At 45.5% G+C, this 120941-nt stretch overlaps 4 protein-coding genes across 8 annotated transcripts; 2 read left to right on the top strand and 2 right to left on the bottom strand.

Moving 5' to 3' along the window:
• Positions 1-827: 827 nt before the first annotated feature.
• LOC144724317 (G-protein-signaling modulator 2-like) lies at positions 828-34499 on the bottom strand. The gene is made up of 15 exons (XM_078603328.1): positions 34378-34499; positions 29703-29924; positions 27582-27717; positions 25435-25577; positions 23274-23397; positions 21970-22085; positions 19483-19638; positions 15481-15589; positions 13135-13285; positions 10823-10893; positions 8551-8763; positions 4913-4966; positions 4069-4216; positions 3697-3920; positions 828-3364 (listed from the first exon to the last, which is right to left on the bottom strand). The coding sequence occupies exons 1-15, from the start codon at positions 34497-34499 to the stop codon at positions 3197-3199; spliced, it is 2157 nt and encodes a 718-aa protein (XP_078459454.1). The 3' UTR covers positions 828-3196.
• A 20629-nt stretch (positions 34500-55128) lies between these two features.
• On the top strand, positions 55129-85528 carry LOC144724318 (uncharacterized). Of its 4 annotated transcripts, none has more exons than XM_078603330.1 (24): positions 55129-55341; positions 58725-59349; positions 59790-61456; positions 62549-62623; positions 63796-63946; positions 64420-64526; positions 66153-66212; positions 66853-66980; positions 68136-68301; positions 68824-69056; positions 69427-69690; positions 69806-69932; positions 70045-70170; positions 70757-70899; positions 71609-71835; positions 72537-72666; positions 75953-76165; positions 76749-76867; positions 77892-78041; positions 78296-78382; positions 80266-80376; positions 81427-81538; positions 83424-83559; positions 84255-85528. In XM_078603330.1, exons 2-24 carry the CDS (start codon positions 58824-58826, stop codon positions 84405-84407), a joined length of 5211 nt encoding a protein of 1736 aa, XP_078459456.1. In that variant the 5' UTR covers positions 55129-55341; positions 58725-58823; the 3' UTR covers positions 84408-85528. The 4 variants fall into 4 exon arrangements, with proteins under 4 accessions (XP_078459456.1, XP_078459457.1, XP_078459458.1 ...); XM_078603331.1 differs by having other exon boundaries at positions 83427-83559; XM_078603332.1 differs by having other exon boundaries at positions 77892-78008.
• Positions 85529-86801: 1273 nt separating this feature from the next.
• LOC144724319 (syntaxin-binding protein 1-like) lies at positions 86802-107982 on the bottom strand. Its single transcript, XM_078603334.1, has 19 exons — positions 107905-107982; positions 105967-106016; positions 105685-105766; positions 102582-102658; positions 101685-101763; positions 100478-100581; positions 99847-99995; positions 98839-98923; positions 98173-98303; positions 95914-96021; positions 95649-95709; positions 94969-95034; positions 94542-94622; positions 93319-93457; positions 93016-93125; positions 92336-92437; positions 89797-89882; positions 89093-89247; positions 86802-88789 (listed from the first exon to the last, which is right to left on the bottom strand). Exons 1-19 carry the CDS (start codon positions 107942-107944, stop codon positions 88707-88709), a joined length of 1788 nt encoding a protein of 595 aa, XP_078459460.1. The 5' UTR covers positions 107945-107982; the 3' UTR covers positions 86802-88706.
• Positions 107983-109235: 1253 nt separating this feature from the next.
• On the top strand, positions 109236-119813 carry HENMT1 (HEN methyltransferase 1). Of its 2 annotated transcripts, XM_078603336.1 has the most exons (8): positions 109236-109296; positions 109477-109565; positions 111435-111586; positions 112644-112756; positions 112917-113051; positions 113699-113881; positions 116483-116660; positions 118369-119813. In XM_078603336.1, exons 2-8 carry the CDS (start codon positions 109502-109504, stop codon positions 118891-118893), a joined length of 1350 nt encoding a protein of 449 aa, XP_078459462.1. In that variant the 5' UTR covers positions 109236-109296; positions 109477-109501; the 3' UTR covers positions 118894-119813. The 2 variants fall into 2 exon arrangements, with proteins under 2 accessions (XP_078459462.1, XP_078459461.1); XM_078603335.1 differs by lacking the exon at positions 109236-109296 and having other exon boundaries at positions 109331-109565.
• The last annotated feature ends 1128 nt before the right edge of the window (positions 119814-120941 follow it).

The raw sequence follows: 120941 nt of genomic DNA on the forward strand, positions 1-120941 counted from the left end.
TTAGGAGTTTGCGTGCCTCTCTCCCCATGGTCGCGTGGATTTTTCTCCAGGTCCTCCGGTTTTCCCTCCACATTTAGAAACATGCGTTTAGATTATTTGGCTGCAATACATTTCCACGTGACAAGCCACTTCATTCAGCTATTATTTGTGGCCAGGTCGCTCCTGAAAAGTAGATATATAGCTCAGTGGGCAATACCTGGTAGTTTAGTTGAAAATTTAGTTTAGAGTTCAAGGTCTTAGCCTGATTACAAATGAGTGAAGAAAAAAACCCCATCACATTAAATTTGGTTGTGCGCTTAATTTAGCAAAATATCAGGTCTGCGACTCAAAAACTTTGTCATGTTTTAACCGAACATTTTTTCATTGACCTAATTTGACTAAATTCTGGTTCGGAGCATTAAAACCACCAAATGAAACTCTTATGCAACATGTTTCTCACACCAGGAAATAAATCAACATTGCGCCCCCTGGTGTGTTGATTTTAAAAAAAAACAGCTACAGTGTTTTAATGACAACGGCAGTTTTGTGGATTTCCCATCTACGGGCCGTTCTCCATTCTATAATATTACATTGCTCTGCAACAGCTCCTCGTGGATTCTTCTTTTCATGAGACGACACTGATAAAATATTTGGAATTGTGAAAAAATACAAACTATGATAAACAAATATTTTGACCATGCCTCTTAAGCTCTTGCAGTGCCAGAAATCAGCTTCTGTGAAACACATTCTGTGCGTTTCCACTTTCAAGTTATAATTGCTCTGATAAAATCACTTCGCCCGATTTATTATCCCGTAAAGCTGGATAATGTTTTGTCTTACAAGCAGAATGACTCACAAGCAAACTTCTTTATTGAAGGTCTTATTCACTTCCAAATACGTGCCACACAATCATACTTGGTCATCACATAAACCAAACGAGCTGGAATATTTACAGTGTTACCCAAAAATTACTTAAGGAGTACGGCATATATACATTGTCAACCGGCATTCGCATCAAATCAGTCAACAATTATATACATTACATTCAATACTATACGTATGTGATACAATTTTGCATTTCCCCCACTATGTATGTGCCCGTTACAGATTTGTTCGCTATTTTCATTCGGAATGTTTGTTCGGTTAAGCAAAATTGTGCAACTGTAAGCTTAACGACTTAATGCAAACCCTAAAATATAAAACACAAATTGCAAATGCCCGAGACAGCTCGACTGCAAAGGAAAATTCAAGGAAAGTAACCCGGTCTCAGAGCAACCCTGTACACTCCTTTATCCAAAACTTTAAACTCATGACAACGGCAATTGAATGCACATCTGTGTGTTCCGGCCAACATTCCAAATCCATTGAAACCACTAATAAGTTACGTTAACTTACGTATCATATGTAGCCCACTCATCATATATACTTTAAGTATCAAGAGGAAAGATTAGCAGAGTAAGCATTGGCAATTCTTGTAACACACCGAGCGACAGTTAACCCTCAAGTTATCTTAGTAAACATTTATTTAAGCACCACAAACAGAAGGGGATTGGGGAGACCAAACCTGATTTTTGGGCAATAATGCAGCAGGGTGGTTCAAGTAGAAGAGAGGAGATTTCAGCGACCATGTGATTAAAGCCAATAGCGCGAGCAATTTCATAAAGGCTCACAATATTTTACTTCTAATGCACGCAGCTTAACAATTGCAAACTATAACCCAGCACACAGTCGATTACCATGCGACTCAGAGTGGCAGTTGATTAAACGGTTATCACACGATAAAATATTTCTTTTCACAAGCGTTATGGGTATACATATATACGTTTACTGCGTTTTCATTTAATAGACACATTATCATTGATCTTGGGATTTTATAGGGCTTAGCATAAACTTACATATGTGGTTATTTCAAAAACCGTTACAATGTAGACTCTCATTTTGCCAAACCACAAGAGAGTCAATTACAAATACTGGACTGTATACCTTGATTATTTAATTTAATAGATAACGTTTTTTTTTATATAAGCATTGTGTATAGTGTGAACCAATCTTGAAGAATGGCAACGTACCTTTAAAAGCTTGGATACTTTATTACATCAAATAACTGTTTAATTTTAGAATAAAGTCTTGCATCAGCCAACCTGTTCAATACTAATAGGGTTTTTCCCCTTTTTCTGGCAACAAAATTGACACCTTTTGCAAGGAATCATGTTTAATTTAACCACAATACTTGCAGTCAAATGCAAACACAAAAAAATACTCTGATAATTTATGCATTCCTTGCAAAAAGGTGTCAGTTGTGTTGCCAGAAAAAAGGGGAAAACCCATATTAGTATATTTTGGTACTGGCAAAGGAGGTCCTATGATACAACCTGTTAAATGTCCTCCTAAATACGGTATGTTACTTTAGTGCAGTTGCTAACCCACGTGAGATGGAATGTGGGACAATGGGGAACTTAGGTTAACCATCCCATAAGCTGCGCAGGGAGTGCTAATTCACAGGGGACCCAGAGCCAAGTGGGGGGGGGGGGAATTGAACAGAAGAACCCCGTTTAATTCCTTGCACCGGGACCTGTGTGAACCACACAACGCCACTGCCCACACGAATAGGTGCGCCCTGCAACAGACATCCCACACCTGTGCCGAACCCGAAGGAAAGCCGGAGGGAAAAGGTCGGTCAGCGATGAGCCGTCCCAAACCAGACTGCACATTTTCCAGCAAGCGCAATTAACGGCAGCAGAAGATTTAACGTAAGATGCAATCGCAATCTCCGCCATCAAACGTCGCCGTCGAGTGCGACGCGGCAAGAGGGTATCGTGCCGGCTGAACACAGGCACACTTAGCCTCGGCAAGCATTCATGAAAGAACAGTCTGACAATTTAGAAAATAAGGGGGGGAAATGCGGCCATGACACACAACAGCCTCACTTCATAAACAAACAACATGGGACCTTCACCTGGTCAGAATCTGCACTCGCTCATGAGCACTAACGATCCTGCAGCTTCATGTCGGAGGTGAAGGGAGGGGGGGGGGCGCGGGAGGAGGGGTGAGGCTGGAATTCAATCTGCAAACCGCGGACCCAGAGGTGCATTCGCGCAGCCACTGTGCCCATTCGCCCTGAAATAACCACAGCAAGTGGAAAAATAAATACTGTAATGGACAAGTAGCGACGGGGTGGTGGGGTGTGAGTGCGTGCGTGCGCGCGTGCCGTGCGTCCTCAGGAGGTGTTGGGCCGTCGCAGGCCGGGCGGCAGCGACACTCGCTGCTCGTCCAGGCGCTTGGCCTGCGTGCGCTGGATCAGGCTCAAGAAGTCCTCGTCGGGCACCGTGGGGCCGCGCGGGGCTTCGGGTGGCGGGGCGCAGCGCTGGTCGTCCAGGCGCGAGCCCTGGCACGCGGCGGCGAGCGGCGGGGGAGCGAACCGTTGGAAACACACGGCACGCAAAAAGGAATCCACCGTTACCAACAAAATGTATAAGACGTCAAAAAAAACGGTGATAAATCAAATGAGATTTTTTTTGTCGATTTTTGTCATTGTGTAGATTTTATATAATTAGAGAACGGCGCAACCCCCTTCTTATCCGTGACGAAGTGGGGGGGGCGGGAGGGTGGTGAAGCTCACCTATCCCCATCTCAACAACGACCGGGAACCGCTCGCAACGGTGGGCACCCCCAACTTGTAGAAGTGCGGCTGTGCCCCCCACCCCACCCCAACCTGACCTGGCAGCGGACAAGCATGTCGAAGAAGTCGTCGTCGGGCTGCGGGACCTCCCCGTTGGCCAGCAGCTGCCCAAGGCCACCGCCGGTGGCCGCTGCTCCGCCGCACTGAGCCACATTGAGGCCGGGCAGGTCGGAGCCCGTGGCGCGCTGGTCGTCGAGCCTCCGGCCCTGCGTCTGCATGATGAGGTCCAGCAACTCCTCCGTCTGCGGCGACGGAAGGCGGGCTGCGCACGGACAAAGATCCCCCCGTATAGCGTCAACAGACCGCTGGAGCCAGTGCTGTTAGCGAGCAGCACCTATGAAGGCCAGAATGAACGCAACCAATACGAGACAAGCGAACGGTGTGTAAAGACAGCGTCCTTGTCTCCTTACAGTTCCTGTTGGCTGACACCGTCAGTGAAGAGGCAGTGTCTCCCGGGGACAAGAAGGAACAGCGTTGGTCGTCCATGCGGTCAGCCTGGGATCGACTCAGCTGCTCGAAAAATCCTTCGCTGTCCGACGACGGTTCAGGGCTGATCCTCTGCGCATGGATACACGTGGATACGCATCAGCACAAGCAGCTGTCAGAGACAATGCACCCCGAAACGATAATTCGGGGAAACATTCAACGTCCACAAACTTCACGTGCAGAGCTGCAGAGAACCGGAGCCCCGATTTAAAACATGCCTCTATTTCCATTCGTTCTGCTGTTGTCCATCACTTCTCGCGTGTTTTTCACTGATTTTATGCCGATGTTATCTGCAATCAAAACCACACGTCCTATCAATGGATCGTTAACCATTTAAACAGCAAGAAACGTCCACTAAAGCGATATCGTAACCGCATAGGCATCGAAAAAAATATAACCTACCAATCTGTGCCACAGAAATAATATTACTCCTGCACATTTTATGTTACTTTAAAATAATTTCAAGTTGACTGAAACCTTAAATATGTGAGGCAACACGATATTCAGACGAGTTGAAAGTGTACGTATTTATCAGCACACTTGTTTTTTTTAGTTGTAAGATTTTTTTTTTAGTTGTAAGAAACAACGGCGAGAGCTGTAACTTAAAAAATGCCGGTCACAATAACTTTGTCGCTACGGCCTTGAAAAAAATCAGGTTTTGTACAAACACAGCAAGACCCTGCTTCGTCGTCCACCTCGGGACGATAAGGTATCTACGCAGCAGTGAAAATTTCACGAAAGGTCAGAGTTCAGATAAAAACAATGCACCTCCGCTTTCCGCGCACAATCCACGAGCCGGCATTTAAAGATCACAGCCCGGCCCTGAGGAGATAAAGGACACGTCATGGAAATTCCAAAATCACTGGCCGTGTACGATATGCTGAAACTCGATTTTAATCTGAATCAATCTGAAGCCACTTGAGCTAATACCGAGAACGTATAAAATGATCAATGTAAAAGAATTGCCAAACCAAGTCTTTGAAGTACACACAATCATTTCTACGCATTTCTTTTCACGTAACATCGCAATGAATTGACTTATCTGAGAACTCGTCCCATTTTTAATATTCACAATTAACTCACAACGCAATTGTGAGTAAAAATAACGATTTATTTAACACTTACGAAATATATATCCTTTCATTTTCACATAACATTGCAATGAATTGACTTATCTGAGAACACACATCCCATTTTGAACATTCACAATTAACGCACTACGCAATTCTGAGTAAAACAAAACAACACTTTCAAAATATATTTCCTTTCAACAGACGTATTTGTATACAACCATCCACCCGAGCAATACTTCTCACCCTCACGACTAAAACGATACTTCTCGTGCGCACGAATCAACCGGCGAATTAAATTCAGTGCTGCGCATACAACACAACACGATCCGCACGGAAAGCCCTCCGCTTCAGACTCGCTGCGTGCTGCATGCCCCGCCACTAAACTCGCTCGTCCCTTCCCCGCTCACATTCTCACTTCGCTCGGAGCGAGTGGCAGAGTCTCACTGCCGTTGTGATCCGCGGTGCCCACGAAGGCGCGCACGACACAAATATATACCCCACGAAGCATGCTGTGACGGCGTTCCCTCTTAGTATCAACACGGAGGAGCATTGGGTTTGGGGGGGGGGGGTTCTTGGCCGGATTAAGACACGGGGCTTTAGGGGCTGCAAGCCCAGGGGCCTTTGCCAGCTGGAAGGCCTCCAGAGATGAAGTGAAAAGTTGTTTCATTTGTGAATGCTGAATTTTATTTGTTGTGAGCCTTGTAAAATATTAATTTTATTTTTCCTTAACTTTGTTTTCTCTTTGAAAATATTTCTGGGGGCCCTCACAGTACCTGCAGCCCAAGGCCCTACAACATCTTAATCGGACCCTGTGGGTGGTGTGGGAAGCAGCGTGGCACCACCACCACAGGTGGGATCGGCAGCGAATCGTGACAACAAATGTAATTTCCCTTCCTGGCGACAGCTTACAAAGTCGCGCTGGTGAGTGTTGTTGTTGTTGTTGTTTGTTGTTGCCACTGCGGTGCCGCTCGCTGGCGTAAAGACAACATTATTATTTATTGACTTAAAGCTTTCGTGGCTGCAGTAATTCATATTCTTTGGGTCTTTCGGTAAAGGAAAAAATAACTACGACTTTCGATCGCTTGTGTTGTGATCGAAACGTCGTAGTTTTTTTTTGTTATTTTCTTTGAACCTATCTACGTGACTTTACCGAAAGACCCAAAGAATATAACATTATTATTACAAGTCCCTGAAGCTGTGCTCACTCACACGCGGAACGCGAGGACGGGCTTAAGCCTGGCAAGGAATAATCAGATGAAACCGGCCCCAAGTGAAATGTGTATTGGGTGCACAATGCGTGTAATTATCGCAACTTTATATCAGTGGCTCGAACGTGCCACCTCACTGTGCTTGGTATCGTTACGGTAATTCGTGTCACGTATTGTACACACTCAATATACTTCCAGTACGAATGCTTGAGTTTATGAAATAAAAAACCGCAGTTGTGTTATCTCTTGTGTAATCACATATTGGAACAAGGCCCTCAAGAGGGTGGGCTAGGCCAAATTAAGTGGATGTTCAAATATAATTTTCCTTTACAGTTGGTAGATTATCAAACGGTAACGATTGGGGTGAGACCATCAACTGTGTACACAACCAGGAATTCAAACCCAGATCAAATCAGTTTAACACGTGTGTTTGTGCGACCAATATTATCCGTTATAAAGGTTTTTTTTTTGTTAGATCGCGTAAATATATATCTGTCGTTAAACCCACCTGTGCCAGTAACGAATTAGCATGTTTTAGCTCACGTTACAAACCTTACTAATTGGCTGTGTCGGGTGGCGGCAGCTTTAACGACACATTTATGTTTACGCGATCTAACCACACAAAACTCTTACAGATCAAATCCAAGATCTCGTCGTTCATGCCTCAGACCCCCAGAGAGATCGATTCTAATGATAATAACGCACTGTACATTGTTATCCAGAAAATCCTCACTGAGTCAGTCTCTACATATTTTGTTTAGGACTTTCCCGGCTTGGAATGTGTCAACGATTACTCAAAGATTATTTTGTGTGTGGCAGGAAACCAATGTAGCCACACGTAGAAGGAAATAATATCACGGATAACACTCGCACACACACACACGATGGATCCGAGCACTCGACTCACCCCCTCCACCAAAAGGTGCGGGATGAGAGGGCATGCGCCAAGACGCCTAAATGAAAATGCACGAGGTGGCTGGGGTGGCTCACACATCAGACTGCTGAGCTGGTATCACCGTGTGCCTGGGTGTGAATCCAGGAGGCAGCTCTAATGAGTAAACCTGGTTATCGAGCGCGTAAAAACACCCGTAGCATTACATTTGGGTTTAAACTTAATTTGGCTAAATTCCAACTCTCATGCTTAAAAATATCAGTTTTGAATCCAGGAGGCAGTCTAATGAGTAAACCTGGTTCTCAAGCACATAAAACACCCGTGGCATTACATTTGGGTTTAAACTTAATTTGGCTAAATTCCAACTCTCATGCTTAAAATATCAGTTTTGAATCCAGGAGGCAGTCTAATGAGTAAACCTGGTTCTCAAGCGCATGAAAACACCCGTAGCATTACATTTGGGTTTAAACTTAATTTGGCTAAATTTCAACTGTCATGATTCAAAATATCAGTTTTACTGTCACGCGATGGACATTACTCGCAGTAGCAAAGTGTTTGGTAAAGTTTATTTTACCTACGTGACTTTACCGAAAAAACCTAAGAGTATGAATCCTTGCAGTCACGAAATTTCAAATCTAGAATTGTGTGGTAAAGTGCTGCTCCCCTACTATTGTGGTCCATGAAGGGATTGTCAGAGGTAGCTTCTCTCTTATCCGCTTCCGTGGGCAGTTCTCTAACAACGAGGGGCTTACACTGCCAAGTTGATACATTGTTTAGTGACCCGACGCCGGGAGCACCAAATGGGGATACAACTGCGCAGAAGATATATAGAACAAAAAGTATAACCCGTAAAAACAAAGTTTTTCACTATAAATACTTTATATGCGTGGCGGCTAGAGTCCTCTCGTCCTCTGGCTTGAGATGGCTGTCACCTATGGGTCAGATGATTGCATTGCACCATTAAGCAATTGGTAATTAAATATAATATTTTTATCCTAAAAAGTGTAAAATTTTGGGAAAAAAAATTCACGAACATTAATTGTCATGCACAACGAGTCTGTGTGCAAAATGTCAGCTCGATTGGATCACGGGACGTGGGTTAAAAAACGACCGAAAGATTTGCACGGTCCTAAGCAAGCAAGTGAACTTAATATAAAGGATTTAAAAACGACATCAACCCAGCCGCGAGAGAGCATCGACTGCACCAGTCAATCACGCGCGTTCTGGACTCACCATGTTGGGAAGTTGCACCGTGACATCGTCTGTATCGGCGGCGGCGGCGGCTGCGGCGGCGGCGGCCGTGGATCTCCGCTCGGCGGTCGTGATGCCCTCGCGGTACTTGCGGCCCTTGAGACGCGACGGGAGGAAGGAGCAGCCGGAGAGTTGTTTGACGAGCGGTGGGCGGCCCTGGCCTGGACTCCGTGCCTCGTCACCACCGTTCTGGCTCTGGGAAGACAAAGTAAAAAAAAATTAACAAAAATAAACTTTTGTGGAGATTTACACGGCGCCTTACAACAAAGGCGATTTACAGCGATTATGGAAGTGTGCCATGTGGTGATAATGGTTGAGATAATAATGACTGGGGTTGTTATTAAAAGTGGTGGTGTAGTCATGGTGACAGGAAAAGAGGCAGGTGAGGTTAAGGAGAGGTTGGGGTAGGGGTCGTGATAGGGGTAGTGATAGGGGTAGGGGTAGTGATAGGGGTAGGGGTAGTGATAGGGTTGGTGATAGAGTTTGGGGTACGTCTGGTCGTAGCCAGGGGAGGGGGCAGTGAGTAGCAGAAGCATGATGGGCTCGGGGAAAGACATGGGTTTTAAGGGAGGAATGGAACAAGGGAGGATTTTTAGCCCTGAACGGTGCCGCATATCACAATCCACTTGCACGTTCATAGGGAAAACTCCAATTCGCAGCTGTCTGCTGTCTCAGCTGGGATGCTCGTGAAAGCGATAAGTTCAGAACTGTGGAATGATGCACTTATGCCAAGTTCTGATGTAACGGAGCAATATCATGTTTTTTTACATTTACAGTGGAATAAGAAAAACATGTTTTTTATTTGATATTATTTTTCTATTCTTTGATTTGAGTTACAGCCACGCCATGGGACCACAGGGATAAGCCGAGCGCAAAGAGTGAGATGTGGGAGGGTGCATGCCAGAACCACCACAGCCCACACCTAACACAGCAAGGCACGGAGACTCAATGAGTCGAGATGTCCCCCAAACACTCCAGAGCTCATGCAGAAACCCCAGAGGGAATACGGCATATTTATTTTTTTCTCTACCCACTCCTTTTTAACAAAGTGTTGATGTTTTTCCATGATGTTATGCTGATTATACAATCGGCAAGACGAGGTATCGAGATCACCTTCGTCCAGCGGTACGAATTCTAGAAAAGCAGTTACATCTTTCGTGTTGAAGAACAGCCCATGGAGCTGGACATGACAGAACTACCTCCGAGATCTCTTCAAGCGACCGATGGTCCACACACAAGGGGCCAGCACTTTCCCACCCGCTTTGCCGCCAGTAATATTTGACACGTGATCAATATTTGTATTTCTCAAAGCTGAAATTTAGGCAAATTAAGCGCAGTACCAAATTTTATGTGATGGGTTGTTTAGTGCAATTATTGGTTACTGACTTGAGACCGTCAAGAAACACTACACTTGAGAATCCAGTTTAATACTGGTAGGAACCACCTGGTTCCACCAGCTCACAGGGGATTATTGTGTCCGTCCGTCCGTCCGTCGTGCATCCAAAAATGGGAGGGGTGGGGCTGGGTGGAGGGGGCGGGGTGGGGAGGGGCTGGGTGGGGAGGGTGGGGAGGGGCTGGGTGGGGAGGGTGGGGCTGGGTGGGGGGTGGGGGTGGGAGGGGTGGGGCTAGGTGGGAAGGGGCTGGTCACCCCTTGGTGCCCTTATAAAACTCAACGTTTCACGCCGGCTTGTGCCCGCCCTCACAGTCGGCCATATTTGCGGAATACACCACGCCGCAGTTGACCCTGGCCATTGACCGAGCAACCCAACGTTCCTACCAGCTCCCTCCGCAGGAATGTGTTCATAGGTTGCTGCCTGGATTTTAACTCAGAATCTCAGTGGTGCTTGCTCAGCACTTTGACCTCTGAGCCGAATAGAAATATCTACCCACTCGATTTTTGTGGCAGGAAAAAAAACGGAACCACATAAAGCACTCGAATATACATTTAAAAACTAGAATGTATTTTAACTAAACTATTGTTTATTTATTCAGAACCGACCCGGCCACAAATGATAGCTCAACGAAGTGTTTTATTACATGGAAATTTATAGAAGCCAAATACTCTAAATGCACGATTCTAAATGTGGAGGGAAAACCCGCAGGACGCGGAGAAGAATCCGCGCGACCACGGGGAGAACATGCAAACTCCAAACATACAGTCGGGATCGAATCCACGACGTCCTGCATACCAGGCGAGGGAGATAACATTTCACCACCGCGGCTGACATGAGCATACATTATCTCGAGGGCTCACCTTGTCAATGGTGAGCTTCATGAGCTCCATGTTGTCCACGCTGTGCCTATGGATGATTCTCGGTCTCGCCCCTGGGCACAGATGACAACAGCGAGGAGAATCTGCTCAGTTTAAACATCGACTGCCGTAGTACACGCAACAGATGGGGTGATTTAAAATATTGAGTCCATTGTCAATCCACTGCTGGATGAAGGTTCCCCCAAGCCGTGTCAGCTACGGGGGTTATTTGACCATATTTCACCACGCTGGCCAGTGAGGGTTACTAAAAAGGGTGAGCATAGACGTGGGAGCATAGAATTACAGTTCAACAATGGATTTTTTCTGCACTGCCCAGTTTGCCTTGTTGACAATGATATGTAGACATGCTAATATACTCTGCGCATATTATAAACTCTATAGACAAACGCCTTACATGTGACATGCAGCCTTACATGTGACATATTTGACATAGGTGCATAAACCATCACGCGAACTCCGGTTATCCTCGTAGCGGCTTCTGGCTGGCCATTGAACAAAGACGATTACCGCAATTGCGCGCTTACAGGTGCACTTCTGCGGCCGTCTGGAATGCTCTTCCGATATTAGGAAGACACTGGGGCTATGCACTTTTAAATCATCTCGATTGAAAACGATTTATTTTAGAACTACTTTTTGTGTTTGTTTTCCTTCCCCTGCACCTCCGATTAGCACGATTGGCTATGAACGGTGCGAAAGAAGTTCAACATACATACATACAGTACACAAAAGCAGTAGGTGAATGTCTGTACGGTGACAATATACAGTGATATGATGACAAGTCCGCTTCCAGCGTTCGAACGCTTATGAAACTCAATGTTGTCCGGTTGCCATACCATTCTCCCTGATGTGGTGTGTACCTGGTATCCGTTTCATAACAGACATGGTGTAAGGTTTCATGGTCTTACACCTAGCTAGCCATACACTCACACCGCTCAGACAGCCGGCCTCCACCCACCTCGGCACGACGAGCGCTCGCTCCGCTAAAAAGAGGCAAACGTGAAAGCTCCGCGCGAACGCATCGCCATCGACACTCACCGCGTCCGATTCGCGAGTTCCACTCCTCTCACGGCCACCGGCAGCGGGGGAAGGAAAAGCCGGCCCGAGTTTCCGCTTGAATTCGCAGCAAAATAAGCGCAATCTCACTCGCACAATCGCAACAAGGGTTCACCGCAAGCGGCCGCGGGGTTTAGGCATCGTTCGCCTCGCGCTTGCCGGTGATCGAATAACTCGGAGCCAGTTTATTCCAATTAAACACCGGCTGCTTAGCGAGGCCCCGTGGGAGGCTATTAACGTCTAATTGCCTCCTCCGTGTTTCGCTCGACAGTGGAGCGGAGCATCCCGAGGGAGACCCACGTGCCCGCACGGGACCTGCCCGCCTTCCACCGCCGCCACTCGGTGTAAAAAGCCCCCGACGTTTTTTTTTATTCACGCAGCAGCCCCCGGTAAGCAATGGCAGGCGCAACAACAACAACAACAACAACGACAAAAAACGGCGCAAAAAAAACAGTCGACGAAAAACAATGGAACGCCGGTAAAGCGTTGACAAATTCTAAGCACCTGCCTGAATTGGCCGCACGAACGGGAGACAATATCTGCAAGGTGTTGCTGAGCAATGGACGTTGAGACACGCTTGTTACACGTGAAAGCAAGAAGAGATTTCTCAAATTAAGCACTTAAATTCATGAAATGCCTGCCACCTGGTAACTTGAATCTTGATTTGAAGTTGAGTTTGGTAACTTGAGTTTGATTCCACGGTCAGGACTATCATTCGCGGCTCGTGATATCCTTTGGGGCTCCCATTCACCAAGCCGCACTGAACACTGACCTACAGTGAGGCTTTGTTCTTGCATTAGATTCGCGATAGGCTGTACATCATTATGCATCCTTGTTATGAATAAAACAACAACATTTATGTTCACGAACTTGATTAAAAATCTGCATGGTGCAGAGAGCCCAATCTCCATCCTCCTCTAACCTCAGGAGCACAGCTTTGAGATTTATGCCCACGATTTTACGCTCTGCATGTACTGGAATATAATACAATAAAAATCTGCATGGGAAGAAGCGCAGTGGATAGGGTGGTCTGTGCGTGAGACGGTGGCTTAGCCACGCTTAGGATTAGCCCTCGTGCAGGCAATGAAACTGCGTTCCCCCTGTCCAATTGCCCCTCCTCCTCTCCGTGGCGCAAATGCTCGGAGGGGCCTCTCCCCTCCAGCCCGTGATGCCCCTGTGCAGTTGCACTTCATGCGCGCTCGTCGGCCGTGCCACGGGCTGCGATCCCACACGCGTCTCACCCTGCGTCGTGAACTCGTTCCCGCGGATGGGCAGCTCGTTGGGGCGCTTCGTGCCGTTGTGGTCGTCGTTGTTGTTGTTGTTGATTGCCAGAATGCCGTGCAGCTCCTCGAGATTGGCCCGAGCCGTGGCCTCTCCACTGCGGTCACCGATCTGCAAGGACGGTGTGGGAGGGGGGTGGTGGTGGGTGCGACCGTCTGGCGCTTCTGTCAAAACTTAGGGGGAAGCGCCAATTGTCACCGCCGCGTTCAGCCGCCGTGGTGGGTTGTAATTTTACGGCTCGGCTTAGTGGGAGGGCATGGCTGAGATGGGTTAATGTTGACAGCAGTGGCGGTAACACACAAGCGGTGTTTGTGTTTCCGCATCACGCGAACTTTCATCGTTTCCGCCCTGCGAGACTGCGTGTGGGGTTCACGAGGACGTATTCCACGTTGCGATTCGTACTGGAACCGAAATATCACACGCGCAGCCATGCCTTGATTCCACGGGCTTGTTTTGATGGGGTATTTTTGTGTGCGTGTTTAGCTTGCTGTCCTTCCCCCGCACCTCCAATTAGCACGGTTGGCTACGTACAGTGAGAAAGAAGTTCAACATACAAGCATACATATTTTTAAAAAAATGTTTTAAAAGTAAATACACGAATTACACACGTACAGACCTATTATACTATTTGTTGTATGGCGTGAAAATCAAAACCCTATGCAAGTCAGTAGTTATTATTTAAATCACAAGATACATCCAACTGGTTAGTGCTTGCGCCTGTGCGTGATCTACGATTGCATAAAGCGCCGCGCAAGCTGTGAAAGAATTGGACCATCAGGCGAGAGGTGTGGGGTTAAAGAACCACTGCGCTACGCAAATGAAAAGACGGCACTCAAACTGCATGCAGGGGACACGTGGGAGGTGGCTCATTCTCCTCCACTGCCCCCCATTATCTGGAACTTCCTTGCCCCAGCCATCCATGCTGTCCAACTGCAAACCACCTATTCAGGTCCAGACTCAAGACCTTCCTTTTATCTTCTGCCTAGAACTGTCTCTTTCTCTCTCTGTCTCTCGATAAAACGTGCCCAGCTGTGTCTGTCCAGCATCTTGAGATGCGTTTGAGACTCGGGACGCTGTATAACTCCACAAAGTCACAGTGCTGTATGTCTGACACCTTCGCGCGCAGCACCGCATCCCGTAAGTGTTGAACTTCTTTCGCACCATACGTCGCCAACCGTGCTAATCCTATCGACACCACATTTTTTTTTTAATGCAGGTCGGCGCCTCACGTATTGACTCAATTGTTATGCAACCAACACGTACATTATTTATTTCGACATTGCTGGCGATCTTAAAATAAAGTCTGAATTTCATGATGTCCACCCACCCCTCCACCCCCCAATGATATTCACTTGCACTTATCGACATCGTGTAATGGGACGAAGACATTTTCAATTTTAAAACTTTCACAGAAAGCAGGAAAACAACTTCGAACTATTCTGGCAAACAGCCTCTGGAAGCTAAATTTACAGAACTACACCTACACCTGTTTTTTTTTACCAGGTAAGGCCCACTGAGCCACGAATGATGGCTCAACGAAGTGGCTTATCGCGCGGAAATTTACAGCAGCCAAAGAACCGATGTTGATTCTAAATGTGGAGGGAAAAACCGGAGGACCCAGAGAAAGATCCACACGACCACGGGGAGATAACACGCAAACTCCAAATATTCAGCAGGCGTCGGGGTCGGAATCAATTCCACGACCTCCTGTAGACCAGGCGAGGTAGTTAACATCTCCTAGCCACCGCGGCGCCCTGCTTCTGAGATGTCTTCATCTGCCTCTTATCCACAGCAGGTCGGTGGTTGTGATGCACCTCCTCACACGCCGTGCTAGAGAAGAATGTCGTCACAGGCGCGCGCCACTTTGACCAATCGTCAGCGTCTTGAGCACCTTGAGGTCTGGCCGCATTTCGGTAAAGGTCCTGCCCTCGAATTCCTCGCTCAAGAGAGAGGGGACCAAGAGAGAGGGGAGTTCTAGACCCTTGAGAGGCTATTTTGGCCTCCTCGTCCACGCTGGTCATGCGTCTTGACGCAGGTGGGAGTGCACACACTTTATCACACTTATACTGCTGGGTGGACAGAGGCGATGCCGGTGGCGGTGATGGTGGTGGTGGCGGGCATTTAATAAACGTGTCTCATTGCTTCAACTGCTGCGCCGGGCAGATCCAAAATGCAACGGGCGACTCCCAAGTCTGGCGCTCTGACACGCGGACAGCTTCCAGACCTGCTCCCACATTCTGCGAACGCGAATAGCGAAGCGCACGCGAGGCGGCGTGCGGCCGTGCGCCGCGTGGCGCGAGCCCTACCTCACGCGACAGCTCCAGGTGCTTGGTGACGAAGCGCACGGCCTCTCGGTTGCTCCCCAGGGCCGAGTGGGCATTACCGAGGCTGAAGCACGCCCGCGCCTCGCCGACCCTGCCCGACCGAAGATGGGCCCAGGCATGATAGCAACAACAGCAACAGCCACAACAACAACAACAGCCACAACAGCCACAACAACAACAACAACAGACACACAACGACGCTCTGATGTCGAGCTGGGACGATTTTATCGGTCGATTCGTTATAAATCCGTCGACGACTCTTGCCGACCGAACCCACGCTGGACATCTGTGAAAGGAGAGACCCGTGGCTCGACGGATTTCCTCCAAGTGAAGCGATCTCATTCTGACATTGCACAATAGAAGATACTCCTATTTTTTGGCAAGCAGCGGCACAACGGTGAAGCGCGCGCGTGTGTGTGAACGCACGCGCGCGCGCGCGTGTGTGTGTGAACGCACGCGCGTGTGTGTGTGTGAACGCACGTGTGTATCAGCTGAAGGGGGAATCTGTCGTGAACACCTCTCGCTCCGCGGCCGCTCGACTCCCGCCAGCGAGCAAGGAGGGATAATCGCCACCGCTACTGGCAACGGCGTCGCGTTCCGCTCGCCAAAGACAGCCGTCCGAGCCTGCCGCCGCAGCTTTAAATTATCCCTCGAAGCGGCTCGATTAAAAGCGTCAATTCACGACGCCTCGGAGTCGGCAGCAATAAACCCAATTCCCCCCCCCCCCCCCTACGGATATCGATGTGCGTCAGTGTTCATAGAGTAAGGGGTGAAATGTGCTTTAAGATTGCAGACACACACGCGAGCGCGCGAGCATGCCGGGGGCTTGATTTGTCACTCGGTATTTTCTATGAAGCCGCTCAGGCTGGCAGCGTAATGAGGGATGGTCGGCGTAAGGCACTACCACTAGAGTAGCAGGTATATTTATTGAAACCCCTATATTATTCATACCCTGCATTTCTGTAATCCTATGAATGGCCAAAGGAGTTCCTTGACAGCGTTCCGGACTGATGTGGCTGAAATAAAGCACTGGTTGCATATACACACGTACACATACAAACACATATATACTGGGTGCTTCAAAAACATGTTAACACTTACATGGGACTATTGTTTTTAATGGGAAAAGAACAGATAGTACACTGTAACATGATAACAAATGTATGTTAATAGCTTCAACAAGTCAAAGAGTCTCCACTTGTTCGCCATCGTTGTCAACACGTGCTTCGAATCTCCTCCAGGTGGTCTCCAGAGCCTGGTGGCACATTTCTTGTGGCGTTGTTGCAAATTCTAATTTTAATTTTTTACCTACGTGACTTTACCGAAAAAACCTAAGAATATGAATCCTTGCAGTCACGAAAGCTTCAAATCTAGAATTGTTGCAAATTTTCAGAAGTGTTAAAAAATAATTGAAGCACCCTGAACGGTGGATTCCTGTACTAGACTGCAAACCATTCTCTATACGGATGCCAATTTAGGCAAAAGCTATGGCCAAATCACCCTGGAAGTGACGGAGTTCACAAGATGCTCGCCTGGTTTGAGAACTGAGAGTGCTTTGATGGGTGACCACGTTGCATTCCCACTTGCCATGAGTGTCTGCAAGGCTGAAGTATGGTCAAATAACCTCCTTGACCCGTGCAGCATGAGAACGCCAGCTTCCAGCAGTAGATTAACAATACGGCAGTACATCTACGTACGGTACTATATAATGACTCAAGTGTATGCAATCCTGTACATGAATGCCTGTTCAAGCAATGGAAATTGTACTCCATACAGATCTGTGATACAAAGAGGTATAATGCACAACGCTCGCTCTCTATTTATGTTGACTATTTATAGAACATAATTTGACTGGCATTAAATACCGGTGCCCGCCCTATGTAGTAGCCTGTCTGCGTGCGCAATATCCGTTGCGTTTCCTACGCAAAAAAACCCGAGCACGGCGGCTTTTGGGCTCCACAGATCCTCTCCGTGCGAATGCCTTCGCCTTTTACAAAATACCTGGGGGGGGAGGGTGGGGGTGAGCGAGGGTAAGTTCACAGACGTGGACATGGGAAACAAAACAAAGATGCCCCGCATAGCCCGTAACAGAAAATTGGGGCAAGTGCTGTGAGCGTAGCACCTATGGAGGCCGTGACGACACGACACGCGAGGGGGGTGAGTGGCCAGCACAACGCCCGGCCGCCTTTGTCTCCCTAGTGACGATGCTTGAGGCTGAGTCGATCTAGGAGAGGCCAGGACCGGTCCAGATAATCGGCACTGGCATTGGAATCGAACTCGGGTGGCCGGGTTCTTGGCGCAGCGTGGCGCTCACCGCTACGCTACCCGCTCCCCTACACCCGAGCGCGCGCGTGCACTTAGGGGCCATCCATTTAGTCCGTACGCAAAAATCTGTCAAAAACTTGACCCCTCCCCCCCTCCCTGTACACACGCGGACTTTTTACACCCCCCCCTCCCCACCTGCGTGCGTACGCCTGACGCACCCCCCCCCCCCCCGCCGAATCGTACAGAACAGACGATATTTAATCCACGCAGAAGCGATCAAGGATTAATAATATTAACGTGTTTAAGGAAACAGACAGTCCACCGGCGGACTATCTAACTCATTCGAAGGCCAATGTAGACAAATTATTATCGAGGCTTCACCCCCCCCCCCGTTTCCTATGCGTGCATTGTCAGTAGACCCCCCCGCCCATACGCACGCGTACGCATTTGGGTTAACCCCCCCTCCCCCCTCCATGCGTACGCACTGAATGGATGGCCCCTTACACACGAGCACTCTGCAGCTGCTAATGCGCACCGAGACTTGCGAAGTGCAAAGCATTCTCGTGCAGGAGCCAACAGGTGGACGCGACGAAGAGATGGCGACGCAACACCAGAGGTCGCAACCGAGTACTCGATACCCGTACCCTACCCGATACCCGGCTACCCGTATGCGGCCGGGTACGGGTAAGGAATCAAAACCCGTTTGCGACCTCTGCGCAACACTAACCCCACCACCACCACCACCACCACCACCCCAACCAGCACGTGGCACTCTCCACACTAATGACAGGCCTGTGGCCAGCTAAGCAGGCAGCTGCTGTCCAGCTCGCATTGTGGAGGCATTAATTAGAGGGTTGGTGGCGGGCGGGCGGGGGGAGGGAGAAATGTCAATTCTGGAAGGGTTCTGCTTTTGTCTCTTGCGCTTGCAGCCAACCTCTTGAGCGCGCCGCGGCTGGCGAGATAAGCGAGCTGCTCGCTAGCTGACACGTCCAGTACCCTACAAGGTGGCCGCAGCTTATTGCGAACGAGAGTGCTGCACGCCACAAATGAACCGCAATACACTCGCCGATCTCGTCGAAGCGCGCGGAACGCCGCCGCGCGAACTCCGGTCATCCTCGCAGCGGCGGCTTCTGGACGGAGGCGGCGGTCACCGCGTCGCGCGCTTTCAGGAGCGCTCCCGCGGCCGTCTGGAACGCTCTGTTCAATCGAGGTTGAAAAACTAATTTCTCAAGGACTGATTTTTTTTTCTGCTTGGTTCGTTGTCCTCCCCCCCCATACACCTCCGATTAGCACGGTTGGCTACTACGTACGGCGCGAACGAAGTTCAACACACGTACGTTCAAAGCGACGCAGACATTGGGGCTTTCGAGGCGGGCGAGCGCGCACACGCGGCCAACGCAATTCATCCACGGCCACTCAAAGCGCCGGACGCAATCATAATTAGTCGACACGGAACCCGGAGGCTGACTGCGAAGGTCCACCGGTCGCGGCCTCGGAAGCGATACCACCGCGCGGATCGCAGCGACGCAATTCGACCGGCAGCCGGTGACAAAACGCACGCGGTTTCGACGGCAAAGCCGACGACATGCAGCCTTTCGCGAGCAAAACCGAAGGAATGGGCTGGGCGATTGACACGTGCGCGCATTGGCCCGGCCGGAGATGGAGCCCTGCAGGAGGAGCGCGCAAGCTTGTCGGGGTGGCGGGGGGGGGAGCACCTGCCTGTCCTGCAGCTCCTGTGCGATGGCGAGGTGCTTGAGGTGGAATTCGACTGCGCGGCAGTAGTCCTGCATGAGGGTGCAGGTGTTGCCCAGGCTGTAGCACGCCTGCGCCTCCACCGCCCGCTCACGCAGCTGCCGAGCCAGCTGCAGCGTCTTCCTGCGCGGAGGAAATGCGCGCGCGCACACCCACGCGCGCGGGCACGTGAACACAACACAGACACACACACATCCACCCACGCGCGCACGCACGCACGCACGGGAGCGCTCGCTCAAGCGCGCACACAAGACACGCGGACACATGCACGCTCAAATACACACGCAGGACGCACAGACACATGCACACACGCATGCACGCTCAAACACACACACAAGACACGCAGATACATGCACACACACATGCACGCTCAAATGCACACGCAAGACACACAGACACATGCACGCTCAAATGCACACGCAAGACACGCGGACACATGCACACACACATGCACGCTCAAACGCACACGCAGACACATGCACACACACACGCACGCTCAAACGCACACGCAAGACACACGGACACATGCACACACGCACGTTCAAATGCACACGCAAGACACACAGACACATGCACACACGCACGCTCAAACGCACACGCAAGACACACAGACACATGCACACACGCACGTTCAAATGCACACGCAAGACACACAGACACATGCACACATGCACGCTCAAACGCACACGCAAGACACACAGACACATGCACGCCCAAACGCTCACGCAAGACACACATACACATGCACGCACAAACGCACACGCAAGACACACAGACACACGCACGCTCAAACGCACACACACACATTGACGAGCGCACGCTGGCTCAAACGCGCATTCACTCGCGCACGCACGCACGGGGGCAGGCGAATGAGCAACAGTTCATGGGATCGGAGTTTGGCTCACGCGAAGGGCCCAGCACCTGTGGCAGCTGACATCAGGGCGGGCGGTATCGAGCCTGGAGCCTCCCTAAGCATTGCTGCTGGGTGGTGTTTTTTTTGTCTCATTAATTCAAATGATGACATTACGCTCCGCGTCGGGAAGGCGCGGGTAAACCGATACCCGAGCTCGTTGCGATGCCATTCTTGCAAACGGTGGACGGGGGGGGGGGCGTATAATTGTAGCACGCACACCTCGCCTTATTAGTGCGATAATTATTGTGGCAGTTACCTACGATATTTATTTGTTCATGGATTAATACGAGCATTGTTGGGATTGGATTCGCTGCACGATTGTTCGAAGTGGTTGCGTTAACAATGCGTTTGTTTTGGTGCTGGCGCGGCTCGGATCAATCCACAATTTCAGAAACACGCACGGCAGCATCTTAACAACAACAAAACGTGCATTGCTACAATTAATAAATACAATGCAAATACACGTCAACGTAATAAAAGGTGTAACATGCAAACACAAGTGGGGATTTTAGACATTTTCAAGAATCGAAGAAACAAGCGCAATACAGTCTGAGTGTCAACGCCAACCAACTGCGACTCCACACGTAACGTTCCGTACCAATCATATGCGTAACTCCATGGTGAAAACTAAACTAAAATAACACTATGCAATTTTTATTTTTTAAACTAAACAATTTTTATTTGTAAAACTAAACAAAAATTTTTTTTTAAACTAAACAATTTTTATAGTGTCAGGTAAGGCCCACTGAGCTATATAGAGCTCTTTTTCAGAGGCGACCTGGCCACAAATGATAGCTCAACGAAGTGGCTTATCACGTGGAAATGCAAATGCATGATGTTGAAAACCCGGAGAACCCGGAGAAAAATCCACACGACCACGGGGAGAGAAACACGCAAACTCCAAATATGCAGGCATCAGGGGTCGTGTTGGGATCAGAACCACGACATCCGAAAGTTGACACTCGTCACTGAGAACAAAAGTTACTCGATGGATACCTTTGCAAAATTCAACAGCAATTAACGGCGCTTGGACTCAGCAAGCGTGGCTTAACACCTTCTCTGCCGGGGCACTTTTGCAACTGGTCCTGGTCAGGAGACCCGGTTATGTCATCTCCTGGGAGTATCCAAAGCCACTCAGAGCTAATAAAGGGTGGGCGAGCATTCCGTATACAGGGACTCCTCTACTTACGAACATTCCACTTACGAACTTTCAAAGTTACGAACAAACCTGTCCATCCATGTTTCCAGTTGCCTGTTCGGACCGAGAGTCGTAAATTCACCCGCCGCGCAATACATGACGGCGGTGGTGCCATCTACATCTCCAGAACGTAAAGAACCAGTAGCATCTACATCTTACAGGAGATTATGCAACTTTTAGGGCCATTCCCCCGTGTTTAGCGTGCACGCTGTAGACCACGTTTGCAGTCGACTGGAGCGTGGTTGGGACTTACGAACAAGTCGGCTTGCGAACAGACCTCTGGAACCTAACTCGTTCGTCAGCAGAGGAGTGCCTGTATTTTGAGAGAGCGTGACGCGCCTACTTGTAAAACTCCGCGGCGGACTCGAACTGGCCGAGGAAGATGTGCGCATTTCCCAGGTTGCTGTACGCACGCCTCTCCGCCCCCTTGTCTCCAAACTCCCGTGCGATAGCCAGCCGCTGCAAAAGTAAATCACAAATGAATAAAAACAGCCGACGACACCATTTTTGTTCCTGGGTACTAAGTGTTGTTTATGCCTAAAAATGTATAGGAAATGGCAATTATTCCCCACAAACTTTGCTTTGTGACAAGGATCTTATGTGAACGAAAGACACAAATGCACACGTTTTAGCATTGAAAATAGGTACATTTCTAAATATCACTGTCCTAGTCAAAAAAGCTTATTTTGTGGGGAATAGCCACTTTCTGTACTTTTGAGGTATAAGCAATTAGGAAATAACACTTACCACCCAGGAACACATTTTTTTTGTTACACAGTTTAATAATAATGAGACTTTTAAAGTCGTACCGTTGTTATCACCCACTCAGTCGTTGTTCAATATACCGCACCTCGACTCGACCGTGCACGGCGTGGTTGGCAAGGGCCCTTGCCAACCACGCCTCTATAAATCCTCTCTCCCTCTTCATACCCCCTGCGGACCTAAGTGCAGATGCACCTCCTACACACTCGATAGCTACTCCGCTGTTTGAAAAGCAACCTCAAGCCCTTCAGACAAGACTAAACTAAAAACACTACTCAACTATTTTTTATTTTACCAGGTTAGGCCCACTGAGCAAGATACTGTTACTCGTTTTTCAGATGCTACCTGGCCACAAATGATAAGTCAACGAAGTGGCTCACCATGTGGAAATTTATAGATACTCCAAACGCACGTTGTTTCTAAATGTGGAGGGTAAAAACCGTAGGACCTGCAAACTCAAAATATACAGCAGGCGTCAGGGTCGGGATCGAACCCACGACATCCTGCATACCAGGCGAGGTAGTTAACATCTCCTAGCCACTGTGATGAGAGAGAGAGAGACGCAAACTCCAAATATACAGCAGCAGGCGTCAGGGTCGGGATCGAACCCACGACCTCCTGCACACCAGGCGAGGTAGTTAACATCTCGCCCCTGCGGAGCCATTCATTTCATCCCAGCGCCCTAGCTGTTGAGAGTGCACATCCTGCACGCTCGACAGCTGCTCTACCAGAGCTATACTCCCGTCTCGCCTTCGAGTACATACTCTCGAACCTCCTCCTCATCTACCTCCCGGTGGTTTTGGAGAAGGACTAAGGCCGTGCCGCTTGGATTCCTCGCATCGGTCGGAGCTGCAGTGAACAGCCACTGTTGGGGTGCGTTCTCACCTCCTGGTGGCAGGCCACGGCTTGGCTGAAGCAGCCCAGGAGGTAATAGGTGTTGCCCAGGTTACCGAAGGCTCGGCCCTGGGCCGCCCGGTCTCCGAGCTCCCGCACCAGTGCCAGGTTGGCTCTGGGAGACAAACGGCGAGCGGTCGGCTCGGGTGCGTTGTGTGTGCGCACGCGCGTTGGTGGACTTCTTTCGCACCGTACGTAGCCAGCCGTGCCCATCGGAGGCGCACTGCCACCAAACCCGACTTCATCCAACTTTACCGCCGCTCACATTCGCATTCGTCTTCTGCTATCGTAGTGGAAATGGCAGCGTTTACCGCTTGTTGTCAATCCACTGCTGGATGAGCACCACCAACCCCTGACCCATCGCCCCCCCCCCCCCCCCTCCCGTGCCATACGGGTCGTGGGAGTTATTTCACCACATTCACCACGTTGGTCAGCGCGAGTTGACGAAGGTGGGGAACATATGTATGCGTGTCTCTACATCGAATTTCTTTCGCACCGTACGTAGCCAACAGATCTAATCGGAGGTTAGGCGTGGCAGCATAGAAGTACAGTTTAGCACGACAGCGGATGTTTTTTTTCCACTGCCCTCTGCTGCCCACCGCATAGTGCCGAAGCCTACGGCAATGTCTTGTGAACGGTGGTCGCCCATACAAGAATAGTCTCAGGTTCAAAACTGCTTAGCTTCCAAGATCTGACGAGATGGGCAGCATTCCATGCGAGTTGGTCTAAGGCGATATGAATAAATATCGCCTTGTGAACAGTAAACACGAAATGCACTCGCTGTCCCTTCACAGCCCAGTGGGTTTAGGAGTGTCAGGGCTCACGGTGAAAGTCTGCGTTATCCACTAAGTACGCGTATAATGTACTTCCAAAGTGCTGGAGTAACGTGCATGCATGACCACAACAATTCATGCGGCAAACGTACATGGTCAGTAACATGCTTAACAACTTTGTTTCGTTCAGTATGTCTTTCATTCGGCTAATAACTCGAGAATCAAAAGCGATACGAGAATGAGCAATGCACCACAAATCTGCACTCCGATACGATTTCCCCTCTCTAACTTGGATATCCACTTTTGAGAGTAACGTGACCCTGTGACCTGGAGAGGCGGGCACCTTCTTTCCCACCCCACCTTGCCATTGGGGGCGCCACGGTGGCTAGGAGATGTTAACTACCTCGCCTGGTATACAGGAGGGCGTGGGTTCGATCCCGACCCTGACGCCTGCTGTATATTTGGAGTTTGCACGTTCTCCCCCTTGGTCGCGTGGATTTCTCTCCAGGTCCTTCGGGGTCTCCCTCCAAATTTAGAAACGTGCTTTTAGACTATTATGGCTGCGAGACATTTGCACGTGATAAGCCACTTCGTTGAGTTATCATTTGTGGCCACGTCGCTTCTGAAAAAAGCTGTATAGCTCAGTGGGCCTTACCTGGTCAAATTAAATAAAACACATTGGATTTCGCCATTAGGGCATTCCAGTGTTTGCAGAATACCGTTCGTCGTCACGGGGCATCACTCGGGGCACCAGTGGGTCTCACTTCCAAATTGATGGTGCGATTGGTGGGGGGGGGAGGCAGAACGTCATTCCACGTTTAACTCAAGAGACGAGGGTAGCAGCATTACGACGAGTCCCAGCGAACGCGGCCGCGGTGGCGAAGCGGCACGAAAGGCCTCGCCGGAGCGAGGTTAAAGTGAAGCAACCACGGCAGACATTGAGACGTGAGGGATGGTGACGACGTGAGAAGGACTTTCAGCCAGCAGTGGATAGAAACAGGCCGATCGTCACGATGTTAATACGCGTCGGGCGGTGGCATTTCTGGGTTTGCCAGAGTGACTGTTTCGCCTCGTCCCCTAGTGCACTCCACCCCCACACTTGCAGGTGAAACCCACTTCCCTTTCTGCTACATCATCGCACGGCACCACTTTGGAATTCCCTCCCCGTCGTTTCTTTCCCCAGAGTTCTCATAATAACCTCCGCTACAAATTTCAAGAAACCTACCAAAACACTTATCTACAGCATTACATCTTCGGCAGTGCTGTTTACCTGCTAACCGCTTGGTAATTTCTGGGCCATTGGCCCCTTGCTCAGCAACCGAGATTTTTTTTTTAAACCATCTAAATTAAATGAATACAAGTAGAAATGATCGGCGTACTGGTAGTGGTTGACTGCTTGCTCCAGGCAGAACTTGGCTTCAGGGCCCAGCTCCCCGGGGTCCTGGCTCGCAGAACAGCCCCGGCTCTTGCCCTGCGCGTGGTACACGCTGCCTAGGAGGTACAAGGCCCTCGCTTCGCCAGCCTGGCCCACAGAGTGACACGCACATCAATTATAACACTGGTCAACACACTTTTTCTGGCATAAGGTGTTCCAACGGTTTTAGGGTAATTTTGGGGTGCTGATTCCAAATCTGGCATCAGTTTTTGTCTATCACTTTAGGTCAAATATTGCATTTTCAATAAAAACTGCAGAAGAAAAATATTAAATAAATGTGTATATCTACATAAAATGATATTATAAACGCACTATCCTAAAAATACAGTACCTTATTTTAACACTAATGCAGTCACTGACTCGCAACAACTTGCAATCATAAGTGACAGAGTTAATTTCGGGTAAAATCAATGAAAATGGGGTATGCCGATAGCATAAAAATGAGATGTGATAGAGCAAATCTGAGATCAGATTTGGAATCGGCACCCTGAAATTAGTCTAAAACAGCTGCAAAAGTCCAGGCCAGAAAAAAATGTTTTTTTTTTGTTGACCAGTGTTATTATTTGATGATGAGAATAATAATGATTTGGTTTTGATACACGACCATCCTTTATGCTGGTGGCGTATCACACAGCTTTGTACGTGAGAAGCAACTTCCGAATCAGAATCTTTATTTATACTGGAAGAATCCGATGAGCTCTAAATCTCTTTTTCACAGATGTCCAGTTGGGGCAATTCAGAAAGTTACAACAACAAACAATACGACAACGCTTTAGGAGTGCAAAGTATATGAAAGGGAAGCAATTCACAAAGAAGAACCTTAAACCCCATCTCAAATCAACACGTTTAAAAGGGCACCCCCAGTGACAGCTCTCCCTGTGGGTACAAGGTCACTCGTCGCCCACTGGCGCACAAGCGCAATACCAAAAACGTGACCAACGCATTCGTCAATAACACCGTCCCAAAGACGAAATTATATATAAAAGGAGACGTTTTGGGCAATAAACTGGACTCTCATGGTAAACTGGACTCCCATAGTAAACGGACTCCCATGGTAAACTGGACTCCCATGGTAAACTGGACTCTCATGGTAAACTGGACTCCCATGGTAAAGTGGACCCCCATGGTAAACTGGACTCCTATGGTTGGGGGGTCAGCAATCAATAATTCGGTGAAAACTCGATATTTCAAGAGTACGTGACTACGAGACGGTGGTCCTTTAAAAATAAATAAACATCACGAAGCAGTCCTCAAAGAGCCGCGTGCAGAACCCCTTCACTGCCTCTCCTCCAGTGGGCATTGATTCTTAAGAGCATTCATTAGGGCATTTAGCCATCTCCCCCTCCTGTTTCCTCCTACAGAGGTGTCAGAGCTTCGGAAAACACCAGAGTTTTAGAGTTTATTGAAACAGTTTATTGAGAGGTTTCCATTGCACTGTCATCCGTGATGCGTTTGTGCTGGTGTCAACTTCCCTTTGATATCCTCTGTGTGTGTGTAACCTGAATCGTCTTACTAATAGGGGTTTTCCCCTTTTTTTTCTGGCAACAAAACTGACACCTTTTGCAAGGAATCATGTTTACATTAACCACAATACTTGCAGTCAAATGCAAACAAAAAACAATACTCTGATAATTTATGCATTGTCCTTGAAACTGATTGGTCCACACTAGAGACAGCTTTCTTTAGAGCCTAGTCTCATACGGCGTTCGACCAGATTACATATGAGACTAGGCTCTAAAGAAAGCTGTCTCTGGTGTGGACCAATCGGTTTCAAGGACAATGCATAAATTATCAGAGTATTGTTTTTTTATTGCATTTGACTGCAAGTATTGTGGTTAATGTAAACATGATTCCTTGCTAAAGGTGTCAGTTTTGTTGCCAGAAAAAAAAAAGGGAAAAACCCCTATTAGTATATTTTAGTACTGGCAAAGGAGGTCCCATGCTGAATCGTCTTGTCAATAACAAAAACAAATACTTTTGGAAGAAAATTTTTAAAAAGCAAGCAGCCGCATTGCGTCTCCGAAGCCCGCAGGTTGCCGAACCCCCTGGACCGAGCGAAGGGCACGTGGGAGGCGAGACGCAGCCACCCACCTGGTCGCCGATCTCCCGCGAGACGTCCAGGTGATGCTGGCAGCACACGATGGCCTCCTCAAAGCGCCCGAGGAATTTGAGCGGGTTCCCCAGATTGCCGCTCGCCTTGGCCTCTGCGGCGCGGTCGCCGATCTTCCTGGAGGCCGGAGCGGCGAGAAGGGGGGGGGGGGGGGAGACGCCGACGTTCGTTTTGGCGCACGCGGACGCGTGGCCGGTCGATTCACTGACGTAATCGCCGTCGTCGTTATCATCATCGTCGTCGTCTTCGTCGTCATCATTGTCATCGACGTCGTCGTCATCGTCGTCATCATCGTTGTCGTCGACGTCATCGTCGTCATCATCATCATCGTCATCGACGTCGTCGTCATCTTTGTCATCGACGTCGTCGTCATCGTCGTCATCATCGTTGTCGTCGACGTCATCGTCGTCATCGTCAACGTCATCGTCGTCCAATATAAATATCCCACTTTTCAATTTCTGAAATCCTCATGAGGTGCCAATGCTGAAGTTGGCTGAGGTGGTGAGAGAGCATTTGGAAGTTAGTCAAGATGCAAGATCAGAATCAGAATTTTTTTTTCTACTGGAGGAATCCGATGAGCTATAAAGCTCTTGTTTTACAGATGTCCAGTCGGAGCGGGTAAAAACTTTACAACAACAAACAACACAAACAATACGACAGGAGTGCAAAGTACAAGAAAGGTAAGCAAATCACACAAACACATACAAATAATACCGAACCATCCCCATCCTAACAGACAAAGCCCACTGAGGTATTAACTTATTGTTCAAAAGCCACCTGGCCACAAATGATAGCTCAACAAAGTGGCTTATCATGCAAGGTGTGGTCCAGGGGAGGCGTGGATGAGGCATGGCCCAACAATCGCAGCGTCGTGTGGAGGCCCTGTAGCTGAGGGGATAGGACACGAGGCAGCTTCAGTGCGAGAGGCCAAGACATTGCATTTGAATGCCCTTCTCAGACGACGAGATGCTCGCGAAAAGTGCACGTGTCACAAGAGCCCTTTGTAGACTACCCGGGGACCTTTGTCTTTGTGTGTACCTGCGTGTAGGTGCATGGCTCACATCGTTGGAGAACATATGCATCGGTCATAGGCCTCCCATAGGTTTACTCAGCCTTAAATGAGTACTTGGTGCGGTGTGTAAACACCAACACTTGGCAGACAAAGGCGGCCAGGCGTGGTGGTTTTGTCCACCGACCCCCCTCTCGTGTGCCATACTGATCTACTCGCGGACAGCACTTGGCTCGAAGGCTATTCGGGGGATCTTTGTCAGTGTTTTTGTGGACGTGCACAGTGGGGGAGCACAGGCGGTGCATCTGTCAATCATCTCAGTCAGTTAACCCCGAACAAGCACCCGTGTCTGCCCCGTGACCCCCTTGACCTCCTGCCAGCAGCAAAGCCATCGACCACTCCACGCGAGCGACGGCCTCAACGCTGCACCTAGCCTGGCATGAGCGCCACGGTGACGTCGCCGCCACTTTCGAGCAAAGCACCGGGAAGATTCCAGCTTGTTCAGAATGCAGCTGCACTCCCAGTTCGAGGTTGTGCTCTTGTGGTGACCCGGCTTTTGCTAGCGAGGCACCCAAGCTATGGAACGCCGTGCCACTTGAAATCAGGCAATCGAAGTGGGTAGAACTATTAAAGTCTGCTTTTAAATCCCATCTCTTTAAGCCGAGCCTTCCCTCCTGAGTTTGGTCGGTTGCCCCCGGTTCTGTTTTTATTTCCTGCTCTCTAGGATGGAATGCCACATTATACATTTGAATTATGACGACTTCGCTGGCGAACGGCGTTCGGCAAATTGTACAACCGTCTAGATTTGAAGCTTTCGTGACTGCAAGGATTCATATTCTTAGTTTTTTTTCGGTAAAGTCTATCGTGCTGTGACGGTTCCACCTGAAGACGGAGGCTTGTGTTGCCTCCAAAACGTCGTGATTTTTATTTTATTTTTATTTTACTTTTATTATTTAAAAAAATTTTACCTACGTGACTTTACCAAAAAAACCTTAAACTATGTACAACCGTCGTTGCTATCGGTCTGGAGGGGCTGAAGGGGTGGGGGGGTGTGGTGGTGGTGGTGGTGGCAGAGGCAGAACCGCGCTCGCACCGCGCCAGCGTGAGGTCCAGCCCATGGTACTCGAGCGCACGGCCGTGCTCGCCCAGACACACGTAGGCGTTGCCCAGCTGGCTGTAGATGGCGCTCAGCGTGCGCGCGTCCTCGGTGCCCACGCGCACCGCAGCCTCGAAGAACGAGGCGCCGGCACGCGCCTCGCCCGCCCGACACAGGCGCTCGCCCTCCAGCGCCAACTCCAGGCACGACGCCTCCATCCTGGGTGGGGGCAACGCGCGCACGCGCACCTCCGATTAGCACTGGTGGCGACGTACGGTGCGAAAGAAGTTGTGCGCGCACGGGCAGAAGCGCACAGTGACGAAGAGAAATTGCCCACCAGCAACAACCCGCCACCTCGCGGCCACAGCAGCGGCGGCTTCCAGCTAAGCCATCGAACAAAGACGGCCGCCGCATCGCACGCGCTTTCAGATGCGCTTCTGCGGCCGTCTGGAACGCTCTGCCACTGTAGTTATGCACATTTAAATCTGCTTGTTGATGTTTAATTTGTCGTCCTTTCCCGCACTTCCGATTAGCGCGGTTGGCGACGTACGGTGCGAAAGAAGTTCAACATACACACACGCAATACGTATGCTCCCCACCTTCGTCAACTCGCGCTGACCAACGTGGTGAAATGTGGTGAAATAACTCCCACGACCCGTATGGCACGAAGGGGGGCGGGGTGATGGGTCATGGGTTGGTGGTGCTCATCCACCAGTGGATTGAAAACAAGCGCTCCACGCGTCTGTACATGTGAGCGGCTGATACCGAAAACTCGATTTACCCCGGTAAACGCTCCCATCTCCACTACGATAGCAGAAGACGAATGCAAATGTGAGCGGCGGTAAAGTTGGACGAAGTCGGGTTTGGTGGCAGTGCGCCTCCGATGGGCACGTGCTGTTAGTGGAGCAACGCTTTGAAGGCCACCACAGCTCACACGAGATATTGGGTGGCCGGCACCATGCCCAGCCATCATTATCTCCACAGTGACGATATTTTATTTCACACCGCACCGAGTCCCCATTTAAGGCTAAGTCGAACTAGAGGTAGCCTAGGACTGCTACAGATATTCGTCACCGATGTTGGCTGTGAGTGGGAATCAAACCCGCGTCGCCGGATTCGTAGCACAGTGGGCTGACCACTGCACAATCGCTATTCGACATCTGTGAAAAATCGCTTCATAGCTCATCGGATTCCTTGCCACTTGAAACAATTATTATGGTCCTGATCGCTTCCGCCCCAACAACCCCCCCTCCCCAAAAAACCCCCCACCGCAAAATCACACACACACACGGGCAGATAGGGGAGATGCAGATAGCCTTGTTCAGACTTTCCCTCTTGAGTCGTCTGCCCAATGGTAGGCTGGTCATTGACTCGGCACCCCCCCACCCGCCCACCTCCGATCTTGAGCGCGCCGCTTGATCCCACTGTGTGCGGCACCCCCTTCCGCCCCCCCCAAACTTCGCCAAATCGTTCGGCGGCATCTTTCTTCTAGATTTGAAGCTTTCGTGACTGCAAGGATTCATATTCTTAGGTTTTTTCGGTAAAGTCACGTAGGTAAAAAAATAAAATAAAATTAAAATCACGACGTTTCGGAGGCAACACAAGCTTCCGTCTTCAGGTGGAACCGTCACAGCACGATAGCTGTATCAAGTGAGAGGGTTTTTTTAATTATATTTTTATTTTACTTTTATTAATTTAATTTTTTTACCTACGTGACTTTACCGAAAAAACCTAAGAATATGCATCTTACTCTTAGTTCTTTTGGTCAAGTCACGTAGGTAAAAAAATGAAATTAAAATTAATAAAAATAAAACAATAAAATCACGACGTTTCGGAGGCAACACAAGTCTCCGTCATCAGGTGGGACCGTCACAGCCAGATTTGCAGCATCACTTGATGCAGCAAATCACTTGATGAAGCAAATCTGGCTGTGACGGTCCCACCTGATGACGGAGACTTGTGTTGCCTCCGAAACGTCGTGATTTAATTTTTTAATTTTTATTAATTTAATTTTTTACCTACGTGACTTTACCGAAAGAACTAAGAGTATGAATCCTTGCAGTCACGAAAGCTTCACATCTAGAATAGACATCTTTCTTGGTTCTGCTTTTGGCGTCTTTCTCAAGCACCCGTTCCAGAACTTCCTTCAGTAAGCTCTCGCCTCTGAGAATGCGCCCGAGGCCACATGTTTCGCATTTGTTTCTAGATAGTTGCAATGACATATTCTTAGGTTTTTTCGGTAAAGTCACGTAGGTAAAACATTAAAATTAATTTTAATGAATCCTTGCAGTCACGAAAGCTTCAAATCTAGAATTAGTTGCAATGACACTTCTCTCCTCTTCAATACTGAAGTGACAGCCTTGAAAGAACACACATCCACCCGCTGAGTATTAGAGTGAAACTCCTCTTATTCGCGTGAATATGGGGAGCGGGAACGCTCTCGGCAGATCCTATTATCTGTGAAAATAGCTCTCACTATCCGCATTGGTTATCTATGGAATATGTGGTGAAGTTTCCACCACTTTTGGATGGCTCCTCTTATCGATAGAGGCACGTATAATCGGAAGACTTTTATTGCACCAAGATGACTTATCTCTGATATTCCCGGATAAGCTACAGTTGCCGCCACCTCTGAGTAATCACGACAATATGCACCAATTGTGGATAATAGGATAAATCCAGCGGTAGATAATATGAGTTTTTTTTTAAATAGATTGTGGTCATAGATTATATCCGTCACGGGTAATGGACCCACAGCAATGTCCCATGACATGCAAGGTGAGAATTGATTTTTTTTGTCGCCTTAGGCAGTGCCCAACTGCCCCCACAGTGATCAGAGATGGATTGTCCACGTGAAACCAAGGCAGGGGCATTAGCCGCTGATGGCTTGAGTGCGCTGGTAATTCTATTCTTGTGTGCGCTGATATGTTCGAGAGCTAAATGTCAATGTCGAGGTCTGCTAGCCACGAGAGGGCTTCGGCAGATCGTGTAGTTTTACTCTTACTTCTCCGTTGAAGGATCTATAGTTTGGGTTGCATTGCCACAATCGCACGACTGAGGCTTGTCCTGAACTTCCCATTTATGAAGGAGATGTGCGCTTGGGTAAAACCAGTTGCTGCAGTATCTTCGAGGAGGAATATCAAAGACAGGAGGTGCGATGTTTGAGTCCCAATAAATCCTCACAAAGATGATGCCGGCATACAGTAATAGTATCTCATTGTCCCACTGCTGCTCTCTAAAATAATAGGGCCATGGTTTTTGACTCAAGGTGACATCGACTCATAATGGGAGGACTGATCTGTTGGTCACAATTGCACCTTTTGCTGTCCAAAAATCATATTCTGTGATTATTATTACTCTTACGTGTATGTCGGCATATTGAATGTCTTTCGTACCGTACGTAGCCAACCGTGATAATCGGAGGTGCACGGAGAGGACAACAAATTAAACATAAAAAGCAGTTCTAAAAAATTAGCTTTCAATTGAGATCGGAGTTCACTGTACAGACAAGGTGGGTTAACGCTGCTGTTGGCACGTTTATCAGCCAGGCGGCACGTGAAGGGATGGTGGGAGCAGCTCCGCGCATGCCAGGCCATCTTCGTCGCCCCTGTGCTGTTGCTCACGATAATAGCACCGCACCAGATACTCATTTTAGACAAGGCTCAAATTGAGCACTGATCAGGTTCCAGTTGCGGCAAGCGTCACACAGCGCGTCCAATAATTTATTAAAGATTTTAGCGCAGAGAGTTAACATTTGCCATCGTGAAACACGCTTTGTTAATTGCAGGTACCGTATTTAGCGAGGTGTAAAATCACAAAACGTCACAGCATGTCTTTTATGAATCCGAGACCAGGTACATACTACACGAGGGAGAATGGTACGGCGACCGAACAACATTCAATGTCATAACCAATTCAAACGTTGGAAGCCAACCTGTAATCATATCACCGTATATTGTCACCGTACAGAAGAAATTCACTTACTGCTTCCGTGATTGTACACAAGTTGCGTGAATGAAAACCAACCAGCCCCACAGTCTGCTATGCCAACAAAAAAACCTTATTATTTTAAGCTTTGCATACATTTAAAAAAACGTGGTGTAATGTGGCTGGCATGGGTCCCGGTGCAAGTAATGAAATGAGGTGCCCTGTCCAGGTTTGTAACCGCGTGACGGGGCCTCTGTAGCCCATGGGTCCCGGTTGCAGTTGTGCCCGCCTGCACACTCGACGGCTAAATGGCGACGCCAATGTTTTTACTGGATGTTGAACTTCCTTCGCACCATACGTAGCCAAACATGCTAAGCGGAGGTGCGGGCAAGGACAACAAACTAAACACAAGACGCAGTTCAAAATAAATGGGATTCAATCTATGTTTAAAAGTGCCGAGCTCCAGTGGCTTCCTAATATCGGAAGGAAGAGCGTTCCAGACGGCCGCAGAATATAATTCCTGCCGAAATCAGGAAGCCAAACCATTCAGCAAAGTCAAACCAGACGCTCGTTTCTCTACATGACAACCCAGCAGCAGCAAAACCCAACATCCGAGCCCACCATTTAACAGAGTTGGCATATAGGTCAAATGACCACAAATACACAACAACTTAAAACCTAGACTTGCCAAGAAACAGACAAGGGTGCTTGACTCGTTACGGTTGCCGGGGGACAGCAGCTGTACCTCGGCTTCTTCATGCCCCTGGTTTTTTGAACGTAAAGCCAGAGTTCGATGTCGAGCGGCAGGGGACGAACGCTGCACTTGAGTCCTCGGTGCAGGACCCGGTAGACGTCGCTCTTTTCCATCGGTCCCCTTCCCTCCCCTCCCCTCCGTCGAAGTCTCTCTCCCTCTCGGATGCGTCGTCGTAGTCTTCTCCACGCAGAGTGCACCGATCGGCTACTCTTTACGCGGCAATCCCACGTGTCAGGTTACGGCTCTGTTGCGTAATAAATCAATAAGCGTTCAACACTTTCGCAAACGAATGAAAGTGAAAATAACGTAGAAAAGATTAAAAAAAAACTCGCCTGCAATTGTCAATTTTGTCAGAACATTCTGCGGAGAACTGTAGAACAAAGGCAGGCCAACTGAATTGAAGAGAAAAGGTAATCGCGGAGCTGCGATGTTTCAGAGCTTCCGGAGTGACTACTTGATTTAGATAATTATGGAAACAAATGTGCTCGGCAGGTACTGACGGCGGGGATTCGCGCGCATGGCACAGGCTTCGAGTGCACGTCAGCGACCCGTCCACGCCTCGCCTGCGTCGGGCACCGACCGTGGCACCGCAAGGGACAATTCCCAGCCACTGCCGCCTCCTCCTCCTCGGCACGCGATTATTGGGCGCGTTCGAGACGCCTCGGCGCTTCGTGTCTTCAAAGGCGACACTGAATCGCTGCTCACTTGAACGAGCCACTCGGTTTTCTTGAAATTCGTTGTTCGGTGCACGCGAATGTTACGGAACGGGACTTCTCTCCGATTTGTCGACGAATTTTTTTGTTAAAAAAAAAAACTCCTCCAGCGTAATTGCATTCTTTCAAAATAGGAGACGTGAACGAAATTTTGTTTTTTTCACTTTACTCTGGCAGCGAAAAGACCCGGCAGCTTCGTTTGCCCGCAGTAATGGGCGGACGAAAGAGGATGAGCGACGTCACTGGCATCAGCATCGGCACGAGTTGAGCAGCTCGCGTGGTGGGTCGCCCGGCCCTCTGCGCCGTCCGTGGAGCTTCGCTGCCGAAGCCGGATCCTAATCGGCTTGTGGCCCCAGGCAGCCTCATCCTGTGACACCGGGATTTTGCTGCAAGCCCCACGGTCTCTCTCTCTCACTATTTAACCTCGGCCGCTCCGTCCACGCCGCTTGGTTCGGAGCGGGCGTCCTCTTCACGGCATGCGAGCGACGAGCGAAAACTGCCATTGCACCCCACGTGCGCTGGGCGATCATCCTCGACATGCACCGGGCATGCTGTGTCCACGAACCTACGACTTGTGGGCAACTTATGCCACGCTGAAAACCTTGACCCAAAAAAAATCTGCTCTTCGCTGTAACAACATCCGATCTAAGCTAGAGCTCTCAAACCTGTCGTCGTCGGACATTCGCGCCTAACAACACGGGGTACAGCAGACAGCTAAGCATTGAAAACTGCAACAACAACAAAAACCTACACAGCTGTATCCATAAATTTTCAGACGCTGTCTCCCCGACAGACCTGGTCTTCACCTGATGACGGCTGCTTGCGTTGTGGCCGAAACGTCGTGAGAATTATTTTATTATGTTTTATTTTATTATTTTATTGTTTCCATTCTACGTGACTACCGAAAGAACCAAGAAGCTGTATCCATTCAAAGCTATACAAAAACAAATGTAAAGCATTTCGAGCAAATAAACACGGCCTTTTTTTTTACTCAAAGCTAATTTGGAATTTTGGCAGCCATCTGTACGGCGGATTTTTTTTGTTGCTTGTTGCTATCCTGACATTTGGCAACGGCGTAGGGTGCCCTATGAAGGACGAGTGTTGAAAGTCTATTTACACGCCAGCCATAATCTAGCCACGAGGGGGTTAGTCGCACGGAGCTCTCAGCTCTACCATCAGGAGGACAGTAGCTTAACCCGTTCGCGGATTTCACGGCGTTTAGCTGCAGCGGCCAAGCAGTTTACAGGTCAAGCCCCCCCCCTCGCACAAGCACACGTGGCCTTGTGAGTGAAGGGCTCAATCAAGACACCATGGTGCGGTTATGATTTATTTGTATTTTTCTTTTACTTTTCACCTACAACCATCTACAAAATTGGAAGCAATTTTAACTTTCGAAATAAATGTTTAACAAAAGGAGGAAAAACAATACAATACAACCCAATCTAAGCAGGGTAACCCCACGGAGAAATGTTGTTGTTGGCACTGCACAGGATTGGAACCCACCGATTGCTATGACATTCTTAAGTTTGAATACATCACAAAGAATAATAACTCACGCACACAATGCGTGACCTTGACAGCGCACTCAAACCCCCATATTCCGCTCTGCAGAAAAAAAATCGCACCAGAATGATGATGCTGATGATGATGATAATAACGTAAGCCGCTTCCGTGACCTTCTTCTGTAAAATCGATTCGTGGAGAGGCGTGGGGGAGAAACCAAAAACAACCTACCTTAGTGCTGCTTAGCCCTCGTTGACACGTCATTAATAAACGTGACGTGTGGAGTCTGGCTTCCTCGCGAGGAAGGTGCAGACGAAACAGATGCACGCTCGCGTGTGCCAGGGAACAGGCTCGCAATTCGTTACATTTTGTTGACTAACTTGGTCACGGGCTCTTTCTTGGCAGTACCGATTGCACATCTGTCAGAATCTGTACTGTCGATTGCAAAACTGATCGGGTTTCCTGGGATTTTTATTTTAGTTTGTAGCTTTTGTTGCTTCTTCATTTGTTCCGGTAAATGGTACAAGATTGAAGAATATCGGTGACATTACAGAATGCAATTAGAATTGATGAACAAGTTAATGATGACATAGGAATACAAGAGCGCGCTTATTGGCTTTGATGTCATGAGCTGCAGCCAGATTACCTCCACTCTTTCCACGCACAGTAAACGCCACACACTGCGAAATGCGATTGTGCCTGCCTTATCACATAATTCCATGACGCGCGCAATAACTTACGTGCTTAAAAGTAGAGCAGTACCGTTATAATGCCAGCACTTTCATCTTTGACTTGAATGTTATCCAATTCGCGGGACTGAAGTGCACAGCGAAAGTAAGGCGAAATACTGTGCTGTGTAAAGGTTGTGGATTTACTCTCCAACACAAGTTCAAGTTCATTTATTAGGTATAGCCCTGTGAGCCATTCGGCTCTTGAATTGGGTGCAACCGCAGGAAACAAAAAACAAAAACATGAACAAGAAATCATCTTAAAGTGATTATGTGCAAACAGAAAATCCAAGAAAAGACGGCAAAATATTGCAGAAAAAGCACCGTACACCAACGCTGTGTGCAAAAATCCCAGTGGGATGCAAGTCAAACAATAACAACAACCACAAGACAACTTAGATTAAGGCCATCAGTCTAACTCTCTACTACAACAAACAAACATGGCCAAACCAAAAAACTTTTCAAAAATCACCAAAATAAAGCCGTGAAAGCAATGTAACAGTGATCATAGGAACTGTGACCGAATTTTCACAATAAACGACGTGAACAACATGTACTACCACCAAACCCTGCAGCCATAGCTGGCTGCATGAGTCACTCCACAACAGCAGGAACATCAGTCGGAGTATCAACATTTTTCAATGCACCTTTAAGATCAGCACACTAAATCAAAACACAGATCATACTTTGCAGCGATCATCCGGAGCGAAACATTTGTATTTTAGGCCACTGAATTGCAATGGCAGCTAGGGGTGTACAACTCCTGTTCACGTGACAAACCTTGCTAATTGGCTGTGTCGGGTGGTGGCGGGTTTAACGACACATTTATATATTTACGCGGTCCAACCCCCCCCCCCCAAAAGCCTGTATTATGGATGATATTGGTCACAGAAGCCTACTACGTGTTAAACTAACTGTGCTGTGTTTAACATTGTAGCAGCAGTTGGCGAATACGTCATCGCCCTCAACGTCATTCACGAAAGAGGCACGCTTTAATAACGCTCCGGCCATTGGCAATTAAACCTGCACAGCGAGTTGTCCTTAAATGTACTGCTCTTTAATAGGCGTGTAACAATTCCCCCAACACCCTGCCTGGCTTATGCAATGAGCTGTAGCGATTCAGGGGTCGATTGCTGAATCACAATTAGGGTCAATAATACATTATTGTTTTGTCATGCGGTGGTGAATCTCGCAGTATACACGTGTGCATACAACAACAATTCGTACACATCTAAATATGTATGCGTACGGTGAACTTCTTTCGCACTGTGCGTTGCCAACCGCGCTAAACGGAGGTGCGAGAATACATCCGTACATTTTTACACACGCGATCTGTTGTTGGGTCGTCAGCTAGAATAACCAATATTAATCTCCGAATATATGCATGGTTAGTTACAGCCCTCCAATTTAATATCAAGTTTTGAGTAAAAACATTATCTCTTCTGTCGTGATAACTGCCACGGCTTCATTTCAGCCGAGTGTACGCTCGTCGATGAGCAGGGAAATGTTTCCACACCCGGGACACCACATCCAGTATGCATCTACGGCTGGAGCTACTCGTCACGTGCCCACTCCAGTCTATCGGCGACCTGAATAAAAACATGTTCAGTGAGAAATGAAGCCCTTTATAACTGCACCAAATGAATAAAACACAATTGGATGATCACAGGCAATGACCTGAGTCAGTCAGCCCTGTCCCAGCCACCGACTCGTCACGGCAGAACTCGCGGCAGGCGTTGGATTTCAGGAGTGTGTCGTGAGAATGCACAGCGTTCAGGATTATCTGCACAAATACAGATCAAGGAACACGCCTGACCACTCAATGCAGCACGACAGGCTCGTATCACTAAACCCCCCTCCCCCCCCGCCAAAAAAAACGTTTCAGGCTCTAACCCAATCACTCAGCGAGAAGTTGATCCCAGTTACATCGTCGGGAACGTAGACGTGATAATCGAGCCACGCAGCGGCGACCTGCCGGGTCAGCACGACCGATCTAAGGACCATTTGCTGTCTGCGTGGAATTCCTCAAGGGGAAATTCCGCTTAGTTGGTCATTCACAGCAGCACGTGTTAAAAGGAAGTGGAAGGTGGAGGGGGGGGGAGAAATCACTGAAGATGTTTTATGGAACCTGTCGCAGATTCACGTCTTGTTGAAACAGCTGAAGCGCATCGCCTTGACGATTTACCCCCTTCGCCGAAACCCCGAGGCAAAAGCAACGTTCGTTGACTCATGAACCCGGCCCTAAAGAGCGGCGACGTTGACGGGGCGATGGCCCATTCGAGGTTAGCGGTTCGATCCCAGCACCCCCATCCCCCACCTCCCTCCACCTCCCCGGATCCCACCAGGGGTTTAATTCACCAAAATAATCCGCGCTGTCTACTTCGGTGAATGTTAAAAAGTCCGATGGTGCTATTATGCCCACGCCAAGGTTCAACGTATTCGAAAATTTTAAGTAACTCGCAAACTATCCAATTGAGTAAAGCAGCATATCAACATCGCTACCGACTGTTGAACGACTGCAGACTAAATATACTGTACATGTCTCGGAAACATGGTCCCTTCGCAAGAGCCTCGCGTTATATAAGAACGGCACAAATGCCGACTGTGCTAATGGAAGGGCGATGGAGTTGGGGGACGTGGGTTTCCACGGGGGCATCTCGATTGGCTAATCTGAGCCACACCACGAAATGAGGCGCAAATGGGAACGGGCTGGGCATCGTGCCTTGAAAAGTCCCTCCAGAGAGGTGAACTCCTTGTTCTGCTGCAAGTGCCTTCGGAGAGGCAGGTTTGTGCCCATATTAGGTTGACGCCTCCCAATCAACTCCCCTTGTCGCACTGACTCAGGTTAGTTGGCGTCGTGGTAAAGGCGCGCCTTGCAGAGGATCGATTTGATTAACGCGGCAGCAATTTCCAAAATTGCAAGCGTGTGCATGGGTCTAACAAAAAAATAAAAAGCCTTCTTAAATGTTGCCAGGGTATGTGAATTTAATTAAGTATATGTAATGGTAGTTGGTCTCAACGTAAGCCAATGAATGTGCTTGCAGTATAAATTCAGTTTAACACGTTCGCGACCAACATCATACATAATACAGTTGTTAGTCGGGTTAGATCGCATGAAAATACACGTGTCGTTAAACCCGCCACTCAGATTGTAAATGTTGTGGATTTGCTCTCCAACACACCGGTGTGCTGAACTAGTAACGAATTGGCATGTTCTGTTTACGTGAAAAACCAAGGGCGCAATTAGAATATATATTGGGGGGGGGGGGGGGCACATCCCCCCCAATATTCAAATATGCTCAAAATGTCCCCCCTAATATATTGCTATAAACAAAATGTTTTTCAAAAATTGCTATGCTATGCAAATAAAAACAACAATTTGCTAAACCTTGGCCACAATATCTGGACTTGTCTTCATATAACAATGCATAGATTTCTGTTCATATGATTGTGGTTATGGTTGTACTTTACTAATCCCTCTGCCATTACATACAATTAAACAAGAAATAGTAAAAAAGAAAAAAACAGAGCAATGTAATACAATACATTATTAGACATTATTGTAAAGAATAAATGAAAAGTCCATCCCATGTGTGAGTGAATTTTTTTTATATTTTAGGCAGGAAATTCGTTTTCAAATTTAGATTTTTTTTTTTTTTCTGGGGGGGGGGGGGGGGGGGGGCCCAGACCTCCTGGAAGATTTAGTCCCCCCCCCAATGTTGACTCCATGGCTACGGCCTTGTGAAAAACCTTACTAATTGGCTGTGTCGGTTGGTGGCGGGTGTAACGACACGTTTATATTTACGCGATCTAACAAACAAAAAAAACTGTATTATGGACTGTATACATTATACGTGTAAAATCAGTTGATAGTTTTTTTCGGTCAATCTCCACATATATATAAAAGGAAAAGTTGTGAATATGTGTGTCTGTTCAAAATGTTAAGCGTACTTCCCGGCATGTAACAAACTGGAAATTTGCCATGTGGGTACTTTCCAGACTGTACACCATGCAGACATTATAAAAATACACTTTTTTTGGGGGGGGGGAGCTCAATAATGCATCTATTTTTTGCACAGCAAGTGAGCTAGGACGTCACATCTGTCACGTGACCCGCGCACGTGGAAGCGTAACGCATTGTAGTGTAGTGGTTAGCGCGCCGCGCTATGAACCCAACGACCCGAGTTCGATTCCCGCTCACGGCTACCACCGGTGACGATTATTTTTACCGGTCCTGGGCCTTCCCTAGGTCGACTCAGTCTCAAACGAGTAACTGCTGTGGTGTGTGAACATCGCCACTGGGGAGACAAAGGTGAATCGAAGTCCCGGGCAAAGCCGGGGGTAGTAAAGCTAGTGATTAATACAATAACAGATACAACGAGCTGAGAGCAGCAATAGTGTGGCAAATGTAAACTCTTTATTAAGGGTAAATTCATTGAACTTTTAAGATTGTAGTTTTTTTATACATTCCAATTAAAACGTGAACTTGTGAAAAAAACTATTGCGGAAATTGAAATCAAATACATATATCACAAATGATATCGTGGCAGCGTAAGAGATCATTTGGGAAACATAGCGTAGAAAGAGATGTAGACAAAGTACAATCCTCAGAAGGGAAAACAATTGCAAAAGTATTTTACTGCACGACACGCCGCGCAATCCAAACGCCCCCACTCAACACAAAGTCCCGCGCCACAACTTTAACATATCAGTCAATGTAAAAATAAACATAACCAATGGAAACAACGGGAACAAAAAAATTATATATAACCCGACTATTATCATCGGCTCGTGACACACGCAGCAATTCATGGATAATTTGCTCATTAGCATCGGTCTGCGTACAAACTAGGAGGCGGATCAGCAAGAATAAAATATATATATATACAATAACATGATAACCTCTGGAGGAAACTAAACAGATTCTGTTTTCCCGACAGCAAATCGATGCGTGGCTAAACTCGCGCTGTGTCCCATCTCTTGCCGAACAAAGCAGAGCACCCCCCTCCCAGAGCCCCCCCCCCCCCCAAACACCCCAAACGCCCACCCTGTACCCTCTCTCCACCGCAGGAATGACAGCAAAGATTAGAAATATATTAAACTCAACTTTTTTTATTTCACCAGTTAAAGCCCACTGAGCTATTTAGCTCTTTTTCAGAAGCGGTCTGGTCACATATGATGGCTCGACGAAATGGCTTATAATGTGCAAATTAATAGCAGCCAAATACTCTAACAGTGTGTTGATTCTAAATGTGGAGGGGAAAACCGGGCGACCCGGAGAAAAATCCACGCGACCACGGGGAGAACATGCAGACTCCAAATATACAGCAGCAGGCGTCAGGGTCGGGTTCGAACCCACGACCTCCTGCATACCGGGCGAGGAAATTAACATCTCCTAGCCACAAATAAATGCCCTCTGTGTCGTCGCGGAGACACGCCTACACCCATGCCTCGTTCCGCTGGTGATCACGCGTAGACGCAACACCATCCCTGGCCGCGCTGGTCACGTCTCGCGGCTCGCTGGGCTACCGGCCAAAGCTCGAGCTGAACGTTCTCATGAACGATGCGGCAAATACTGTACGTACCTAGATGATTCACCGTAGAAAAAAGTTCAATTTTAGTAGAACGGTTTTTCTTTTTACCCAGGAAATAATCGTCATCTCTCGTCTTAAGGATTTTTTTTAACTGAGTGTTTGGCAGTTACTGTCTAAAGATTTCTATTGTTGAAAACATAAATGTATAAGTTATGTCCGTCTGTCTGGGCCATGGATAACTCTCGAAAAAATATTAATCGAATATTGATACAATTTTTGTGGAAAATTGTGTCTCTATTAGAGAGTTGTCCTAACGGAATGTGGCCAAATGTATCAAAGGGCTGCCCAAAACTTGCCAATACAAAAACCCAGTGCTAAATAAAAAAGCGTTTTCAGACAAGGTGATGACATAAAAATGCTATGAGCATGCCAAGCAATGATGTCATGCAACAATCTACGAAGCACCTGCACACACGCTGATTGTATTACTCCATCTCCATGGTGGACGTCCTCTCAGCTGCGTTCCCTCCATGTTAGAATGGTTGCCATTCCACGGTTGCCATTCCATCATTATTTTCGAGCACTAGCGATGTGTGTCCTACTAATATCCACTTACTTTTCTCAACAGTAAATGTTATGGATCTAACTTACGTACGTTCTCTGAACCATGCTTTCCTCTTCGCGTCTCTCGGTGCAATTCCAATAATGTATCTCCCCATGCTTGTTTGCACACTGTTGAGCTTTTGTTCCAAATTTCCAAAGAAATGAAAATTGCTCAATTGGGATTACAAATGATCGCTCCCTCCTGGAGGACTAATGCCCCAAATCACTCAAAATAAACTTGTTCCATTTTCTTTGTCAATATTCCACAACCGGTAGCACACATTCTTTTAAAAAAGTACTACCTCTGAGGAGCATTACAGAATCCATATACTGTATAAAGGATGGTAAAACTGTCAATACCATCAGAGAAGCAGGGCCATTTGTTGGAACAAAATTCGCTAACCTATTTACTGAGTGTTTACACAGCAATGAATGTACTCAATCATGGAATGATGCCTCGATTGTTGTTATATTCACCAAAAGGGAGACAACCCCAACTTGAAGAATTACAGGCCCAATAGTCTCCTATCACACCAATATAAATGACTCACAAACGTGAAAAGGAACCGATTATGGGGAGTTCAAAATGTGCAAGCCAAACATTTTTATTTTAAGAATTTAGAAAGGTATTTCGACCACCGACCGAACATATTATTTTACTCAAGTCATAAAAAAGACAAATTTATTTCAAATCCAGCCATTATTCCTGACTTTAGTCGACTGTGAAAGCCATTTAATTAATGCAGTCATCACTCGCTCACAAATAGAGCCCTTAATAACACAAAACATACAGACATAAAACAAAAACTATAAAAAATATATACGTAAAAAGGTGAATCATCTACACAGAGATTGCATCAAGTGACAAAATACAAAATCAGAAAATGATTCTGGAGAGGAGATACGAATTCACGAAAAATACACTGGTCAACACACTTTTTCTGGCATAAGGTATTCCAACGGTTTAAGGTAATTTTTGGGTGCTGATTCCAAATGTGGCATCAGTTTTTGTCTATCACATCAGGTTTTTGAGATACCAAATATTGCATTTTCAATAAAAACTGCAGAAGAAAAATATTAAATAAATGTGGATATCTACATAAAATTATATTATAAACACACTATCCTAAAAATACAGCACCATATTTTAACACTAAATCAGTCACTGACTCGCAACAACTTGCAATCATAAGTGACAAGAGTTAATTTCGGGTAAAATCAATGAAAATGGGGTATGCCGATAGCATAAAAATGAGATGTGATAGAGCAAATCTGAGATGATATTTGGAATCAGCACCCTGAAATTAGTCTAGAACAGCTGCAAAAGTCCAGGCCAGAAAAAAAAGGTTTTTTTTTTGTTGACCAGTGTTATGCACGTAACGATGAATCTTTGTCAAACAATAAACTATTAACGGTCTTCTTCCTCGCGTAACCAGCTGCACCGTCACGTCGCCAGCTAAAGCTTCGCACTATTGTGTGTCCGTAGATCAGCTGTGCACTCTCTACGGCTGCGACGAGACGCACCGTGTGCTCTGGGTCACGAAACAAATTAAAATACAAAAAACTGCAGTTCAACCGCCGTTCTGCACGAACTAGATAGATACATTGAGTGCATTTATTTTTTTAAAAACGAGGCAAGCGCTGTCTTAGAATTAAATAAATACGCGCAAAAAAGACGCCCATGAGTGTCTTTCAAAAGCGACCTTGGACGTAAAATGATGACGGTGACAAGAGGCATTGCGTAAAAGCGTTCATTCATTCACGTGGCAAAACCTGTGATGCTCGCAGTGCAGAGCAGCATCAGTGGAGAGGCACAGAGTCCTCCTCCTCAACAACCAAATCGAGTTCAAGCCGAGCTCGACTCTTCCTCACCTGCATCGTCCCCTCGTCGCTGATGCACCCTCAGCCGAGGGGAACCCGTCCATTTCCTCGCTCGCTCGCTCGCCCGCTCCCTGTCTCCCTCCTCCTCCTCCGCTCAGGACGGCCGCGCTTCAAACGCGTGCGTCTTCAGCTCTGCCCGCCGAACAAATTGGAGATTGGAAAAAAAACACGCGGACGCGCCGACACATTCGACGAGGACATCTCGAGCGCCGTGTGGTTCACTGCCACGAGTTCGGGGCCGATGTCGCCACTTTGAGTTGAAGGCTGTTTTTTTTATTTCGTCGGCGGATGATCCCGTCCAGACAGTTTTGCTCGCATATATTACAAGGGGCGGCCGTAATGCTACGTGAGCACAGCAGCAACAACAACAACACCAACACAAAGACAAACAACATCAATATTGCTGAGAACAAGTAACAGGGTCCTTATGGAATATTGCCGCACAACTAACAAGCGACAATGCATCTTCACGTGCTGTGCCGCAACCACGCTGCTTCCAGAGTGTCTGCTGTGTTCCAGAGCGAAAGAGGCGCTCGCGCTGAGCTCCTGGGGTCAACGAGAGACGCTGAACCGCACTGGGAGCTACACTCTGTCCCATTAATTCACTCAGGGCGCTGCTCGTGGGTGATTCACTCAGGGCGCTACTCGTGTTGATTCACTCAGGGCGCTGTTCGTGGTTGATTCACTCAGGGCGCTGTTCGTGGTTGATTCACTCAGGGGGCTGTTCGTGGTTGATTCACTCAGGGCGCTGCTCGTGGGTGATTCACTCAGGGCACTGCTCGTGGTTGATTCACTCAGGGCACTGCTCGTGGGTGATTCACTCAGGGCGCTGCTCGTGTTGATTCACTCAGGGCGCTGTTCGTGGTTGATTCACTCAGGGCACTGCTCGTGGTTGATTCACTCAGGGCACTGCTCGTGGTTGATTCACTCATGGCACTGCTCGTGGTTGATTCACTCAGGGCACTGCTCGTGGTTGATTCACTCAGGGCGCTGCTCGTGGTTGATTCACTCAGGGCACTGCTCGTGGTTGATTCACTCATGGCACTGCTCGTGGTTGATTCCCTCATGGCACTGCTCGTGGTTGATTCACTCAGGGCACTGCTCGTGGTTGATTCACTCAGGGCGCTGTTCGTGGTTGATTCACTCAGGGCGCTGATCGTGGTTGATTCACTCATGGCACTGCTCGTGGTTGAATTCCGCCTGCCACAAAATTGCACTCTTTTGTTGTGTCGGTTTCTCATTAATTTTCAGTGCGCTCTCTTGCCTTGGGAAATGAGAGCCATACCGTCTCAATGGGCCTTCAAATGTAAGTGAATATTGTTAAGACGCAAAGGGATTCGCAATACGGCGTTCCTAATTATGGGGGAGCAGGGGCTAAGTGGATCTATAAACCTCGCGACCTGAGTTCAATTACCTGCCATGGTTAACATCAGTGGCGAGATGCACCCTGTGTCCCTCTCACCCCTTCACCAAACGTATTCACTTTTTTTCTATTTACATTTTAACAGGTAAAGCCCACTGAGCTATATAGCTCTTTTTCAGAAGCGACCTGGCCACAAATGATAGCTCAACATAATGGCTTATCACGTGTAAAATATATTGCAGCCAAGTACTCTAAACGTGTGATGTTGATTCTTAACGTGGATGAAAAAACCCGTAGGACCCGGATTAAAATCCACGCGACCACGGGGAGAGAGACGCCGCAAACTCCAAATATACAGCAGACGTCAGGGTCGGGATCGAACCCACGACCTCCAGTCGAGATAATTAACATCTCACCACTGCGGCGCCCAGGAGAGCTAAGGTATATGGTCAAACAACCTCCACGGTCAACACAGACATTTATGCAGCAGGGGGTTCACAAGGGGGCTGTACTAATTCCTGGGCAGACCAAGATCTTTCAAATGAGACATTGCTCATCAACATTCGTCCACTAGTTTGTAAAGAGCAAAACTCAATAATGGAACATGTTTGTTAAACGCTTTGCAGAAAACCACAAACAAACCGATTTCCCCCCATGCCTAGACCCAATTGTGCAGCCTAATTGCCAAGAGTAACTTGAACTTTATTTAGCAATGCCATTTGTCTTGGTGCCAAGTCATGTACTTTGAACACTCCATCTGAACCCATCACCCATCTAAATACCTTGATGTAGAGGTGGTCAGCTGGTTAAGGTTAGCGCGCTGAGCAGGCACCGCTGAATTCATAGGTTTAGAATCCAGGCAGCTGCCTGCGATTAAGCCGGATTGGTAAAGTCACGTAGAAGGGAAGTAATAAAATAATAAAAATTAAACATAATAAGACGCTGTCTCCCCGACAGACCTGGTTTTCACCTGAGGACGGTTGCTTGCGTTGTGGCCGAAACGTCGTGAGAATTATTTTATTATGTTTTATTTTTATTTTTATTATTTTATTACTTCCCTTCTACGTGACTTTACCGAAAGAACAAAGAAGATGAATCCCTGCAGTCACGAAAGCTTTAAATCGAAATTTAAGCCGGATTCTTCAGTGTAGTGAGTTGATGGTCTCAACCCAGTCACCAATGACTAGCACACAAAAAACCACCCAGAGCAATGAATTTGGTTCAGCACTTAATTTGACTAAACTCCAGCTCTAAGAATTAAAAACATTGTCAGTTTACAAACATTACTTTTGTTGGCAGGGTGGGTGAGAAGGTGCTGCCCCCAGAAGTCACGTGAAGGGATCTGAGAGGCAGCTCTGTGGTATCCACTTCTACGGGTCGTTCTCTAACAAGACGGATTTCACTGCTCTGCAAGAGATCCGAATGGGTGCTTCGCCTTGTGGCCTCACGCCGATTGCGGAATCGCGATGGATCAATGCGCTGTGTGGTTGTATTGTACTGACTCCATTTCACAACAATGGGGACATAAGTTTGCAAGTGGACTTTGATAGCTCCTCCATTGCTTGTCCACTATTGATGGGCAGTGCACAAAGCAGAGCGTGGAAGACATTGTGCATACTCTGTGCTGTATTAAATGAGAGTATACTTTGTCGACAAAAAAATTCCCCATCTCTTTTGAAGTTTGGTTTATGCCAAAGCTGGCTTTGATTTCTTGCGAGCTTTGAACCTGACGGCAAATGTTGCGGAGCAGTATTTTTTTTTTCCAAATACAGTACCTGTATTATTAATGAACACCTGTCGTGGCATACTTCGCATATCATAATCCCGAGCCGCTAGACAAAAACGTCATTGTTCAATTGAGCAAGGCCTGCCTTATTATTAATGGAAAATCAGACATAAAACCTACGTGTCTCAATGCTATTCTATTCTTGCATATGGCAATATGTTCATGAGCTAAATGCCAATGTCTAGGTCTGCTGGCCACGGGGAGAGGGCTTCGGGAGAGAGAATTCGTGTCGTTTTCCTGTTCCTCCGCCATTGAAAGGAGCGCAAACCACAGAGGTATATTCTGTGTGGTCCACAGTTTGCGTCGCATGGCCATGATCGCGCACTACTGTGGCTTGTCTTGAAAGTATCTCCATGGGTCTCTCTGTATCTCTATTTGGCTGTATGTGATTACTATATGATCCACAATTTGGGTTATATGGCCACAATCACACGGTGGCTTTTGTGTGGCTCAATTCTAAAAGCCAAATATAACAGCATTAATGTTGTCATTATTTAAGAATTGATATCTGTGGAAAAACGTGTACAGAATATCCACGAGCTTTATCCATGATGCTTGCCAATAAGATTCGAATATGTGTATTACTAGTGGTGTAACAACACATACATTCAACGATAAATGTCGATTCTTCAGCCCACAATACACGCATCAAATTGGGTCTGCCAGAATCGATATTTTAACGTAAATATACGGTTCACGTGATCCCCATCAACCATTACTGTATTTTAAATAAGGATTAATTCTTCAAGAATCGAACTATGTGACACTGATCCGTTTTCGTGTGAGCGAGTAATCGTATTAAATATTCAAGAGGGATGCTTTGAATTATTTTGATACCAAAATGTGCTTGTGAAAAAAATAACACTCCCACCGTAATTACATTTTTAAAAATCAAGACGCGTACCGATTAAACAAAATCAATTATCAAGGTGATTAAGCTCCCCCTCACCCCATCCACTCCCCAATACCTTGCACATATTTGGCTGTTTAATTTCCACGAAGTAATTGTAATCCAAACAGTGAAAAGTTTGCACTTTTTAACGTGACGGAAATACGATGCATTGATGCCCTTTGACATGCATAATTTAGTAATTATTTCCATACTGATTTCAAACCGTGTTATTGCATGTTTAGGCTTCTTTGATCGTGCTATGTTTTGATCGTGTTATGTTTTGTACAGTTATACTGCCAATAAACTGCAGCATGGCATGGCATATTGCCGTAATCTGAAATATTATCACATTCGGCGTTCCACATTTCAGCATCGATGAGAATAAAAATCTCCTTTTGGAAAAAAGTCACGAAATGCAGGAATTTCTTCATCAAGAATCTTACACCGAAAACTAAGCAGAATGTTGAATTATACTGGAGAGGAAAAAAAACACGACTGGAATTTGACCACGTTGAAGTACACGTTACTGCCTTTGTATTCGTTTATTTTTAAAGAGATGATAACGTGCTGAAGTAAATGTCTTTTGCCAGAGAGAACTGAATCAATACAAAATCTTGATGCAATCCAGGTGAGATATTAGTGAACACTTTGAAATTCCTTCAGAACCTCTCTTCCCCCCCCCCCCCCCCAAGTTGTTATAGCCTTCTTCTTGGTTCTTTCGGTAAAGTCACGTAGAAGGGAAGTAATAAAATAATAAAAACAAAACATAATATAATTCTCACGACGTTTCGGCTACAACGCAAGCAGCCGTCCTCACCTGAGGACGTCCTCACCTGAGAACGGCTGCTTGCGTTGTAGCCGAAACGTCGTGAGAATTATATTATGTTTTGTTTTTATTATTTTATTACTTCCCTTCTACGTGACTTTACCGAAAGAACCAAGAAGATGAATCCCTGCAGTCACGAAAGCTTTAAATCGAAATGTTATAGCCTTGATCAATTCAATACGCGCGTTCACCCTTATCGATTAGAACTTTAAAAGTGCTGTTTGTTGCTGGCCACGTAGATTTTTGGGGCCTTTAGGTTTGTCCTAAGCAACTATAATTAACAAACAAAAAACCGAAACTTAAAAGTAAATATTTTTCTAGGTTGATCTGGATCACAAAGCAATCCAGAGCAGCGCGTGCAACAGGGTAGACGTATTTTCCGATACAGGAGACACAAAACACGACATTTAACGTAACATTTAGCAAAGTCATTAAACGTCAGAAAGTAAAAAAAAATGTTGGATAAACATGCAGAGAAAAGTGATGCATTGAAGATACTCCATTTCATAAAATGAACAGTTTTGATCCTCGCTATGATGTTGGCACACGTTGGCTCCCCTTGTACATTAGGTCACAGGATCATTATTTATCAACATACAAACATCATGAGCAGTTTTTTTAATACTGTAACACAACGAAGCATTCACAGGCAGTAGCACTTTTAGAACTGTCAGACAAATAAGAGCTGTCTTTGTGCGCCAGGATTCGTGTGCTCAACGAGAATTTAAAACATACCTTTCTATGCAACAATAATATTGTGAGTCACGCCTTTTGGTGCACCACTCAAAAAGCAGGTTAATTAATTTTCACCAACAAGTCTGTCGCCGAATGTGCGTTTTTATTCTATTTTTAAGGCAACAAGAGGGGGGGTTGTTTGTTAATTTTACCACACGGGGGCGCTGATGGAATACGGGTCCCTTTGGTATCATGAAAGATTTCTGGAAAGGTGTAATTTTCTCAAGGCAAAATGTGACCAGAGCAACGAACGCGCACAACGCATTCAGCAAACGCACCGTTGCACAACTATTATTGGGGAAAGGATCACGTTAGCACCCGAGACGTTCTCTCTACGTCTATATCCTCTGCAATAACGGAAGTCATTGCTGCTGATGCCATCATCATCATCAATTACCCTGTGCCACGACACTAGATACTGTAATATCATGCAGTCGGAAACCGCGTACTACACAACCCAAGGCAGCAATTCACAACAGCTCTTGGTTATACGTTTGCTGTGACACATCAGGGGGTGCATTTCCTCGACTTATTCAATGATTGAAGCCACGTCCGTGCACGGACCGCACTGTGTGATGCAACGCAAAACACACAAACGTGACAAATAATCACCTCTCCTCTCAAGTGAACATTTCCTCGTTAGCGTGATCACGACTGCTCCGGTGGTGATTTTATAATCGTCATACCCCGACATCACAGCGAGACGCATATTCGTGCGCTTTTGGTGCAATCCGCCCACACCGGGGACGTGGCAGCAGACAGACACACTCGCTTCCTACCTTGCATCCCTGCTGCTGCTGTGGATGTCGTTCGGTAGGTGTGGGTTGATACTGAAACAGCTGGCACGTGCAGTAAAATAATGCTTTCGTTGTCCTCCAGGTCCCCCTTCCTTCCTCCTTCTCTCGCTCGCTCGCTCTCTCTCTCGTCTCCTGCCGAAGATGCCGGTGACTTTGGGTTTGGAGGGGTGGCTGGGTTGGTGGGTGGGTGGGTGGATAGGAGGGGAGGAAATTGCCGCAAGCGTGGCGTGAATCCTAATCAGCCTCCTGCGCTGCCTGTCAGTTCTCCCTCCCTCCCTGCCTGTCCGTCGTCGTGTCCTCCTCCAGCTCGCTTCTCATCGTCAGCACGCAGCCCCCCCTGTAAGTCATCAAGCACCACTTCAATGAGTGGTGGCGAGGAAGAGGTGACATTCTTTTGGATATTTAATTTTGTTTTAAACCCTGACCGATGTTGATTGTAAATGTGGCTGGTGGAGATTTTTTTTCCTTCCTTCCGTAGATAATTATTCGTTTATTGTTTTAAATAAAATAAAATGTCACGAAGAGCAAAGCGAGAAATAAAGAAATATGTCGTGGTGTATCTCGAATGTGTAATTTGATTTCATCGTTTCAATTTTTGGTCGCTCATTTATTTATATCTTTGAAATCCGGTGCATGAAAACCCATCGATCCATCGTGCAACACTGATATTCATGTTTTTTTTCACATCAGGATGACTTTTACATTACAGGAATGACAATTCAACATATCTCAAAGTAATTCTAAAATATTGAAATATATAATGCGCCACATACTATGATGAGAACCCGGATAATATAAATATCTGAGCGATGATAATGCATCACCGGACTTTCAATTAACCATAATTATGTGACGAAATGCTATTAGACAAGCAGAACTACTGCTGTACTCATGCCTTATGCATTACAATAACCGCCGCACACACAAAAAAACGACTGATTAGGGTGGCTGCCTGGGTTATTTTTGGCATTCCCTGAAAATTAAATGTGAATGCCGTGGTGCGCTTAGGTAATTTCTCCACTCTTCAACGACTGCCAATGTTTTTTTCTCTTTCTCCCTCTGGGCAGTATTTGTTCTGCTGATTATTTCCGAGTACCGTACTGGGCGACTGTGGGTTATTTTTGACATTGTTACGGTCATAAATTCCTCATTCAATATTTAATGTACGGCTCTGCACATTGCATATTTGCATTGCTGACATGGATTATCATAATTGTCATCTACACAATTTACTTGAGGATGACGATCAATATTAATTCATGTTTATGCTCATGATACACGCACGGAATTGTGTGGTAACACTGTTGTCAATATATTTGAATTCACACGTCAAAAAGGGTTTCAGTGCGTCGGTCATGGTGTGGGACTGACCCATCCTTCATCCTACCAACTATGATGACATACAATAAAGTCCTGGAATTCCTTGCTTAAATGTAATGCAGTCAAATCATTTAGACGTTATTTTGGGAAATTTGAATGCTTTGTGCATTGAAACGAAACTATTTTATATTTACCAGATAAGGCCCACTGAGCTGTATAGCTCTTTTTCAGAAGCATCCTGGCCACAATTTATAGCTTAACAAAGTGGCTTATCATGTTGAAATTCATGACAGCCAAATACTCTAAATGCATGATTCTAAATGTGGAGGGAAAAACTGGTGGACCCGGAGAAAAATCTACACGACCACAGGGAAAACATGCAAACTCTAAATAAACAGGCATCAGGGTCGGGATTGAACCCATGACCTCCTGCATACCAGGAGAGTGAGTTAACATCTTGCCACCACGGCACCCAGTACGGTACTTCTGAGGGTTACAAAAATCTACTTCTGTACTTAAACTGAAGTCAGGCTTTTTTGTAACAGTGGAGCTGCTCTGGAACTTCATCTCCGACCCCAGGCTCCAAATCGCTCCAGTGACCCCAGCTCTGCTCCGGTTAGATTTAACAACACACAAAGGTTTATCTTCTTGGTTATTTCGGTAAAGTCACGTAGAAGGGAAATAATAAAATAATAAATATAAAACATAATAAAATAAAATACAATTCTCACGACGTTTCGGCCACAACGCAAGCAGCCGTCCTCAGGTGAAGAACATGTCTGTCGGAAAGACAGCGTCATTCAGACGCTGTATTTTTTATTGTTTTATTATTATTATTTTATTATTTCCCTTCTACGTGACTTTACCGAAATAACCCAGAAGATGAATCCCTGCAGTCACGAAAGCTTTAAATCGAAACACAAAGGTTTGTTGTTGAATCGAGCCCAGTAGAATATAGAACATTGTAAAACTCTGCTCTGGCTCCAGGAATCCAGAGCCAGAGTTTGGCCATCCCTACCACACACACCCCGCGCCTTGTTACCAACCATATGCGGCCGTCTCACACAACCACTAGTGTGGTTGATGCGGCTTGTTGGGTGGATATGGTGGGCTGGACTGATTGCTTTTTAGCCTGACTGCGGAAGAGGATTGTCCGTGTATTTCATCAATGTGTACGTCAGTGACCTTTCCCGCCTTCGTGAGTGTGTGCTCGGGTTCGGCATCGCTTCCCTTTCCTGCGATGTCCCGGAGTCATTGTTCGTTTCTACTTTCCTTATTTTTCCAGTTTTGCCCTTTCTGGCTTGTATTCCTTGGCAATTGTGTTGTAAGGCACTTTTTACATTCTTAGGCATAAATGTGCTAAATAACTATGACCAGATCACCTCGAAAATTTCAGATCTCGTCAGACATCGGAAAATAAGTAAGCATTAACCACTGAGTGACGGTGACGTCACCACGGCGCCGGTGCCAGGCCAGGTGCACTTGGAGCATCACACAATCATAAAAAAAACCACGTGCCCAACCACCCAGTAAACAAACACCGCTGGGAATGCGGGTAACACCGTTGCACCCAACAGTCCGTGCACACTGATCACGAGCACGTGGCACCGCGTGCAAACCACGTGGTGTGGCACGTGTCACGAGCACGCGGCACCGCGCGCACGTGGCACAGCGTGCAACCACGTGGTTTGCACACCCCCCAACGGGTTTTTTTGTTTGTCGTTTAAATATCCTCGGCGAGTCTCCAGCTGAACCAATAAGAAGCCGTCGACGCACGACGCCTCGACCAATCAGCGCGGCCCGAGCGTTGCGTTGCCACGGCAACGCCCGCCCCCCGCCCCCCTCATGCGGAAGAAGGGAGAGGGGGGGGGCGCGCGCGCATCCGCGTTGCAATTTCCCAGCGCGCACGCGCCCGCGTCTCCACGACGACAGAGCCACACCCCCCCACTACCGCTCTGCTATTGGCTCGCGCCGATCACGCGGTAGGCCAAACTCGCACGCTATTGGTCCGTTTGCTCATGCGGACTGGGGGGGGCGGGGCGTAGAGCGGCGGCTGTGGCGGTGGCTGCTGGGGCAGCCTCGCCGCTGCATTCCACGCGGTGGTGGTGGTGGTTGTGGTGGTTGTTGTTGTTGTGGTTGTTGCCGTCACCACTGCCCACCGTTAGTTGTACACGCCCGTGTCACTTTACCGTCGTTTTATTGCCTTCGACAACTTTTTACGGCTGTTTTGAGGACAATCAGAGGCGGCGCGCGATGATGCACACGCGGTGCCGGGTAAGTTGACGCGGCGCGGCTGCATTTTAGATTTTTTTTTGTTAAAACAACTCGGAAACTAGCTTTTGTAAAGAAGGCAACACATTTAAACTCGTGAAGTCACGGTCAGGCAATCTGCCGCAGGGCTGCAGCGACTTGAACAGCACCGGCATTCAAATGCGTTGGAAGTCTTCGCGCACGGCACGCTGCAGTCTTAGAGAGTGGGTCTCACAATGTTCACTGTCACGGTGAATTGTTGTTTATTAATGACAGTGGTTTAGCGCATAGTAAACCACTGTAGTGGAAATAGAAAAACCACACGACATGGGACATGTTACCTCGCAGAGTGGCATAGAATGACAGTACAACGTGCGGTGACACCCTCCCCCCCCCCGGCGTTCACCTAACTCCACGTGTTTATTGAGTTGCTTATCTAAAACTACGATGGTTCTTTATTGCCCCCTTCTCACCCAAGTTGTTATTGTTAGCACCGCAATGTTTGTATTGCTGGGTTGGAGCGGTGGCGCAGCCGTTAGCGCACTGCAAACTGCACCGGGCCAATTTTGATTTAAAGCTTTCGTGACTGCAGCGATTCATCTTCTTGGTTCTTTCGGTAAAGTCACGTAGAAGGGAAATAATAAAATATAAATATAAAACTAACAATTCTCACGACGTTTCGACTGCAACACAAGCAATCATCATCAAGTATGGTATAACAATAGGTTGTACCCTTTCTGGCAAAAATACAGATGTCAAGATGTTAAAACACCAAATAGAATTCTTATTCAAGGAATCCTGTCTGCACTAACCACACGTACTTGGGGTGAACATGCAAACAAAAAAACATGCTCTGCTAATATCACGTTGACACCTTAACTGCAGTATCCGTGCCGAGTTTATCCACGTGTAATGTGTGTGCATGTTACGGTTTAATGTGCATCGTTAAGTGATTGACAACTGTCATACATGACGTGTGAGTGGTAAATGCGATGTAAACGTGTTTAGTTTAACACGATACACGGCCGTGCAGTTGTGTATTTGAAATAATTACTGTTGTAAAGCGGCATATGCTTTTCTGTAAAACACGGCATCGTATGTATTACTTGGCGTTTAATATGAAGAGCACACCACAAGAGACGGTGACATGAGATAGTTTTTCATTCAAGAGTTGGACTCTTTCTGCCACTTATATCTATTTGTTGATAATACATTACGGCGTTGACTCGTTTATTGTGAACGTGGGCTGCTTTTGTACATCTTACAATAAAGCATGTATTTCAAAATAAATTAAAATATCTAATTATTCTTCCAAAATGTATGAATACTGGTCAATGCCCATTTCTGGTGATCATTAGCAATTGGAGATACTTCTACACAACTGTTATGGATATCGGTCTTATTATTAAACTCAACAACTAGTGATTTTTCTGCACTAAGTCATTGGAATCTTATGGGGTTTTTTTATGGCCGACCCGTGACTGTAATCTAAGGCAATTGCCACCTAGTAGTGCAGCTCGCCACCCTGGTACCTATTTACCAACCCTGTAAAAAATGGCGATGATTGGCAGAATGAACTCCGGATGGAGTTTGAACTCACATACAGAGTTGATCTGTCATTGATCCTCACTAGAGTAACTGGAAAAGGCTAAGTTGACTGAGTGGACGCCTTAAACTTTTTCCGGAATAAATCTTTTGGAAAAGCGTTGAAGACTCTTTTGTTATTGTTGTTGTTATTATTATATTATTTCTTTACTTGGTCATCTGTACATGAGCTTTATTTGTAACCAGGTGAAAGCCAATTGAGTTAAACGGCTCTTTTACAAAGAAGGGGAGTTCTTTGTACGCAGAATATGAAATGAAATCAGAGAAACAATATGCGAGACTAACCCACCCTTTGGCCTTTCATGCCAACAACAACAATCACATTTAAAATGCTGCTGTTATGTGGTAATCACATTACACTTGACTTATTAATGATTATTCTGCCTCTCCAAAATGCTGTTAAACATGTTGGACAAGCCATACAACCAACATGCCAATTTACAATGACCACCTATGCCATTGCAAATGAGGTCTGTGGGAGCAGATGCTCAGGGTGGCCTAGATTTTCTGAGCTTTTATGAACACAGCATCTGAATAATCCCCATCTGTTCTCTGGACTCTCTTTAGAGGTCACGCTGAATGAATCTTTCTGGCTCAATATGTCCACATTTTCCTCGTGCATTTACATACAACAGTGCAGATTAAAGCTACTTGGCTTCTAATGCTATATATTAATTTTGCGACGTAGTAATGTTAGATCTCGAATTATATTTTGTAATTTCTTTAGTTATCTGGATTTTTTGGAAATGCACAGGAATTGTGATTATCCATATTCACGTGAAAGAAAATCAAACGCTTGAAAACGTATTCTTCAGGTCTTTTGGTAAAGTCACAAAAGACCCAAAGAATATGAATTCCTGCAGTCACGAAAGCTTTAAGTCGTTTGAAAACTATTTGATGAAACCATCAATGTAAAATCAGATTGAAATGAGTTCTCAAAATGTGCAATTTATAACCTGTCAAGGAGGTAGTTTTTTCTTGAATTACTTCCTCAAAACAATTGTTTAATGGACTAATACTGCTAGATCTCAAGCAATTTTAGTAAGTATTTCTTCTGACTTTGAAAAATCATTTTTAATTTATGGGATAATTGAAGCGATACTGGTCCAAAATGGGCCTATTACAGCTTAGACTTATCTGGAAAGCATCCAGTTTTCTTTGGTAATTGGCTTAAGATCGAGTTACACTTTGCATTCATATTACATGACCATTGTTTGCCAGGATCCTTTAACAGAAAAGCATCTGATGCAAAAGACTGCCAGGAAGGGGCTTGCATTTATTAATACATTATTAAATCGTGTTTTTACTGGTTGCTTGATGCCATGGTCCCACATTGCAAGTATATTAATTATGTAAGCCCTCATTGTCGATGCTTGGTGATGCAGTTTAACAGTATGCTGGCATAAAGAAAACAACCTCTGTAACCCCAAACGCACCATGGGGCTGAATAAAGTATTCTTCTAAAGAGGTTCCTGTGTGTAGAATATTGTAGACATTGAGCCATACGTGTATTTACAAGAGGGACCCACATTATCTTAGACCCTAGGGGGTTAAATCCATTTACGGCACATGGGATTAGAAAGGTCTTTTGTGTAAGCCAGACAGTGCTCAAAACTGAATGCAGAGTATCCTGTATGAGTCATAAAGCACGCACACCACACAGGCCACTCAGGCAAATTAACTTTAGAAATCCTGTTCCTGCTTTTTTTTAGCCAGCATTTAATATGTATTTGATGCTTTGATGATCATTTTAAATTCTTATCTGTGAACGCTCGTGCAATATTTTCATTTTTGTTTGCAAGGTTCATCTAAAAACCACGTGAAGGCTACATTTCTGTTAAACAAACAATGGACGTAGCATAGTTACAATTGACCCGCAGAGCGATGGATTGTATCCTTTCATGAAAATGGACCGCGACGATGGGGAAAATGACGGAAAAGACCTGGACGCTAGCGAAAAAACCTACAATGAAACTCACAAGCCTCTGGAAGACATGGACGAGGATGGTGTTATTATGGTGGAAGGAAGCCGATACCGTGTCGAAGCTTGTGGGACCGTTCCACGTAGCCACATCGCAGAGACTGTGGATAAGGTGCGTCCTCCTCGCAAGCCTGGCTTAGGTGACGTTTCGCATGCTCCCTTGGATGTCCTAGACATAGAGGAGACGAGCTATCCTACTACCGACTCTCAGGATGCTGCAGCTCTGTCGGCAGAAGGGACGGCGGCCGATGAAGCACACGACGACCTCAGCTTTCACGTCAGCGAACTATTGGATTCGGATGCATTGCCGGGGTCGTCGGAAAAGCAGCAAAGTTTAGAAGTGGCCGATGAAGATGCTAGCTACCGCATCAGCGAGCTGCTGGACTCTGATCCAGTGGCTATTTCTGTGTCTCTTGCGGAAGACGCCACCCTCAACATCAGCAACGGTGAGTGTGCATCTCACGCTGTTATATAAGTGCATTTCACTGCCGTATATATCTCTACTCATGTAGGCGTTTGGGATTGCAGCACGCACAGCTGATATTTGCATGAGGAAAATGATATACCAGTTAGTTTAATCCACTTTTTGTTTATCCACTGGCTTAAATCTGGTATAAACATGCATTGAAGTATGTAATTATACTGGCAATTATTGTGTCGTCATATGTAATTGATTTTCTACAATGACAAAATGGTTTGGAGAACATTTTCTTAATTCAAATATAAGTGTCAGAGTGTATAAAACTAAGCATTTTATTGAATCATATCGTGTGTACCTGTCCTGTAACTCAGTAGTCGAGGAATATGTAGGCTTAACACTTTATGTTTGGAGCTGCATACATATTTTTTAATTGTTTAATTACGCTTAATATATTTCACATCCCAGATGATACCTTCCAAAGTGAAAACTCACCAGAGCTCGCCAAAGATATTTCGCCCAGGAGGATGTGGAGGCTATCCCCAGAGCAAGGCATCATGGCAATCACAAGCGGCCCTGCCAGAGAAGTGGGAAGTGGACAACACAGGGCTTCACCTCATGAACAATTGGGAATGGAGTCTGCGGATGATTATGACGATGAGATTGAAGAAGGCGGAAGGACGAGCGAGGAGGAATCGGACCTGCCATACGACGGAGACCTGGACGAGGGTTCGGATTTGAATCCCAACAGTGCGAGTAATACGTCGGGTACAGGGCTGTCCTGCACTCATTCTTCCGAGCTGCATGAGAAAGGAGCGTTGTCTCTAAGTGGAAGGGAACAGTCCACTTGCCTAATGAACCTGGCACTTGAAAATGATACAGGGGACTGTGAGGGACTCGACTTTCAATCGCTGTCACGCGATATCAATGCAGGGCTGCGTTATTCACTTGCCGATGAGGCGGGAGCACGGCATGCTTTGGTGATCGAGGAGGAGCACTTGTTACGTTCAAATGATGACGTTGTTGGACCCAGCAATAATTTTTATTTCTCACAAATACGAGCTGAAGTGTTTCTCACAGAAGCACACGATGGAAAGTATTTATCAGATGCAGTCGACACAATTGAACACTCTTCAGAGGCACGTGGCAATACTTGCAATGCAGAAGATGAAATTATCTGTGTTGGTTCAGCCAATGAACCACAAAACACTATTCGCTCAGACCAGGAAATGCAATACAAAGCCCATGAACATGTACTTATTACGGCACAAGCGCAACATGCACAGTCTACCTTTCAACAGCAGCCTTGTGATATGTTACACAGAGAGCAAGAAGTTAAGTTGGAAATATGTAATGATGTAATTGAGCCCACAGCCCAAAATTCAAAGGCTGCCATTGAACAAGTCAGTCACCCATTTGCTGAGGATGAACTCAGTTCCAGACATTACATTGAAGCAGAAACTATGCCCGAAATTTCCTTCACAGAGAGCGTCGATGCTGCCGCAGCAGCTAAACAAGCAGATTTTTTAATCAAAGATGAATTCCATAGGAGCCATAAAGAGGGCAGCATGCAAATTATACCTGAACATGCCCAATGGCTCCCCAGCGCTGACGAAGGTGCACAGACCTCTTTAATTATTGACCGTGAAAGTGTTGAGATGGGTACAAATGTAAACGGCATGGGCGTGTGTAATTCCGCAGAACCTTACAGTCAGATATCTTGTATTAAGAAGCAAACGCTATCAGTATTAAAATCAGACAATTGTGCAGCTAATGCACCATCTGATAGGTCAATATTGCTGGATGATAACCAGAAACAGAGGAGAGGACAAGTTAATTACCCGCTGCCAAACTTGTCGATGGTTGAGCCAAAAATTAGGTCGCAGAAGAAGGCAAAGACCAAAGTAGATCGATCACCGTCTTCCACAAAGGCCAGTGTCAAGTTGGCCAGGTCTGTATCGCACAAGCCCTTGGTTGCAACCGTACGGGAGGTCCTCAACAGCACAGAGCTTCCATTGGTGTCGTGCAAGACGCGCTGCGTTACCCCCGAACCTCAGGAAGGGACCCCCACAATGCACAGCGACAACAGAAGCCCAAACTCTAAAACAAGCGCAGATATGGTGCGGCAGCTGCAGGTGAGCGTTCCACTGGTTTGTGGATTATTGTCTACGAGATTTTTAACGAGGAGTCTACCTAATTGTGTTACATGCACACGTACAGTTTTTTTTGTAAATTAATTGCTGAATTAGGGCTTTGCTGCTTCATGCAGCCCATAGGATTTATTTGACCGTGCTTCACCCGGCCCGGTGAGTGCAGCTTGATGAAGGTGGAGAGCATAGACGTGGGAGAATATAAGTACAGTACAATAATGTATTTTTTCTGTCCTGCCCTCCATTGCCCACCACTTAGCCCCGCACGCCCGGTGAACAACTTGTTTGTGCATGGCGGTCACTCATCCAGTCGCAAACCTGCTTAGATTTTGAGATCTGCTGAGATTGTGCTTATTTTGGGTGATTTAGTCAAAGGCTTTGGTAAATATAGCCTGAAATATTAGACCGCTTCTTTAGACTTCGAGTAATGCTTTTAATTTTAAAAAATTCACTCAAATTAGTTTACTAAATATTTTGAGAATCATCCAAAACTCTTGTTTAAAAGTACTAACGTTTGATCACATTTTTGTATGCGTTTAGTACAGAACGGTCAAACTTATATTCAATAATACAATTGCATATTCTTGGTTCTTTCAGTAAAGTCACGTAGAAGGGAAATAATAAAATAATGAAAATAAAACATTTAATTATCACGACGTTTCGATTGCAACACAAGCAATCATCATCAGGTGTGAAAACTACAGCAAGAAAAAAATACAATTGCATGTTTAGTTTTTCCCTGCATCATAGACTTCATGCACATTGAGTGAGTTAATTTCATAAATATATTATCATCTTATGAATTTGTTCACATTCTATCCTTTTTACTCCCAAATGTTACACGCGGGTTGTATTTTTTTCTTACACATTTCTGTTTATTTTAATATTATGTTCCTGCAGCAATTGCTCCTGTTAGATTAAGCTGTTGCTTTTTTTACCAACATTGCTGTAATTGAGAAATGGGAGGGATGGTAATTTTGAACTGTTGTAAAAACCTTTGAGTGTAATTGAGACTCCCATTGTCCCGAGTGACCCCCACCACCTCCCCCATGACATGTGTGTACCCCACACCACCAGGAGGACTATGATAAGCTACTGACGAAGTACGCCGAGGCCGAGAATACTATCGACCACCTCCGGCTCGGTGCCAAGGTGAATTTTTAAACTATTGAACATTTAAATTTTATTTTGCCAGGTAAGGCCCCACTTAGCTATATAGCTCTTTTTCAGAAGCGTCCTGGTCACACATTATACCTCATCGAAGTGGCTTATCACGTGGAAATGTATAGCAGTCAAATACTCTAAACTTATGTTGATTCTAAATGCGAAGGGAAAAAGCGGAGGACCCGGAGAAAAATCCACATGACCACTGGGAGAACATACAAACTCCAAATATTTTCATGCAGCAGGGTTGGGATCGAACCCGTGACCTGCATACCTGGCGAGGTAGTTAACATCTCGCCGTATGTCAGCAGTGCCACGTGATCTTCATTCAATAACCACTGGTCTTTGTTGCTCAACGCTCTTAGCGTTGCACTCTCCAGGTGCAGTTGCGCAGTTTCTTCAGAGCCTGACACAAGACCCCACGGGTTCCTTCAAAAGAAACTCGTGGTTGGGGCAAGCGCGGGCTCGCCCAGCATGAGAACTTGTTTGCTTAAGTATGACGGCCGCACTGAGAAAGGGGCTTTTTGGTTGACACTGTTTTTAATATATTTTGATTTGTTTATAGAAAATTAATTAACAATGACATGGGGGTTTCAAACAGAGAGCATTGCCTAGATTCAGATTAATGTTGGCCTTTTAAAAATACACTTTGGATCCTGCTCGTGAAATGCATCGCCAGCATGATCAGTCTTGACATATTCCGTGCTGGGTGAAGGCCCCTCCACATCATTACCGTCACTGGAGCAGCAACAATTACACGATAGCCAATTGTCTTTAAAGTTCAACCTTTCTTGGAATGGAAATGTTGGACGGCATGTGTGCATTAGGCTTGAGTAGCAGTGCAAATGTAGCTCGGTGGAGTGATCGGTGTCTTATATTCGTGCAGGGGTCGGCAACCAAAATGACAGGACGAGACGTTTTTTTCGAATTCGGTAAAAAACTAAACATTTTCAGAGCCGCGGTGCATGTGAATTCGAGACGGTGGTTGTCCTTAATAAGTAATGTTACGAAGTGCTCCTTGAGCCGCATGCGGCTCGGGAGCCACAGGATTAGTGCATTGGATGTGTGTTACCTGTCTGTGACATTTGGTGTTTTTCGTCGATTGATGCTTTGGTCGGCCAGCTCGTTTGAAGCGTATCATGTCCGTGGCATGTGTGTAGGTGTCACTGTTTGTCGATGCACCAAAACCTGCCAGCAATGCCATTCATGTGGGAACCTTGAACACCCCAAGCCGGCCTGTAACCCTCACCATCCCAAAACCACAACAGGCGTGGCTCATTCAGCCAGGTGCAGGAAGTCAAGAGCATCCAGGTGCAGTGTATGGCGCAAACGCAGGCTGTATCACACTTGAATAAAATGTGAAAGGACATTTCAGCCATTCGTCCATATTCACGGCAGTCTACAGAAAGCGTAGGTAACATAGCAGCCATTAAGAACTGCAGTGCTGTCAGGACACTGATGCCAACAAAATGTTTAAAACTAAAGTGATGCTTTGTAAAATCTGCTTGAGATGGTAACCCACCAGGCCAATTTGATGGATTACATTTTTCAAGATTCACAGTTCACCAATCGTGGGTATTTTTGATCACCTGAAAATGGCCTTGGGGGAATATTGGGTTAAGCAGCTGTTATTGCTTTCCTTTAATTGAACGCTAATTTTGACTAGAGGAAGCTAATGTGTTTCGAAATTTATAAAAAAAAAATAGGTCCTAGCTCTTAAGTGTAATGAAAACACACAATCAAGGAAATCGCAGTGCCATTAATGGAGAATGATTGAATTTCAGATGATGACTCAGGTGGCGCAAGGTGTTCCATGCATGAAGAGGAGGCAACCCCAGGGATGTGCCTGACACGGGAGCTGGCCAGCCAAGCATTATGTTTCAGGGACAAGGTGGGTTTAACTTGACGGCTTCCACAGTCGGTAGATATGTGCCAGAGGTCGCAAACGGGTTTTGTTTCCTTACCCGTACCCGTACCCGGCCGCACCAGGGTCGCAAACGGGTACCCGTACCCGGTTGGGTACGGGTACCCGTTCCCTACCCGTACCCTACCTGAAATGAGTGACAAACAGTTACTCACCAGTGACTCACGGCCTACCCGTACCTGTACCCGGCGCACCAGGGTCGCAAACGGGTACCCGTACCCGTACCCGGCCGGGTACGGGTAGCCGGGTATCGGGTAGGGTACGGGTATCGGGTACCCGGTTGCGACCTCTGATATGTGCATGCTTGTTAGCATCCATTTATAATGCCGCTCATAGTTCTACAGAGCTTGTTTGACACCTTCCGGCAATGGCTGCTGTTGAGACAAGTGGTCTTGCTTAGAATTGAAATTGCATTTATCTGCATGTCAACAGTGTCTAGTCCCAGTGGTGAGTGTTGTACAACTCATATGTTGTACTTCTCTTGTCAACACTAAACTATTTTTATCTATTTATTTAAGTTGTATTCTACTTGTACCTTTGCTGTCTTGTGAGATGTAGAACTTTCCATTTAGTAATCTTGAAGTCATATGTGCACAATGATGCATCAGTAACGGTCTTGGAAGTTAGCATCACCAAACTGCTTCTGAAGTCACTTAAATAGGCTCTGTTATTCACATTTGGGCCTCAAGTTTTATATGACCTGCAAAGAATGGGGTCATTGAATGTTAAACTACAATTGTTACTTCTCAGAGATGGAATGTTTCTCATGAAGTGAATACCCAGATTTCATTAAAAAGGTGTGTTCGTGCAGTCATCCGTTACCAACCTGAGCCCATCATCTCAGTCCACCTAAACCTCTCATTTAATCCCGGGTGAACACGGCACTGGTTTTAAACTGATATACCCTTATTCTTGGTTCTTTTAGTAAAGTCACGTAGAAGGGAAATAATAAAAATAAAACATAAAATAAAATTATCATGACGTTTCGGCCACAACGCAAGCAGCCGTCTGCTTGCGTTGTGGCCGAAACGTCGTGATAATTTTATTTTATTATGTTTTATTTTTATTATTTTCCTTCTACGTGACTTTACCGAAAGAACCAAGAATATGAATCCCTGCAGTCACGAAAGCTTTAAACTGATATACCCTCGTAACTTAGCCGTATCATCATCAGGGAAGCGTGTTACACATATATGAAGGCTTTGTTAGCTCACAACTTAGGATGGGGCCTGCACTGTGTACAAGGGAAACCAATGGTTAGGAATGTGAAGGCTTGTCATCGGATAAGATAAGCTAATGGCAAGGGTCTTCACTCCAGGGAAAGAGTATTGATTTGTACAGAGCAAGTCCAAATTGGATGAGGACCATTCCGCTGCAGGGATGTGCTCTGCAGGCATTTAAATTGCAGATGGTAGATGGTGAGGGTAAAGAACAAATACATGATTCTGATTAATTAACTATGACATTTAAATATGAATCATTGTTATATAACCTGCTCGAATATTACAGCTATTTTACTGTGTTTCTACTTTATGTATAATTATATATTTTTTTGATTAATTGTTCAGGCATTGTTGTTGTGCACTTTTGTAGGTCAATGAATTTCGGGAACTTTTAAACTCTGGAAAACTGTCATTGGATTATCAGCAGGAGGTAAGCACCAAAAGAGCCAGCTCTCAACCTTCATAGAGCACCAGCTCTCGTGCATACATGCACATGAGTGCGCTGCAGCGTGTGTATTTACGAACAAATGTACAAATGAATATGATGGCAGCCCGGTGATTAAAAACTAATTTCTTTAGAACTGGTTTTTGTGTTTAGTTTGTTGTCCTTTTAACACGTAGGCTTTCGCGACCAATATTATTCAGAATCAACGTTTTTGGGTTTAGATCGCGTTATTTATAAATGTGTCGTAACCCTCCACCACCCGACACGGCCAATCAGTAAAAAAGTGTCATGTTAACAAAAGACATAGTTCACTGCTATAGCCCACCGGTGTGTTGAAGCGTGAAACCACAAAAATTGGAAATGTTGTGGTTTCACGCTTCAACACACCGGTGGGCTAAAGCAGTGAACTATTTGTCTTTTGTCAACGTGACACTTTTTTACTGATTGGCCGTGTCGGGTGGTGGAGGGTTATGACACTTTTATAAATAACGCGATCTAAACCCAAAAACGTTGATTATGGTTGTCCTTTCCCCACACCCTCGACTAGCACGGTTGGCTGCGTACGGTGCGAAAGAAGTCCAGCATGCATACATACACACATAAGTCCTCTGGGTTCATTCACCAGGCCTTTGAACAGCTGAGGAGGGACCAGGATGGCCTAGAGCGGCAGTACATGGCTCGGAAGGAGGAGCACCGAGCCCTGCAATTACAGACTAATCGCTGTGGAACGGCCGGACACTTTGATCCACACCGGTAAGGACCGCGTGATTTCGTTTGAAATTCGTGCATGTGTGCGCTCGTTGTTTGATAGATGTTCTTTAATTGGTAATTTCAGTCGCTGTACGGAAGGCTACCAAACAAAGAAATTATGCAAAATCACTCGTGACAGGTTGTTCTGTCAAATAAAAAAAAAGAAATGACAATTATTTGAGAACAGTTGAAGTAAGTGCCTTTGCTATGCAAGGTTTACCTGCATCGATTATGAGTGTTTTAAAATTGTAATATGACACTGCTGTATAATTTAGCTGCACACAGCTAAGGGAATTATCTCAACGATGTTAAAAACTGTAAGCGGTGAGATTATTTTCTAGTAATGGACAGTGTTTTAATGTCGGAGCATTACCCATAATTGCCCAAGTCAGTGTAGCCCTGTGAGAGTGGTCACTCATGTGTGGAAGTGTGTACATGCCGTTTGGTTGGAATGGGAGGCAGGGGAAGCTTTTTCACCAAGCAAGGCATTGCAGTACACAATTAGGAAAAAAAAATGTATTTACCAAGTAAGGCCCACTGAGCTATATACTTCTTTTCCAGAAGCGACCTGACCACAAATGGTAGTCCAATCAAGTGGCTTATCACGTGTAAATGTATAGCAGCCAAATACTCTAAACGCATGCTGACTCTAAATGTGGTGGGAAAAACCGGAGGACCCAGAGAAAAATCCACGCGATCACAGAGGGAACAGGCAAACTCTAAATTCACAGGTGTCAGGGTCGGGATCAAACCCGTAACCTCCCGTATATCAGGCGAGGTAGTTAACATCGGTGCCACCGTGGCGAGATGTTGTTGCGTTACTGTTAAGTGGGCCCAAGAATTAGTTTGGGGAGGGGGGTGGGAGAAACAACTGCAACATTGCAGATTGAGTTACATTGTAGCTCACCCTAAACCCAAGCGGTATGCACATAAACTCAGCAAGAGTTCTGCAATGCCAGTCTTTACACTCTCCCCGTGATAGTCCCATCTATCATTGGTCACTTGCGTTTATTGCAAATGTATTGTTGAAGAATGCCCACTGTGTGTATTTGTTATCAAGAATGCTGATCACGTAGAGGTCAATGAACACCTGCTGTTGAGGGTTCACTCTGAGGTTACGCGTGCTGGCGTGTAACACGTCGCTTTCTTATCCGGCAGCGAGGTGGAAGGTGCGATTTTTCAGCTGGGGATGAGCCTGGAGGAGATGAAGGAGCGGATGGACGCGAGTCAATGCAGACCGTCGTCTCCAGACACAGCGCCGGCCTCCACGTCACTGTCGGCCACCGCTGTAAAGACACAGCGTGTCCCCAGCAGCCACTCTGAGGTAGCGCTGCGCCTCATGGCAGAATGATACCGTGAGATGATCGCGTGACACTTCACTCCAACTCTTATTTTATCCAACTGCTTTGACTGTGTCGTGGATTTGCTGGTAAATAATCTGCTTGATTAAAGTGTAATTCTGCGTGATGTCATTTAAAACAGTATGGGTTGCATTTGAGACGTTTTCATGCGGCTTGATGTGAATGCATTGTTTACTGACGTAAAAAAAATTGTTGATGATTTTAAAAACTTAAGCAATGTTTCCGAGATGAATGTTGCAGATGTAAGCCTACAATTCTTTCTCAATCGTTTGCTGGATGGAGGACCTTTCCATGCTATGTGGGTCATAGTGTTTGTTTTACCATACTTCAGCACGCTGGTTAGTGTGGCATTTTGAAAGCAGAGAGTACAGACATGTGCGCATATAAGTACAGAACAACAATGCCTTTTGCTGCACTGCATAGCTGTGTGAGAAATCGTGTTTATTTTACCCGTTGAGTTGCCACCGGCACTGTGACCATTACAGAGTCCATTGTCCGTGGTTATCCACCAACACATCACCTTGGACCTCGTGGAAGGGAGCGAGACCGACGATGAGGTGGGGAGCGAGAGCATGGAGGAGAGAATGGGAGATCAAGAGAGCAGCAGAAGTGAGACCCACACGGAGCCCGGGGAGAGTGATAAAGAAGGAGGAGATACGGTGGAGGAGGATCGGGGATCGGCCCACGGTGGAGACTCGTCAGGGCTGAGCTCACAGAGGTTCGCAGACCTTGACTCTTTTCTCACCTCGCCATTTGATTACACCAAAGCCGCTGCGTTGACTACTTTGCAGTAGACGTGTAATGAATGATTTCCTGATTAAATGTTTGAAACTGCAATTGTTGAGAAAATGTATGCAAAAGTAAACAAGCAGTATAGGATGTAAAGATTTGCTTAGCATTTCTTTGTACCTGTGAAAGATTGAGTGCTCTGTATATAGAATGTGGTTACAAGGCCAACCTAGCAACGTGCAAACAAACGCTTATCATTAACCTCCACGCTCTGTGAGATTTATACAGGGTTTACGGCGCGTGGTAAGCAAGGGCTGTTTGTTGTGCATGTGCGCGATGATGTCTCCCGCGGTGGGCAGTTACCATCGCGGCTCCCAAGCAACGGGCAGGGCAGGGCCGCGCCAACATCGCAGCGTTGCAGCACCAGTGGGAAGGCAGCGCCGTGAACGGGCGCAGCTCCCCGACGTCTGGGCTCAAAGCAAAACGGACGACCGATCACAGAGGTCCACGGCCAATGCGAAGGAAGATTCCAAAAGCAATACGTGTCGGAGTCGAGACATGGATGGACGGGAGGAGGATGAGTTGTTTGGAGGCCCGGGAAGGAGGGCGCCGACACCTCAACCGTACGTCATGTCTTGTCAAGGTCGCGTTATTTGTGTGTTTTAAGTTGGTGATGTAGGATGTGACGCTACCCTGAGATGTAATGTAACTTTGCTTATTTGTTTTGCGTCTAAAAAGGCACTCGCCTCTCCAGCCAAGTCAGCAGCCTCCTCTTCCTCTCAACGTGATGTTTAATTCTGTGGAGCCACCTTCTCTGTTTGCTGAGCACAGACACCAAAGAGGCATGCAGTCTAAAGAGCATCCGGTGAGAATTTTTCCACCTTACTGTTTGATGTTTTCCTGGAGAGATTGTCTTGATGTCATTGGATGGCTTACTCCACTATTTCCACTGACCGAGTGTGTGTGATTGTTCTCAGAATCAAAAGACTACAGAAGCTGGAGAAATATCCCGGCACGTAAGCCATATCAGTCTTGCCAGCAGTGGAATCTCTTTGCAAGGGAGCTTCGATAATTTTCAGCGACACAGACATTCCATCAAAGAGGTGCATTTTCCTTTTTTTACTTAAGTCATCTCTGAAATATGTTTCCCCAGTAGTTTAAAAAAGATATAATTGCATCATCAAATTGTGCCAGATGAAGAAACCCTCAGAGACATCATTATTGAACAATTAGTGCTCTGTAAAATGTACAAGAAACTAATGTGCCAACAGCACCTTCATAATTGAATGTCACCTCTACATGAGACTAGTTTAGATGTGCGCACACAAGCATTACTTCTCTTGGCGAGTCGAGGCTTGCCTTTGAGATTGAATCTCTGAGGTCACAGTGCTGTATGTGTGCAGTGAATGCTAACCCTGCACCTACGCGTGATAGCCATGTGACAGCTGTTCTCCTCTGCTGCTCCCAAAGTATGAAATTATGGAGGCAGGAAATCCCTTCCGCTATGTAATCCATGTTGTTGACTGCCTGCTCCTGTTCAAGTCCAGGATAAAGACCTTTTCAATGGCCTATAAATGTTTCTCTCCGAAATATATACGCTTACTTACTGAATAGCGTTTCGCTCACATTTAGATGCTATATAAATTTAAATTGTACCGTGTATAAATGTGCACTGTGTTGTATGTGCAGCTGTGGTTTGAGCCTGTTTGCTCAACACTTTTGCAGGAGCGCGTGATTTCTCCCGAGACAGACAGCGGTTTCGTTGGCTCAGAGAACGGGAGGATAACTGGCAGGGCCTCGAGTCTGGCTGAGAGTCTGCGTCTCACTGCAAGGTAACAGAGCTGCTATCGCAGTTTCTGCCACCAGTGGGCAGGAGCTTCCTGCTCACTGGATGGTCGGTGAAACAAGCCGAGCAGTTGTGTGTTTGCTTATTGCAAAGGTTTGGTATGAACTGCTGTAGCATCCACCCTGCTTAATCGTGCAGGCATATTAACCCAAAATGTGTACCATTTGCTTCACAATACGCTTTAAAAATCCTGTGACATCATATTCCGAATTTGCCACGTTAGAATAGTAATCACAAATGAATTAGGTAAAGCCACAAAGCAACATCGTCCTCCAATAAAACTACTTAATACTATAATCGTGTGTGAAATAGAGTGCCTTCATGATAGCCTCGTGCTGTAAGATAGCACAATGCCAATGATAATTTTAATTTGTTGTCCTAAGATTATTTAAAGTCGAAGTGAATCGTGACTTGAGCCGTAACGATCGCACTGCAATGGGGGACGAATTGTCACATGCCCTCGTCACTGCCGCAGAGAGTTCTGCGCCTTGGGTAACAGCACGAGCATCCGATTTAAAGCTTTTGTGACTGCAGGGATTCATCTTCTAGGTTCTTTCGGTAAAGTCACGTAGAATGGAAATAATAAAATAATAAAAATAATTATTTTATTATGTTGTATTTTTATTATTTCCATTCTACGTGACTTTACCGAAAGAACCAAGAACATGAGCATCCGCTTTGTTAATTCGCCCCAGGAGCAGCAGCTCCCACCCGTCTCTGCCCGAGGAGGAGTGCGAGAGCGACGCCCCAGCTGTTGCACCAGTGTTGGCGGAGCCTGCGCGGCAACGCGGGGTCTGGCCCGACGCAGAGGCCAGCGAGGCGGTGGGAGCGCACGGACCGCGCGTGGCGCGCAGACCCGGCGCGTCCTCAAGCCGGTGGAACGCGAGCGCGGCGAGCGACTGGGACTCGCGAGGCCGCCAGGGTGAGGACCCGCAGGGTACATGCACCCGCAAAGAAAACGATCGCAGAATATTGGAGCGCGTCCTGTGAGCGAGCACCTATTATTGTTGGCAAGGCACATAAGGGGATGGAGTGGCCAGTACCGTGCCTGGCAAGCTTTGTCTCCCCAGTGCTAATATTTGAGATAACGTTCCGGGTACTCATTTCAGGCTGAGTCGACCAAGCCCAGGACTGATACAGATAATTGCCACTGATGTTAGTTGTGGCCGATAATCTAACTCAGGTTGCCAGGTTCATAGCACACTGCCACAAACACATGTCTGTGCTCACTACTCTTCGTAATGCACATGCCAGACGTGAACACTCATGCTTATAATCTTGAAGTTAAACAGTGCTGAGTCTGAATAGGGTTTGGATGGGTAACAGCACCATGCACAAACAGCTTTGGGCACTATGTGGTGAGCAGTAGAGGGCAGTACAGCAAAATCTGTTGTATATTGCTTCAATGCTTCCACGACTATGCTTAGTGCCTTAGCCAACCCGCATTGACCACCATGGTGAAATGTGGTCAAATAACCCTCGCTTACCCACACGGGCGTGGGGAGATCCCGATCCAGCATTTGACTGACAAAAAAAAAATCTATCTGTAATGCACTTTAATATTGCAGCGTTTGTCGCGGAGGGACCTTTCTAAAATAACGCCTCACTTGACTGATTCTTTAGGTAGAGATAGATTGGACGATTTGGAGCGTGAAGACGTCTGCAGTCTGGATGGATTTCCCTGTCGTCCACTGAAGAGAGCAGAATTGGGCGACCTTGACGGAGAACATCCCAGGGGGAACGCGGCGTGGAGGTGAGTAGGCCAAACACACTTGTCACGCCTGACTTATTTGTGAATTGAAAAAAACTCAATAACACTGCCTTCAAAGAACAAAGTAGAAATATTTGGTCACATTTCGGGTGATGGTCCTTCTTCACAGCAGGGCCATTTCCTGGAGAAGGATCATTGCCTAAAACGTCGCAGATTTTATATATGCACATATTTTAAGCCGGTATTATTGTCGAATTCGTGTTTTTGTTTCGTGTGCTTGTGCACCACTGCCAATGAAGCGTCACCAAATCACTTCTACACTGTAGTTACGCGTCCATTTGTCTGTTGCAATATATTGACAGTCTGTGATCAATACCCAACTTCTGTTTGCAGTGTGGTTATTGTGAGCACTGTCGAGTAATGTGCGATTCCATGATCACAAGAGTGTTTCTTTTATTTTCAATCTGGCATATAATACACCGCTGAAATGCTAAATCATGCAGCATTCAAGATTCTTAATAAAATCATTCTCACGACGTTTCGGCGTTGTGGCCGAAACGTCGTGAGAATTATTTTATTATGTTTTATTTTTATTATTGTGTTACTTCCCTTCTACGTGACTTTACCGAAAGAACCAAGAAGATGAATCCCTACAGTCACGAAAGCTTTAAATCGAAATTCAAGATTCTTTCAGGGAACTGAGTAAACAGTATTGATTACAAATTTCTTGGGCTTTCTGCCTCGTATGAATATTTATGGAGCAGATATAAAAAAAATATGTAAGATATAAATGTGGCTCTTTGTCAGTTCTGTTGAGAGGACTGTGTTATTTTATTTATTCAGCTCATGGGCATCGTATATGAGGTGTGATGACCCATGAAAATGATTATTACAGTCAGCACTTTGTTCCTATTCTTCAGGATTATTTTGCTTTGCGTGTACAATTTGATGCCAAGTGCATTTATTAGTAACATTAAAACCTCTTTAGAATTTGTCTGTTGAGTCTGAAAAACAAGTAACGTACAGTACTTTGGTCTGGGTATAATTTCCATGTCTTGCCTTGTCCTTGATTAAAAGTTCCTGAGTGCATGTGTTCATTTTAAATGTTTGCTTATGACACAAATAATTAAAAATACCCGTAGTTACGTCGCTAAAATTATACTCTTAGGTTTTTTCCCCTCACTTAATACAGTAAATTCAGCTGTGACGGTCCCACCTGATGATGGAGACTTGTGTTGCCTCCGAAACGTCGTGATTTATTATTTTATTTCAATTATTATTTAAAAGAAGGTTATTATTTATTTATTTATATTTTTCCCCTATGTGATTTTACCGAAAGAACTAAGAGTATGAATCCTTGCAGTCACCAAAGCTTCAAATCTAGAACGCTAAAATGATGTTGGGACAATGACATGAGGAGACATGGGAGGGTTAATCTGACACCAGCGCACGGCAGTTGACGGTGTGGCTGACAGGCCTTAATCCGGACCCAATTGTGCCCCGAGCCAAGGCACTGCTCATTGGCTGCGGGCTTTATCCAGTGATCCAGTGGCTTCTGCCTTTGTGGAGCCTCGCACATGCTCAGTAGGGCACTCAACCCAGCCGCGCCGTAGCACACACACACGCTCGCTCGCTCGCTCAGCTGGCCGGCATCCCCGTCATGTGATTGCAGTCGAAGGTCGCCCTTTTTGTCCGGAGGCGAGAGACGTAGTAGCCCTGTCCGTGCGTGGCGTGCGTGGAGCGACGCTGAGCGCGAGGCAGCTCGCGGCCGAGGCTGATATCACCGTGTATGGAATGGCATCAATGGAGCAGGCACCAATTATCACACGCTATTTTGAGAGTCTGAAGGCCTGCTCTGCTCTGAGTGATCATATGATGGTGACAGAGTAAGTGCTGTATACGCCCACATGTGTGATAAGTGCAGCATGCCTGATAATTTTTCTCCTTTTATTAGAAAAAAAATATCTGAACAAGGGCTGCATCAATTTTGGTGTGGATTTAAAAATACCATGGTTATGTTTTTTGAATATTGATTTAATCGTATTTTTAGGCAGTAATGTTGGTGTCTCAGTATTAGTAATATGTAAGATGTTTTGTGTTATTTAACAGTTTAACACAGCAGCCATTCGTGTTGTGCATTTGCATCAGCTGCTGCGTTGTTTGCTATCATTCCATGGTAGCCTCATGGGTCATATGAGAAGGGCGGCTGAACGAGTCTGGTAATTGGATAACCGACACTAATGCATTCTGCACGTTGATTCGTTTCGGAATGAGCTGCAGTGACCAAGAATGGCAGCCCATCATTCATTAATCAGTTTTTGAAAACAAAACCATCAACCTCTATAATGTATGTGTAGTTAACAAAGGATACTGCTTCAGTAAAGTTCTTACTATTCTCAGTCACCGTTAGCTAATGGGCATTCATGAATAAAAATTATAATTTTGTGCTGAGCCCACCACATGAAATGCATGTGTTTGCAAATAATTTCTAAGGAGAATGGAATGTTTTTTGTGGGTGGTGGATTATTTTTCATGTTATTTGGATATTAACTCAAACTGCAACGAAATACTGCATAATTATTCTACGCTCGCAAACCTGAAATATTAAATGTATTACATCAAGGGAAGAACACAGTTAAACCCTTTATGGGAAGGCACTCAATACCCGTGTTGTTTTGCAGAAAAGGAAAACAATTAAAGCACCACCAATGAAAATAGTTTCGTTTTATTTTGAGGTCTCAGATTTATTCCTTAATTACTATTGTCACATTTTTCCTATAACTTTATTTTTCTGAAAACATAAGAAGCATTTTACTCCAACAAATCCTCACTTCCTGTAAAGAAAATAACTAATTCGCGGATTAGCAAGTGAAGACCGTCGAACAGGAACTGTAATAATGAGTGTCGATGCCAGAGCCAGTAGCCGTGCTGATGCAGCAGAGGTCGCAACCGGGTACCCGATACCCGTACCCTACCCGATACCCGTACCCAGTCGGGTACGGGTACCCGTTTGCGACCCTGGTGCGGCTGGGTACGGGTAGACCGTGAGTCACTGGTCAGTAACCGTTTGTCACTCATTTCCCAACGTCTTGTCTCTTCTCACAATTCAAGTTCCTAGAATCAACCCACCCGCGCCTGCAACATGGCTTCATCCCAGAGGTCGCAATCAGGTACCCGATACCCGGACCCTACCCGACCGGGTACGGGTAGGGTACGGGTACGGGTACCCGTTTGCGACCTTGGTGCGGCTGGGTACGGGTACGGGTAGGGAATCAAAACCCGTTTGCGACCTCTGTGACGCAGTGCGTTTTCCTTGCTGCGTGTGAAGCCGGGCGGCTAACGGGCTGCAGAGCGAGGATGGCGACCCACCGTCGCGGCCGTGGGAACGCCCCCACAGCGACGACCTCGCGGCAGCAGAGGGATCGGTGCTGCGGGGTCCCAGCGAGGAGGTGGAGGCAAGGGAGCCGGGCGTCACACCCCGAGCGAAACGAACCCCGTCTGAGGGGGCCTACCCCGACCTGAGTCGCCTCTCCGTAGGCCCGTAAGCCATCTCTTCTCTACGGCCAAGGCATCGGGCTATCGCTATCGCGTGATGACAGGGTGCTTGCAGCCACTCGTCCATCCAGTTCAAAAACTCACAGCTCGCTGTGCCCACTTTTTACATTATGGCTGATTTAGAACTTGAAACAATATTGGTTTAATAAACACTCATCGTTTGTTTATATAGCATCATAAAGGTATGTTTTTTAGACCCAGACCATAACATTAACTGCTCGCAATGTACATAACAGTTTTTAAGGGCAGTAGGTTTTAAATAAATAACAATATGACCTCATTTATAAGACTGTTGTCTTATTTATAGTGCTGTTAACGTACCACAGATCAATACAATGTTCCCGCTGTGCCGGAGACGCTACTTTTGACACTGTGCAAGTCATCACGTTCTATATCACAATACTGTAGTACCCTTTAACACAGACACACGTTGATGTGCCTCTGTTTTGATCGGCAATTCGTACACCACGCGCACCACGACTGCATGTTAATTGTTTACGCTTGATTCTAAGAAAAAGGCAAGGTAATGTATATAAGCGCGCTTGTGATCGATTTTCCCGACGTCCCAGGAGGAGAAGAAGTAAGACTGCCGCACGGCCAGAGGTGAAAAGCGTCCCGCGATCAGAACCGTGGACTCCCCGCTTGTGCTCTTCTCGAGCCACCCTCTCCCTGGCTGACCTGCGGCACCGTGAGTGCGGTGGCACAGATCCACTTGAGCCCAACAGTATATGAGAGGCCCAATTGGAAGTGGTGGTAGAAACCCCCCGCCCCCCCGACTGTTTTTTGGATTGATAAGAATATCCAGATGGGTGACGAGCAGCTACAGGAGCTGCCCTTCCGCTAGCACACGATGGCAGCGATTGTTATGTGCATCTTATTAAAACAGCTACATCTTTCAGCATGTGTGGGTGGGAAGATATATATAACATATTAATGAAATGTTTTAATCTGATTTGTTCATTTTCTATAACCAAGACTTTATATAGAATGACAATGGTTGTACACTATGCTTCCTTTGTCTGTCACGCTGTCATTATTAACAGCGTTTGCAAAGCTTGTGCAGTGTTTCATTATTTACTGAACACTTATTCATCCTCGTATCACATGCTACAGACGTTACTTAAAATAATACAGCCACAATGTGGCTTCTTAAACATGCTGAGAACAGTTGGTGTATATATTTATTTTTCTCATTGTATAGAAATTTATATTTTTAAATCCTTTATATTAAGTTCACTTGCTTGCTTGCTTACGACCGTGCAAATCTTTCGGTCGTTTTTTAACCCACTTCCCGTGATCCAATCGAGCTGACATTTTGCACACAGACTCGTTGTGCGTGACAATGTATTTTCGTTTAAAATATTTTTCCAAAATTTTACACCTTTTAGGAATTTTTTTTTATATTTAATTACCAATTGCTTAATGGTGGCAGACAATCATCTGACACATAGGTGGCAGCCATCTCAAGCCAGAGGACGAGAGGACTCTAGCCGCCCGTTTCAAAGACCAATGTGGGCTGGGTTGTGGCCCATTGAACACGCATATAAAGGATTTATAGTGACGGTGGTGCTTTGCGTGGCAGAATTGTCCCAGAGAGGCGCCGCACACGTGTCTAAGCAAAATTAAAATTGCCTTCCTGACATCGAGAGTGAACGATTGATCCCGCACGTTTCACGCCCCCTCCAATCCCTCGCCCCCCCCCCCCCCCGAAGGCGACGAGCAAGCGGCAGTGACCCCCACAGCCTCGCCGCCTTGGGCCACTCCCCCACGCCGAGCGGCCACGCGGGGGCATCAGTCGCGCGACCACCTGCTCGCCGGACCCTACAGCGGTACCAGCAGCACTGGAGGCCAAACAACATTAGGTAGTTTTTTTTTAATGTGCCAAATTAATTGATACCAGGTAAGAAAGGCAACCTCCTAAAGAACCAAGTAGGTCAACAAACGGTGGACGTTTTTCTTGGACTTCAGACAATCGAGCTGCCCATTTATAGGTTTGACAGTTTACGTGGCATTCCACTGGAAGCGATTGAAAGGTTGGGTCAACTTGGTCTTTGCCTTGCCCCCCCCCCCTTATGCCCCAAAGCCTGGTGCCTAATTTGCGTTTTTTTCTTCCTAGGTGTGGATTACAAAAGTTTCCCTCCAGGTAGACCGTCTGGAAAATTGTTTGAGAGTGACCATCTCTGCCCGAGGTGTTCTTCAAAAGGTGAATTATTTAATTTCATCTACATTTAATGTGCTTTGTCACTTGGTAACTGGCACCGGCAGCACCCCTATGAAGCAGTTTGGGAGTGTAATTGTATAGGCCAGGGGTCTGCAACCTTTAAGACATAAAGAGCCACTTGGACCCGTTTTCGAAGGAAAAAATAAACTGGGAGCCGCAAAACCATTGCAACTATTAAAACAAATATAACACTGCATATATTGTTTCTTACCTTATTGCTATATACAGGATCGTGCAGTCAGCTGTCAATCTGAATAAAAAAAGGACTTTTTCACTTAACAATGTAAAATATATTTTTGCAAATTAATAGCTAAATTACCTGGTTAATGGGATTTTTGCTCCTGAACCTCAGTGCACAGTGTCTGCACATCAGGGCTGTAAGACGTCACCTTCATTTTCACACAGGCTTGCAAGCTGTCATCTGTGAGGCGTGATCGATGTTTGTTTTTAATATAGTTCATGTTGGAGAAGACCTGCTCACATACATATGTGGAGCCGAAGATCGACAGGACTCCAAATGCATACTTTTTCATGTTTATATAAGTGTTGGGGATGGCATTCCATGTTTCGAATACAAGTTTGTCCTGTTTGGGAAGGTTTTCAATATCACTCCATTTATGATTCTGAGCCAGAATGGCCTTCTGACGGGCAACATCCTCAAGAGTAGCGGTCAAGCATTTGAACTTGGACACCCATATATCTTTGTCGGCTATATCGGCCAGTTCCATCTCAAGATCAGGTTGACTTACACCTGCAAATGCAGTCATATTCAATAGGGATGGATCGATCGCCAGGGGAGTGACAGGGAAGGATAATGTCGTTTTTTCCTCTCTGAACTCACAGAATCGTTTCCCCAAACGAACTTTGCATTGTGGTGATTGCAGACTTGAAATATTCCAAATTTATCGTATCATGACTTTGTTTGAACTCTCTCAAAGAGGGAAAGTGAGACAGTGTACCTCTCTGTAAATCTTTGACAAACACTGTCAACTTGCGCTCGAATGCCAAAACCTCCTCCAGCATGTGCAGGGCTGTGCCTCCTTTCCCCTGAAGGGTTGTATTTAGCGTGTTTAGATGTGCTGTCATGTCTACCATAAAATGTAATTTTTCCAGCCACTCTGGCTGTTCCAGCTCAGCAAAGGTGAGCTCTTTGCTGCCCAGGAAGGTTTTTACTTCTTCCAAACATGTGACAAAGCAACGGCAACGTTATTGCCTGTCACCGGGCGGGCAGTGTGGAGCTGAGCGGCGACCTGTCAGCAGCGGCAACGCCAGAGCAGGTGTCACAGTGCGCCTCCTCCCCTCGCTAGCATCCGCCCCGGAGCCGCGGTCAAGGTTCAAAAGAGCCGCATGCGGCTCCGGAGCCGCAGGTTGCCGACCCCTGGTATAGGCCCTAGTAAAGTAGCCTTAATGACATCAGCCACCGAGGTGAAGTGATGGAATCATCTTGTGTGGCGGTGCAAGGTGGATTGTTACGTCACAGCACTGTGAGAGATGGGCATAGTAAGGGGAGGCCTTCATCCAGCAGTGGTTTGATTGTGGCTAACGATTATAGTCGTTTTTCATAGCTCTTGTTTTAAAAGACCTTGAGATAGTGAAGACTGTAACCTTCCTGTCATTCAAATACCTTAACATGCAATTCCCCCCAGAATTTTATTTATTTATTACACAGGAAAGACTAGTGCCGTCAATGTTAATTTGCGTATTGTTTTGATTTGAAGCAGATATTCCTGAAATTCAACACTGCAGGAGATTTTTTTTTATATAGTGCCTTATCAGTGTGCAAATCATCAGTTTGAAGTATAAGCGTTGCTGACACTTGCTGTGAACTTGCTGAGGATGTTGTATTTGCCATGCTGTCTGCTCAGCCAGGACAACAGAGAGACATTGGGACAGCAGGACAAAGAGGCTACTTTGTCCCGTCTGCAATGGTTCCGGGGTCTGCATTGAGTCGAGTAGCCACCATGAAGATGATCCGGGTAGGGGCGGTGGAGAAAGTTTAACGCGCAGTGCATTTATTTTCTTGGCTCTTGCTGTACTATCGCATCAATTTGTGCAAAATACTCGTAGACAAAGGTGAAATTATGATTCTGGAAGCTCTTGCCTATGAACGAATCACCTGGAATTTTGCCAGTCTCTTAAGATCTCAGAAGTTAAGTAGGTTTGGGCCTGGATAGTGCTTGGACGGGTGACCACCATGCATAAAACAGGCATTGTAGTCTGCTGTGGGGGGCTGCATTGTCAGCAGAGGGCAGTGGAGAACATTTATTGTATCACTATAATGTTCTCCAATGTGATAATTGGTTTTTTAACCCTTTTATCTGGCAACAAAACTGACAACTTTTTTACAAGGAGCCATGTTTGCATTGACCACAATACCTGCGGTCGGAATGCAAAAAAAAACACAACTCTGATAATGTATGCACTGTCCTAGAAATTGATTGGTCCATACCCAAGACAGCTTTTCTTAGAGCCTAGTCTCACATGGTGTTGGACCAGATGACGCCAAAAGGCGCACAACTCAAAGACAATGCACCATCAGACTGAGAGCTGGGGGTAAGCATTAACAACCATTGGAACCTCCTTTGCCAGTAGCAAAATATGATAATTGTTTGTTTAACCCTTTTATCTGGCAACAAAACTGACACCTTTTTTAACAAGGAGTCGTGTTTGCATTGACCACAATATCTAAAACCAATTATCATATTTTGCTACCGGCAAAGGAGGTTCCAGTGGTGTTCTCCAATGTGTTTGCTCTCCTGCCTTCCTTCACCAACTCGCACTTCACCAACACCATCCCCTTGGCAGTACAGCCATGTGCAGCCGTGACCTCTTCATGAGTCCATTGGAGGATATTTTGGTGACACTATCGAGTTTAATTTCACAGGCGGATGGTTTCCATTCACCAGTCTGGTGAAGTACTGTATTTCGACAGCCTATAATGTAAAAGCTAATTTATTTAGTTTTTTAGCAATATGAGAATCAACAATGGGAGGATTCGAATGGCATTTCTCAATCTGTTTTCGCAGTCCTGGAAGAGCTGAGGGATGAGACGGAGCACTCGCCTCAATCGAGGAGGCAGCGGCACAGCGGCGAGGTCTTTCCCGGGCTCTACTCGGGGTCCTACGTCTACCCAGCATTGTGAGCGCCACCACAACGCCAACAAGAAGGATTTCCACTTAAGTGGAGCTCTCGGAAAAGCCTGTGGCGTCTTTAGCAAATTCGCGAGCAATGTCGTTCTCGGGAAGTTCTCAAGCGCGCTGTTTAAATGCAAACGGGGTCCTGGGTAGGACTTGGCGTCCCCTTGGCAGTACAGCCATGTGTCATGTCCTCTTAATGAGTCCATTTGAGAGCATTTTGGCGACACTATCGAGTTTAATTTCACAGGCGGATGGCTTTCATTAAGTCCAGTGTTCATTGTCACTTCCAAAGTAAATCACGGAGGCTGTAAATCTGCCGGCCCAATCTGCACTCCCACCTCACTGGTGCACAACGGAGGCGCGGAGCACACACGCTGGAGGCGCGTGGATCGCATGCTAGCGCATTATCGGAGTTACATTCACACCTGCCTCCAATCTCAGCCGTGCTGATGTTTACAGTACCATGACCACTGCTGCAGTGTCTTTTCCACAGTTGAACTCGCCTGCAGACGAATCATGTAGTCGTAGCATCTTGTAGCCTTGTGTTTAGTGGATCATTTTTGCTTTGCAGTTTGTTTGAAAGAATGACTAGCTATCGTGTTTTTTAGCTTGCATGGCATTAATTTATTTACTTAAGACCTTGTTTCATCATAAATGCTGCTGCGCTTGTATAGCAGGTGCAGAATAAGCAAGACTTTCTAGATTGAAACTCATTTGCAATTTTTGGTATCACTTCACTTGAAAGTATGTCTAGTGGCTGTTCAATACAAGTTCTAGTCTCGTTGGGTATAAAAAAGACTACTTTCGTATATAACAAAGCATGTAAATTCTCCTGTCGTGTGATTCAATGGTTATGAATTGGGGTCACGATTGAATAATTTTCTTTGACTTTTGAGTGTAGTGTTCCATAAACCAATTAGAACAAATGTGAAATAATATATTCCCACAAAATATTCTATACCGTACATTGTGAGCTTAAGAATTGATAACCAATGGATGCAACATTGCATTCCTGATAACTTGCAAAAACCTGTGTTAACAATCAAACTCGGGGAGTCAGACATTACATTGTATTACACTGAAGTGGGGGATGGAGTGATGGTGCAATGGTTAGCAGACTCCACTTTGAATCCAGCAACCTAAACTTGATTCGCGATCATGGATAATATCGGTAGTGATATCTGAACTGCTCCTATCAGAATATATATATTGGAGGAATCTGATGAGCTATAAAGCTCTTTTTTCACAAATGTCCAGTTGGCTTAGGGGCCGTCCATAAATGACGTCACGCACCTGGGGGGGGGGGGTCAGACATTTGTGACGTGTGACGAGGGGGGGGGGGTGAGAAATGTGACATCACATCAAAATGCGCAACTTTTCATTAATATAGACACGTTCTACTTAATTAAATAGACTTTTTAATAAATGTTTTCTCCAACAGAGTGCAGCGCCACATTAAATAACGCACTACAATGACAATAGTTTAAAGCGATTTGAAGCATGTTTTATTTGTTTTGGGGGGGGGGGGGCGGCAGAGCTTTGTGACGTCATATTTGAGGGGTGGTGGGGGGGTCTGACGCCGTGTGACGAATCGTCAAAAATCGCGTGAGGTCATTTATGGACGGCCCCTTAGACCCTAAGCCCTCCTTCACCAACCTCCACTGACCAGCACGTTGAAGTATGATCAAAGGACCCCCATGATCGGTGTGGGAAAGCCCTCATTCAGCATTGCTTTGACAAAGTTGTGACAGCAATGTACAGTCCACGATTGGCTTCCGCAACAGCCGTGTGTGTGGCTTCTATGCAAAGGGAAAAGATGGCTGGTTTTTAGGCAGAGAGGGGGGATGCGGAGCTGTCTAAACTGACCGTGCCCCCGTGTGCACCAGCAGATACGGCCTGCCCTCAGCGCTGTACGTGTCGCCGTATCACTCCCGCTTCTACCTGCCGGAACCACCACCCAGGAGCCAGGTGCGCCCACGCGGAGTCTGCAACGGCCGGGCACGCGGCGAGGACATCGGCGTGGTATGGACATGAAGCCACGCAACTGTCCGCATGAGTGTTGTTGGTGTTGCAATGAGGGTTTTTGTTGGTGTCATAACAGCTCCACGCCACTGTGTGAGTTTCCGCAGGGGCATTGTTCGTGTGTTGTCTTAGCAGTTCCACGCAAGTGTTAGAATTATGGACGATGTGTGACCACGTGACCCACAGGTGAGAGCGGAGTTTAGCGCTGCTGATGTCCTGGGTATGAATTCAGGTTTCAGCCGCCTCTTGTTAAACCGGATTCTCAAGTTACTCGATTGGTTTCATTGCTGTCAACATAACGCTACAAAAAAACATTGCAGTAAATCTGGCTATGTACTTTGTCGCTAAATTCTAGCTCTGAATTAAAAATGTCAGTGACTGTGGTGAACGTTTTCAAGTAGGGAGGGTGTTAAAGTGTTGCCCCCCAACTTTACTGTCTGGAACAGAGGTCACTTGACAGGATTTCAGACGTAGTGCCGTGATCTACACAGGATTTCGCTGCTCTGGAAAATATCTTGATAAGCTGTCTAGTGGCGCAACACCGACAGCACAATCGGGATACAAATCGAGGGAGACAACATTCCAAACAATTATTCGTGTTGTTGTAATTGCTCCACGCCATAGCCTACGTGTAAAATGCCCACGCGAGCATCGTCAGTGTTTTTGTAACACCGTGGGGGTGCTGTGTTCCCAAGTCCTGGCAGGGCTCCGGGCGGGATCTATGCAAGTCTCTGGACTGCGCCATCAGGACGGCCGAGGGGATGCGACGCACCAGCCAGAGGATGGTGGAGTTCCTCTCCAGGGATATCGCCCATGTGCACGCCACACACCAGTTCCTCTTCCGCTGACACCGCGTGGTGTCGTGCGCTCCGTAACCACTGTTGGCGAACTCACGCTGGAGACCGCGGTGGGCTTCTTCACACTCTTTGTGGTACAGTATCACGGCAAGACGTAGTGGTGCACGCCCACGATCAGCCACTTTGGGAGGTCAGGGTTGGTGGTGCACGAATATTCGTTAAATTCCGCAGAGCTGCGATGTGACTTAAGAGATGGCAGTACTGGAAGCGGGGTTTATGAGCACATCTGTGTGAACCTTGGTGTTATTGCTTCGTATGCCAGGTATTCCTTTTTGCTCCCACAAAGCACTCGATGAAAATGGACAAAACATCTCATGAAAGTTTTGAGAATTAGCGAGGCTTTCCTGGATAATTACATTGTTACAACTTACATTCCAAAGTATTTGGTAATGCTTGTTGAGACAGTCATGTTGGACCAAGGCCCATTGAGATATGTCTGTAACGGCATTGTTAAGTGTTTTATGGCGATTAGGTGCACAGCTTGTATTACCATACTGTTAAATTTCAAAAGTGCAACACCCTTGCCAGAAATATGATGAAATGCAACTCTCCATTTTTCCAGTTGCAAGAAGAGTATGTATTGTTAGGTCGTACTGCAATGCAAACTATTGCATAGCTTTCAGAGCTCTTAATGGTTGTCAATTTTATAGCTCTTCAAAACCCATCAACTCTCTGGACTAGTCAATTAAACTTCGAAACATATGGCCATACGAGCCACGCAACAACACCATTTAAGTATTAAATTATGGCATCCGGTGCCTTCATCAGTTCAGGAGTTGCAACGTTGCCTTCAGCACATCTTATCCTGAGTAATACATTGAATAAGGCAAACACTTAAGACAATCAAATGCTGCTTTAACTGTTCCGATGCATTTTTATAGTAACAATTGTATTTACGGATATTTTAAATACGGGGATTGCAAAGACAAAAGTTTTGCACTTGAGGTTTTTTGTAATGAAAAGTGTTTTAAGGGTTTTTCTTCTACATTTTATTTGAGGTCAGGTGTTATATTTGAGATTCAACAGCATTTACCAAATGTTTTAAATTATTGAATTTGATAAAAATGTACATGTACACTTTTTGACTTATTGTAATAAACTTTACGATATTTCCGGTTTGGAGTGGTACATTTTTTAAAAGTATTCTCTCCCCCCCCCCCCCCACAAAAAACAACTTATTAGTTAAGCCCCTAAATGTGACAACTCAGTTTTTTGAATAAGTAATTTGGCTCGGTTAAGTCCGCTTACAAAGATGTGGGTCTTACACCAGAAATTAGTTAAGTAAAATACTGTCCCAAGATGATCAGTATCGAGAGACATCAATTGAATCCTATAAGTGGTTCCCAACCTGTGGGACTATTCCAGGTGCTGCGATTATTTTCTTCACGTAACACCATGTATTTTATTGCCCATTGCACATATTTAGATGTCAATTAAGTTTTTTCACGGCTTTGAATTAACATTTTGGAGCACTTTGCATAGTCTTAATTTTGTAATAGTATGTTAATAATTCATGATCCAAGGTTCGTTCCATGTCATTGGCAATGAACAACTCAATTCCTCCCAACTCATGACCATCCTGATTCATGAGTGGTCTGAGCCCACAACAGTTGGAACCACGACTCTGTCTTGACTTAAAGCTTTCGTGATTGCAGGAATTCATAATCTGAGTCTTTCGGTATAGTCACTTTACAGAAAGACCCAAAGAACACGACTCTAAGGTTAAGCTTCCTTCTTCACAGTGCCTGTGTACGTTTCTGACAATTACAAAGCCCCAGTCTTGAGCGGTAATTATACTTGGCTGAATGTTTGGCAATCTAAGTTTCTTACACTTAGGACTCGTACACCTAACCAAGAACAATCATTATTGGTTCTTTCGGTAAAGTCACGTAGAAGGGAACGCAATAAAATAATAAAAATTCTCACGACGTTTTCACACCTGATGATGATTGCTTGTGTTTTATTTTTATTATTTTCCCTTCTACGTGACTTTACCGAAATAACCAAGAATATGAATCCCTGTAGTCACGAAAGCTTTAAATCAAGAACAATCAATTTAAATGTATACAAATGTTTCCTTTAGCCTAATAGGCAGAAGGGATGAGTAAAGAAATGACACAAACTATATACACAATGGATACAAGGAGAAAAGAATATCGTATAAACAAGTGCAGTACAAATGTTAACCAAATTGGCGGCCCAGAACTTAGCAGAATCAAATCATAAGGGGGGGTGGGGGGGATTGACGAGTGTTATGCCAGACAGGCCCAACCCTGCTCAACCGCTGAGATGCGATGGTCAAATTCCAGGGTGGCACAGACGTAATCTCTTTGAAAGACATGGCATGAGCATGATTAGGTTAAAGAATAACAGCTCACACTTAAGTGGTGGTGAAGCCAGAATATGTATTTAATTTCTTTAGAAACATCTATTGCACCATTGCACAGAAATCAAGCCGATACATGACGACACCGCATCCATATACAAGCACAAAAACATTACACCCAAAAACCACGCACCGATCAGACTGCCCATGGTACACCACATGAACATCAAAGTAGCTCCTTTCAAAGCACATATTCACAAAGCAAACAGATATAACATAAATCTGAAGCCACAAATGCATGCCTGTCAAAAGACATGAAAAGTAAAGATTTCAAAAAGGCAACACTAAGTCACATGTGTGGTGTTCAGCGAAAACTTACTCTTCAAGTAATGCAGCTGGATTTATGCCTGCTCACCTATAGTACATGAGTGGAGAGAAAAAAAAGCATAGTATTTCAAAGCATAACGGCCTCTTGTGCTTTAACCTTTGGCTTGTATATACTGCCTACCTGGATAGCAAAGGTCGTAAGTATGGTTATGCCTCCATATATATTGTATGCAAAAATCAAAGAAACCATGTTTACCTAAATAAATTATGATCAGCAAAAGGTATAAAGTAGCAAGTAAAATAAAATCTAACTTGATAAAGCAATACAGTAATAACAATATTTAAATAGTTTGACATTTTAAGTCTTGGAATTTGATGTCAATTAATGGTGGAGTATTCTCACAAAGTTGGAATCTAATTTCCTATTATTTCCCATAAAAGCAATTCCCTTTGGTCCAAACAGTCTGAATGTCTCCCTGTTATTTGAGTCAAGGACTTGACTGCAGCTCTTTTGTACAGCCGTAGACCATACTCCGGTCAGCGAATCCAATCGCCCGTGCCAGCCCACGTCATGATGCCCCTCGCTCAAAATATTCCCACTCTTGAAATGGCGTCAACTCCCGACTGCTGGAAGAAAGCCGCATTAACAAAGCAACGCTGAACACGGTTACTGCGTGCTGTGCTGTGCCGCCAAGCCAGCAACTGCTGAAAGGGGACTAATTGTTCCGTTCAGTAAACACTGCAATGGCAGCTTCGTGGTCCTGTTTAAGAGCCTGGTTCTATGGATAGCTGTGCGGCAAAAATGACCAGGAGAAACAGGCCTGGAGTTTTAAAAGTGAGGCCTTCATCACGCAAGGCTGTCACGCGAATTTTCATTATCTGACCACCGCTTTGAGGATTGCTTGTAATCGTCACTGTGAATAATGCACTGTTGTGCTCTTTGTGCATACATTGTTTGCACCTCGATAATACTAGCTTAAGGTTTATTTCGTCGGTTTCCTGAAGGCAAAATTGTGCCGTTTTTATACAAATCAAAATGCAATTAATGCGAGACACTTGTGAACGTAAAAATGAAAGGCCAAGCCATTTGCGACATGTTCATGCAATAAGAAAGCCCCATTAACACACACACACTCTCGTTTACTCACCGGATAGCCGGTACTTCATCTCGCAACTACGTGCCACTTAGTCAGCAGCACTAACTTTTGAAAAAATAACTGCGTGGCTCACACGTGTCTACAAATACACACAATAGTGAGGCATCTTGCGTTGTCATGGTCTAACAGGTTGTACTTACACCACGAGCAAGCACACTGTGCACAACATGTGTTCTAGAAGGCAATAAACAGTATACAAGAATAAACAGTCAATGCATATGTGTGTGTGTGTGGGGTACACCAAGCACGATGATGGCACGGTTACTGGGCTTGTACTGCAGTTTTAAGCCTCAAACATTCATACTTTACTGGCAACGCAGCCACCTGACGATACGGAGATTTACGCACATTGAAGTGGTTAGCGATTTATTTATGCTTATCTTTCATTCATACCAATTATCTGCACTCCAGTCTTGTAGCAGTTGCTTGTTTCTTTTAGTTTTTTTTACCCGTCGCCAGGTAAGACTTTCAATTTCCAACCTAGCTTCCGTTTTCCTCGTCCGGTTTGTTCAGTTTCTTCAGGTCATCGAGGAGCTTCTTCGGAGTGAGGATGTGCGTGGACCCTGCAAACGCAAGAACACCACACAACGAGCACATACGAACCTAACATTGAATACTAATTTTGCTTTACCTAAAATATCAAAAATAAAGCAATCATAAGTTAAAGGCCAAAGCGGTTGCCCCGCTACAGGGCTTACATACAAGTGCGTTTTATTGACAGAATATCCCAAATTATATTCTCCACGGGAGGCTCCAGCCTTGCCCGAAGAGCTTTACAAACTCTTACACACACAACAGAATCATAGGCAAATAGGGCATGAATGTATGAGTGAGGTGGGGGTGGGGGGAGAGCATACGTAACGTACCAATGAGCACCTCCCACTTGCCATTGGCTTGGGTGACCTCGTAGGCACATCGCATCTCGGAGAAGGAGACGCCACCGATGATGAAGACGATGAGGCGAGGGCCAGTTCGGTACTCGCCAGGACTCTTGTTCTTGTGCCAGTGGCCGTAGCGGGCGCTGCTCGATTGAAAAGAGGGCGCGCGCACGAGCATTGCGCACGTCAAAAAACGACGCGGAAGACGTAACCTCTTGCCAACCCGGACCCTCAGAGAACTCAATGGGTGAACATCACAAGGGGTTCGCACGAATAAGACAAACCTAATAATAAGATAGGTCTGAGGCACCTCCATTGTGTGCTTATTGAACGCAAAATTGTAGTTCTAAGCATTACTATAATATCTCATGCACATTAAACTAAGGGGTAGGTTTACAGCTTTTAATGTGGCTGAAATATACCGACTTTGTTGTTTATCTTTCAAATTAGTAACGGAGACCTTGGGATATTTTTACCAGACATCGGAATTAGGACCTTTTTTTCTCTGCCGTGTATGTTTTCTATACGGCAGGGCTTTATCCTCTTGATCTCCACAAACCAAATGAAACCAATCAAATCCGAGATGACCACATGCAACATGCAATGTCACTGGCCACTTTATGTGTTACTGGATGGCTGGGTGCAAAGGTTCGAGCGAAACAGGAAGACAGCAAGATGACGAAGCGCCGCACCTAACGGCGGTGGTGCCAAAGGTTGCCGATGAACGGGCAGAGATGTACGGCCAATGCTTGGCATCCAGTTTGTCATCGACAGCATCCTGGCCCCGAAACACACACACCACGAAGGGGAAGGGTTAAAACTCGCCGCACAAAAGTTACTCGTGTTTGGCTGGCGAAGAGTCAAATGGCACTGGATATTCATTTTTCTGGTGTGCAGGTGGCTTAGGTAATGCAAGGCAATGGTCACAGTGGAATTGCAAAAACAAGCTTTTTTGCATAAAAACAAGTGTAATATTAACCAACTAGCCTTTTTCCCCATCCAAGGATGGGTGTATTGCAGTAAATCTGAAACTTGCAAGTGAAAAGCAGACCGCGACGTGATATTCATTGCATCAATTAGCGTGCAATTTGTAAGGACGCTGTGACACAGACGGATTTCATTTATAGGTTATAATCCCTTGTTCATCATGACGTCCTTTTTACTTTGAAGTCTCAACAGCGTGACGGAAATCGCGTGACGTCAGGGTTCTGCCTTTGCAGTGAGGGTTGTCAGTTGACGCCGAGAAGGGGGAAGGAGGCGCCTCGGCCCCCCATGTGGAGTGACGTCAGCCGCTAATTATTAGGAATGGGGGGGGGGGGGTGTCCATTTGGAGGACGTCACCTTATAATGATTATTAATGAGGGGGGGCTGGTCGATGTGGAGTGACGTCACCTGCTCATGATTATTAATGAGGGGGGGGGGGGGTCCATGTGGAGGATGTAACCTGCTCATGATTATTAATGAGGGGGGCTGTTCGATGTTGAGTAATGTCACCCGTTCATTATTATTAATGAGGGGTGGGGGATGTTCATTTGGAGGACGTCACCTGATCATGAATATTAATGAGGGGGGCTGGTCGATGTGGAGTGACGTCACGAGCATTAAGGACATTCCTGGGTGATTATAGTAGGCATAGGTTCAACTTTGGAAATACACCATTAAGTCAGAATAAGCATGACAATTGTATACAATGAGCAAAAAAAAATAATTCAAGTAAAAAAAGTAGCTCATGCTATGAGGGTTACAAGAAAACAATTAAAATTGGCCGTGGGAGATGTGGGTAAAAAAAAAACCCAGCGAAAATGGTAGGAGAGGTCAAATGTGGGCGGCTGATGATAAAGGAAAGGAGGAATGAGGTATGCGAATGCTTTCCTTTGAACACGAAAACATCTACTTGGAGAGCTAATGATAACCCGGCTGCTTCAGGTTTTGTAAATGAGCAGCAGAGGGTTTCAATAATAAGTCTTCATCATCTGACCGACCCTTATGTCTCCTGTCACATGTCGTGACTGTTAATAACCGTACCCACGTGCAGCCCAGACTTTTCGCTTACCACCGAGGCTTCAGTCAGTGCAAGAGAATATCAAGGTGGTGCATTTCTTAGGTGGAGGATAGTATCTTGATTGTACGTACCTCAAAAAACCTTCAGACAGCCAACTGCCTGCCACACTATAAACAACTAGCCCTTTTTCCCGTCCAAAGATGGGTGTATTGCAGTAAATCTGAAACTTGCAAGCGAAAAGCAGACCGCGACGTGATAGTCATTGCATCAATTCGTGTGCAATTTGTAAGGGTGCGGTGACACAGACCTATTTCATTTTAAGGTTATAATCCCTTGTTCATCAGGACGTCCTTTTGACTTGTGTCTCAATAGCATTACGGAGATCGTGTGACGCGAGGGTTCTGCCTTTGTCGTGAGGGTTTTAAGTTAACGTTGAGGAGGGGGGAGGAGGCGCCTCACCCTCCCGTGTGGAGTGACGTCACCCACTAATAATGATGAATGTGGGGGGCTGTTCGATGTGGAGTGACGTCACCTGCTCATGATTATTAATGAGGGGGGCTGGTCGACGTGGAGTGACGTCACGTGCGGGACACACAGACATTCTTGGCTCATTATAGCAGTGTAAGGAATCTGCGAGCCATCCTCACACACTCGCACCACGCAGACATGAAATCTCCGCACTCAGCATCGCACGCACCAATCACACGCACGGGAATGTACTAGACGGGGGTCAAGGGTTAAAGGGCACTGACGTCACACGGACCCGGCGTGCGAGACGGAGATGTGTATTGGGAACGACGGCGGAGATGGAGGGTTTAAAAGGGGCTGCTAGACGCGTGTTCGGGGTTGGTTTTCGGAACGAGTGTGGCTGTGGGTTGAAGAATAAACAAGTGCGTAACCAGTCTCAGACTCTTCAGAAGTAAATGGACAACTTCCAGCCCGTTGCTATATCCGTGTTCTCCTGCACTGTCTATAGTACCATGATTACGACGAACTATCAGGCTACGGATGCATGATTTGATTCAAGAACCAATTCTTTGTTACCTCACTTTTCCAGTCTTGTTTCATTATTCATCCCCCCCTCCCTTCGTATATCTTTTGCATAAATAGATAATTGCCACACACACACGCGCGAATCTATGTAGGTAGCAAGAGCATAATGGATTTGATCAATTGATGCATCGTTACACATCTATACAAAATTCCAAATACTGCAGTGCAGTACGTACCTCCATGATGTCTTTGACGACGGGAGTGTAGCGCGACATCTGATAGGTCTGCTCATTTATGCGCTCCTTGCGGTCCGGCCTGCTCTTGCGACGCAGCGTGGTCTGTCAACCCAAGCGGATGTGGCACGAGAAACGTAAATTTTCAAACTTGTGCAGCACGGGATAGAAAAATAACTACAACCAAAAAGGCACGAGGTATTTTAGAAAATAGTATCGTGTTAAAAAAACTACTTGAAACTCACAAATGTAAATTACAATACAGGTTTTTCCCTCGCTTTATAAGGGTTTGGTTTCTGCGTGCATGTGGCTAACCTATTTCTATCCACATTTCGCTTGTATACGGCCAAACGTGGGACACCACTGTGTGTGTACTGCGTGCACTACTCGGTAGGGAGCAGTCTCGTGCGGTCTCACTTTGTGCGCCATTTTTTGTAATGCGTCTACCACATAAACCGACGACGCCTCTTTTGACAAATGTGATTCGAAGCACATATGGATAGTTTCAGAATCAATATTAATCCATGCACCCCTACTTTTAACAGGGTCACCCCAACAAACTTAATTTGTTGTCCTTCCCCCGCACCTCCGATGAGCACGGTTGGCTACGTACGGTGCGAAAGAAGTTCAACATACGCACACAAAACAACCGATGTATTATTGAACACGGTTATGCGACTTACGTCTGTGACAATCGACACGCCCAGGTGGGCCATGTTGTGGATTATCTCGCTCTCTTCGGGAGGAATCTGCGCGTGTTGGATCAGCTTGTTGAGATTCTCCTCCGTGATTCCTGCAGCGCGGTCGGCCAGCAAGCATCAACCATCAACATGGAAATTGAACTTTAAAAATGTTGGCAGGACACTTACACTAAGGTGTTACACGTGGTTCCACAGACACCTTGTTCATTTTATGCTGGTGGCAGTTAATTTTATTTGGGAGAGGGGGTAGGGTGGGAACAGCAAAAAAGCAGCAGTGGACATCACCGTTCTTGAGGAAGATGTAGAGTAGGATGATGCGGATCTTGTCGTAGGTGCTGACGGTGGTGTCCAGCAGGATGGGCACAATGGCCCTCATGGGATCCTTGATCTTCTCGCCCTCAGCGTCCGTGCCGTTAGCCAGGTCCTGCACATGGCATCCACAAAACTCAGTGCGGAAGCAACACAGGAGGCTGTCACAGAGCGCAACGGTCAACCATGATGATTAAAAGTGGAAGGTTTTGTGAACTTTAATAAAAAAGTAATGGCAGAGGTGGCAGAGTGGTTCAGAGGTGAGAAAGCTGGGTTAGCAACGCTGAGATCCTGGGTTCGAATCCAGACTGTTTCCTGTGACTAAGCCAGGTGCTCAATTGCAGGAAGTTGATGGCCTCACCCTGTCATCAAATGTAAAAAAACACGAAACATAAAATTTTATTTGGCTAAAATCCAGCTGTGACGATTAAAAATAACAGTTTGTCTGTTGTGTGACGAACATTAATGTTGTTGGCAAAGTGCTGCCCCCCTTACTCTGTGGGCCAGAGGTGGACCAGAGTTCAGTTTAAGGCATCTCACAGGTAGCTCTGAAATCGGCTTCCTTGAACCGTTCTCTAACATGGAACGGTTGCACTGCTCTGCACGGCATCCGAAAAGATTGTCTAGTGACGTGAAAGCCTACCGCACAATCGAGATAACACTGAGGGCAATGACAAAATATATATTTCCAAGTAATGTCATAAATATGAAAGCGTACTAACCAAATTGGTTTTGCCTTCGGAATTCTACTGCTGTCGGATAAAGATTAATTAAGGCCTGTTGTACGCAGCCAAGGGGTGTTAGACACAAACATTGATATAGCAAATAACACACTGCAGAGTATTATCGTTTCTACATGTCATACTTCAACTACAAATGTCTACAAACATATAATGGATTCCTGTAAAATAATAAACCAATAAAAATCCTCGTACATATATAGCATGGAGATGATTAAACACACTGTGAATTGATGAACGTATTTTCGAACAGGTGAATATATCCTGACAAGCTCATGTAATACACACTAGGCAATGTTCAGGACTTCAACAAGACTTGATGACAGATCCTAATTGACACCATTGGTTTCACGGTGATCAAACATTGAGCGGCGAATGCACAATGGATGAAGCAATCGAGAAAGACGGAAAATGTAGCCGATGGTTTAAAAAAAAAGACACGAGTTAAGACTGCGTCACCTGCTCCACACGGCACAGCTTGTTTACAGTGCCCTGGTAATGCTTCATGCAATCCTCGGCGAGATGCAGGTGAGTGGAATACTGGAACGACAAAAAAACAACAAATCCTGATGCGTCGCCTTTCCTCCCGTCCCCCCTTTGCAGAAGTTAATAACGATGACAATGGGCGTATCACAAACGACGTGCAGCCAGCGTGGTGCTTCCAGGCACAGACTTCATTGCACTCGCATAGCTCGGGTAACCACAAGTACGGTACCATTAAGGAGACACTGACAAGTGATCCTACTGCACAGGGTTATGAGTACAATATTTAGCACTTTTTAGATCAAAAGGGGCTAAAAAATTCAGAAAAAACTCATGAACAGAAGTTTATTTAATTAACTGTTATCTCTAGTGCTATACATGTGGGTTGAACAATTACACGTACTTTGCTCAGCTCTTTCTGGTATTGAGGCATCTTCTTCAGCATCTGCGACACGTCACGCATGTTCATCTGCAAACAAAACCGCCATAAAAAGTTTAAACCGCAAGAAAAAAAAGTATCCAAGAATAAAATAATATTGAGGAACAGAAACAAAACATCAGTTCCCATTTTAGGAACTCACTTTTAATTTCCCTTTCCCATACAACATCGAGCCATGGTATATAAAACACCTACTCACGAACGAGCGAAACAAAAATACGACCATGTATTTGTGAACAACAGTGCCCATCTTAAATAAATCCACAACTCATTCTAGATACTGAGAATACATCTTCTTAAGCAGCAGAGCCTGTACACGTTTTTATGCATGTTATCATTTGACAGGTGGGATGCTGCTGTGGTGTCATTGTCCACAAGAACAGCAGATGAAATAATGGGAAAGTCTGTCCAACGACCAGTATAAATGGATAAACACCAGTTAACAGATCAACTGGCAGGTCAGCTATGGTGAGGTAAAGTGTGGGTACTACCACCTCACCAAAATACCCTCTGGTTAAGATCTTTCCACTAGCAGCAGCAAAAGCAAGATATTGCAGAGCTGCACCTTTACACTTAAACAGTTGATTGCCTGTGAGTTCAGCTCAGTGGTGTGCACGTGTGAATAGGCAGTCAGCAATGCACACCTTTTCTCCTGTGGCCATCCTCTTGCTCGAAGAGAATTCCTTCAGCGACTTGGTCACGTCCCTGTGTGGGGGGACATTCGTTCGCATGATGCACATCTCACCGCCACGCTCTGGCAACGCGCTCGAACCAAAGCCTGCTTCCCAGGGGGAAACCCAAGCAGCTGCCAGTTATGGCGATAAGCCGTTACCCCCATTAAGCTGCATTGCGGAAGATGACAAACACAACCCACGTGCATTTTAAAAGTTATATTTATATTTCACTCACTGCGAAACGTCGGCTATGTGCTTGTGGCGGAGCTGCATCCAGAGATCGTCATCTTCATCCAACAAAACCTCCTTCATGTGATTCTCACCCATCCCACTCGTGTCGTATCTGCGATAAGACAAAGGCTCGGTGGCTATATATTTATAGCAATTAACCTTGACACGCTGCTTTGAACGAAACCCGCTTTATAACTCGCTCGTGACCAGCATGGAAAATCCCATGAAAGCCAATCACGGACGATACAAAAAAATAATGCATTAAGCAAAACTTAGCGAGCTGATCTCCACCTTCAAAGCACACCGGGGCTTGACACCTCTATATCCCCCAAGCTTGCTTCCTTGCAAGCCAAAAGGTAATTGGCACAAGTCATATTCGCGACTAGTGGAAAGGGCACGATATAAATTCTAAGTAGCATCGTCAGCGCTCCCCACATGCATGAAATGTGATTGCATAGCCCCTAGTTTCATTTTAAAGTAACACTACGCAAGGTTTTCAGTGCAAAAAAAGTCTGAATGGTAGGACTGACACTTGCCTTTGCATGCTCACAGCTTGCTCGGCAAGCTGGTGTCCAAGTGGATTATTGACATTTGAAACAGCACTGTAAGCTCTCGCAAGAAGTTTAACAGACCGTGAAGGACAAAACACACCCCCTTCACTGTTAAGGTATTATTACACCTGGTTAAGGTGCAGCGCTAACATAAAAACGGCAAAGGGCAGCTGAAAAAAGTAGTACCACTCTTATCAACATGAACACCTTTAAATACATTTAAGGACAAAAAATCCAGCACAGGGCAGAGTAGAATTGGACAGGGTGGTTCATGAGGATAACAGAATATCAGAACAGTGAGCTAACCCCGAGTCCCAGTGTTTGAATCCAGGTCGCCAACCCAATGATTAAACTGGGTTCTCACGCGTAGTCAAGTGATTGGGGCCTTAACCCAGTCAATGACTGCTCAATTTTTTTTTATTCCAGCTATGAGAATGAAACATTTCCAATGCAGTGACGTGCAACGGAAAACTCTTTTGAATGCACGAATGTGAATAGAGCAGCTTTTATAAGCGACTTCAGAAATTGTTCCATGGTATAACCTTCGCAGGGACCTGCAAGAGATCCGAATTTAAATGTATTCGATGATATGATGCCAACAGCACAAGAATATCCTTTGGAGAAAAAAAGTGAAGTACATTTCAAAATACGTATATTACCCAGGATATTCCAGATCTTGTTTGATCTGGAAAGCTAAGCAAGTTTAGGGGCCTGGTTAATGCTTTCATGGGTGACCACCACGTATAACAAGTAAACCCGTAAAAACAAAGTTTTTCACTCTAAATCCTTTATATGCGTGGCAGCTAGAGTCCTCTCGTCCTCTGGCTTGAGATGGCTGCAATCTATGGGTCAGATGATTGTCTGCCAGTATTAAGCAATTGGTAATTAAATATTTAATTTGTTTTCCCTAAACAGTGTAACATTTTGGAAAAAAATTTTCACAAAAATTAATTGTCACACACAACGAGTCTGTGTCGCCTGTGGAGGACGCGGGGATCGATCCCGCGACCTTTGGCATGGGAAGCGAGGGCGCTACCAACTGCGCTACTCCGCCACGGCCTGTGGAGGGGTTACGCTCTGGGCTCTTATACTGTGACGTTCAGCCAAAGCCAAGAATGAGTTCTATTTGAATATATGTAAAATAATTTTTTTTGCCTAAAAAGTGTAAAATTTTGGGAATTTTTTTTCACGAACATTAATTGTCTGTCACAACGAGTCTGTGTGGAAAATGTCAGCTCGATTGGATCACGGGAAGTGGGTTAAAAAACGACCGAAAGATTTGCACGGTCGTAAGCAAGCAAGCACGCAAGCAAGCACGCAAGCAAGCACGCAAGCAAGCATGCGAACTTAATATAAAGGATTTAAAAAGAGGTGCTATCGGTTGCTGGGAAGCTAAACTGTGGGCAGCAGAGATCAGTGCAGCAAAATCAATTTCTGTAGTGTACTATGCTCCCACGCCTATGCTCCCTACCTTCACCAACCCACACTGAACAGCACGGTGAAGTATGGTTAAAACAAAACAGACAAATGTTTGAAGAGTTTGGACGAAACAGCACTTTAATGTTATGATCATTGCATAAGCCAGAACAAATGGTACGTCAGTGGCCAATGCATTAATAAAATAATCCAGCAGGGGATTGACAATAGTGCAGCAACTGTGTATGTACACGTGCATGTACAGGGAGAGTGCAAAAGGGGAAAAGTCAGCTCACTTGTAGACATCGTTCTCAATGGGCAGGAGGTCATAGGCCATGGCCTGGAAGGTGAGTTCATGCAGCACGGGTGAGGTGGGGTCAAATCCACGGTCGATGATCAGGAGCTGCGATCGACCCTTGTCGGGACCCTGAGCCCAATCAAGTGCACAAATTAAAATTAAAATACATACAACAAGTAGGCATGCCATGATAGATTGGTTCATTGTGTACAAATCAATTCTCATCCTCGCGACACAAGCACCGAGCTTACGTCTTAATCACCTGGAATGCGCCAAAACTCATCAACACTTGGCAGCTAAGCAGAGCTGAGCCTGGATATTATTTGGATGGGTGAACACCGTGCATGCCAAGTTGTCATAGGTGGCTGTGGGGCTGCGCTACGCAGTGGGCAGCAACGGGCCAGTGCAGGAAAACCCATTACTGTACTGTGCTTCTATGCTCCCAAATCTGTGCTCCGGGACTTCAAATTCAAATTGAAGAGAGTAGTGAAATATAATAAAATAAGTGAAAAAACCTTTTTCGGTCTCTATGACAGAACGCATGAAACCTGAATACTTAATCTTACCAATAATTGCATTTCATGCTGGCACCTACATTATGCAAGTCAGGCACAATTTAATTTAAAGTATCCAAATGTTCTGTTCAGTACAAGCAGGCACTCACGTCTCCCATGGTAGGGTTGTCAGCCTTGTAAGCATCCAATTTATCCTGAACCAGCTGGGCAAGGTAGGTGTTGTTGGCATAATCTCTGGTAAAAAAAATAAATACAAAAAAGAATATTACAAACCTTTGTCTATTCACTGCTGATGGACTCTGCATGCCAGGTTGGTCATGAAATTACAACAAAAATATTGAAAACTGAGACACGGAAACTTAGTAGTTATTTTTGCCGCACAATAATACAGGCAGTGCATGAGGTGGCCATGTGTCCCAGAGGTCAGAGCACTGAGTGGGCACCGCTTAGATCCTGGGGGTTCGAATGAAGCCTGTGATTAAACTGTTCACAAGCACAGAGAGCCGATGGAAACAGCACGGTCCCCAATTTGGTTCTACACCTAATTAGGCAAAATTAAAGCCCTGAGAATAAAAAATATTGGTATTAATATTACATGATGAACAGTACATTCTATTTACTATTTAAATTTTACCAGGTAAGGTCCACCGATCTATATAGCTCTTTTTCAGTAGCGACCTGGCCACATATAATAGCTCAATAAAGTGGCTGATCATGTGGGAATGTATATCAGCCAAATGTATATCAGCATGTTCCTAAAATGCAGAGGGAAAAACCGGAGTACACGAAGAAAAATCCACGTGAATAGGGGGAGATGGAGATGAGCAAACGCCAAATATACAGCAAGCGTCAAGGGTTGGGATTGAACCCACAACCGCCTGTATACCAGGCGAGGTTGTTAACATCTCGCCAACGGGGCGCCCCAGTCGTAGGGAACGTAATGCCCTCTCGTATATGAAGGGTTGCACTACTCTGCCAGAGCTCAGAATAGAGTGTTCATCACATGGCATGACCTTGAGCACAATCGGGAATAAATTATAAAAAAAAATACAAACTGACATGTAAAGGTCTGTTCAGCAATGGGCTTAACAGATAGTGCTGATGTTGTACACAACGTATATATATAAAGCGCCTGGTGCTAATGGTGCATGCTGTACCCGCGGTAGCGAACAGCAGGGTACTCTTGCAGCGTGGCGCACAGTGTGGCGATCTGCTCGGCGAGCCGCTCCATCATATGGTTTCGCACGGATGCCTTCTGCGGGCTGAAGAAGCTCTGGAAAGCTTCCGGAGCGTCCAGAGAGAACACCTGAAAGCACAAGACGTGCAGTGTAACCTGGTGCTCCCATCGCCACCATCCACTGCAAGCGCTGCCAAGGGACGACGGTGCGTGCGCTTAAATTAAGCATCATAAGCTGCTAATCAGCACCGACAATCACGTGTTAAAGGCAGCTAATGACATAATTGTAATACTTTATCATACAATAAAAAAAAGCTTTCAATACAATTTAACAGCAGAGCATCTTGGTAACACATTGGTGAGGGTGGTATTAAAATGTTTATCTTCAGCCACTGTTCATTAAACAAAGATTAAAACACGATGATGGCCTGCGTAAATTCAGATAAAGAAAAATTGATAGAGGCATGAATAAAAACCCAGTTTAATAATAATAATAATAAAAGGAGCAAGGCATTTATCCTGGATTTAAACCGTGATAACAATTATTCGATATCTTCACCTCATACAAATCCCTCTCTCCACCACAAACCCATAAAATTCCAACCTCATACCTGCGATTCGTAGGGCAGGAAGGCGATGTTGATCTCCTGCAGGGCCTTGGTGTTTTTGGCAACACGGGACTTGCCCAGTTCTTTGAACAGTGCTTCCGGACAAGCTGCAGGCAAGCCGCAGCGATTCCAGCTCTCAACACATCCACTCACATTCCTCACCCCCTAGGGGTCACGTGTAACTCGGCCATGCAAACCTAGAAACAAAACTGCCTTTGCAGGTGTACTTCTATAGATTGGTGGGAAGTTAATTGTTATGCAGTTGACCTTAGAGACTTCACAGAATGTCCAATGTAACAACTTTACTTTTGGTAAAGTCAGGTAGAAGGGAAATAATAAAATAATAAATATGAAACAATTAAATTCTCACGACGTTTAGATTGCAACACAAGCAATCATCTGATGATGATTTATTTTAGTTTTTATTATTTCCCTTCTACGTGACTTTACCGAAAGAACCAATAATATGAATCCCTGCAGTCACGAAAGCTTTAAATCGAAGATCACTTTTGCTGAATATACTGCAAAGACGCATGATTGATGTGAAGCCACTGACTTAAAGAAAAAAGTCCAATACACATAATAATGATACTACATTTGAACCTTATGGCGGGACCCCGGGGTTCCCGTAAGACCCCGGCTCTCGCATACACCGCGTTGAAACGTCATTTTATGTCTGTTGAAGGCGAGCGATGCGGCAGTCTATTCTCTACACGATGCGCTAATCAAAGTTTCAAAGTTTTGTTTATGACTGACTATGGCAATTTTGTCAACGACGGGTGCTTGGTGAAGAACGAGAGGATTGATTTCTGGTGGGTCGCGGTGTTTATGTGCGCGGTGGGATGGAGTCGCCAAAAATAAATTAATTAATTACGATTTTGACTTCCGTTTATTCGGGACCCCGGGTCCCGCCATAAGGTTCATATACAAAAAAATATGACACCTTTAAAGTCATCTCAAAAAATTAAAATATGTAAGACGTTATTATCAAAATCTACGTTTTGTTTAGAAACCACTTAAGAATTATAATTATAGTTTAAACTTCGTGAAGGAGATTATATTGAAATACTGTAAAATTGTAATTAAAAACATGCCTACGGTTGAATACAATCATAATTATAAGCGAATAATCTATAGGGGTTATATTTAAATAGATAGATAAAAAACAAATCGTGATCTTAACGACTACTTTTTCTTTCACAATACTTACAATCAGTGAAAAACACATGTGCGCCTTTGTACTTGAAGATGGATGCATCTTTGAAATCATTAATCAGTGCGCGCACAGACTGAAATGCAAAACAACATTTCCTTGTTAAAATGCAAGTCACACTGCAGATGAGGCACTCAGGACACAATAAGGAAACATTTTACAGTAGAGCTTCGGTGATAAACCGCAGGACACAAACATGATTAAAATATTTTAGTTTAACTAATGAATGAACATTGCATACACAATAAATAGAATGTTACACAATGGAATGTGAATATTTTATAATTCAGGCACATACGGAAAGCTGCTAAAGCCACAGGAAATCATGAATCCTGGAATAAATTTGAGGATAGATACAGTATTTTTATTCCAACAGTTACAGGTAGCAACAGTGATATGACTTTCAAGCTGGATGAGAAACAAAACTAATTGCTGACGATTAACCGAAGCCATGTTTTCCATTAACTTCTGATTAAATAATGAAGTAGAAAGCTTTTTTGACCACGAATTCACATTTTTGTCTGACATTATTAATATTTTTCTCGGGCTCCTTACAACCACATGAAATGCGTTGTTTCGTCATTGTGTTTGCATCTATTGGACAAATGTGGATATGCAAAATAAATCAAAAGACAGCAAGGAACAACGGCTTGATTAGAAAAAAAGTTGTGCCTTCAGAATAACTTTGTTCCCATGTAAATAAGTGCTCCATTCCATGAAACAAAACACCCATGACGAAGCCGAATTCAATGGTCACGTGCACAACTGGCGAGTGTAAAAATAAACACGTTCAATTGCCACCGCTGAGACTGGCAGCTGCCGAGCTACGCCGCTAGCTCCCCACCTCGCCCATTATTTACACGCAATACAATAGCACCGGCGTCACCAGCTTACCTTCTCGGATGGGGTGATGAGATAGAGGGCCTCGAGGCTCGGAATTGGCTCCCTCCGCTTGTTAATGTCCTCCACGACTGTGCAAAGACAAAGATCCCCTGTATAGCCTTAAGACTGTCAGGGCAAGTGCTGTTAAGCGAGCACCTATGAAGGCCGACATGGTACACGAGGGGGCGGGGTGGCCAGCACCACGCCCGACCGCTTTGGCTCCCCGGTGACAATGCTTTTACACACCGCACCAGGTACTCATATGAGGCCGAGTCAACCTAGAGGAGGCCCATAAACGGTTCCGATAGTCGATATCACTGGTGTTGGCCGTGAGCGGGAATCAAACTCGGGTCGCCGGGTTCGTAGCGCAGAGCGCTAACTGCTCCACTACCGCTCCCCACGACTGTGCGTGCGCACACACACAGTACCGTAATCAACACTCATAGTTGGCTAAACTGCTTGCACAGCTATGGGCCTCCCCACGACTCAGAACGTGCGCCCAAAGTGTGGTCCCGACAGCAGACCACGTTGCCTCCATGCCGAAGCCGCAATCCCAACGGCGCAAACAAATGATCACATGTTGGTGGCACGATCACTGGTGAACACAAACGTGGTAGGATTTTAAAAGTGACTGGAAGATGTTTTTTACAAGCTGTCCTATGCCTGTGACCATATCAACTGGAATGTCTAATCTCATCAGATCTTGTAACCTAAGCAGCGTTGGACTTGGATAGTGCTTGGTTGGGCGAGAACCATGAAAAACACGTGTTATAGGCTGCTGCTGTTGTGGTCAGCAGAGGACTTGTCCAGCAAAATCCATTGTTGTATAGTTGTACTTACATGCTGCCATATATATGCTCCCCAATTCACTTACTGACCAGCGTGTTGAAGTACGGTGAAATAACCCCTTATGATCCACATGGCATGGGAATCATAGGGGTTATAAGCAGTGAATGGGTTGTGCATATTTATGTTAACTTTTCAACACAGCTCCCTTCAAGTTTTCAATTACTTTACAAAATATTTCTTATTAAGATTTCAAAAAACAGAACTCAAATAGTTGTATTGTCCTGTACTGTATTTACAAAGTGCTGTATCATGAATTAGTATCCGGTGCATAATAGAACATAGCCAACGTTTGCTGATGCTTGCAGTTCATAAGAATGTTTACTTCCTTCCCTAATTGAGAAAAACCTTAAGGGGTTATTTGAATAAGTTGGATGTGGAGCAATATTTCACCTACTTAAAAGGTTCCATGCCAGAGGCAAAAATGCATTCTTAATATGTTGAGCGATATATTTGGGAAAGCATCATTCCCACTAAATGCATGTATCAAACCCAACAAGAACTTCCTACAAACTCCAATACAGCTCATTTTTGCTACGTAAGAGTGTAAAATTTTTTTTTTACAATTAACACTGTGGCAGATTAAAGACCATTAGAATGTGGCCCACATTTGTAAAAAAGAAAACATAAAATATGCATTTACAGCCAATTGACAATTCACTGCTCTGTGGAAACCTGCATAATCCGGAGCTCCTCATGGGGTTTATTTGACCATACTTAAATCTGATGTCAGTGCAACTTGATAAGAGATGGGTCCACTACAGGATCAGGTATCACACTTGCCACTGAACTTAGCCTTGGCTGGGAATCAAACTCAACATGGCTGGATTAATTGCATAGTGCTCAAACTGCTGCAACCCTGATAGTCCTCTCTGAAGAGACACTAATAATAATTAAACGTGAGTATTCTAATTCGATTCTGCTCATCGTGGCAAAAACATAATGATTTGTGCCTCCATGCAACCACTAACCCTGAAAGCGATGGAGGCTTTGGCAAGAATACAATGAAAGTCGCCGCTGAAGTGCTTTACAAATCCATCTTGCTTTATATAAAAAGGCACATTCATGCGAGCGCTGCACCACAATACCACGGTTACTATAAATTCAACTTGTATAACCATGAAGAAAGAGATAAGAGGCCTCGGCAGAGGTAGTTTTAACAAATTCTCGTCTGCCCATCATAAACATGTTTTTTTTTAAACATATCACATGATAAACTGAGGATACACTGTAGGACATGCGTGCAAAGCAGGTTCAGTTGACATCCTGTGTCATTTTCTACGGCACGCCACTGCAAAGCGGATCAACAATCCACCCTTAAGTCAAGCACACAGTCTTGTATGTCTAAATCTGTCTGCGGGTCACGTATGACAAATGATACAGGTTTTCGTGTATGCTGCCTCATGGACACCAACCAATTTGCCATCTGATTGCAATCTCATAGCCCAAAGACTACTTACTGTACGAGAGAGAAAAGTGCCAACACATAAACAAAACCACTACAATGGGAAAAAAGCACACAGGACATGACACATTTACCACATTTTCAATCACGAAAAGATTACAGGAACTAAAACTATTTATGTGCAGGTGTACAATGACTAAATATGCAATTCTGCATGTACAATCTTGCCTTATTCATTAAAGAAAGCCATAACAGTGTTAAGTGTAAGTGCCAAAATACTTTTTGAAATCTAAAACATTGTCCTTTTTCAAGCATGGCCAAAGATCATTTAAAGTAAACCTTTGATCAAGGACAAACCTAAAATGTATTTATCTCATGAAAATAAATTAAACAACACATTCTGCAGATTAGCTCAAAACGGCTTGCTTTTGGGAGACAGTGTCACAAATAAATAATGCATTCATGGCTGAAAATGGTATAACTGGGATAGATGCATTAGGCAGTAATGAAAAAGATAATGGAAAATTATCTTAATACTGCCATGGGACTCCTCACTTCTGCACATGATGAATGCAATTCCACTAAGGTTAGTCAACGGGCTTGTTTCCAAACATCGTTCTGCGTGCTCCAATTAAATAAGTACTAGACGCTTCACATGTATACAAGGATACGATTTTGGTACCATATTTTCAAGATTGAATGGCCTTTGTTCAAATTCACAATTTGCATTACATCTGTGCCAAAAGTGTGTAGCATGAGCAATGCGGTCTGTATTCTCAAGGTTGATCAAGGCTAAGCAGGGACACACCCTGTGCCATGACCTTGATGCTTTGCCATTCCACCGAGTGCATGATCAGGACTTACTGGTGATGCCCTCGGTCATGATGTCTGTCATCTTGCAGCAGGAGGAGAGCATCCTCATACTCAGCTGGTCGACCACGAGTACCTGCAGCAATGCAACAATTACGTGAACAATCTTAAGCCACAACACTGACTTGCAACAGGATTTTATAAGATAATGAAGAGCAGTAAAATTTACTTCCAAAGGAGATTGCCTTTATACGTATGCATGCAAAACAAAACAGGTAAGTAGTGTGAAAAGTGGGGGCCGTAGATATGATTTAGATTTTACTTTACTGAACGCACCTTCCATTCTCCCTTCTTTTTCACCTTTTGGATAACTTCTTTCATGATCTCTGTTAAAGAATAGGTCATTGAATCATGTCACGATTGAACGCTAGGAATGTGCATATTGCCATGTACCATAAAACGTTGTCATGACACAAGCCACTTCGGGCCCGATGCAGGCAACGCTATAAATTGGTGACAGACACAAGACACGGTATTATAAGTTTCCACCGACGAGCTAAGCAAATATAAATCCAGGAAAAGTCAATGTTTTGATCAGCATGTCTTTAACACTCACATCATTTGGTGGCGTTTGGTCATTTCACGTTTGGCTTTAATATACACGCACGCACATATTATACAAGCCACATTTATATTATGTAAACAACAAAAGTGTGCATACCAATTTAGCAACATGCCTGCGTGGTCAGTGAAGTGGTGAGATTGCACTTAGTCCATGTGAACAGTGGTGGTTGCTATGTTTAACTAAAAGACTGGACCCCGCCTTCGTATTGTGGAATTTGTATTACGAACTTTGGACCAACGGAAATGAACACCGCCCTGCACTCAAGTGAGAATCGTGACACTTTTGACATTTGACGTATCAACATTAAGTACAGTCTCACAATTCAACTGTCGCAACCTCAGATAGTTCACACAAGCGGCAGCAGCTTAAGCAAAAAGAATAACAACAAAAAACATGCGAGGAAATGTTCTTTAAATAAGGGACAAAACACACGTAGAACCCAGCCAATTAAAGTAAACTCCAGAACAATGCCATATGGGCGCGTCACGAGTTGAACACACAGCAACTCACGAATGTGCCGACAACACCGCACTCCCTAGAGCATGAAATGTAACGTGACAAGAGGCTTGTAAAACATATAATTGCGGTGCTGTTTAGAACGCATGTGTGCATTCAAGTGAAGGAATGTCAATCAACAGCACAACAGTGGTTAATCTGTAATGTTACTCAGCCCAGCCATAAAAACGTGGACGTTCCGCCACTAGCTATAAACACAGAGATACTGTACTGATACTAAAACATTGATTACACCGATTTAAATATATAAACGCAATGAAAAACGCCCACCCAAAAAACAAACTGCTCATATCCTGTACAGCATACAGTATACGCTTCTTGGCTGTGTCGCAAGCTGCCTTGCACAACTTAAAGTTTGTCATTTAGGTAAATGTGTGTGTAAAGCCATGAATGGCATGTGTATTGGGACTCTCTATTCCATCTACTTTGATTAAAGTCTCATCATCTCCCTTTTCACAGCCCTGGGTGGGAATTCCACATTATCATGATAGATCCGAGTCACATTGTGCCAACTCAGACAGTAATATTATTCCCAATCAATTAATATTGATGTTACGTGACAATGTCGCCCTCAATAAAGTACTATGGGCTGGAAGGCCCCCCGACTCAAAGATTAAACACACGCTACGACATTACCCTAATATTATACTACACGCCCTAATGAATGTGTTGATAATTTGCTGTCAAAATACCGCTCAAGCATAACAGCCGAGAGTAAACGACACCACAAAACAGCGCCAACATAAGCGACACATTACGTATAAAACATGTGGGGAGGGGGGGGGAATTCCACTCCCCGCGGTCACGAAATACCTGGTCACACAGTGCGACCCCGAACAGGGACGCCGCGGGACCTCCTTGTCTCCCCCCCCCCCCCGCCGAGTGTGATCCCCCATCATCGGTAGAGCTTCTAGGCAACACCTAAGGCTCCGCGGAGGCCTAGTGCCCTACGCACAGCAATATTACATCGGCGCGGAGGAGTGCCGAGGACGGTGCAGTGAGCGGACACCTCTGAAAGTCCGCTCTTAAAATAAAACAAATACAACTTGTGGCGAGAGAAGCAACGGCCAAGCGCGAGTAAAGTGACGAGAGCGAGCGAGCGAGAAAGAGCGAGCCGCGTAGCTGCCACTTACTTTCCCCGACCACCGCTTTGAGTCCATACGTGGGCGCCATCTTGTCTCGCCTCCTAGGGCGGGGGGGGGGCTGCTGCGGGGAGGGGGGGCAAGCGCGTGCGTCCGTTTACATTTCCCAGCGAGGATGGGCGACGCCTCCCCTCCTCAGCGCGCGCCCATTGGTCCAAATCCAACGATCGCGCGCGTTGATTGGTCAACTTACCTCGGGTAGGGGAGGGGGGGTTGGGGGAGGGGCTCTCGCTCTTTGGCAATCAATGGGAGGGGCGGCGGGGGGGGCGCGGGGGTTCCCGGTGCGCTTATCCACGCTGGGGAATTTAGAGAGCTCGGCGTTTTTTCCCGTGACGTCACCCCCCATCACAACACCCCCCGCCCCCCAGCAAGGAGGCCTCACGTCAGCTGATTGCTGTGACTTTGAGACCCACACTTAAGGCATTAGGTGATTTTAAAAACCCATAATAATTACACATTTAAGGCAACGCTATTGACGAATGTATCGGATTTGTTCTTTCTTGTGCAGTATTACTTTTAAGGCATAAGCGTGTGTAATAGTGGGAGGTACTGTGCTCTTATGGGGGTTCAAACAAACGTTATATTAAAGCCAGAAACAATGTAAGAGTACAGTATAAGATTGCCACTTGATTTGAGGTTGGAGCTGGAAAAAAAGATAATAGGCTCAGTAGTAGAAACGCTTTCTGGGATGTATTAGAATGGGACATTTTTAGTAATGTAGAATATTAAATTCCTAATGAAATTACAATTTTTTTGCCCTCTTAATTTATTGTTTTGGCTGTCAAAAGTTGATGGAATTCCCCAATGCAGAACTCCTTTAGCTTGTGTATGCGGTGGCATATTGATCTGATCAAAAACGTGGACATTGATAACATGTGAAAGTAGCCAAAAGTGAACTAAGACGCATAGATAGATGTATGTTTTGGTATTGCATTGTTGCAAATACTTATAACAATGGAACAACCCCTTGACATGCAATGACGTTAAATATTCTATTCTATTATTTTCCAAGTAAAGTAGTATTTAAATGTATCTATAAGCATTTAAGCACGTCATGTTTTATGTATTATTCATTGCAATATTGCAATACAGTATAGCAATTACACACCCACATTACATCACAATAAATACGCTTTTACCGTGTCTCCCCCTTCAGGTAGCATGTATACAACCCACACTAAATCACTTTTTTTAAAATCCTCCCTTCTTAATAAGTAACAAAAAACATTGCATTAATAGCCTTTCACGCAGAATTTGGAATAAAGTGCGTGAAATAGACTCCACTAAAATGTCATTGAAAAAAAAATTAAAAGACACGTGCTTTTCACACACGCGTTGAGCCACCCGTACCAGCTGACTCAACCCACAACGCATCGTGCCCCGGTGTGCCAAGCTGTGCCGCGTTGCCGTGTGTCTTGCAAGCTGCGTTCTTCCCGTTGTTGTCATTTGTTACCGCTGTTAACGTCACATTCTTTATATCACGCCGATTTACCCGAGTGCAAGTGTGTGGCAACGATTTCTCAAGGGAAGATTTTTCCCCTCCTGGGCTGGTTGTGTTTCTAGGTAGGAGCGTTGGCGTTTGGACACCATGAGTCTGCACAATGAGTTCAACAAAATTCTTCGGACTCGTCTTGAAGATCAACGAGACGAAGGTGAATGTCGTCTTGAATGGGATGTTGTTCCTTCACCCCTCTTCCTCCTCCTCCCCTCTCTCTTTGGACATATTTAACCCGAGGCCTTTATCAATTTTTTCCTCTCTCTCTCTCATCTCGAAGTGATGGAATTGCGGCACTTAAATCTTAAGTAGCAGTGGACTTGTAATTGCAATACATTGGCCTGTGACAACGCAGTCGGAGTACACTGTGATCCTACACAGTACTAGAGTTTGGATAAATTGCCATAAATACAACTCGCTGCTAGTTTCTCAATGAATGAGTAATTCATGTGCAGCGCCTAATTGTTGAAGTACGGTACAACAACGAGAAAAACAACCACAATTGATGTTACTGTACTGCCCCGCAATGTAAACCAAAGCAGAAGCCTCCATTAACACGCACGACACACCACGCGTATTTGTGCATGGCGATGGCTCACCCGAACACTATTCAGGCTTTTAACACCATCCCCAACAGCTTAGCTTCGGCGATGTTGGGTCTTCATTATGATGATGATGATCATTATCATCATCATCTCTTTACAATTTTGTTTTAAGTTTTCACGATTCCAGTTAGCAGCGGATTTAAAAGTCGGGTGTGAAGACGCAGAATGGCTGCTCTGCACTTCCATGTAAAGACGGGGGCTTCTCCCGCTTCTTACTGCGCTCTAAATTAATACTCTGCGGATAACAGCACGACGAAAGTGTAAACGCTGCGTAGATCCCTTTGGCTGGGTGCATAAACAACTTAAGTGGGGATGTTACTTGCTTCCCTCCCCCTCCACCCCGCGAATGTTTTAAAATGACAAAATTGAGCAAATTCCCCAAAAGGCAGCAAACTTGGGTGTCTGATCTTGACGGTCTGCGGGGCACCGGGTTGACTGACATACGGAGATCCACACATAACACAAACATCATTATAGGAACGAGATATGCAGTATTCGAAAGAGCTGTGATGGAGATAGAACGTGGAATTCACAATAGGCATACGAGAGAGTGGTGGGTGTTACGCAGAGAGATATTATGGAGATATCCATACGAGACATACAAGGAGGTACCAGTTTTAGACAGAAAGATATTCCAGAGACGGGAAAGAGATGTATCCAGTGGGGCGATGTATGCACAAGGGAAATATGAGATAGATGGGAGAAAGATGTAATAAGAAGACTCAAATAGATGCACTTGGATACCACAACACTTAGGCTGGACTGAAGTTAGGGATACACCATTTTTGACATTGATGTTGGTCCCTCCAATAAGATGTCATCGATGATTTCCTGTCAATGTTTTGCTTTCGACGTTGTTTATCACGCCGAAAAGAAGACTAAAATATATTTAATTTTAAGCTCTTCTATGAAATAATAACTGATCCCTCACCAAAGGTCCTTGACAATCGTATATGTAGTGTGGGTAGGTTTAATTTTAACAAACTGGAAAGTCGACTAAGTTTGCTGTTGGTTGAGTGTTGACCCAGCAACAACAGCGAAAAACAAAGTACAGACCATATTACCCTTATTTTTCTTAGTTTTACAAAACTGTCTGTCACTCTCAGCTCAAAACATTTAAGGAATGGAGAGCCCCTTAAGATTATCAAGTCAAGGTGAAAAAAGTGTCATGATTTATATTGCATAGGTTAAAGGTCATTGATCATATATAGCTCATCGTAAACGTGATAGTTCACAGTTGATTGGTTAAATTATAGTCTGTTTAATATCCGTCGTGGAACTTTGATCTTTGAGCATGACAGCGTATCCTGTGCATAAATATCACATCACCACTGTGCGTATACATGGTCCGTCTTAAATCATCTGCATTGCCTTGAGCTGCACTGCCCTCTTGCCACGGTGTCTCTCTTTGCGACACGCAGTGCCGCAGAGGCCAGCGGCTGCGATGGATGCCGGCCATGGGCAGGGAGCCGGGCCAGCATGGCCTCAAGACAAGCCTCTCTTCACCCCCGCTCTCTACAAGCAACGCTACGAGGCCATCGTGCAGCTCGTCAAGAAATATAGGCCGCGAAGAGTGAGCGGAAACAGTTTTAATGACCTCCATCCACAGCTTATTTCCAAGTTTCTTCTCCCCCCAGCATGTGTGCAACACAAGCCAGGCATCTCACGCAGAGTGCTGGTTTAACTTTGATCCCCCAGTGTGATATATGCCTCTTGCGTGACTGAGACGTTTTTTTTATTTTTCAAGCTATTATACCCAGTATAGTTTGGTATGTATGCTTTTCGGTGCATCCCATAGAATTTTTAAACGCCCAAAAACAATGGCCCGGAGATTGCAGCACACTAAGTGGGTTTACGAACTGTTCTGTTTGTATATTTCGGTGTTGTCCCCTTGTATTCGTGGTGTTTCTTGAGGTAAGCAAGTTTTCTCCCACGTGCTTAACACTTTTCAAATGGGATTTGCCAAACATCCCAACACAAGAATCTCTGGAAAATGGTCTTAAGAATCATTGAGGCTTTCGTGGATAACAAAAACATTGACATGGATGATCTACAACACCCCCAGCATCAATGTGTTTTAGTTCATGGCTATCTATCAACATTGAAGTAATATATTTTGAACTGTGCCGCTTTTATCTCTGAACTTAAACCAGAGTATGTAAGGCCATTCTTTATTTATTTTCTTATTTCAAGAAATATGGTTTGGTTTTCTGAGTGTGTCGGGTAAGATCTTGCAGCTCTGAACAGGGTAATGTGTATAATATTAACACATTTACACAAAAATGACACGCAATGTATATATATTCTTAGGTTTTTTCGGTAAAGTCACGTAGGTAAAAAATTGTAATTAATAAAAGTAAAATAAAATAAAAATCACGATGTTTCAGAAGACGGAAGCTTGTGTTGCCTCCGAAAAGTTGTGTTGCCTCCGAAACGTCGTGATTTTTATTTTATTATACTTTTATTAATTTTAATTTTTTACCTACGTGACTTTTCCGAAAAAACCTAAGAATATGAATCCTTGCAGTCACGAAAGCTTCAAATCAAGAATGTATATATAACTCACACCTGAGACAATATTTTATTTTCAGGTCATAACTAGAATGGTGTCTCTTGTTTTCACTCTGTAGATGGCTGATTTTGGCTGCTCTGAATGCAAACTGCTTCAGAAAATCAAATGGGAGCCCTACGTGGAAGAGTTGGCTGGCGTGGACACTGACAGACGCGTATTGATTCACAACTCGTGAGCTTTTACGGTTCCTTTTGTATCAACTCGCATTGATGTCTCCCACAGTACAGCAGTGAGACACAAGTGTTCGAGCTGCCACGCGACATTTACACAACCGCCGGTCAGCTGATGTTGCACTTGTTCAAATGTAACTTGCCTTTTATCTTTCACGCAGGCACACGCTGAAACCTCTTCCGTGCGACTACCTCATACCCAGGGACAACCACCTCACCGTCAGGCTCTACCACGGCTCCGTGGCAGACAGGGATCCCAGTTTGCGCGGCTACGACTTTGTCAGCTGCGTCGAACTGTAATTATTTCCTTTTTCAGTGAGCCCAAGAAGGGAGATGAGCTCAATGCAACGGCAGTTAAATGGATCTGCCAAATATGAACTTACATGTGTCAATCGTATAATACCGACTGGCTCTTCATGATATGACCGTTCACACTTTCTCTATGATCTCTTTAACAAGAAAAAATGGCAAATGTTATAATGGAAATGTTAAGGCTAATTCCCTTACATTTATATTTTTCACAAACTATGAAACGTTTGTTGTGCTAATTATTGTAAGCTTCCGTGTACTGTGAACAAAGCATTTTTATTCAGCATTTGGTTTTGGTTCTGGCTTGGAACCCCATCTTAGAATATGTTTAATCATCTTCAACACCATAAGTCGTTAACGCATGACATTGGAATTATATAAATAGCCATTTTAATTAAAACGTGCGGTACATTGACATCCAAATAGGACCCTCAAACTTGACAGATTTCTATTATAAATCTTGTAACTTCATTTATAAGAAACACATCAAATGTTGCAATCACTTGTATATTTAACGTAGGTGTTGATGAATTCACTTGGATGACTAAGCTTAATATTTTAGAAACACCATCTTATCCAGTCTGAGAACTATTACATTAACGAGCACTTAATGCAGTTGATTTTCCACTGGCAGGATAGAGCACCTGGACCCAGAAGTGCTGGCTGCACTGCCCGGGGTGCTGTTGGGCTACGTGTCCCCTCAAGTGGCCGTCATCACCACGCCCAACGTGGAATTCAACGTGCTGCTGCCCGGCCTAAAAGGGCTCCGGCACTGGGACCATCGCTTCGAGTGGACGCGGGGACAGTTCCAGGCATGGTATGGCTCTGTATCCACATATATTACAATATAAACTATTTTTTATTTTACCAGGTAAGGCCCAACGAGCTATATAGAGCTCTTTTGTCAGAAGCGACCTGGCCACAAATGATAGCTCAACGAAGTGGTTTACCATGTGGAAATGTATAGTAGCAAAATATGCTCAACGCATGTTTCTAAATTGGGAGGGGAAAAACCGGAGGACCTGGAGAAAAATCCACACGACCACAGGGACAACATACAAACTCCAAATATACAGGTGTTAGGGTCGGGATCGAACCCATGCCTCCTGTATACCAGGCAAGGCAGTTACCATCTCACCACCGTGGCGCCAGAGGGAGGAAAACAACTAAACCGCTGTCGATGGTCAGTGGTGTGCCATCCTTGTGTGAATTATTTTATAGGAATGCAGCAGAAGCTGGATGTAAGAACACCCCTTATATTTATAATGTTGGACTTCTTTCGCACCATGTGTAGCCAACTGTGCAAATTTTAGGTCAAAAGAAATGAGTTTTCAATCTAGATTTAAAAGTGCATAGCTTAAGTGGCTTTCTAATATCGTAAGAAAGAGCGTTCCAGACGGCCGCATAGGCACATCTGAAAGCGCAATGCAGTCACTGTTTTTGTTCGATGGCCGGCCACGTAGTTGTGCTGAGATCCAATGTAGTGTGTTTGTATCAGAAGTTGCTCTTTGCATTCCCCCCCCGCCCCCCGTGGAAGGATGTGTTTCTTATACGGTGGTGGGCGATGGTGGTGCACGCCTGTAATCTAGCACTGTGGAGGTCAGGGTTGGTGGATCGCACTCATGTTGTGAAACTCCTTTCCTGTGGTTGTCAAGGTGCCATACTCTGGGTCGCTAGGAGATGGTGGTACAGCAAGTGTGGAATAATCTCCATCTATTTCCATCTAGACGGGGATAGAGTGTTGCCCCCTCACGCGCGTGGGTTTTCTCTGCGTGGTCCAGTTTCCTCCAACATGTAAAAAAAGCACCCAATGTAGCAGGACCCCACCTGAAAAATAATCCGACGATTCGTTGTGGCTTTCCTTGATGAATGAGAAAAAAATATTATTACATGAGAACCGTACTTTAAATTTCGATTTAAAGCTTTCGTGACTGCAGGGATTCATCTTCTTGGTTCTTCCGGTAAAGTCACGTAGAAGGGAAGTAATAAAATAATAAAAATAAAACATAATAAAATAATTCTCGCGACGTTTCTTTAATTGCATGTGCTTATATTTAGCTGCTACTCTACAATGAAAATGTCATGGGATTAAAAAAATCTAATATTATTTCATTTCAGATTATGCGATCGCTGATGATCGTATTCATCTGTAATATTAATGGTCGTTTTTCTTGGGTAGGTCGATAATAATCAACTTCGAGGGGCCAGTTTTGATGTCTTCTGCTTCTACTGATCTTGCACGTGTTTGGCATGCCTGTAATCCAGCTCTTTTTTTTGGAAGGCAAGGGGTTGGTGGCTCACACGCAGAATTGTTGAACCTGCTAATCCCTTTGGCTTGAATCCTCGTGTAGTTTTGAGCTTTATCTTCTCATGTCTGTGGATTTTCTCGCGGTAGTCTGGTTTCCGCCTTCTTACAAAACACCCAGTTGCCCAGGCATCTCAATGCAAGATCTTCCCAAAAAGAGTACTGAGACCCAATGATGCTTGACTAAATGCATACACGTGATTGATTAATTGACTCGGCAGCAAGACTGGTGGAGGACAGAGAGAAGTGGAGGGAGATGCTACACACAGTGCCGGAGTAACCTAGTAGCAAAAGTAGCATATGCTACAGGTGCCGCACTTTCAAGGGCCCCACGCTAAATGCTTTTAAGCTATCAATTCCGGTTCAGTGATTCCACTTGCTCTATTACTATTGTACTATACTGCCTTCAACTTTTATAAATGACTGGGTGTTTAAGGTTAGCGATTTGTCGTATTATCTGGCTGTGTAGCAAATGAAAAAATACAATTACTTTACTATGCAAGTAAAACATTTGTGTTTTAATATTTGTTCTTTTATTTATGGGGCCCCTTTATAACATATGCTACAGGCCTCAGACTAGCTTAATCAGGCACTGGCTACACACCGTCAACCCTCAGAGGAGTGCAATAGTTAATGGCAAGAAGTGTTTTGAGGTCCCGAGCATAGAGATTCGAGTGTAAAAGCCGGTGTCCCAATGGGCATCTAATTTGTCAGCATGTTTTAGGTTGACACTTTTAATTTTGCAATGACTAATAACATTGGACAGAGCAAAATAATTACACTTGGCAGTGATTTAAAACTAACATTTAAAAAAACACAATTATATATATAGATTTTAATGGATACAATAAAACAAGCTATTCATGTTCTTTGATGAAAAAAATTAAATAATCAATCTTGATTTGAAGCTTTCGTGACTGCAGGAATCCATACTCTTTGGTTCTTTCGGTAAAGTCACGTAGTTAGAAATAAAATAAAACAAATCACACAAATGTTTTTACTTGCCGAAAGAACCAAAGAGTATAAAAATAATCAACCACAATTTCACCCAATTTATATTTAAAAAAACTCTCAATAGTTTGTAATTATTTTAACGAGGGGCTGTGTTGGCAGGTGCACGGATGCGGCGCGGACGTACGGGTACAGCGTCTATTTCAGTGGCGTCGGTCTGGCGCCTCCGGGCCACCACCATCTGGGCTTCTGCTCTCAGATGGCCATCTTTGAGAAGGCCAACCCGTGGTTGGAAAGCCTTCATCGCACCGTCCAAGACACCGGAGGTCGCTACGAGCTGGTAGGTGCCCTGCAGTGTTATCTCTCTTAAAACTCGACCATAATGGCAGCAGTGGCTGTTAAATTGTCATTGATGCACGTGTACTGTGTGAGCCATAACACCTCAAGAGCTCCATTGGAACCTGATTTGCCAGTAAAAAATATGACAATTGGTTTCTTACCCTTTTATCTGGCAACAAAACTGACACCTTTTTTTACAAGGAGTCATGTTTGCATAGACCACAATACCTGCAGTCATAATGCAAACAAAAAACATAACTCTGATAATGTATGCACTGTCCTTGAAGTTGATTGGTCCACACCCGAGACAGCTTTCCTTAGAGCCTAGTCTCACATGGTGTTGGACCAGATGACGCCAATTATCACCTCAAGAGCTATATTCCGTAATGCAACTTTAATCATTATGAATTATAGCCCTTTGTAAAACTAATGTTGAATGAAGTCTTCACCATGCCATGTTGTTAATGGGGGTTCTTTGACCATACTGCACTCATCAATGTGAGTTGAAGTGGATACCCAGGATCGGTTCCTGTGTATGTTGAACTTCTTTCGCACCATACGAAGCCAACTGTTATCTTCTTGGTTCTTTCGGTAAAGTCACGTAGAATGGAAATAATAAAATAAAAAATATATTGTGTTATTATTTTATTATATTACTTTTTTTCTGTTTTATTTTTATTATTTTATTATTTCCATTCTACGTGACTTTACCGAAAGAACCAAGAAGATGAACCCCTGCAGTCACGAAAGCTTTAAATCGAAATCCAACTGTGTTAATCAGATATTACTGACCCATTGTCTCCAACTCTTATCCTCTCTCACGTACGATGAAGAAAGGCCATCATCTGGAGAGTCACCTAATTACTTTTTTTACATTTTAAGGCAGCGTTATAGATGAATGTGTTGGTGTTTTCCGCATTGTTAGCCATGGCTGGCAATTGAACTCGGGAACAGTGTTCATGGTGCAATACTCTAATGTGCCATCATTCACCACGCTTACATGCCTTCAGCCTTAAAAGGTGGCAGTAGTTGTTAAATTGGCCTTGGCTGTGTACGTTCTGTCAGCCGCAGAATTGCAAATCACCTTCCATCATGAACATTTTAACAACCATGACGCTTCAATACTTTTTCATCAGTGTTGTGTGCAATGAACAACAACGATGAATTGTAACACTCGTATATATTCGGGTGACAGTTATATTGGTAAGCAGGGATGTCTCGCCTGTGGGAAACATCTTTTGAGTATGCGCACACATGTATGCATGCACCTCGTAAAAATATAATACAATTGACGTCCCAATTTAAAGCTTTCGTGACTGCAGGGATTCATCTTCTTGGTTCTTTCGGTAAAGTCACGTAGAAGGGAAATAATAAAATAATAAAAATAAAACAATAAAATAATTCTCACGACGTTTCGGCCACAACGCAAGCAGCCGTCCTCAGGTGAAGAACAGGTCTGTCATTCAGACGCTGTCTTTCCGACAGACCTGTTCTTCACCTGAGGACGGCTGCTTGCGTTGTGGCCGAAACGTCGTGAGTATTATTTTATTATGTTAAATTTTTATTATTTTATTATTTCCCTTCTACGTGACTTTACCGAAAGAACCAAGATGAATTGACGTCCCCTTTATTGTTTTTTACTATGCGCCGCATATATCCCGCCATTACTACGGACACCCCCTCTCTCGTAACACTTTTCTCTTTTTCAGGTGTTCGAGTTTGTGTTCCCGACCTTGCAGGACAAGCATTGCAGAGACGCGATGCTGCTGTTTGAGGTGAAGTTCCTCGTAGACGGATCTGTGCGGCGATACCAGGAAGAGCGCGATGATTTCTGCGGCGCCAACGCCAACGCCACTCCCGTCGGCGGAAGTCCCACGTTCCCGTCACCGCCAACGAGCTGCGCCGCGTCCCCTCACTCCGCCTCGGGGGCCTTTGCCCGGCGCTCCAGCTCAGGATTCGAAACTCAATTCGACGGCGCCGCGTCGCGCCCCGCTCGAGGCTGGCCTCCAGCGAGGCAGACGGCCATCAAAGCTGCGTCTAACGGTACGGAGGTCGTGATAGACTTGGCCATGATTTACATATCGGATAAGGTGCAGAAGCTGTGCAGCTCTGTGGAGCAACTGCGGGAGGTTATCAAGTCCACAAGCAACTTCCAGCTCAGCCATGATGAGACGGGCATCGTGTGTCATTTGCCAGAGAACCAAGAGCTGAACTGGGGGAGACGTTATTCGTAGTCGAGATGGCAAACTGCAGTCCGCATATTCTTAGGTTTTTTCCGGTAAAGTCATGTAGGTAAAAAATTAAAATTAATAAAAATAAAATAAAAATCACGACGTTTCGGAGGCAACACAAGCTTCCGTCTTCAGGTGGAACCGTCACAGCCCGACAGCTGTATGCAGTCCGCATGTTTCTCCAGCCGTCTTTGTACAGCAGTTCAACTGAAACAGCAATGAGAAGTGAACGTGACCTGATTTACACGTTGAGATCGGTATAAATGGAGACACCATTACTGGAGAGGAGTTGACAACCCGTGTTGAAAGTACTGGACTTTGGTCATGTTTTGAGTTCATCTCTTGAGTGGATTTATGTGGCACTTGGGTTAATGATAATGGGCCAGTATACAGATTCAGATACATCTTAGAGCTATGCATTAACAGTCACTCAAATGAGGTACTGTGCTGAACAAAAATCTTTGTAAACCTGTTGTTAGGTCACCTGTTGTGTGCAGATATTTAGCACATGATAAAGATATGTTATTGACAATTAAATATCTTAATGCTTTTTTAAGATGCTTAACGAAATTAACTTTTATTTTAATGGCAAAAATATTACATTGTTGGTAGATTTTCTGGCAATATTTTTTTGTTTGACATTGGAAGGCGAGTTCTGCAACCCGGTCATGTTAATTTTCCATTTGATCGTCCATGGTCCTATTTAAGAGAAGTTATGACAGCATCAGATCTCTTTAAAACATATTAGGCTTCGTTTTGCAGACGGGGGAATAATACATTGCCTTCAAAAGTTATTGTCACTGTAGTAAGTGCATTTTGTCCGAGTTGGTCAAAGATTTCGACCTGCAAAAAAAGAATGAAAAGTTGTGAGCGGACTTCTATGCTTCTATTTTCTAAAATCATTAAAACAAAAGCAGCATTTCTAACAATGTCATGTGTTTGTTATAAACTACACTACACACGGATTTACTAAAATAATGCCCCCCCCTTCGATTGGATAAGATTGACAGCCCAGGTGTGGGGTTTGACTTCTTGGCCACGGCAGTATGCAGAGACGTCCCGAGGGCACGGCACATCTGGGGCGGCCACCCTGGGCCCTGCACTTTGGGGGGCCCCACGTTTCGACGTCACGGTGTCAGGTGAAATACTTCTGGTTTGGTTGTAAGGCTTTAGGGTGGGCCGCAGTTAAATTTGCCCTGGGCCAAGCACCCCCCCATGAATGGCACTGGCAGTAGGCAATCGGCCTGATCATTCTTGAGAAGGTACATGTAATCTTCACATAACTAATGCCTGACCCATGGCCGACATGGCCTGGTAAGGCCTTCATCCAGCAGTGGACGGGGATCCAGTGGACAAAGGTCTTGTGACTGTTGCTGCACTACTTGGGTTACTCGGAATACCATATCACAAAAAACACATTCCTGCGGTGGGAGCTGGTAGGAACGTTGGGTTGCTCGGTCAATGGCCAGGGTCAACGGCGGCGTGGTGTATTCCGCAAATATGCCCGACTGAGGGCGGGCACAAGCCGGCGTGAGTAGGTTAAACGTTGAGTTTTATAAGGGCACCACGGGGTGACCAGCCCCTCCCAACCCATCCCCGCCCCTCCCCACCCAGCCCCTCCCAGCCCCACCCCTCCCACCCCCTCCAGCCCCTCCCACCCCCTCCAGCCCCTCCCCATCCAGCCCCTCACCCACCCTCCCCACCCAGCCCCTCACCCACCCTCCCCACCCAGCCCCACCCTCCCCACCCAGCCCCACCCTCCCCACCCAGCCCCACCCTCCCCACCCAGCCCCACCCTCCCCACCCAGCCCCACCCTCCCCACCCAGCCCCACCCTCCCCACCCAGCCCCACCCTCCCCACCCAGCCCCACCCTCCCCACCCAGCCCCACCCTCCCCACCCAGCCCCACCCTCCCCACCCAGCCCCTACCTGCACGACGGACGGACACAATAATCCCCTGTGGGCTGGTGGAACCAGTGGGTTCCTACCAGTACAATATCTGCAATCCACTCTTCATGCACACAAACAAACAGGTGGAAGGCAATAAATCA

This window comes from Lampetra planeri, chromosome 20 (genome assembly GCF_965212315.1).
Source record: "Lampetra planeri chromosome 20, kcLamPlan1.2.h2, whole genome shotgun sequence".
NCBI lineage: Eukaryota > Metazoa > Chordata > Hyperoartia > Petromyzontiformes > Petromyzontidae > Lampetra > Lampetra planeri.

Excerpts from the sequence above, each read along its gene's own strand:
- LOC144724317 (XM_078603328.1), bottom strand. The coding sequence starts at position 34,499 with ATGGAAAAGAGCGACGTCTACCGGGTCCTGCACCGAGGACTCAAGTGC. Across the intron at positions 23,398-25,434 it reads CAAGCAGTCAACCACTACCA|AGCCAACCTGGCACTGGTGC; the intron begins GTACGCCGATCA and ends TTTGTCTCCCAG. Across the intron at positions 4,967-8,550 it reads CGGTGCAACTTCCCAACATG|GGCCGGGCTGTGATCTTTAA; the intron begins GTGAGTCCAGAA and ends TTATCTCCTCAG.
- LOC144724318 (XM_078603330.1), top strand. The coding sequence starts at position 58,824 with ATGAAAATGGACCGCGACGATGGGGAAAATGACGGAAAAGACCTGGAC. Across the intron at positions 61,457-62,548 it reads ATATGGTGCGGCAGCTGCAG|GAGGACTATGATAAGCTACT; the intron begins GTGAGCGTTCCA and ends CCACACCACCAG. Across the intron at positions 70,900-71,608 it reads AGTCTGCGTCTCACTGCAAG|GAGCAGCAGCTCCCACCCGT; the intron begins GTAACAGAGCTG and ends AATTCGCCCCAG.
- HENMT1 (XM_078603336.1), top strand. The coding sequence starts at position 109,502 with ATGAGTCTGCACAATGAGTTCAACAAAATTCTTCGGACTCGTCTTGAA. Across the intron at positions 112,757-112,916 it reads CGCGTATTGATTCACAACTC|GCACACGCTGAAACCTCTTC; the intron begins GTGAGCTTTTAC and ends TCTTTCACGCAG. Across the intron at positions 116,661-118,368 it reads CCGGAGGTCGCTACGAGCTG|GTGTTCGAGTTTGTGTTCCC; the intron begins GTAGGTGCCCTG and ends TCTCTTTTTCAG.
- LOC144724319 (XM_078603334.1), bottom strand. The coding sequence starts at position 107,944 with ATGGCGCCCACGTATGGACTCAAAGCGGTGGTCGGGGAAA. Across the intron at positions 102,659-105,684 it reads CATGACCGAGGGCATCACCA|TCGTGGAGGACATTAACAAG; the intron begins GTAAGTCCTGAT and ends GTCTTTGCACAG. Across the intron at positions 100,582-101,684 it reads ACATGTGTTTTTCACTGATT|CTTGTCCGGAAGCACTGTTC; the intron begins GTAAGTATTGTG and ends GCTTGCCTGCAG.